General features: G+C 43.9%; 3 protein-coding genes, 2 long non-coding RNA genes and 1 other non-coding gene across 10 annotated transcripts; 3 read left to right on the forward strand and 3 right to left on the reverse strand.

Annotated features, from left to right (window-relative positions):
• The first annotated feature begins 2,746 nt into the window (after nucleotides 1-2,746).
• Nucleotides 2,747-37,238, forward strand: runx1 (RUNX family transcription factor 1). Of its 4 annotated transcripts, XM_026301409.2 has the most exons (10): nucleotides 2,752-3,168; nucleotides 3,890-3,987; nucleotides 21,818-22,087; nucleotides 23,897-24,048; nucleotides 24,169-24,279; nucleotides 25,834-25,990; nucleotides 30,500-30,604; nucleotides 31,598-31,816; nucleotides 34,523-34,669; nucleotides 34,773-37,238. In XM_026301409.2, exons 2-10 carry the CDS (start codon nucleotides 3,936-3,938, stop codon nucleotides 35,309-35,311), a joined length of 1,752 nt encoding a protein of 583 aa, XP_026157194.1. In that variant the 5' UTR covers nucleotides 2,752-3,168; nucleotides 3,890-3,935; the 3' UTR covers nucleotides 35,312-37,238. The 4 variants fall into 4 exon arrangements, with proteins under 4 accessions (XP_026157197.1, XP_026157195.1, XP_026157194.1 ...); XM_026301412.1 differs by lacking the exons at nucleotides 34,523-34,669; nucleotides 34,773-37,238 and adding an exon at nucleotides 32,130-34,516 and having other exon boundaries at nucleotides 2,747-3,168; XM_026301410.2 differs by lacking the exon at nucleotides 21,818-22,087 and having other exon boundaries at nucleotides 2,751-3,168.
• A 6,579-nt stretch (nucleotides 37,239-43,817) lies between these two features.
• donson (DNA replication fork stabilization factor DONSON) lies at nucleotides 43,818-51,814 on the forward strand. Its single transcript, XM_026301408.1, has 12 exons — nucleotides 43,818-44,374; nucleotides 45,059-45,133; nucleotides 45,251-45,451; nucleotides 45,542-45,720; nucleotides 45,875-45,950; nucleotides 46,085-46,187; nucleotides 46,480-46,588; nucleotides 47,906-48,058; nucleotides 48,151-48,349; nucleotides 48,433-48,502; nucleotides 50,806-50,936; nucleotides 51,336-51,814. Exons 1-12 carry the CDS (start codon nucleotides 43,928-43,930, stop codon nucleotides 51,474-51,476), a joined length of 1,884 nt encoding a protein of 627 aa, XP_026157193.1. The 5' UTR covers nucleotides 43,818-43,927; the 3' UTR covers nucleotides 51,477-51,814.
• A 224-nt stretch (nucleotides 51,815-52,038) lies between these two features.
• trnag-ucc (transfer RNA glycine (anticodon UCC)) lies at nucleotides 52,039-52,110 on the reverse strand. The gene has a single exon. It is a non-coding gene; the product is annotated as a tRNA-Gly (tRNA).
• A 1,196-nt stretch (nucleotides 52,111-53,306) lies between these two features.
• Nucleotides 53,307-54,619, forward strand: LOC113127344 (uncharacterized). Its single transcript, XR_003295412.1, has 3 exons — nucleotides 53,307-54,136; nucleotides 54,223-54,333; nucleotides 54,414-54,619. It is a non-coding gene; the product is annotated as an uncharacterized LOC113127344 (long non-coding RNA).
• Nucleotides 54,620-54,843: 224 nt separating this feature from the next.
• On the reverse strand, nucleotides 54,844-56,418 carry LOC113127346 (uncharacterized). Its single transcript, XR_003295413.1, has 2 exons — nucleotides 56,367-56,418; nucleotides 54,844-55,277 (listed from the first exon to the last, which is right to left on the reverse strand). It is a non-coding gene; the product is annotated as an uncharacterized LOC113127346 (long non-coding RNA).
• A 4,122-nt stretch (nucleotides 56,419-60,540) lies between these two features.
• On the reverse strand, nucleotides 60,541-73,164 carry LOC113127060 (FERM and PDZ domain-containing protein 4-like). 2 transcript variants are annotated; one of them, XM_026301251.1, is made up of 15 exons: nucleotides 73,044-73,164; nucleotides 70,555-70,706; nucleotides 69,820-69,922; nucleotides 69,212-69,257; nucleotides 68,204-68,308; nucleotides 67,967-68,074; nucleotides 67,545-67,676; nucleotides 66,337-66,456; nucleotides 65,795-65,931; nucleotides 65,487-65,613; nucleotides 64,855-64,944; nucleotides 64,560-64,742; nucleotides 64,287-64,425; nucleotides 62,999-64,009; nucleotides 60,541-62,746 (listed from the first exon to the last, which is right to left on the reverse strand). In XM_026301251.1, exons 1-15 carry the CDS (start codon nucleotides 73,151-73,153, stop codon nucleotides 60,675-60,677), a joined length of 4,635 nt encoding a protein of 1,544 aa, XP_026157036.1. In that variant the 5' UTR covers nucleotides 73,154-73,164; the 3' UTR covers nucleotides 60,541-60,674. The 2 variants fall into 2 exon arrangements, with proteins under 2 accessions (XP_026157036.1, XP_033181352.1); XM_033325461.1 differs by lacking the exons at nucleotides 69,212-69,257; nucleotides 69,820-69,922; nucleotides 70,555-70,706; nucleotides 73,044-73,164 and having other exon boundaries at nucleotides 62,978-64,009; nucleotides 68,204-68,670.
• Nucleotides 73,165-104,248: the final 31,084 nt, after the last annotated feature.

Here is a 104,248-nt window from a genome sequence, read left to right on the forward strand (position 1 = left end):
ACACAAATAATAAATGTCACTTATTTAGATCAGCTAGTTTAGAAATTGCTGCAGTTTGTTTTGCTTTTAGTGAGACTATGTAAGTTAAAAAAGATCTTCCTCTTTCAAATTAAAAGTTGAATTTCTAATAAAGTACAACTTTACTTCTACAAAGGTTTTGTTTTTACAGTTTTACCAATGGTGGTAAATATTATCTAATATTAGCAAGTTACAGCATATATATGTGTATAAATGATATTACAGTCAGCTCACTGACTGTATGACTCATCTACTTATGCACTAAATTCTGGAAACAATAAAATATCAATTCTCAGCTGTGCCTGAATCAAACACATCATGTCCTTCAGTTTTATGGAGCTCAGACCAGCCAAGAAAGTCTGTCTGTTATAAACCAAAGTCTGGCTGTTGCGGTAATACACTTCACTCTATAGTTGAGTGGTAGTCAGTGAAGAAATCCTGCCATTGGACAGCATCCAGACGGCAGCTTTAAACTTTTTTTTTTTTTTTTTTTTTTTTCGGTTTTGCTTGTTGATAAATTCAAAGGCCACTTCAACTGTTGTATTTTAGCAGCTGGTAAGAACACACACAGCGACGTGCCCACACACACACGCACATACACATGCGAGTGGGGTCTAGACATGATAGGGTTTGATGTCGTGGGAGCTCTGTGGGGTGTAGAGGAGGATGCAGAGAGGGGAGGAGGGGGTTGGGAAAGAGGTGGAGAAAAGGAGGAGGGAAGGGGGGTGGTGGGGGGTGGAGGTAGGACAGCTGTTGATGTGACTGGACCTCTAGAATCTATAAAACTAATTTTTTTTTTTTTTTAATCAATGAGTGAAACATTTTTTAAGCTCAAGTGTCAAGAAGAGTGTTGAATTTTTTATTTTCATACATTAGTATTAATTGAGTTTTACATTTTCTTTCGCTACCCCATTCGTGCAGCTCTTACTGGTTATTGTGCCTAGAGGGCCTAACTCTTGCCTCTACACAAAACTGGTGGAGGACAAGAGTGGCGAGTGTTTCACAAATTCATCCCTCTGGACAACAGATCTTCTCTTTGATGCTCTTCTTTATAATGACAACTGACTCACCCTTGCGTCGGTGTCTCACCACAGTGTGACCCAGGAAGTTGCAGCTGGAGGTCATGTTGTGTCTGGGAGGGGTCAGGGGTTAGCGGTTGAGCAACCTCGCACTGACTTCTCCCAGGACATGCAGCAGGTCGTCTACTGCTCTGTTTCCCGACCTACTCCCCTAGTATCCTGTGTTCTGAGGGTTTTAAATCAGGGTTTTGGGTCCAGTATGAAGCTTAATGCTGATTGGCTGAACAGATATGTATTGTTCAGGAAGTAATATCTTTTTTTTTTTTTTTTTTTCCTTTTCCTAAATATAATGTACATGTGAATTTACGTGCGAAACACCACAACGATAAAAGCATCCACACGTGTCAGCAAAAAGACCTTTCATGTAATGTTTTTGTGGTTCCGGCATCAATTCACATAAAACGGTGAATCATATGGCATCAGTTGGCTTTGAGGCTATCTGGTTTAGTTTGAGGGTCAGGGTGTGTTTGAAACCCAAACCTGCTGAGGTGGGGCAGCAGCTGTCCTGGCATTGTGTATTGAGGTGGCAGAGGTGGAGTTAAGGAGGGGTAGAAGTGTGTCAGTGCAGGTGTTGGGGTCTAAAGAGGCGTGGGTTTGAGGGTCAAGTTGCTTGTGGGCGTGTGTCTGTGTTTGCACACCACCCGAAAGGCTGATCACCGATAGTTACCCAGCAGGTGTTAAAACTTTAACCGCACGCATACAGAATTCTTACACGCCCCCTCATGCTATAGCAGCTTTAAAATGTTAAAAAAACAAAACTACACATTTATTTAACTGCTTTTTTTGAGACTGTTAAAAGGTTTTATATCTACTTTTGACAGTGCGCTTTCCAATACTGACAAAAGACCCTCTAAACCCAAGGCCATTTTACAGGGGCACTGTGGAAGTTTAAAGTCCTGATGGGTGGGGGCTCTGGAAGGGTACAGTTTTAAAAGACTGATCTAAATCTAAGCAGCAGAAGCCAAGATATGGAAGGTCAGCCTTCAAAAACTCCTACATTTCCCATAATGCAAATAATGTCAATCCTTGATAACTTGCACAGTGTTTTAACACAGGTAATCTGTAAACTACCACAATGACACCACAAAGCTGCAGATGGCATTATTATTAGTAAGTTGACATGTCAAATCTCTGGAATGCCCCTTTAAATATTATTTTTACTCTTGCATTATATAGAAAAATAGTTTACTGCTAATAATACATCACCAGAAATACCAGATGATGGACTACACTTATGTCCTCAACTCACCTTCATCACTCTCTCACACACACACACACACGTAACAACATCCAAACTTGCAGACAAACAGTGGTGGTCACAGACAAACAGTGGTGGTCACAGTGGTCTAACAGTCTGACCTGCAGTGAGGCTTGGTGAAGAAGAGGTGACTCACTCGCTCTTTGTAACCCCTGCTACACACACTCACACAAGCACACACACTCACACACAAACCACAAACGCACATATGGGCGCCCAAGAACGCACACCACAACGCCCTCTCCCTCCATTTCGCTCGCTCTAACCACAGCTACTTCCTCGGTGTAAACTGTTGGCTGACTGGGGCAGGTGGTTAGTTTGATTACACGTGTGCAGACACACCCACACACACACACACACAAACACACCGCCACACTCACATGCATATTCCAAAGCCACAACGCCAGATTAATAGAAACCAAACTTGGTGGCTTGTGATATTGACAGAAAGACAATCTCTTTTCAGCAACGCCGAATGTCGGGCAGAGACTCGACTCCGAAGACGAAAAGTCATCAGCAAGGGGATTTGGAGAACCACAAACCAAAACCAGGGAGAGAGCGAGAGAGAGAGAGAGAGACAGTCATGAAGAGTGTAGAGAGATAAAGGAAGATGCGTAGGGCAAGAGAGAGAAAGAGCGGAAGCAGAGAAGAGCTGTGAGTCAAGAACCGAAGAACAATACCACAAGTGGAGAGAAAAGCAGCCAGAATGAGAGGGTTCTCTGGATTAGTTTACATCTGAGTCACTGGTCAACTGGAAAAACCACAAGGATCTTTTGTACCACCTCTGCACCGGGCCGGGACACCTTGTCTCTGGTAAGAATAAAACCACCACAGCCTCTTTACTAATACTATTTACATGTTTAATGATCTGTTTATGCTCCATCATACAAAATTCAAATATAGAGTTTATCAGCTGATACTGCTTTCACTGCAAGGTTTTAAATTAAACATAAAAGCAGCTGCAGGAAAAAAAAGTTATCATTTGTATACGATTGACCCCTGAACACCAATGCATGCGCTCGGACACTTCTCCCAGTGTACACAAACCACGGCGGAGCCAATGCGCTGTCCTGTTTCTACATCACCCATTCATTCCTTCCTCCAAGGCTGCCATTCTCAAAAATTGCGACACGCTAATCTGAGTTTCTGCTCAGATTAGCGTGTCGCAGCACTGTCCTACCTCACCGGTGCCATCGCTTCGACAGGTTTCCCTCCAAATTTGCCCAGGTGGCTCACAGCGTTTTGGAGCACGTTAACTGCCGTCTGCAACTTTCACTTTCCAGGTGCATGTGAAAGTGACACTTTATTGAGATGACTCAAATTTTACACTTAGAAACCCCTTTTTTAATTTTTTTTTTTGCTTTTCAGTTTTATATGGAATCGCTGTATGACGTGCAGGTGTAACCCATGCATTCCTTCACTTTCGGACACACGCGGGGACCCAAAACGGATTGGTCACGGCAGATGACCTCTTGCTGACCTTTAATTATCTGGGTGTCTCTGTGCGACTTTTATTTATTTATTTATTTTTTAGATCAAGGGGGTGGACAGGAGGAAACATCAAAAAGAACAATCGTTTCATGGCATCCAACAGCATCTTTGAAGCATCCAGTCAGTCAGCTTTTTCACGAGGTAAGTGCATTTTACATATGTGTGTGTTTTATTGTGTAGTCCTGCACGTCTGTTAGCTGCTCTCTTGGTTCCGTGGGTATTTTATGAAATAATACCTGAGCTGTCCATTAAAGCATTTTGGGAATTCGGGAAGAGCTTAATCTTTCGTTCAGTCGGCTGCAGTGCAATCCTACTACTGTAGCTACAGCAGATCCAGGTGTGGAGATCCAGGTGTTTTGTCAACGTGACCCAGAGGTTGTGGAGCAGTAATCTCCAGGTCCCGAGAGACTGCACCCTCCCGAGCTAAACAGGGAGGATGCAGGCAGGGAGGAGAGTGAGGAATGTCGCAGGCATTCCTTCCTGCTGCATCAGCCGGCAGCTGTGTGAATCACTGTTCGTGTCTGCTTGTTTTTCCGAGCACCAGAGCTTTCTGTCTTGCTCAAGTAAAGATCCAGGTCCTGTCTCGATTAAGCATCTGTTTTGATGGTTGCCCTCCACGGACTGCTTAAGAAACAGTCTAATTAAGGTTTTACCCACCCTAACCTGACCAGCTGTGGGTAGCTCCTTGCCTCAAAATACGAGACATTCGGTGTTTTAGTCTCTCTCTGTCTTAGGTCAATATGATAACATGAATTTTTAATGCAAATACTATATATTAATGCACATTAAGTCATCCTTATGTAGGAAAATTAAAGTCTCTATACATGGGGGTTTGTTTAACATATTAGAGTAAATGTGGGGACGATTCGTGCTGGATGCTTCAAACTGATACGATCTTCTTTGAGGCCTTTCAGCTATTGGGTTGAATTAACATGAAATTACTAGGTGATGCATTGCATGCGTGTATGAAAATGTATTTCCTGAAAACTGCTGTTGTGTGTCTCCAGCGCCGGCTGTCTTCGCTGCGGAAATTCTCGAGAACACGTGTACGTAAGCGTGTGCATATGTGTGTTTCCTGTTAGCTCGTGGTTCACCACTTTAAGAAGTTTGCACAGGAAAAGAAAAAGCACCCATTTTCATATGGCTGCACTTCTGACGTCACCGTTTGCCCCTGCAGAGACTCATTGCCTAGTAAACGTTGCACACATATGACCACCCATTTCACTGCGCATCCGCTAGGAAACAGTATATCTTCGGCCGCAGGCGAGGACCACGTGACATGTAGAGGTTCAAGCTTACAGCACCGTGGTAGGTCCACCGCCTGGAATATCAACAGATTTCGAATGGCTTGCCAAATAGTTAAATAAGCAAATCATAATACGTGTGGTTAACCCTTCAGTGATTTTACAATCAATGTGACTTGCATCTGTGATTGGTTTTCGTTTCCTGCAGCCCCATTGGTTGTTGTTGCGCCGTTATGTCATCAGTTAACCCTCCTCCAATCATTTACTTCTTTAACTACAAATCTACTGAAAACACATTGCTGCGCTATCTGCATGGACGCGTGCACACGCGTATGGGTCTGTTAGTCCGTCTCAAGTTGGGGAAAATACTGAACATCAGTATTGCAGTGTCACCAGGATTACATTTTGCTTCAATACAGTGGCCCCTGTGAAACATTTAATAGAAGCCAATGCAACATAGTGTAAAGTTTTTCTACAGATCTAGTCTGGGCTGAAGTTATTAAATTTTTTGTTAAAAAGTAACATTAGACAAAATACCAATACATGTCCTGACACGACACTGTTTATATGTAGTTTCCAGGCATAATTTCTTATCACTTCAAAAATGTTGTTTTCACTTTTCTGCATCTCTCCATCCTCCCTTCTCCTCCCCCGTCCCTCCTTTCCCGACCCACGTCTTCATCGTCTGGCCAAAAAACAGAGAAGTTTTTGCGTGTTTCCATCATCCAAGTGTTGAACTGGCATTGTTCTTTCAGTTCATATATCAAACTGCTGTGAAGTCTGTTTTTCTGCTTTTCTGTCACTCTTTAATTTATACCTCTCATCACTTTTCAACCCCATCATGCCATGCACTCCGCCTGCCACTTTCCACTCGTCAACACTGTTGGCCATTCTCGCCCACGTCATACGCGCCTGTCCAGAGCTGATTCTGGTTATCTGAAGGCTACACCTGCTGTATGTGTGTGTGTGTGTTGGCGGGTGTGTGTGTATGTGTGTGTGAGTTTCACGCTGAAGGAGTTTGTGTTATCAGGAGACAGCAAAGCTCAACAGAGGAAACTCCACAGGTCTGCTTCAGGCTGATTTTATGCCGACTCCCGGCACGCACCCATGTTCAGACGGTCAGACGCTCACATATTCACAGTGAACTTGTATATTCTCACCCGACACTAAGATACGAGCTTTCTCACACTCATAACTTATTTCCGTGTCAAATAGCACTTGTGCTTTTTCTTTCTTTTTTTTTTTTTTTCCCCTCAAAGTGCCAGTGCTAGCATGTCACTTCCATCCACAGCAGCAGCAAAGTCAAGACTTTTATCCAAACTCTCCTCTGGTCTGTTCTGTGTGCTCAGGGTCCAGAGTGACGGAGTGGATCCATTTGCCACTATCTTTCATCAGTTGTTGCAATATCAAAACATTCAATCAGCTCCCAAACTTGGTAATGAATCCACAAACAGCACGAGTGACTGTATGGTAGGCAACGCACCGAAGGTATATCATTGTATTATTTTGAGTTATTAATGGGCTTAATTTAGTTTTATCTTGGCCATTGATTAAGTTTAAATTTAAATTTAATGCACCAATGCAAAAAAATTAAGCGTAAATCAGATTCATAATGACAAAGGATGCATCAAAGTCTATTGGTTGCATATGGGATGTGAAAGTAGGTGGAGTGCTTAGGAGACAGAACAATTTTGAAATAAACAAAAAAACAAAAAAAAAAAAAAAAAAAAATATATATATATATATATATATATATATTATCTCGTGGTGAGATGTATTCTACTAGATCGGACATGCTTGAATTTTCCTGCAATGAACTCAAACTGGGCTGTTTACTCAATCGGGTTTAACTAACACAGGCTGTTTCACGGTTTCAAAATGTCTGTTGGCCATGCGTGTGTGTGTGCGTGCGTGTGTGCGTGCGTGTGTGCGTGTGTGTGTGTGTTGTAACAGACAGAGAAGATAGTGGGGGAAGAAGGAAGCGAGGAGGATGTGTGTGACAGAGCGACCGTTAGACAAGGCCTCACATTCAGCACACACACACATTTACAGAAACACACACACCAACAGCAGAGCAACACTCTTGGAGGACGAAAATTATTCTATTTTTATCATGCAGACATTAAGAACCTTCAGACTTTTATCAGAATTGTTTGTACATCACTGTTTAATTTGAAATAGTAGATGTTTAGTGCTATCGACACCTCACACACAGCAAGAAGGTTCTGAGTCCAAAACCCACTCGACCTGGGTTTTCCCCTTGTACCCCGAGCTTCCTCTCACAATAGAAAACACATGCAAGGTGGGGTTAGGCTAATTGGTGGCTCTAAGTTGCCTGTAGGGTGAGTTAGGGTGAGTGTTTGTCTCGGTGCAGAATGCCTGTGACAGACTGGCAATCTGCCCAGGGTGGACCCTGCCTCTCACCCAGTGTCAGCTGGGATTGGCTCCAGCACCTCCCTGCAACCCTGGATAGCAGAAATAATCCATAGATAAGGGGTGGATGGTTGGATGGATTAGAATAATTTGAACTGGAGAGTGTGTGTGTATATATATATATATATATATATTTGTGTTTATATTGTTGTGCAGACAATTTCCATTGTCGTAAGGAAATGGTCATACCTCATGACTGTCTAAGAGTTAAGAATCGGTTTTAAGGTTCAGGATGGATTCAGGTTTAGGTTAGAGTTAGTTTAAGGCTTAGTTGTGACTGTTACGCATTATGTCAGTGGGTGTCCTCACAACTATAGAAAGACCGGCGTGTGTGTTGGTGGCATCCAGTTTTGCATTTACAGTGTATTGGTTAGCCATGCTGGTAAACCACACACACCAGCTCTCTCTGTGTGTCATACACACACACAAACTTACCGAAGCCACAAACCAGAGTTTTACAATATATGACCACAAGAGAAGGCTGACTGGACTTCAGATGTGTGAGTGTGTGAGTGTGTGCGTGCGTGCGTGTGTGTGTATGTGTGCGTGTGTACGTGGTCCTGCATGAAAAGAAAAACAAGGTGGGGGAAAACAACAGCACGAAGATAGGGACGGAAATCGTTACTTTAGCAGTTTAGCAGCAGGAAGGAGGGAGGTGGAGCAAAGCCGAGAGAAGAGAAAGGGAAACAAAAGGGGCTAGAATAAAGGAGTGAAGAGCAAAAGAGAGAGGGAGTGAAGGGGAAAGGAGAGATAAGAAAAAAAGAGGAAAGAAGATGTGAGCGGGAATAGCGGGTAGATGTGATGACGGAGGAGGAGCATGCGTCTTGCCTCGTAAAACAGAAACACAACACCAACGCCACCGAGAATGTTGATGCTAAGGTTCGAAGAGCCGAACCTGCAGAATCTGTGTAGGGCAGTTAGGCTGTACTTAAAGATAATGGTCCAAGTTCAAGTTACTAGATCCAAAAAAGCTGGATTCCCTACCCAGCCTCCTCAGTATGCTGATGATGTCAGCATTTGTGTGTGAGGAAAATGGAAAAAAGGGACAGATGAGAGGAATGAAAGGAAGGAGTTATGAGAAATTAGTAGTGTTGTTTTACTAGAAACCTCCTCCTCCTCCTCCTCCCTTCAGTTCACTGTGTGGGACAGTTATTCTCAGCGGGTCACTGTTTACACAGCGGAGCAGAGCTGACAAGTCTGAGGAGTTGCTTTCTTCCCGTTTTCATCCTCTCATCAGTTTTTCATCAGAGTAAAGGGTTAGGAAACATACGTGTCTTCCAGCAAATCAAACCGGTCCACATTTGGTTACACGGTTTTACGCACAGAAATAGTCTGTCTGCAAACTTAGGTCGCTACTTATGACATAATACTCAGGACTCTTAACAGGAAGCTTAAAATCTGCAGATTTCAGCTTCTAGTTTGGTGGTTTGTCACTAAAATTGTTAGGAATCAGTTTCTGGGGAGATAAGATGCTACAAAATTTCTGTAGGTGATATATTGGGACTAGGGAATGCATTATTAGATACAAGCATGTATGTGTGTGTGTGTGTGTGTGTGTGTGTGTGTGTATGTGTGTGAGAGGGAGAGAGATTTGTCCAGCTGTGATATCTTGCTCTCATTTTGAAGCATGGGAATGAGCAGAGAATGCCTTCTATGGACTATGGACTCGTCTGTCAGCTGTCTGTCTTTTTCTCCCTTATTCCACACAAACATACATATGCAGTGTACACACCTACACATACACACACACAAACACAGAAGCTCCCATGTGGCAGTCTGGCCACACATCACACAGCCCCGCTCTGCTGTTTGATCTCTGCACCTTCCGCTGCAAAAAATGTTGGTTTTCATCTCTTGATTCGTCCACTTTGCTCCATGATGGTGGTTGGAGAATTTATTATTTTGTATTTTTACATCGCAGCACTGCACCTTTCGGGATCTAGATACTTCCTCCAACACACTCCACTGTTGCGGTGTAATGTCACTTCTCTTTCTAGGCCCGTTATCAAGACGGTTCATGGTTACACTTGTGTGAGATGTGGAGCTGGTGGGTTATGGAACGTCAGTAAATGAGTCATTTGTTCTCTGAGTTTGTCCTTCTGGCAAAGCTTCTCCCTGGGCTGGGTGCAGACTTGACAGGGAGCTTATGTTGCCTGTGGGGATACGCTGCCCTAAAGACCAAAGTCAGGGATCCGAAGTCCTCTGTAAATGTAAGAGATTTCTGTACATGAAAGAATCCACTGTGCTCCAGCAAAACACAGTTGATGTTCTAAAATTTGGGGGGAAGATTCAAGGGAAATGTAGTCCGTTTCCCTTGTTAACATGCGCCTACCCTTAAGTTGCATAATAATAAAAAAATAGAATAAAATAAATATTGGCAAATATTAGCTGTACATGGACAGTAACCTGGATCATGTTAGAATCACACAGTGATATGAACAGTCAGTTTATAATCTAACCAATACATTGATACATTGATAGTCAAAGATACAACTGCATTGGTTCAAAACCACAGATTTCAACCAAATTCCTTAAAAAAAAAAAATCAGAAACCAGTCTTTGGCAAGCTTTCCTGTTACTGCTTTGTGCTGTTTCATTTATGAAAACACTGACCCATATGGTGGGTGTTTGACAGGCGAGTTACACAATAACATCTCTGTTCCAGCGCTGTATGATAAGGCGAAGCAGCAGGTGGAAACAGTCCAAAACAGCACCGGTTGTGTAGTATTGTTGGGAACACTCACATTTGGTTTTTGCTGCTCCACATGCAAAGATATTCTGAGGTAATACTGGTTATGAATAATTGTGGTGAATTGGTTTTTCCTGATACATCCCGTGAGTGAGAACTCAGCATCATTTTTTACAGCGTCTCCCTCTTCCTGTCCTCCTGCTGCAGCTAGAAGGAGCTCCAATAAAGATCCCTTCATTTTCCTCTTCTTTTTTCATCTCTCCTCCTCTGTCTCTGCTGCACTCTCACTTCCTTTACAGCCGCCTGCTTGATCGCCTCAGTACTTTAAATTCAACGTCCTTTGAGTGCTCTGTGCTCTCCGGATGTGTCTGTACACAGTATGGGGATCTGCTGTTAAATCCGTAGACCTATTGTGTGCCTTTGGCATTAGCAGTGTTTCTTTTCTAAGAAAATTCAGAAATGGCTGCTGGAAGGCCGCGTAAAATGTGTTTTTGTCAGGGGGAACCACCAGCTAGGCCACAGACCCGTATCAATGGTAAAGATGTGCACCCAATCCAGGCTCAGCAGCTGTGCACAGCTACTTTGGTTAATGCCAAGTCTGTGTGTGCGTGTGTGCGTGCGTGCGCGCATAGCGAGGGTTGGAAGTCAGCTGTATTCTGGTTTGCAGCTCGGTTAGAGTTAGAGAGATAAACCATCAACATCTTGTTTTAATCTGGTTTGTCATGGTTTTACTTCACTTTTGGCTTATTTGGTAGCAATCAGAAGATTTCACATGTTGAAACCTAAACAGCTCTAGACGCGCAAAAAACAGGTTTTGTTGGCATTGCTGGTTTTTAAAGAATGTCGTCACCCGTCTGTGTTTTCAGTTGGCCTCTTTGTTTCACCACACTTCCCCGCTGACTTTAACTTCCTCCGAAGGTTCAAAAAACCGCCAACAGCAAACAGCCATCTGACAATCGATGAAGCCCCTTATCATCTGCAGGTTTTTCAGTGTTCCCAACCAATTTTCCCCCCCCAACCACACTGGTTGCCCTCAGCCTTAATGGGCGAGACGGCGGGTATGCGTCTGTGAGGTTTTGGTAGGACGGGTGTCCCGTGTGAGGCGAGGCGAGGTCCCCTCAGTCCTGTGGTTAATGAAGAAAGCATGCAAAGAGTCACCTCACCCTTTTCTCACTCCTCCTCACCCGCTGTCTTCCCTCCGTTCCCATTTGTCCCCACATTGTGGTTAACAGTGAATGCAAAGTGTTGTCTTTATGTGTGTGTGTGCATGTGGCCCTACCCATTAGAGCTCTCCTATTCTGTATTGTAAATTCTGCTCAGCGATTACGCCTTCTGATTTATTCATTGGCTCATTTGGGACTGTGCGTGTCCCCGTGTGGTTGGGTTTACAGCCTTTGATTGGCTGATTTCACTGATTCCTTCCACTTTGATGATCCATTTGCGTTTCCAGAGCCTTTGACATCACTCAGCATGCAAACGTGCACACACAGTCACAGTCACACGCACATGCTTTTGCTTCTGTCTTTGTGAGGACTCTCACTGATATATTACTTTCCGTAGCCCCTTCCCATAACCTTTTCCCATCATGTCTAACCCCTTCCCTAACCTACTCCTAATTCTAACCTGAACCCTTAAACCACTCTTTGAAGGGATGTCAGTGAGAGAGGACTGGCAAAACGTCCTCACTGCCAAGGTAAAACAAAAACTTAGTCCTCACAAAGGTAGCCGAACACACACATACACACACACACACCATGCTATCAAAAGAAACCAAAGCCTTAGGGGTGTGAATGGTTAATTAGTTGATTGGAAGTCTCCTTCTCTGACTGTCAGAAATAATCTAGGCCATGGCAATAACCATTGATTTTTGTCTGTTTTACTTGGTATGTAGCACTTTATGTACATTATCTCCAGTGTGTGCCTGTTAGTAACGAGCGGCGTTCTGTAATGACTGTAGAAACGAGCTACAAACCTGTAGCTGAGGCACACAGTTAAGAGAGAAATCACATCGGTGCATTCTTAAATCTCAGTCAACACAACTTTGAGGAGAATCGAAAAACCGAGAGTCCAAAGTTGTAGTTTATAAGCTGTATTGCACTGTCCATTTTTACTTACCTCTCTGCGTACTGACTGCTCCACAAAAGAGGAACCATTATGCGGGCCATTGTGTGACCGGAGTCTTTGATGCAAATGTGTATTTTGAATAAGCTCTGTGATAATCTCATAGTCTGTTGTTAGTAACCCAGCTAACTAACTGACAGGCAGCCACAGTCGGTTTGCATCCTTAGTCTGCAAACGGCTTTGAGTTTTGTATTGCTAGGGGATCAAAGTGTTGGACTGTCGGCCTCTGCCTCAAAACTGATGTCTGTGCACTAGAAGTTATAATCTGGAGTCAAATGTTCAGTCTTAACACAGCCTGTATGTCTAATATGCGTAATGACGCCTCATGATTGTGGAATTTAAAGACCAATCTCCCTCGGTAAGGATGAATCTAGTCACACTTGCAGATGAACCATTTCCATCGTCAGTCCCGGTCATCTGCTGTCCTCCTCCACACATCACTGCTCCTCTATCCATCCCATCCATCCATCCATCCATCAGTCAGCCTATCATTACATTTTCTAGCACAGCTACACTGCACAATAGTTGGCTAAGGCCTAAGGCCCTGTGAGCACAGCTGCAAAACAGTATCTTGCAGCCACCTGAGGTAGGCCACACATTCGGTTAGGGCTGCATCCATTTAGGTAAGATTAGATTTCTACAACCGTGCTGGCAGCTGGATGCGTCAGGATACATAACCACCCCATTGTTGCCAAGAAATTTCCTTAAAGAACGAAACACAGTTCATGACACTTTAGAGACGCTTTAGACATTTTGGAGACATTTTGTTTGGAAGCTGTTTTGAAAAAGCTCCAGCTGTGTCTGAACTAAAAACAAAAACGGAACAAAAACTAACTGAAACTGATGGCCCCCCGTTCACACGGCATTATTGTGAGGCATCTGTCAAGAGTGCAGAGTTCATTTCATCTCTTCATCCAGAGCACGCAGAATTGGACTTCCCTGGAGTAAACCTTTCTGATCAGTTGTGACGTTCGTGTTCACTGTCCAGCCTGCAGTGCGTACGTCTGCTCGTCCTTTGTGTGTGCGAGTGTGTGTGAGTTAAACGTTTCTGCTCCGATGCACCTGCTCAGCTATTCAAACTGCACTAAACACAGCCTGAGGCGCTTCTGTCTTCCTCTCTCCGTCTCATCCCGTCTCTCCGTCTCAGATACACACCGTCTTACTTTTCCCTCTCTGTCTTTTTCCATTTTATTTCCATTTCTACATTGAAAGAATGAACATTTAACTAACTTTGACTGTACATGATGGAATAGGTGGAGTACTTTCTCTCTCGTTTTCTCTCTCTCTCTCTGTCCTTCATTTCTTGTGTCAGAAAATCAATTTTTAGTTTAGCAAGAATAAGCCCGTTTTCTCTCATCGCAGAGGCCGACTGAATAATTCAACGCACACATGCAAACACAAAAAAAAAAACCTATTTAAAAAGAAAAAAATGTGCTTTTGTGTGTGTGAGGGTGTGTGTGTGTGTGTGTGTGTGTGTGTACACCTGGTATTACTCACATTGTGTGGACCAAAACCTGTCATTCATTGACATTCATTAAAACTATGAACATGTACTGGTCAAGATGTTGTATGTTGCAATTATTACTCAAATATTAGGACATATTCGGGAACTATTTTTAGTGGTGGATTAATACATGCTGTGTCTATATTGTATGATGTGGTGTTTCCAAGGACATTGAATACTTTCTGGTAGTTCCAGATGCAAAAAAAAAGTGCACCCAGGGTTTTATTTTCCAAGACTTCGGGAACTGATTCATCATTGTGCTCTGCGGAGCTCCATAGCTCTGTGATGTAAAAATTATTTTCCAAATAGCCTCAAGAAATGAAGTTAACCTTTCTGACCTTTGATGACCATCACCCTTTCTCTTCTTCCATCTGCTACTGGTAAAGACTCTGAAAGCTTTACAGCTGGACCCGGTCACGACCGTTTGATTGCAAAGTCCCACCCCTTTGTGTCATAAAGTAATGCAGCAGACTCTTAGTAAACAGTACCACATTAAATACTGTACTTTCATTGCAGTACTCATAATAATACATCAGAACTAATATGTGGCTGTGATCCATTGAGGCTAAAATAACAAAGAAACTGTTAGAAGTTGCATTTCTTTATTTTAGAGAAAATGTTTAATTGTTGCGTGGAGTGTCTTTTTATCACAACAGTTTAATTACAGCTTAGAAGAGTGTGTATGCCATACTACTTTGTGTGTGTGTGTGTGTGTGTGTGTGTGTCATTTGGCACTGCTGCTAACTGATATGTCAGAAAATCAATTAATTACTTTTAAGCGGCAGTTAACTGCATCCGCACAATACACCCCATGAATTATAGACGAGGTGTGTGTGTGTGTGTGTGTGTGTGTGTGTGTGTGTCTGTACGTATGTCCGTGTGTGTGCAGGCATATACTGTATCGGTGTGCGTGTGAGTGTGTGACAGAGATAGAATCGGCTGGTCTGTTAACTAGAGACAGTTGCTAACTCCTCCGTCACTGATCAATTGATGAGAGTGCTTCGATACTACTGAGCCACTGAAGTGTCTGAACTGACTCATGCACGTCTACCTTAGAGCATTTTTACTGCGTTTGCGCGTTTGTGTCTAAGTCCATTTTCCTCTTATTTGATAAACTGATAAACTGCTTCCATAAGTGTAAATGAAGAGCAATCCAACCTTTTAAATTTGTTGTTTCAAACACTTGGGACTTGATCTCATTGTTGTCTAAATTGATGCCACGGCCACAAACCTTTGCTTGGCAGCTTTTTTTGCTAAAATCCAACTGCACTGATGAATTCAGAAAGCAATGAATGAACCTAATTAACATAAACATAAAGAGTCACCATGATTATGAAGACATAATTGATAAGATCAAATATAAAATAGCACAATCTTCATCATTACCAGAAGCTTAATTTAAAGCATATTTCATATATGAGACATGCCTTAAAGTACAATATTTTAACTCGTACATCAACGGTATAAAGTTACTTATTAAGCAAAAGGATAAATAAAAAAATTAAATGTGATGAATCACTGGAAGTGTAATTAAAGTTAATTTGATGAAATGTGTAAAACTTATATTGAGTTCTATAAACAACTCAAAAAGGGGATAAATACATATTTCTCACAGTGACAGCCCAAGCACAAACATACAGACATGTGTTTTTATGTGACTGAGGCTTTTAAAAGAATTAAAGCTGATACTTGCACCTTTAAATATTAGTGATGCGTCAAGGACATTTGACTTAAAATTCAGGGAAAGTAATTACTATTATTTAAATAAAGAAATTGTTCTGTAAACAAATTCAACCTAAAATTTAACATCTCAACTCAACTGATTTTTAAATTCATAATTTTGACCATTTATTTTGGTGTCACAAAACACATTATTTCTATATGGCAATATATATACGTTGGTATTAATATAAATGACAGATGTGTGTTGATCCAAGTAGCCATAAAAAAAGCAGTCGGTTCAATAACATCTTCAGTTTTCTCCTTCTAAGTCACTGTCTGTTTTAACAAAAGGACCTGGCTGGGTAGGGACTAACCTTTAAATAGACTGATGAACCGTGTTAAAGGTGTTGATTAGCAACCAGAGAGATAAAATCCGAGGATGCCCCAGACTCCCTTTTTGCTTCTATTGATCCGTCATTGAGGGTGTGCGAGTGTGTGTGTGTGTGTGTGGGGGGGGTATTGATCCTCACCATGCCACTGTCACTGGCCTCAGGGTGGCCTTAACTCAAGGGACAACGGGGGACAGACAGCCGCTGGCAGAGACAGAGTGACAGAAAGAGAGCGAGGTATCATTTATTTTTGAGTTTAAGTCAAAAGTGTTTCTTCTTGAAGCTCTACGCGAACCTTAAATACAAAGAAGGTGCAGGAAATATAACATCTATTATTAAGAGAGTCCTCGGACTTAGCTCCACTAAGAATTTTTCACATGTAAGATTTACATCTTAACAGCTTTGATCAGCAACTGCATTGAGAAGACGTTAAATTTCCACATAGTATTACAAAGTATGAGAATGTCTGTGTGTCCTGGTCCTATTTTTGTTTTGTAAAATCCTAGCTTAACACCGATCACCTGTTCTGACAGCTCAAACGTACAGTCAGTTTGGATTTGGGTGATTATTTACAAAACAAAACTGAATTTTACTTCAATTGGGTCCAAACAGAAGCAAACTCTATAAAACAATACACTAACTCTAAACTCATTCTGTGGCACAGACTCGTTACTAAAACAGTCGCACAGTTAAAGCATGCACGCACACACATACACACACACACAGACGGGGAGTTTTGTGGTGATATCACCCGCCATAGAGCCTCTGGGAGAGCCACTGTGGGAAGCTCAGTGTCCAGCAATGTGTGTGTGTCACAGTGGTCACCTTGAGGTTTGCTACTGTATCTCTGTTTTGCTTTAACCAACAGGGAGTGTTGTTTATTGTACGTTGAGGTAACACACAATAAATTTTAGGTTGACACTGACATCGCATATACAGTTTAACTTCCTGTCCTCCTTACTTCCTTCTTCCTTTTACTCTTTCTTGAACCATAGTTAAATAATAATAATTTAATTACCAATTCCTAGACACTAGACACTTTTAACACTAGACACTTTTAAGGCTACACATCAATAACATGTTCTAACTAGTGTTCTAGCTAGTGTTAGCGATGGTTAGCTGGCCAAGCACGGGCCAAAATCGATTCATATCCAGATTATGTAGACATAAAATACAGAATGTAGACAAAACAGGCAACACAGTAGGACAAAAAGGTATGGTGGAGTTCAGTGTTCTATCTAAACTTTCTTCTTTTCTTTCTAAAGACCGATGACTAGCTGACGGATTTTGGAGGTGTTTAGCTTTGCTAGCTGACTAGTTGGTCCAAAGCTGGACACCGATAGTGTTGCCCTGTCCAAAAACAAACTTACTTACATCTTACATCCAAACTTACATCACTCAAGTCGTTTGACCTCGATTTTCAACTAGAACTACCAAATAGCAAGGGTGAGGAGGAGGAGGAAATAAGGGAGGGAGGAAAGAAAGGGAGGAAATCATTTGAGTAGCTAAATGAAATTAGCAGCTTTAAAGAGCCCGAGGGCAAAGTGGAGTCGTGTCCCCCGTGGCTACGCTTTAGAGAAGGAGGGAATGAGTTCAGCTTGACTGGATCCTCTCATGCTTCTTCACCTCCTCCACGCTTTTTTTACTCCTTGTTTTTTTTACTAATATGCATGGGGAAGACGGTAGGAGGGAGTTGGGGAAATGAAGGATATAAAGGGAGTTCATGAAGGTGAGGACAGACTGGAGCTCATCTTTGCTGAAAGATTTTTCTCATTCTGTTTTAAGTCTTCTTGACGACTTCCGTTTTGGACTTTGGACAAACGAAAATTGAAGAAAAAAAAAAAAGATCTTTATTTGTTCATTGTCCTTCTTCTAATTTACCCCTTCCTTTTCTTCCCGCTCACCATCTTTTACTGTTTTCCCTCTTTAATATTATTATTATTTTTTCCCTTGTCAGCCTTTTTTCTCTTCCTTCTGGCTGTTGGAAATTTGGCCCCAGCTGTTTCTGCTTCTGCACCAGGATTGAAGCATGAACCCTGGGCCATTCTCCACCTCTGGCCCCCTGTCCTGGGCCATGTACCTGATGAGGAAAGGCCGGACAGGCGGCGGACTCTTTGGTAAAGCTAATTCTTCTAGACACCTCATACTCGTCATCATCACCATCACGTCCGGTCTGTTCATTCCTGTTTGGTGTTTTTGTTGAATTGAACTTTTTCTAAAATACTTAGGGGATTCTGTAAATCTTTTGAGTGAGTCTATGCAGAGATCCTGGATGGTTTCAACAGGTTTTAGGTGTTATTGGTTATTGCCTTCACCAGGTCACTAGCAGAGAATGGTCAGAGATAGTTATTACGGCTTATGGGAAGTTTTTCTTTACCGCTGTAGTTAATTTTCGATATTCTTTATTGTTGATTTTGGGGATGTTTGGCTTGAGGTGATGTTATTGTTGATATTTTTTTTCTATTGTGATATCACTTTGTCATTTTTACTTTTTATTGTAATGTATTAACTATTTTTAATGTAGGGGAAGCCTCTTTGAAATCATTTAGACTGTGATGAAAACCAAAAAAATTCTCTATTCAAGCAAACAAACAAAATTTTATATCAATGTCATAATAACATTGCATGCCCATATTCCTTGACTGATATGCTGGTGAAGGTATTTATACTGCAGCACATAATATGAAGCAATATTGGTGTCAATAATTTCGATAGGCGATCGAGACTGAGTATTGATTATGGATCCGCGCGGCTCATATTATGGTTGGAAACGCTGGCCGAGCGAAATCCAACTCCTCTCCCTCTGTCGCGTTCTTTCTTTCCCTTGATCTCTTTTTCCTTCTCTCTGTGTTCATCAATGCAATATTCTCATGTTGAGGGTTTTTTTTTTTCCCCTTGCACAATATTTTAACTTCATTCTTCAGTTACTGGACAGCTGAATTGTTTATGTCAAAACAGCATCCACAGCTTTGATTTTAGAATAATTCAGTCATTGCAAAATCAATTATTCTAAATTTCAGACATCGTATGGCACCTTAAAGCAACTTAAAGCAGAGTTTTCCCAACAGCAGTCTTCATGTATTATGATGCATGACTATATGTATTTGCCATAAGTATGAAAACTCAAAGTTAAAGTCTCAGCATTTGAATTGATCATAATGGTTGTATCACAAATAAACACTGTGTCAAATTTAATGGCACTAAATTTAATTTTCATGTTTTTTTTTGCTGCTCATCATCAGGCTTTTCATGCGGCAGTGAATGCATCGTTTCTGCTCAAAAATCTGAAAAGAGAGATGTGCGATTTCATGCGCAGGTGACCGTCAGACGACGAGTAAAGAAAGGCTAAACAGGCCCATGAGGGGCAAGTGAAAAATAGATATTTCTGAGGGCGAATTGCCTCACATCCATCACCGGCCAGGGTGAGCGTGGAGGCATTTGCATTTTTTATCATTCCCCCGTTGGCTACAAGAGGGACGGATGCACAGGCAGACTGGCATTTCCCTAAAACTCCTCCGACAGCGTGTTGATTTAACTTAAATCAAATCGACTGACTCAAGAAAAGGCTGTACTGTGTACTCGACCCTTAACCGGTAATAGATTGTAAAGGTTGCTGGTGCTGGGAACTTGGAACCAAGAATTATCTTATATTATGCATCCATCCATCCATCATCTGTACCTGCTTATTCCTATTCAGGGTCACAGGGATCTGCTGGAGCCTATCCCAGCTGTTTTTGGGGGAAAGGCAGGGGTACACCCTGGACAGGTCACCAGTTATATTATACGTTATTTATTTTAATTAGAGAAGCTTCAGTAATGCCATATCATGAAAAATTATCACTTTTGCTCTATAGGCCAGACTCATGACTGACCAGGTGATATATGGAGGAAAAGAAAGGCTATGATGATGATTTGAAACCCTAATAGTGAGCTTTAATCTCTACTGAATATCTGAAGCTGAAATTAAAATGCTACAGAATTTAGCTCTGAAATTATGTGATTTGAGTTTGAACTTTACAGCTGGTAACTTTAGTCACTCACCTGACCTAAGATAGCAATGAATTTTCTATCTGAATTTGTGAACCAGGGAAGTCTAGTTTTAAATATGCACACATGGAAACAGCCTACTGGAAATTTAAAGGAGAAGAAAAGAAACTATATCCGTGTAATTGAAATTACAACATTATGTAGCATTTGCGAGGCATTTGTATGTTCTCCCTGTGCTTGTGTGGGTTTTCTCCAGGTACTCTGGTTTCCTCCCACAGTCCAAAAACATGTATTTCAGGTTGATTGGTGACTCTAAATTGCCCATAGGAGTGAGTGTGAGTGTGTGAGGTTGTTTGTCTCTATGTGGCCCTGTGATGGACTGGTGACCTGTCCAGGGTGGACCCCTGCCTTTCACCCAAAGAGAGCTGGGATAGGCTCCAGCAGATCCCTGTGACCCTGGTTAGGAGTAAGCAGGTATAGATAATGAATGGATGAATGAATAGATGGATGTAGCATTTTCTCCATAATTACATTTTTATCAAATGAAAATAATTCCAGCCTTTCTTTGCTTCCATGCATTAAGATTATTGACACTGACACCAATTATAAGCCCTTCAGATGGATGTTTTTTTTTTTTTAAATCTGTAGTAATGTCTTGTGAATACTCATTATTATAATACTTGATGATTAGCGTTGACATAAATAATACAAGGTGAAGTGATAAAAAGTGGTTTCTGTTGTATATTTAGGTCTTGGAGTGGCATAAACAACACTTTGAATTTAGGTCGACACAGTTATAACAGGATGCATTCTGGGATGCCGAGAATAACCACATCGCTGCACATCACTTCATCATCTGTCAGCTGTTTGCTTAGAAGATATGCACCACAGTGCCGTTTTCATTAAATCAGATAAGCCAAGAGCATCACAACGAATTACAAACATGAGATGTGAAACGTTAACTAGATTAATAGACCACAGCGTTTTCTGCAGCAGTGACTGAGATTGACCACAGTGTCAAATTTGAAATTGTAAATGTAAAACCTGATCATAAACTAATACTGGTGAAAAATGTGAAATCTCCCCTTAAGTTATAGGTATTTTATCTGGTTGTGTTGGTTCTTTCAGTCAGACTTTCAGCTTCATGACTTAGATCACCCACTGCCCCCTATTGACTATGTCTGGTACGGACAGCCTTATTTAGATGTATTGGCTTTACCGTTCTATTAGTCACTAAATGATAGTATGTATTACTTTTGCTGGTGTTGGAGATTAAACTATGTACATTGAATAAACAAAAAAGAGAAGAGAGAGGCAGAAGGGGAGATTTCTTGAATGGAATATATCGAATGATTTTTTTGTGTGTTATTTTTATTTGTTTAAGTTAGAGTGTGTAGTTTGGAGTCCTTTTTAATACACGTTTTTGCGCATTATAATATCACATAGTTGTGCTGGACCACTTGTGAATTCATGGAGATGCGGTCCTTTTCTTCAGCGCAGTAGGAAGTGCAGCTCTGTACCCCCCACCCCCCTCTTAGTTCTCCGTTAAGCCCGCCTCTTCTCGGACGTAACGCCGATTGGTCGATCGCATTGTTGTGACAGCCGGACTCATTGGCTGAGAGCCGCTCGGTGCGCAGATGAGATGCAAATCCACAGTCCTGCCGGTAAAAGCCTGGCGCTGTCAGCCGGGATGTCTATTCACCTAGAGGGACTCGGGGAGAGACGGAATAGAGAGGGGGCTGAAGAAATTAAAACGAAATAACGTTTTAAGTCGATGCTCTTTCATTTTTGTTCCTACTTCATCTTCTTCCTTTCGCTTTTGCTGCCAACCATGCGTGGAAGCTTAATTTCGGCGGCCAGGAGAGAGAAGGAGCTTTAAAAAGTCTCAAAAGTGATTTTTATTTCTTTTTTTTGTTTTTGTTTTTTTTTTCATGGAGAAAAGTCGCTGAAGCGAGGTCTGCTTTGGACATCGTTTTCGTCGCGGAGTTTTACGCACGAAGTTTGAAATCCGGCGCGTCCGGACGCTGCATATTGCGCCGCGACCGGGCGACAGGACACCGAGAAGTCGACAACGCGAGACTCCGCCGACGAAATACACAGAAAACAATCAACAAGAAAAAGAGCAGGAGGTTTAGAGTGAAGATCGGGGACGTGGAGTATCTGTGGACGCACTGTGGCGCACAAATGGTGTTTCTGTGGGACGCAAAATACGGTACAAATATAAATTTTGACGAATTTCCAGCTGGTTGTATTTGTCTGATGTTTTATGTGATTGATATGTGATGATTAAAAAAAAAAAACATATTTAAGTTCCTTCTTCTTATTACTCATTGGATGCCAGAGATGGCATTTGCATATTTAGTCAGACATATTGCCATCCGCAGGCTATTATACCTTTATGTTTTTTTTTTTTTTTTTTTAAAACAAACAAAACAAAAAGACACTGAAAAATTAGGTTGTAGTGTAGGTATTTTCATAGTCTTCTTCTCTTTTTCTGGCTCAACAAAACTTCCCCTAGTTATGTACAAAATACATAATATAATACATAATATATTTATTTATCAAATTTGAAATATAAAATATATACATACATTTATATATATACATACGTGTGTGTGTGTATGTATGTATATATATATATATATATATATATATATATATATATATACATACATAAGTATAAGTAAAGTGATGCTTTACAGTCTGTGAACATATTCTAGTGGAGCTGCAGGAGACTTAAATCATTGATATTCTTAAAATCACATTTCAGTATAAATATATAAAAAAATAATGATCTGCAAAAGTCTTTTTTTTTTTCCTGTCCTTCATTTAAAATGCATCAGAATTCCACCGAGATCGGGTCATGAGAATCCGGAGGCCAAAAGGCTCACAGAAACCCCTTTGAGAGCAGGGTTTTCACTTGGAGGACTTGAAGCCCGTTTTAGTCGGTGGGTTTTTTAATCTGGTAACCTATCAGTGCGGTAATAAACATGCATGGTTAACAGCACTTTACAGTTTTATCAAAGAGGGATCAGTGTGTATCCACCCTGGGCCATAAGCACAATGCTTCCGTGACAAAACTAAGAAGTGGGCTCATTTTATGGAAACATAATAGTTTCCTTATTCCTCAGTAGCTGCTCCTTTCTGTGGCTGAGAACACAGACCAGTCAGATATTCTGTTAGGTTGGTGTCAGACCCCAAATTGGCTTTGAATCTGATAACGTTTACGGTCAGGGGGTAACAGGATAGACTGTTCTTACGCGTCTGACTGCCAGCCGCACGTAGGTCGCAGTCGTACAGTCGGTAAGAGCATTTTTAACAAAACCAAACTGAAAACCGCCAGCGTGTGGATTCGGTTGTGGGTTGGCTGACTGACAAAGCAGCCGAGCCGCTGACCCCGCAGAGACACGGGCCGACCGACAGTGGCTCTCTAACCGTTCTGGTTTATCAGATCCCTTCAGCCACAATCGGTTTTCTGACTCAGTGAGCTCCAGTTTATGAGGCTGCTAGAGGCGAATTGGACGGTGCATCCTCAGTTGACATGACACTTCTCTCACAATTATCCATTTAGAGTAGATCTGAAAAAGTGCCGCCGCTGTGTTTAGTCTCATGACCGCAGTCTGGTATTCAAGTGTGACTGCGGTGTGTGTGTCATCGTGCACTTGTGTAATTTGCATTACCTCTATGCATTTTTCTTATACATCCTGGTCTTGACTTCTGCCATGTTTGGATTTGCAGAACCGCTTTACAAATCCACACTTATAAACCATAACTGTCTGTTTTTCCACAGCTTGAAGGTTTTTCTGACAAATTTCTGTTTGTGTGGTCACTCTGAAGAGGGGAACATAAACATGAGCTGTATTAAACAGTGAGAAATAACTGGAAAACATGGTTACAAAAATACTTTAAGGATTAATTCATTATGACAGCAGATTTGTTTTCTGTCGACCAGTTGTTTCACCTCCTCTGACTGTGTGAAAACCTCCAGGAAATTCTTCTAATCTCCTCTGCTCTCTCCCAGACCCAGCCCCTGGCCGGCGTTACACACCCCCTTCCACAACCCTCGCCTCAGGGGGGAAGATGACCGAGGCCCTGCCGCTGGGTGCCCAGGAGGCCGGAGGAGGGGCTGCTCTGGTGGGCAAACTGCGCATGGCGGACCGCGGCATGGTCGAGGTAAATATACGCTCCCTGAATTTGTCCTAACATCCAGTGATGACATGAGATCAGAAAACCTACTCCCCAGCCCCCCGTTGGTGTTTTCACACTAAGACTCGCCTTGTGATCTTGGCGCAGGTGATCTCGGAACATCCGGGAGAGCTGGTGAAGACAGACAGTCCTAACTTCCTCTGCTCGGTCCTGCCCACTCACTGGAGGTGTAACAAGACTCTGCCCATTGCTTTTAAGGTGTGTATGCCAGAGGAACTGCACCTCCATTGATGCAGAGTACATTCACTACAACTTTGAGTCACTTTTACTTGAGTATTTCCAAGTTCTGCAACTTTATACTCACAGTGTGTGCTACCTTTGAAAGTTATGCAAATCGTTGCAGATTAAACAACTTGACGTCTTATACGAAGAAGTCAAAATCAGCACCACCGTCATCAAATATAACATTGAAATATTAAATGCATTTTGCAAAAATACAGGGTTTTATGCATTTCTTTGCAAAATAATAATTTCATGCACAAGTCATCACTGTTTTTATGGGTACAGTAGGATGGGTTCATTTTTTTGCAGCGTATTCCCTCGTGCATCGACGCGGACGGCTTTCCTGCACTTTGAGTAAAAACGCATTTGTGGAAAAAGCAGCTTTTAGCAGCACAAACGCAACAACTGATTGATTTATTGAGTTTTACGCATTAGCGTCGGCACTCGCGCGCGTGCACGCGGGCCTGGTGCATTATGCAGCACTGTGGAGTGTCATGAGCGGATGTCACTGCCTCTTACTGATAATGGATGACTGCTATTACGCACATGCAGGCACGCACGAATACATTTCATCAACATGCACGCGCACAAGTTCACGTACGGGACGACGCAGGAACCACAGGTACATGCAGAGGCGCGGTGTGTTGGTGTGCACGTGCATCCACTTGAAGAACACACACACACATATACACACATTTGCGTTGACCTGAGAGAGCTTCATAATTGTTTCCTTTGTCTTGTTTATTCTGCTGGACTGTTTTCATGCTCCATTGCTGCTAGTCTCTCTCTCGTCTGCTCGAGTGTGTGTGTGTGCGTCTGTTCCCTCTTCCTGTCCCAGTTCTCGATTGTAAACTATTTCCAGATCGAGACCCCCTGTTTTCAAACCCAGTGAGTCAGTGTTGGATATACGAACAAGAAAGAAATTTAACAAGTGGATTTCAGGCAAGGGGGGCTGAGATCACTAACCTCAGTGGTGGATTACTGGAATTATCATCCTGTCTCATACTCGAGAAAATTTAGATGCTAAACAATAGAGCTTGGCCAGTACCTTGAGTTAGCTTTCCCTGGAAAACAATGTTTTTGTGGTAATGCAGGAGGATCACTTTAAAGGAGATATAATGGTTCAACTAAGAGGTTAACCCAAAAGTGTTTCAGTTATTGTGGGCTGCGGTTACTCGTCGCAAGAGCTCGGGGCTGAATGAGAGACCGCCCACAGTATCTGCGGCGGTCATTTGCACAGCGATGGTTTGGCATGATTAGCGTTATTATGGAAATCGACCTCTGTGGAGAGCCACACATTTCCATTTTACATCTGTGTTTTTTTGTTTTTGGGAGTGGGTTTCACAGTAGAGGAGCTTATTTGCCTTTTATCTTTTACTGCATTTTCACCAAGAATGTTGAAAGTTCAAATAGTCTAAAGCCGTTTCTCTGCATCACCTTGTGTGAGGGGGACATGTACCCCTTCCCTCCGCAGAGGACCCACATCCAAAACCCCAAAATCTTGTCTGTTCTCTTTCATGGCATCGCAAGGTGGTTGCCGTGGGCGACACCCCCGACGGTACCTTGGTGACGGTGATGGCGGGAAACGACGAGAACTACTCAGCGGAGCTTCGCAACGCCACGGCTGCCATCAAGAACCAGGTGGCCAGATTCAACGACCTCCGCTTCGTTGGCCGCAGCGGAAGAGGTACACGCACGCACACACACACACACACACACACACACACAACATAAACACCAAAACTGACACTATCGATGCAGATTTTGGAAACATTTGCACAAATGTGGGCTACATCATTCAGGAAGGGCCTTTAGAGAAACACATTGCTTGAAATTTACTAGGTGTGTGCCATACAAGGACAAAGCAGAGCATGGATAGATTAGAGGAAGTACAAATGAATAGAAACAGTATTCACACAACTTCCTCGTAACGTCCATCGCTGCTCTCTTTTAACGGACACACTGGGCCACAGTTACTCTAAATCAGGTGCAGGCAAATGTCCCAACTTATCTATTTAAAACACCGGTCCTGTGTACACAAGCTCACACACACACATACACACTCACACATAAAAATGACAAGTACTCCCCAGCTGAATGGAAATATAGGAACTGTCAATATGTGACAGATTCCACAGTCCCGCTGTTGGAAATCGGCATATTAATAATTCATGTGCAGTATAAAGTCACACGACAGAAGTTGAGGAGCAGATATTCGTTTCCATACTAATTTAACAGCACCAAGTGCAAAGAGGTTCATCTTTCCAGCATCGCTCTATAACCAGGAGTATTTAAAGATACAAACCATTATCGTTTCTCTTATATTGCTGTTGCGTTAACAAGCCTAAGGGTCAGCAGCTATGCCAAAGTTATTGTTGATCACACCCAGGGAAGCATCGAACCACATTTTCTCTCTTTTGTGATATTTCAATCAAAACCCAAATTGTCAACCTCATGGTGGCGCTACAGGGGAAAAGCATCGGGTCACCTAAGTCGTTAGGAATCCGTCACTTGGGGTCCAACGATGACTGTAAATACCAGTTCAGTAGTAGTTCTGGGCCACAGCGGCAGTGTCCACTGCAGTTTCCTCAAACAGCAGGAAACAGTGAATTTGTTGTTGAATTTGTCTCCAGCGAGCGCCCGAGGCAGCGGGAGGGTGTATGTGGAACTGAGTCAAAATGAACTAGTGTGTGTGTGTGTGTGTTTGTTCGTTCAGGCTAAGGGTAGGAACACGTCAGCCGTGTAAACGTGTGGCTCATTGATGTGTTTTAATCGTGTTTCGACAACAACGGAGCGCTTCGGCACAGAGTTAAGAGATATCCCGGGCTTCAGGAACACAGACAGTCCCTGTTAAAAGTAAACCACACTTGTATTTGACCTTTTTCCTGATTGTGTGTCTGATATCTGATGTTGATTAGTAGGATGAAATTGCGTTAATGCACCCTGCACCCCACTCCACCCCCCACCCTTGTTATTTCTGTAGGAAGCTGCATCTACATTGAAAATTTAATGAATTGTATGATAACAAGCCACATCAAGCCGAGCGTCGAGCAATTTCTCCACCCAAAACCTCTAACTGTCATTAACTGTCCATGTGGGAAGTGGTTAATGTAGCTGCCAGCCCCAATGAGTGGTTTAGTGGTTTTGACTGGTGGTTTGTGCGTGCGTGCGTGCGTGCGTGTGTGTGTGTGTGTGTGTGTGTGTGTGTGTGTGTGTGTGTGTGTGGGCGTAGGTGTCAAAGTTCTCAGACTTAGTCATCATTAGTCAATGTTCCCTGTTCTTCAGAAATGCTTAGTTACACCGTACACACACACACACACACACACACAGAGATGCACTGTGACTAGTGCAGTATTTACATCAGCATGGAGCTGCATTAGAGCAGCTATTGCAGAGTGATTTCAGCTGTTTCGATATGATGGTTTCTACTCGTAAAACCGAAATCACAATGAATGGTTCTGTTAAATTATGTTCCGTAAGATTGAACGAAAATACAAAGCTGATCACTGAGAACGGGAGGGGGACAGGATAGAGGTGGGGAAGGAATGTCTTCGAACAGCAGAAGGCAAACCTGTCAACAGATGATGCAGTGCGTTTCATGTCGTGTGTAATTTCACATGATGATTCAGCCTGTTGCCTCCTCATATGTCTGCACTGCAGCGTGTTTGTGCGCACACATGTGCGACCAGTTTTCAGTCACTCTTCTGCTTCCTCTTTTCAATAGGGCCATCAATTTTTTTTCTTTCACTGTATTTGAATTTACACACACACACACACACGCATGCACGCGTGCGCGCACGCACACACACACACACACACTAACTTGCAGTTCCAGGAACATGCACACTTTGCTTTGTCGAAAGCAGCGTAAAGAAGAGATTCCATCTCATCTGCAAATTGTGAGAAAAACTAGACAGCCTCGACCCAGCAAGCCCTGACATGATGCGCACACACACACACACACACACGCACACACTTTATTTGTGAAATCTGCTCTTATCTGCAAAGTATTTGGGAGACCACCTTTGTGATTTAGCCATCCTCTGAGTGTGTGTGTGTGTGCGTGTGTGTGCGTGTGTGTGTGTGTCTTTCAGTGGTGGAGTGGATAAAATGTAGTTTGAAACCATCAGCAAGGGAGTGCTTTATTTCAATAAGTGTCCTCACAACTATTAGAAAGACCAGTGTGCATGCGTGTGAGTGTGTGTGTGTGTGTGTGCGTGGGATGCGAGAGGCTGGCTGATAGACACAACAGACACAAAGACTTCAGCTGTTCCCTCCCTCTTCCCTCTATCAGCCAAAATCTCTTACTGTAAACTCTCTCTGTGTAAACAACCTGCACAAAAACACACTGTCTTTCCCAGTACTGGCTACCATTTATACCACACTATTTATTTGTTGTTTACTGTAACATATAGAGAGTATACACTGTGTATACAAGAGAATATACAGTACACAGTAAGTATGCATATATTGTTCATATATGTGCATTACTGGGGGGAGTGAATATAAAAGAGAGACAGAGGTATGTTTTAGATGATAACACACCCTCTAGTGGCTCAGTATGGCGGATTTAAAGGTTTTTACAGTTGTGAGACTTTTGTCACTTAAAAGCTGCCAGTGTTGAGATGAAGTACTGTAAGACACAATGGTGTCCTCAGCAGTACGGTAATACAGAAATGTTCCGGGAGGAACGAGCAGACAAGCAGAGAGAGAGAGAGAAGTGAGAGTAACACCTGGCATTAGCCACATGTTAGAGTAGTGTGTGTGGGTGGGTGTGTGTGTGGCATCAGACTGTCTGCATGCGGTAACTTTATTCCGGACCTGGCACACAACAGTGGTGGTCTGCACGTGTGTGTGTGTGCGACTGCAGCAAGCATAGTGTTGAGTGAGTGCTACTTCCAAGGGTAGTGAGGGCGGCAGTGACCCACCCCACCCCTGGCAACCGAGACCACACAGACACGTTTGTCTTTATATAATTGTGAGGACACTTGTTGACATGAGGCATTTCCACCCTTACTCTAACTTTAACCATCGCAACTAAATGCCAATCCTATACCTAATTATAACATTAACTCTAAAACCAAGTCCTAACCTTCAAACAACCCTTTAAAATTGTGAGGACCTGCCAAAATGTCCTCACAACAATGGTATTGAAGTAAAATTTGTCCAGACGACCAGAGAAAAACGTGTACACACACCGATGCATGCACACCAACAGTCCTACAAATGTGAACTACAAACACTCTTTATAGTAAAAGTATATTTGTTCTGAGATGTGACCAGAGTTCGACTGGGACGAGGTTTGAAGAGGCGATATTTTTGGATGACACCCTAGTCAAATAAAGCTCCTGTTTGTGATTGGCTGGCAGGTGTCCATTAAAACTGTATACCGAGAAAGTGTAATCACAGCTATAGCCAGCACATTGCTGTGTTTTATCAAGTCAGTACTGAGACTGTTTTAGCCCGCCAGTAACCACAGCAACAATACTGACCAAAATGAGATTCTAATGAAATTCTTACATTAGTTTAAAAAAGTGAAAAACTGATCATTTCCTGTTTTCATTCATTTAAGTGGCCATGTGTTTTTTCCCCAAAAATGCACTCAAACCATATTCAGCTGAGGTTGGCTTGACTGCTTCTCAGGCGTGGACAGTTAAGAAACTGCAAATACATCTCGACGTGAATTAATTAGAAAATTAGCTAACGAGATTGCTAAACATCAGTTAGCAACAAAGCTAAATAGTTAGCAGGTTAGCTTAATAATAGAAAGATATCAGTTAGCTTTCCAACTAGCGCCCATTTTGTTCAAACACTGGGTCCAACAGTGACACAATTACACACATACACACAGACATTCAGGCCATTCAGGTTTATCATGCTGTTTCTATTCCTTCATCTTGATGTTTTGTGTGTGTGTGTGTGTGTGTGTGTGTGTGTGTGTGTGTGTGTGTGTGTGGTTTATTCCCATCTGGGGTCCATGACTTAATGCATCAAGCAGACAACAGGGATATGGTGAGAACAGGAGGGAGAAAGGAGAGTGTTGCTTAAAAAAAAGTGAACAAAGCTCTTTAAAGTAATGAACGCTTTTCTTTTTTCCTCTTTCTCTTCATCATCTTCTCCTCGTCCTTCCGCTTCCCACCTGTCTCCCTGAATTCCTCCCCTTTTTCTCGCATTTACTGTCCCTTTTCTCTCTCAGGGAAAAGTTTCACCCTGACCATCACAGTGTTCACCAACCCCCCTCAGGTGGCGACGTACCAGAGAGCCATTAAAATTACCGTGGACGGTCCCAGAGAGCCACGACGTGAGTTATGCTGACACACACACACACAGAGGGGTATGGTCCATTCCCAAGAGGACCCAGTCTGTCATCAAATATAAAGCAGGACATATTTCACATTAAAAAAATGCGTAACAACAAGATTGTGATTGCTACTAAGTAATTGGCTTTACTCTTCATTCTGACTATATGTATGTAGAATATTATTTGGAACTAATGTTTTTGTGTAGTCATTAGCATTTCTGTGCTTTCCTATTGAAGTTAATAAACCGACTAACTAGAGACTCAGCTCTGATCCCTTTAGACAAACTCTCGGATGAGTGAGTCACTGAGGAACCTGATGCAACACAGTTCCTCCCCCAGTCAGTGTGATGAAACTTGGGGATTTCTGATGGCAGATTTAAAAAAAAAAAAAAGACACGCAGCTTTTGTTTTCCTAGTAAACACTTAGCTCCAGTCATGAGGATAATACTCATTCACGTTGAGTTGAAGCGAAGTGAATTGAGCAACTCTGAAGAGCAGAGTCCAGAGATATCCAAGGTGACAGACAGGGAGGAAGACTTCTGCCAGCTCCGCTCAGCTGTGAATAACCATCACTCGTCTCCAGCTCGCCCACACACACACACACACACACACACACATATGCAGACAGTATAAATACACATACGTGTACACTTCCCCCATTGGGAGGAAGTGCCTGTAACTGGAGCTCAGTCTCTGGGCTTTGAAGTGCGGCCAACACCACAGACAGCGTGACAGACCACCACCACACATACACACACACAACACAGGCAGCCAGACCCCTAAGCGGCGCCCATCGTCGGATTCCCGAACGCCGTAGCAGGCAGCGTGTGTTGACCATGTCAGGGCATTGTTGTAGCCTGTGTCGGGGTGTAACTGTTACTGTAATCCCTGGATTATGTAATCAGATTACAAGCATGCAGCAGTTTTCTGACAGACCACCAGTGATAGCTTAGACCGAGCCCGCTGAACAGTTCCATCCCATCATTCTTGCAGGTCACCGCCAGAAGATGGACGAGGGCAAAGGCGGCGCTCTGGCTTTCTCTGAGAGACTGACAGAGCTGGAGCAGATAAGACGGAGCTCGATGAGGGTGACGCCACCTCACCATCACCACCACCACCACCACCACCACCAGCACCCGGCTGCCGGCCGCCAATCGGCAGCGCTCAACTCTGCCACGTTCTCCAGCCCCACACACGCTCAGATAACTGCCGGTAAAAAAAAAACACAAATTGTTACGTTTGGGTGTAATGAGCTTTAATTAATACAGACAAAGAAGTTGCGTCTTCCTGCCCGTCCAAGACTTAACATGTTCTTCTGCGCACCACATGGTTGGTAAAGCATAAGTCTGGGAAAACAGTGAAACTTTACAAATTGGAACTTGCTAAATGCTAAATGCTAGCAAAAGGTTATTCTCCCAAAATGCCTTTTGTCCAGATCAATCTCACAGAGTGGATCAAGCCACATTCGTGTCTTTTCTTTTGTAATGAGGGAGCTGAATAAATCCCTTTCTTGGCCTCTTTTCAGACCCGAGTCCTGACGTCGTTTTGATTACTCAGAGGTCCTGTGTGGTGGTTCCAGACTAGAAGTCTGCTCGGTGTGCGATGAGGTGCGATGAGGTGGAAAGCAGCTTGCTCACAGCTGCAGACGTGACATTTTTGGACTTCATCTTTGTATTTGTCATTTCAAATTTAGAAACACATCCCCGTATTTCCCGTTAAAAGACCGGTTCGTTTTAACGACTGATGTAACTGTGTGTCACATAGTGAGAAATTATAGCCTTTGTTGGTTGCGTCACACTTCCTAATGTAGGTTGCTAAGACTTTTTCCCATTAAACCAAAAGAAATATATATATACATATATATATATATATATATAATTTCTTAAAGGAACGGTTTGACATTTGGGGAAATTTTCTCATTTGTGTTATCATCGAGTTAGAAGAGACGATCGTGACTTCCTGGAGTTTTTTCTGGAGATATCATGCAGCAGTTTGCTCCCACGATTGACACAACAGTTGTTAATTCTGTGTGTTTCATGAAGCTTGTGGTGTTGAATGGCTGATTAATCCAGACAAACACCATCATTTGCAGCTTTAATAACAACAACAAACTCTGTATGTGTGTGTGTTTCCCAGACTTGTGCATTAGGCTTGCATAAAACCTCACTGTTCCTCCTTGTGGTTTTAGCGAGATCCATTGTGGTCTGTGTGTGTGTGTGTGTGTGTGTGAGCGTGAGCGCGTGTTGCCGTGGACACTCTGCGGCACCAAAAGACAGTATCTGTTCCTCTTCTGCCCTCAGCGGTAGTGACGCCGAGAGCGTGTGTGTACGCACTGTCGGAGCGCAGTTAGAAACCGCGTTTCTTCTTATATGTACATTTACATGTGTGTGTGTGTATCTCAAAGTGAGGAAGCAACTTGGACCTTAAGGAGGAAATGAGAGTCAGCTGGCAGGAAGTGCTACTGTGAGGAAAAAAAATATTTAAAATGCGACAGTTAGAATTCGAAAGAACAACACATTGTCGTCCATATATGATATAAATATGTCACTTTCTGTGACATTTAACCATTGGAAAAAGTAAATGGGTGAAAGGCCGTGGGAACGACAAACGGGGAGGTAGTTTTCGGTGCTTCTGTGTTTTTTCTGGAACTGTTGTGAAGCCATTTCAAACTTCACTCTCCTTTTCTTTCTCTTCCCCCTTTCTTTTTCTCCCCTACGTCACCAGCCCCCCGGTAAGCTTTCGTTCCTCTCTTGATATTTGTCTTCCTTTTTTTAAAAAAAAAATTTTCCCCTCCCCCTTCCTTCTTCACTTCTGTACGTATTGTTGCTGGGCGTTTAAAAGCATCGGGGGCCTGGCGCACACGTGTGGCATAGCTGCAAATGTTCTCTCCGCTGCCAAAACCACTTACAGCTTGTAGCAGATCTGAAATCCACAGAGAAGCAAAACATGAAACGGGTCCAAAACAAAGTAACACAAAAAAGAATAAATAAATCAAAACAGGCCCGAAAAGAAGTTTTCTTTAAGACCAGTACTCTCTCAAACACCATGTCATAACAATAAATGGGCATCGGAGCAAAATCAAACGGCACCGACCGCACCAGGTCCTGTTTTATTAAACGGGGTCGGTCGTGTTATTTCTGACATCAAATGCGCGGTCATGTGACGGCAGAAATGTCACCCTTCTATGTGTTGTACTTCTGTTCCCAAACAGCTGGTTGTCCGTGACTCCAGGCCCACATTAGTGCTCTCTGCCTGGGGAGAGCAGCCAGGAAAGGAGGGAGCTTGGCATGGGGCCTAGACTTTACCACCACCCAGATACCACACACACACACACACACACACACACACACACAAAGACACAGACACGTCAATGGCCGGGAGAGCTCTTGGCAAGACTTGAAAAGCCTTCATTGACGTCTCGGCCGCCGTGTACAATTTGCTTCCTCGTCCGTCTGCACACATGCACACGTTCTGGTCTGCGAGTCTGTGGGTGATCACTGCCGTTTATGAGACCGTGGGGGGAAAAAAGAAAAAAGACAGGATTGACTGAAAGAAGTCATACACACACGTACACACAGCTCTCCCCTTCATCCGCCCCGCCCCCACACTAAGTTAATTGCTTCCTTTCCTCCATCTCTCTTTCTTCTGTTTCTGTAACGGCCTCTGTCTCGAGGACAAAGTTTCTCGAAATCAGCGTTGATTTAAATGGCAGTTTCTGCACAAATCATTCAGTTCAGTATTCTGTAAATACATGCATGTCACATTCTCAGCCCAAACAGAACTGGATCACAAGGTTTTTCCGTATCCCATTCCCAAGGGTGCATTTGTAAAAGCAGACGCGCAAAGCTTATTCGGCTTAGTCCGTTTTGTGACTCTGAAGGTTTCAGGGATTATTGTCTCTCTCTGTTTCGCCCTCAGACTCCAGACAGATGCAATCGTCTCCATCCTGGTCCTACGACCAATCCTATCCCTACCTCGGTCAGATAACCACGCCCACCGTCCACACGGCCAATCCCCTTTCACCCAGTCGCTCTTCACTCGGAGACTTGTCCTCGCGACTCACAGGTAACGTGCACCATCATGGACGCACACACACAAACATACACAGCACAGAGCTAAGGAAGGAGATCAGTGTGTTGTAACTCTCAACCTTTGCCCTCTCTCTCAGGTCCTGACCTCACAGCCTTCAGTGACCCCAGGATGACCTTAGAGCGACCTTTCAGTTCACTTTCCTCCCTGCCCGATTCCCGCTTCTCTGACCCCCGGGTCCACTACCCTCCGACGGCAGCCGCCTTCACCTATGCCCCCTCACATAACCCCGTCTCCAACAGCGCCCTCGGCATCACCATGGCGACGGCCATGGCGACCACCCCGGCGGGGAGATACCACACGTACCTGCCTCCTCCCTACCCTGCAAACACCCCCCACCAGGCTCAGAACGGGCCTTTCCAATCCACCTCCTCACCATATCACCTGTATTACTCCACTGCCGCCGGGTCGTACCAGTTCTCCATGATGGCGGGAGGAGGGAGCAGTGGCAGCGATTCCCGATCCCCACCGAGGATCCTGCCACCGTGTACCAACGCCTCCACGGGCTCGTCCCTCCTCCACCCCTCCTTGCCCAGTCAGAACGAAGGCGTGGGAGCGGAGGTGGAGTCCAGCCACAGCAGCTCCCCAACTGCCGAAGCAGTCTGGAGGCCTTACTGACCTAGCGGTGGAGTAGACCGAATGACGCACATCGGGCGGACATCAGGGAGCACATAATTACACGCCAGTCTAAAATATGACAGAGGGGGCACGTATCAATGAGTGGACCCACAACTCCCAGTCCCAGTTAAAGGATAAGGAAGGTTTGCTTTTAGTCTTGACTTTGAAGTCGTCCTCATATCCATGGACACTAAAAAAACACACAAGGTCAGTCATCAGTAGACTACATGGAAGATCAAACATTTGGGCATTACCATGATGTTAAGTTGAACAACTTTAAGAACTTTACAGTTCTGAGGTGAATTTCAAAACATTAACACGGTGCATGGAGGAAACAGAATCATGGCTTCCAGGAGTCTATAAAACTTCAAACAGAATTCAAATCGTAGTCGGATACTATTCGATTTGATTCATCTGGACCATTCAGCATCACATGACCGGGAGCTGGACAACTAAGCCCAGTTCAAAAGAAAAACAGGGACAACAACCGACGGGCGCAGGGGCCATCGGACCGCGGGGAGCGAACCGACCCATCGGGTGGACGACCCTACCAACCCAGGCTCACCGTGGCACCTAGAGACACAAGAAGAAGATCTTCTATGAAATGAAGAACCTAACCATGGCAATGAATAGAGATAAGCAGGGTAACATTTCAGTTGTACACTGACTAAGTGCACGCGGCACCGAACCGGTGTCAAATTCAGCTTCCTTTGTAAAATAAGTGGACTTTTTCCTCATAAATGTTGTCGGTGTTGCAAATAGATGATTTGCTCATACCTAATACTGCAGTGGCCTGTTTTGTGTTTACGTTTACCCCTCCATCTTTGTTTCTTTCCCCTTTCTACTTGATCTGTTTTGGACCGAGCACATCATCTGTTGAAGAAAATAAAAATAACAGTGGTTTTTACAGCCCCTGAAGCAAATTTGGACAAAAAAACGTGACCTAGATTTCACAGCGGACTGCATAATTATACCAAGGAATCCTGGAATGAAGGAATGAACAATTCCCGAGTTATAACAAGGTTTCAGTTGTCCCATCCATCCATCCATTTACTGCCTCTTTATCCGGGGCGGGGTCATAGAGGGAGTGGTCTAAGCAGAGATGCCCAGACTTCCTTCTCCCTAGACACTTCCTCCAGGTCTTCCAGGGGAATACCGAGGTGTTCCCAGGCCAGCCGAGAGACATAGTCCCTCCAGCCTGTCCTGGGTCTTCCCAGGGGCTTCTTCCTGGTGGGGCATGCCCGGAACACCTCCCCAGGGCGGCGTCCAGGGGGCATCTGGAACAGATGCCTCAGCGGTTTTAACCGTCCCTTTAGTTTTTTGAGCAGCTGTTTGTCATTTGACATTTTCCAAATTTACATTTGTCAGATAGTTTTGTCCTTTTTTTGGTACCTGTGCTGCACATCAGGAAAAATTTGGGGTCCGCCGTCTCGCTCAACGGCACCTGGAAAGGGGGGCTCACCGTTGTTATCGATCCCTGACCGATTATATGTTTACTACAGAGGACCCTTAACCGGACTGGATTCTAAATGAGGCTGTCATTAAGACTCGGTTCCCACCACAATCCTGTTCCGCGCAAGTGTCTGGTGAATGTTGATTCATTTCTTCGCTGCACTGAGAAATCATTACAGCATGAAGTCTTGTAATATGTGTTAATTTATTCCTGCAACACCATGTCGGGTAGCATTTCACATTTGTGTGTGTGTGTGTGCCTGTGTGTTGTATTCACCCATGATCCACTGCCTAGTTGTACTGTATATAGCCATGACTGTAAATGGCACCTGCATTTGATCATCACCCGCCCACCTACACACACACACACACACACACACACACAAACAAACAAAGCCACAATAGTTCTATGTTGACATTGTTGATAGTGCACATTTGGTTTATGATTTATATAAATATTCTTGTGAAGAAAATACAGCTGTTGTCCTGTGGTTAGAGGCTGAGCTTTTTTTTATATAAACTTATGTCTTGCTACTGTGCCAACACACACACACACACACACACACACACACACACATTTCATCCTTTGCTATTCCTGAAGCTGAAGGAATTTTTACAGGCAAACAAACAAGCCTTAGCTTGCCCCCTCCCCCTCCCCCACCCCCTCCACACACACACACACACACACACACAGATTGCTAAATAAAGTTGAAGGGGTTTCAGCCAAGACAGTGACTACACAATATAAAAAGCTAATCTACTTGAGCCAAATGTTAGGAAAGCACCCAAGGGTGCTCATGCTTCAAGGTCAACAGTAATCTCTCCAAACATCAGGTATGTACTGTACGTGTGCGTATATATCAGTACAGTACAAATTTAAAAGAGGGAGTTTTTCTGAATGACATCACCTGTTTTGGCAGCCTTAACACCACAGCGAGGCCAGACCGAGAAAAAGCCCAGGGTGGCAACCGCACAAAATCTGGATCTTCAAGGAACGCGTGTCGTAAGGTGAGTGGGTGGGAGTCTGAAGGGGGGGGAGGTAGGTGGACATGTGAGGTATAGTAAATCATAACAAGTGCCCATTCTCCAGATGATAAAGCAGTGCCTTCACACCCTCCTCAGTCTACATCTTGAATTTTCTGCAACACTTCTCTATGAGAGAAATAGTTCTGGAGAAAGACCGAATCTCCTGAGCTGGATTTGGTCTATAGGCAAAAACATATATGGTTCAACTAAAACCCAGCTCAAGGTTGTTTGAGTAGCTTTCAACAGCAGTGTGAGGAAGTCTTGAACAGCTTAGTCACAAAGTCTTGGTGAACAGTGACATCTAATGGTCTAAGTGCATTCTGCCACTCCAAGGCCCAGTCCCAGGAAATGAGGCCTAGTCCGTACATTTCAACTGGAGGTTGAAATGTTGTACGGACTAGGAGGTTGAAATGTTTTGGGGGGGGGGGGGTCCCAAGTTTTGTTTCTGGTTTTTCTGTCTAATACTTTATTTCCACTAAAACAAACGTGGTTAAACAGTAGTTTAACAAAAACTATAAGTCTGGTTTCTCGGGACTACATTATATGAAACGGGTTCACTGGGGTCAAATGCATGTCCATTTAGGGTCAAAAACATTTCAGTAAGTCTGCATGAAGTCATTAGCAACCACCAGAGACGAGAATTGATTTCCTAAGGGGCAGCCATCATTTGGCTGAGCTTCGGATGTGATTGATGAGCCAACATAATGACAAATGAGGGAGAAATTAACAGGGAGCCAGAATTTACATAATGTTCTATTAATCACAGTGACAAGGGGACAGAGGTGGTGGTGCCAGCAGGATAAATCTATAAGATTTGGAATTTATTTATGTATGTATTTCTGTTTGAGATAGTAAAACCAAAAACTTTGGGTGCTGGGAATTGGCGGTGTCTGTTGAGGGTGGACCGGTTTGGCAAATGTATCGCATGAACACAATGTCGTACTTTGTATTTGTTTTATATATTTCATTTGAATAAAAATCAGAAATGATTATTAAAATTAGGTGAGTAACCTTCTAAGGGTAAATACGTGATGTGTTTAGGTCAGTTATACCGTGTAGGAAATTTGGACGTGCCATTGTTTTTCATATCTCGACAAAGACGTGACCTTGTGTCTTGCTGTCTGGATGCTGGTGCCAGTGAATCTGTGATGAAAAGAAACCGCACATTTGCTCTTTAACTTACTAGAAGTTCATTCGGATCCCACAAATCTAAGAATATGGAGGCCCAAAATTGCCAAAAGGAAATAAATAAATACATCATTACATAATTAAATGTGTGCGAATTCATTTTATGTACAAAACGTAGATAATTCACTATTTAATTATTTCACGGTGCAGTGCTTCGGTGCTTAATGAATTTATTTTATCTGTCAGCCTCACCCGTCAAAGTCAGTGGGTTGGTTACCCTGCACAGCAAATCAAGACAGTTGGCGCTATGCATCTTTATGTTGGTTTGGAAATCAAGAGGACGGTACGATCATCCCTTTAGTTGTACACCTGAATGTTGGTGCAGGAGAAATGTCAAATGTCAAATGTTATTAGATCTCATGTCATGTCTCAGGTTCAATTATGACCCTGCATCGTTTGTCAGAAGGAAATTCTCTTTTCTGAAATGAAGCAGCACAGATGGAGCTGGGTATGTACTTCTTAAAGAAATGACAAGGTGGTGTCTTCATTTTTCTGTGGGAAAATTCCCCATCTGTCTGTCACACACAAATAAGGGACACTCACATAGGAATCAGATAGATAACAGGAAGGGGCCTTAGCGAAGAAAATGATAGACTGACGGTATATCTGTATCTGTTGAGAACATGCAAACTCACAATGTGTCTCTCTGGAGTAGATAACTTTATTGTTGTTGTTGTCTAGAATTGAAGCTTATTAGAGAACCGACTGATGCAGCCAAGGTTTTCAGAGAGAATCTACTAAGGGGACATGCATCTGGGAAACCACTTAAAATGAAGAAGGATGCAAGGGACTCCGAAGAGGACAGGGAACGGGCACTTCTATTTTTTCATAAGCAGCAACAGGAATGGGCATGTCCACTTCATTGTACTCTCAAAGATTAGTAATGTGAAGTTTGTAATATAAATGTATCTGAAGTTTATATCACTCAAATGTCTTTTATGGAATTGTTTTTGTTCACTGAAACCATCAGCTAATTTAACTCAGCATTAGCTAATCATGCCGGTCTATGTTTGTTCCTTTATTAGGAGTATTTCATTTATAGTGAAAGACCAATGTGAACATAGATTTGATGTTTCAGAGATTAATGAGACTATTAAGAATGGGATCCTGGACCAATAACTTATGTACCAACACTGGTGAGGGTGGAAATTGTCAAATGTTAGTGGTGAAATTGTAATACTTTTTATAATACTTGTTTTTGAATAACTACAACATGGTATTTAGTATCTGCCCATAGTCATGTTAAAGTTCTTCAAAAACAAACATTTTGTGCATATGCATTCATTCATTCATCTGTACCCGCTTATTCCTAATTATGGTTCCCAGGGATCTGCTGGAGCCTATTCCAGCTCTCTTTGGGTGAAAGTCTGGGGTACACCCTGGACAAAGTCTATATTTATATTTGCATATATATATATATATATATATATATGTGTGTGTGTGTGTGTGTGTGTGTGTGTGTGTGTGTGTACTGGCACATTTCTGATTCATGTTTATGTGTAATAAATATGCAAATATAAATGTAGACTGGCATGATTAGTATATATATATATATATATATATATATATATATATATATATATATATATATATACTAATCATGCCAGTCTATATTTATATATATATATATATATATATATTATGTAGCATTTGTGTTGTATCTCTTCAATCTTTGGTTGTCCATGGTCAGGGTTTAAACCTCCAAACTCTTGCACCAAAGTCTCTAGCGTGAAACACTGAGCTCTCCAGCCACTCTGTCTGTATGCATATGTGTCTTTTCATGTAGCACAAACTAATTTCAGATTGACTCATCAGACTGCCTCAGAAGTCTCAAACATGATATTTTATAAACTGCATTTTGCAGCAATATTAACATCATATTTGGTGGTATAAATATTTGTGACCAGCTTGTATCATCCGCCCTTTGCATTGAATACATAGAATTGTTTTTGTTTGTGCATAAAAAAGGAGGGCGTAGGTAAGAAGATATGGATATTGTTCCTGCAGTGTCTCTCCACTTAGAGATACAATAGATGAGTCTTGAGATTTAACTTCAACATATTTAGTATTTGCCCATAGTCATGTTAAAGTTCTTCAAAAACAAACATTGGTGCATATAAAGTTTTTCACTGCTAAAATAAGATATTTCTCACTCCTCCAAGTGTTGGGTGTGATATTTAACAAAACAACTTTTTTTTTTTTTTTTTTACAAATGTTGACATGGTAGGAAAAATTAACATAAAAATGTTTTATGTTATTCACCCAATAGTATATTGAGAGCAGTTCAACAACGCACACCTGGTTTTGTTATTTGAGCTTTAGTTTGTTATACCCTTGTTTTACCACTAGATGTCACCCCGAGACTTTTATTTTGTTTTGTGCCCCAGGAACCACCTGTGTATAGTGTATATCAATGGGGGTCCCCTGTTCTGTTGTTGGAGTGGCAAAAGGGCAAGCACCAATCCAACATGGGGTATACTGGCCCAGCTGCTGATATTCTGGGTTGGCTGCAAGATGATGTCTGGTTACCCTCTCCTCTACTTGTTGGGGGGGGTGGGGTTTATTACCTAAGCTTAGCTGGGGGTGACAACATTCCCACCCCTGCTGAACATCCTGGCTCCCCTTGCCATGCTGTATCTCTTAAATTTATGGTTGTCCCATGCCACCATGGTCAGCGTTTGAACCTTCAATCTTTTGTACCAAAGTCCATGACATGAAACACTGAGCTATCCAGCTACTTTACCTGTATGCGTGACAGGGAACATTGCACCATATCACAGCTGGACTATAATCAAGACTGTTTAACCCATACTGTACTGCTACTCCGTTAATAGTCCACCCAAAACCTTTATATTTTTGTGTTTTCAGATATTCCCAGAAATCTACTAATACCTTAGTTGCAGGTTGTTCTTCTCCTGAATTTTTAAGCTTGGTCCAATATACAAGAGACTGTTTTGTTCGTGTTAAGCTTAGTGGTAATTCACCAGCTTGGATCAGTAATGCATTTGTACGTGTTGTTTTAACTGCCCCAATACTGATCCTCAATGCTCTGTTTTGTATCCTGTCTAGTTTTTCTATATTTTGAGGTTGTTTGTTTCTATTTTCCGTTTCCTAGTGATGACCATATAACAAGTAAAGCAAAATAGCAAATAGCAAATGACATTTTAAAACCCCATTTGTATGACCATTGTTCAACTTCATCTATGATGCTCATGATGTGGTTAACATTTTTCCCTCTTTTCCATATAGCTCCATCATCCGCACATAGGGATGATCCAGTGTCCTTGCTAATATTCATAAAGATGTCATTCATCATTATATTAAATAGTATCGGACTAATCAAGCTACCTTGGGGTATTCCATTTGAAATGGTGTATTCCTCAGAGATAGCATCTCCTACTCTCACTCTGAGCGTTCATGTAGATAGAAAGTCCAGGACCCAGTTGTACATCCTTCCACCAATGCCCATCTTTTCTAATTTAATTAGAAGTCCTCTCTCCACATTGAGTCGGAAGCTTTCTCTATATCAAAATACACTATTACCATTGTTTCTTTACATTTGACAGCTTTTTCTGCCTCATTACTTACTTTGACTAGGGCATCTGTTGTTGACCTACCTTTTCTAAAGCCACTTTGTCCACACATCCTCTAACTGAATCTCTCTACCAAGGCTTGAGCAAAACTGTCTCCAAGCATTTCTCTTTGCTGTCTTAATTGTTTTTCTTGCCATCGCTCTCTCTCTCTTTTTTTTTTGATATTCTATAATGTTGTCTTGATTGCAGTACTTTCTAACTTTCTTAAATGCTTGATTTCTGTCTTTTACAGCTGTTTTTTGCATTCATCATTTCACCAGGGAACTGTTTTCTTTTTGTTTCCAGTACTTCTGGGGATCCATGGAGTTGCTGCGTTAAGTATCGTGCGTGTTACTGTCTCTTTCTATATATGCTTCCTTGTATTGTCAAATTCTCACAGGCCTCTGAACAACAGGCTTGGACCCAGTCTGCCTTGTCTCTGTTCCTTGAAACATCTCTTCTGGTAACTCTGCCATCATTCAGGCAAACTAAAGATCTCTCCTCCATGAGCTCTTCTACCACTTCCCCATTTGTATCTGTGTGATCCCTTCCCCACAGTGTATCGTGAACATTGAAATCACCGCACCATATGTCTCGTCTATCAACTGTTTCTGAGATGCTGTGAAATGTTTTCTGTGACAATTTCTTACAAGGGTTGTAAAAATGGACTAGTTTGACATCACCTCTGGGGCTACATGTTTTAATTACTGTACTTTGAAACTCACTTGGTACATTTTCTCTTCAATATGCTATGTTGTCTTTAATAAATGTTAAGCATCCACCGCCCTGATTGTCCTTCCTGTCACATCTTATTGATGTGTAACCTGGAATTGTTAAATAGGAATGAGAGGGTATAGATAATAGATGGATGGAAATCCACAACAGAACCACCACAGCGTGAAAATAACTAGTCAGAGTTCACTTAATTTTCTGAAAGAGAATCAACAAGTCGATACACCATACAGAGGCTGACAGATAAAATTAATTCAGGAATTAATTAATTCATGCTGCACAGCACCATGAAATGATTCATTCAATAGTGAAATACGTTTTGTTATATAAAATTAATTGGTATTTTAATTAAATAATGGCACATTTCATTCATTATTTATCTAGGTAATAAATTCTGTATTTATTCCAAATTTTAATGAATTAAAGGCACATTTAATTTACAATTGACGTGAATATTTATTTCATATTGGCACACAGGACCGTAAACGCAACACGAGCGGGACTCTGACGCCATCACGCCACGCGCCAAATTTGTAAAGTGCGGAAGGCGCAGCGACAAAAACTTCGGCGTTTCCTGTGTTTATTTATTTTTTTAAGAAAAACTGGTTTTATTTCGGGTATTTTAGCTGAACTTTGACTCCTCGGTATGTCTCAGCAGGCTGGTTACTCGCCCAACTTCAAGCGACCGGCTGAAATTATGCGAATGAGGAGGAAACGGGCTCGAAGCGCCGCCGACGTCTTCCGCAGCCCGACCGGACAGGGTTCAGGCGGCAGCCCCGGACAAAGCGGCTCATCTCCGGTGTGCGTTCGACCTTTCTCCCCGGGACCGCTTTTCAACAGCCAGAACCGCTCCGGAGGCGGGATAAAACGCAGAAACCCCTTCGCGAACATCGAAAATACTTACAGCCCGAAAAAGAAACCGCTAATTTATAACGACGACGGAAATACCGAAGCCACCGACGGTCACCGGGTGTTAACGGAACCGACTGAGAAGGACGGAGACGAGGACAAGTCAACAAAGAGACACGGCGGACCGGGGTTTCCTTTCAGCGCCGGTTTGACTGTGGCGGAACAGCAGGAGAATTTGAACAAGGTCAGTTAGAAAACAAATGTAGCTGGAAATAATCAGTTTATTTGAAATGGTGATTGTGTTTAGCTCCCGGGTGACATGTCGCTGCAGGCAGAACTGTTGTTTTGGGTCTGAGCGGCCCGAACCCGTTTTAGGGACGTACAACAACAAATCCACTGCATGGCGTTTTTTTTTAAAACCGAATGCGTTAAGGAGATGAAGAAAGATGGCTCAGTCCAAACTCTGGCAGCGGAAAGTATGAAAACTAATAAATTGCGGAGACACTTAGAGACCGTACATCCTTGTCACGCCGGTAAGAGCCTCACTGCAATCACTAAGACCCAGATACCGGGGCCAAAGGGCGGCCCCGAAAGAAAAAGTTGTAAAACCACTGGTGTATTGTGTGTGTGTGTATGCGTGCCTGTGTGTTGTATTCACCCATGATCCACTGCCTAGTTGTACTGTATATAGCCATGACTGTAAATGGCACCTGCATTTGATCAGCACCCGCCCACCTACACACACACACACACACAAAGAAACAAAGCCACAATAGTTCTATGTTGACACACGTGTGCGTACACCAAAGAGAGACCTCTGATCCCTGCGGTTGTTTGGGCTATTTCTGAGCGTTGTTTGGGTCTGAAAATGCAACTGATGGACGATAAGATGAGTTTGAGATTTTCACCTGTCTGTCCTCTTCTCTAGAAGGACATCACTTTGTCTGAGGATGACTCTGTGTTTGAGGAAGAGGAAGGAGATGTTCAAGGTCTTCTGATGAAGGTTGGATTACTTTTCTGTACTTCGCATGGTAGTTTTTTGTTGTCGATTGTTATCGTGCAGCAAATCCATAGGCGGATCTGTTGTTAAATTGGGTGCCACGCCCTTGTCTTTTCCCAGAGTCCTCCGACCGTCTCTTCCGCCTCCGTCGTACCTCCCGTCCGAATGGAGTATCCTGCAGACTGGAGCCTGAAGACTCGCCTCCTCTTCACGTCTCCGCTCCCCCTGTCATGGGCCGAGCAGCCCAAAGCCCAGGAGGAAGCAGCGGGGCTTGTCCAGCACTGCAGAGCTCAGTTTAGCGCCCTGCCACACAGCGTACAGGTGGAGTTTTGTGATCCTTCCTGCGTACAGTCGGGTTTAGCAGATATTCTTTCAATGCCTACTAACGGAGTCACCTTCGTGTCCCCGCAGGATCCCAGGTCCTGCTCGGAGCTTCGCCGCGCTTTCCAGCAGAGCCTGGTGTACTGGCAGCACCCCTCCCTGCCCTGGATGTCTCTGTTTCCCAGGATCAATGCAGAGAGGAGCTTCGCGGGGAAGAACGCCCCGTGGGCACAAGACACGGCACTGCAGCAGAGTCTCATGAACGAATGGTGAGACTGCAGATATTTGTTGTAGCCACCGATGCGTCGTCCCTCTGCAGTGACATTTATTTATAATTTTGTGCACATGATTTCCTTGTGTGTGTTATGGGTTAGAAAGGCCTACTGAGGTTTGATTAACTTTGTCTTTGTGCGTCCTCCACAGGTCTGTCAGTCTGTCATCTCTCTACAGTCTACTGAAGGCCAGACTGTGTCCTTACTTTTACCTGTGCTCGTACCAGGTAGGTCCTTTGTCTACGTCAGTTTTTGTTTTTTTGAATGTTTTAGTAGATTCGGGAATCGGGGCACAGTCGCCCCGTGGTCCACGGACTTTGTTTCCCCTAATTTGCCTTTTTCTTCTGTGGCACGTTATCAGTTTACAGCCTTGTTTAGGGCGGCTGGTCTCGGAGGCTCCAGCAACATTACGGCGTCAATCTCTCCTACGACCCGGGGTCTCAGAGAGGCGATGAAGGCCGAAGGTGGGTCTTAACAGAGGTCACTTGCTCATCAGCTATTTATGTGGACCCACACACACACAGGTTGTGGGGAAGCAGATGTGTGGCAGTAAAATTGTCCTCTAAAAGACAAGTCTGCACCTGTGCACCTGCAGCTGCTTTGCCTCCTGCTCTTTATCTCATGTAATATTTCTAGAAATACAAATAAGTACAAGCAAGAAACGTAGTTGGAAATGTTTTATAAAGAGACCATTGTTCTTTGTAACCTTTTCTGATTTGTTGGTGATGGATTCTTGTTCTTCACTTACTCGCTCAGGCATAGAGTTCAGTCTCCCTCTAGCGGAAGAGAGGAAGAAGCACAAGAACCAACGGGACCTGTCGGTGGACCACGGAGAGGAAGGGGAGCACAAGGAGAAAGCAGAGGAGTAAGTGCGTTGCCCTTTTCAGGTGAATTTTTATGAAGTGTTTGTATCTCGGTAAGAATAAAGATCAGGGTGTCCGCGGATCCTTAAAAAGTCTTAAATTCCATATTATAAAACTAAGGCCTTAATTAGCATTAAAATGTCTTAAATTCGCGTTTCAAAGGTCTTAAAATGAAATCTAACAGACCCCATAAAGAAGATTTTATTTTCATCTTGAAAACAATTTGAAAGCCTTTCGCGTATTTGTTACGCAGAACGAAATAGGCGGAACCAACTAAAATACGCGTTTGAGGGGAGTTTATTTAACACATGCTTTCCGGCAGCTGCGTGAACTGTGGGAAAGTTTCAGCATTAGTCTTTTGCCATGGGTAAATGTAAATTTAATGACAATTGGTTACAAAACCCTAATTTTGCGCTGTGGTTAAGTCCAGTTAGTGGCAACGTGTTCGAGGTCCGGTGAAGGCTGTGCAAAAAAATTTAAAACTCGGAACAATGGGTATGAAAGCTTTGGAGACCCACATGCGGTGTGAATAAGACAAAGCGGCTGCGGAAACCTGTCGGAAAACACCTGGCATTTTATTTTTGTTTTACTCAATAAATCAAACGGTGTGTAAACAGTTTATATCAATAAACAGTGTGTTATGGTAATTGGTTGTATTGTGGGATGTTTTATTTTATTTCTAAAAAATTGGTCTTAAATTTCATTCAGCGTGGTATTAAAAAGGTCTTAAAAAGTCTTAAATCTAGCTCTTAGAAACCTGCAGATACCCTGAAAGATGAAATTACAAATGTGAGGGATGGAGGGCAGCACAGTGGATTAGTGGTCAGCACTGTTGTCTCATTGCAGTCTCCTGGTTCGGAACCCATCAGGGGCCTTTCTGTGTGGGGTTTGCATGTTCTCCCTGTGCTTGTGTGGGTTTTCTCCAGGTACTCTGGTTTCCTCCCACAGTCCAAAAACATGTATGTCAGGTTGATTGGTGACTCTAAATTGCCCATAGGAGTGAGTGTGAGTGTGTGAGGTTGTTTGTCTCTATGTGGCCCTGTGATGGACTGGTGACCTGTCCAGAGTGTACCCCTGCCTTTCACCCAAAGAGAGCTGGGATAGGCTCCAGCAGGTCCCGTGACCCTAAACAGGAATAGCCAGGTATAGATGATGAATGGATGTAATTGAGTTAAAAGAAGCAACATTGTCGGACCTTGGCTGAACCACAGCTTAATAGTAACAACAGCAAACTTTTATTTCTATGTAGTGTTTTGTTCTTCTGATGTAGTTGCTGTGATATTTGTGGAGCTGATCCGTATTCTCATGGATTTCTGTAGGCCTGGTGAGCCGGAACGAAGCAAGGCCAACGCGGGCGAGGAGGAGGAAAATGACGCACGTAGCGACGACGAAGACGACGACGGCTTCTCCTGGCTGGAAGAGATGGGAGTCCAGGACAAAATCAAGAAGCCAGACAGTATCACCATCCAACTGTATCCTTCCGCTGTCCTGTTTTTGTGTAGTACAAAGCGATACTCTGTCACCTGTCGGGTTACATGTCAAAGCTCCTTGACCAGCTGTCCAGTCGTAAGGAGGGCCGCACCACATCTCTGGACCATAAACCGGAGTCTGTGGCGCAGGTGGAGGGCTCGCACACGTTCACCCTCATTAACTTTCTCATTAACTGCAAGAGCCTGGTGGCCTCGGCGGGCTCCCAGGCCGGGCTACCCCCGACCCTGCTGGCTCCCGTCGCTTTCAGAGGAGCTACGACACACACGCTGAAGGTACGGGCACACGCGGGCACATATGAGACACGCACATACACAGATTCGATACGTCTTCATTTACTTAAGTCTGTCCTCTTCAGGCCCGCAGCGTGAACGTGAAGAGCCAGGTCGGTTCTAGCTTCCAGAATATCAGCAGTCTGGAGATCACAGGTACGTGGGTGCACATTCTGACCTCGCCCGGCATTATGCTTCATTTATATTTTTTTATTGCGAAAAAGACAATAACAAAGAAGATGAAGACAACAACGAAGACATTGACAATAACAAAGACAAAGTTGTGTGAATATCTAGGATGGACGTGTGTGTGTGTGTGTGTGTACAATGAGAAAATATTAACAATTCATAATGACAATAATCTGAATTGGTCTTAATAATGGTGTCCATATACTAGTAGCGATAGCAATAATAGTACGAAATATAACGGCAATAATAATAGTCAGGACATGTGACACGACGCCCTCTTGGGCCAGAGAGACCACCTCATGAAGACCACCCCCCACACGTCTCCCTCACCCTATTCCTATATGTATATGTGTTTTAGTTTTATTAAATATGTTTAAGCGGTGATCTGTGGTGATGCATTGAAAGATGGGGAACACGGAGCCAGTCCAAGGGGGGAGACCCACGGGGACGGAGGCCCACCCGATCCCACCGCAGGCAAAAGGATTAGAGTGAAAACAAGATATTACCCTAGGTTACATCCATGATGTTAAGTTGGTTATGACTGTTTGGTTGTCTCTTGAATAGTCTGGATAGATTGAGTGAATGTGGACCAAACGGAGAGGGTTTCTGTTTCAGGGTGTTGTGTGGAGCTGTCTAGAGAGATGTAGTGGAGTTTTTCTGGTGGGAGATATTTATAGAATATTTTTTGATTTCCCGTTCATGAGGATAGTTTTCTTAGCGTTGTGAGGAGGATTTTGTTTGTGCTGTTGATGTTGGCTGCGGATGTGTCATCAAGTAAGCAGGCGGAGAGGGACAGGGGGAGGTGGCGGCCAAAGAAGGAAGATGGAGACCCTGTGATCTCGTCCCAGAATTTTAGTACCAGTGAGCAGAGCCAGGAAGCATGGATGTACTGTCACTTTGTGAGCAGTACAGATGTTAGATGTGAGTCCTCTTTTGTAATGAGCTCTATAGAAAATGTTGTATCATACTAGTCTTAGCTTTACATGACTCGACAGGAAATAGATTTGAGTCCAGAAGTTGGCATCGGCGTGGCCCGAACGAAGGATCCGATTCGTAGTTGCTCCCGACGCCATACCTCTTTAATAGCCTTTGGAACAGTGGATTTAATGTTGACTAGAAATGTTTATAGAACTCAGTAGGGAAGCCTTCAGGACCAGGAGCTTTATTATTTGGCCCTAATAGCAGCCATTGTTGATTTTTACTGTGTTTTGTGTGAGATGAAGTAGGTATTAGGCCTGATTTGTTGTTGTGGTGGAAATGTTACCTGAGTCTTTGGATAAGGAGTTGTTGTTTTTATTTTTTTTTGTTTGTTTTTGGCTTATCTCTGATGCTTCTGTTGTTTGCATCCATTTTTTTTTCTCCAAGTGTTTTTGTTCATTGTTTCCTTTTGAGATTCGATTTTCTTTTTGTACGTTGAGTACGAGACTATGGTTCCTCTTAAAACTGCCTTTACTGCTTCCCAAAGCACAGACGGAGGTGACTTTGGATAATCTGAACTAAACTGAATTCTAGAAAAGACGCCCACTCAGTATAAGGCTGTTAAAATCTGGATCTTCAAAGAGGGGCATATTAAAATGCCATCTGCTGGTGGGTTTTAGTTTATTCAGGGTCCATGTAAGTGGGGCATTATCGATAAAGGTGGGATGGATTTTATGGAGACATTGAAATTGCTAACGAGGAAGTAGTGTATCCGGGAGTACAATTTGTGTGGACTGGTGAGTAAAATGTATATTCTGCAGCAAGTGGGCGACGTAGCCGCAAACTATTCCAACTGTCCATGATGGGGTTAATGACAGTATTGAAATCTGCTCCTATAACGATTGAGGAGTCACAATTTGTCTGATTTAGATGAGTTTCTGGCAGTAAGGATGACAGTCCATTATTTGAAATCTTTTTTCCTGGGAACCAATTCCATGAACATTCCAGGTTATAAATGGAAGCGGAGCCAGGACTCCCGTCGCTGCGTGTGTTGGTGCGTGTAAGCATGCACCAAGAACCATATGTAGTAAACAAACACGACAGTGACTAACACACAAACGATGCAGAGAAATGGTCCTTTGCATGTTGGATTTGATGGTGTCGTGACCCATCAGAGGCTTTGGGGTCCGAGACGGTCGGTTCCCGTCGAAGGTCCTTGAAAATTAAACCTCAGTGTTTCATTGCTGAGCAGTTTCCACGCACAGCTGGTCACTGTAGTTTTTATTATCCAGCATATTGAAAGAAGCAGGTTGTGGAAATGTTCTTTTATTTCTACACTTTGTGTCCCACAGGACCAGTCCTCCCATCCTCCCTCCACGCCATCACGACCCTGCTTCGGCCCGCGCAGAAAGGAAACTTCTCGGCCACTCTTTACACGCATGCGCCCACCGCCGTCATGAACGTGACCACCGCTGAGCAACAGGTAAGACGGCCGTCGGTCGACATGGGACGTTTAAGGGGGGGAGCTTTGGTTGAGGAAAGACCCCGGGCACATTGGGGTCATGAGTAAAAACAGGGGTAACATAGCCAAACACAAAAATTTCCGGATCAGTTCTGGATGGACTCTGTTTTTAGACTTTAGGTAGGTATCTTGGATGAAGGTTGTTACAGTCTTAACAGGCAGAGGAATAATGTTAACCGGTTCCTCCACGGTGCTTTACGAACCGAGCATTCGGGCTCGGTCATAAATTTCACAAGGACCCTAGAGGTTGAGTTAAGGCAACCGGACTTGTAGTTTTTAGGTCGAAACGTTTCACCGCTCATCCGAGTAGCTTCATCGGTCCTCGGTCTTCACAAAGACTCATTTCAGCTTTGTCCGCAGGGTGCAGAGGACTCGGTAGACCCGTCCGGTTGCGGCCTCCATCCTGCTTCCATCCGGCAGCTGCAGCAGCCTTCCAGCCTGGGCAAGACCGGTCTGACGCACATCAGCATGAACGACTACAGCTACAGCTGGAAGAGCTGACAGAGGGACCAGGGACCAGTCCGCTCTATAAAGACCGCACGTCTGTACCTGCGTGGACGTGGCCCTTCATGTTTCTGTGGACCGTACTTCTGAAAGCACATTGAAATGTTTATTTTAAACCTGAAGATTGCATTTTTGTGAATGTGTATTTTAATGTAAATATTTAGAGCAAATGTTTCGAAATGTATTTTATTTGATTTTAGAAAACTGGATTTATTATTATTTTTTTAATCTGCCATGAATGTCTTTTTTGTTTGTGTTTTTGTCAGTAACTTGGGATTTCTCAAAGGCGACACAGGAGCAGACTCCAGTTTGTCGGTGGGAGGGTAGACTTCATCTAAAACGTCTTGCTCATGTTTTAAAATTCAATAAATGTGAAGTTGTAAAAAGGACATTTGCACATTTCACATTGTCTTTATATACATTGTTTTGGTCAGTGGGTCATGAATATTGGAAAGTAATGTGTGGAGACGGTTGTATTTTATCGTGGCACATAAACTGGCAGGGAGGTAATATATGATTGTATCATGGACAAAAAAAACAACAACAAAAAAAAGAACCCTGCGATGGCCGGGAATCGAACCCGGGTCAACTGCTTGGAAGGCAGCTATGCTCACCACTATACCACCATCGCTTCGAAAATGATAGTTTTCTGGTCTGCAGCGGACCGTGAGATCTGGACGGGTGCAGCAGAGGAGAGGGGAGGGAAGAAAGGACTGGATCCGGAGAGACACCGGAAACCGGCCCGTTTGTCGTGCAGCGACTCGGCGTTTCCGTAAGAAGTGGACGCAGGCGGCGACGTTTGAACGAACGCGAGCAGGAAGGACCTCGGCTGGTTTTAGAAAAGCCGACGACGGTGTCTTGTGTTCGGTGAGTTGAGTCTATCTATCTATCTGTCTCTATAACAAATGGATTTTAGACATGGAGTAGTGAATGTGCAAGAGAATGATGTGTATGTTGTAATATATTTTAAAATAATGATGAAGTTGATTTAGGTTTAATTCAGTGTGTTTGCGTAGTGTGAAGTCATAATACAGGTACTTTAAAAACCCAACAAATCCCTTATGAGCAGCACTTGGAGAGGAAAAAGTCCCTTTGAAGGAAGAAACCTCCAGCAGAAGCGGGCTCATTTTGGGGCGATCAGATAGAGGAGAAAATGAACATCAAATAAACTGCGTCGGGGGGAGCCGGGGAGGAAGGATGAGGGATTTGTGTCCAATATGTGTTTAGTTTCGTACAGGTCTGCGGACCGGAGCCGCGTCCTCTTACAGGTAAGCGACCTGCGTTTAGCGTCCGAACTCATGTTTTTGACTGAAACGTGGCAGGTGGCAGGTTTTTGTTTCCCAGATGGTGAAGCGGGTCTGACCGTCTGCGGACTGAGTTGTTCAGGAGCAGTTGTCGGTCCGGTTCCGAAGCGGTCGTGGCTTTTATTTTAATGTAGTGAGTCTGTAAGGAGAAAAACCAGAAGAGGCTTAAGAAAAGGTGAGTAGTGTTGTGGGTTGGTGGTTTGAGATTGTAATTATTTGTTTTTAAGCAGAGTCATACTAATGTTTTATTTTATTTTTTTCCATATTGGGAGCAGAAGTTGAGGACAGTGTGTGTTTTTATATATATATATATATATATATATATTGAAGCAGGTGGGCACAGGGGTTGTGTGGTCTGTCCTGTCGGTGGCACGAACCATTACCGGAGCCGACTCTAGGGGCGCTGTTCTGTGGCATGTGTCGCGGCACTGTGGCCTGTCTGGTCTGTGGTCTGAGTGGCACGGACCACTGAGCTGGTAACAATGGCAAAAAGCTGATTAAAAATGTTACAAATACCAGACAGGCCACAGAACAGCGCCCCTAGAGTCAGCTCCGGTAATGACCAGAGCCCCTAACGTATCTATTGCTAATTTACATGTTAAACCTACATAATAATAAAATTCATTCATTAATACCTTCTGACATGCTCGTGAATAAAAAGAGATGCCTAAGTAAGACTCAATCTTCCTACCTTTTGGATTTGGGATACCTGCTTACACCTGTGAGCTAAAGAGCCACACAGTTCCATTCGCTGTCCTTGTGGTTCCCTTACGTGAGAGGAGAAGATAGATAAATAAAAATAAACAGATTAAGATTAAAAAAAAAAAAAGACTTTCCAAACATACAGACCTGAATGCATGCTGTTTTTGGACTGTCCGCAACAATACTGCTTAGTGTGACATCGTGTTGTGATTTTAATGACGTATTTACATAGATGCCACAACTCACCAGGAGCACAGATAACACGGCACGGACCTCAAATCCTTGAGAGAGACCAGACACCTGGCAGGCACGGACCAGACAGGCCACACTGCTGCCACTCAGACCACAGAACGGCACCCCTAGAGTCGGCTCCTGTAACCGACACCGACAGGACAGACCACACTTTTGGCTGCAACCCTCTTAAAGCAAGGGTCGGTTGAAACAAAAGAAACGACAAATAACGGTGTTTTTGTTTCTTGTGGTTTCAGGTTCCTGGCCGGAAGTCTCCATCTTTACGGTGCTGTGTGTACATGGGCAAAATACAGCAACGTTTCCATGAGATATGGACAAAGACTCGATGTGTTTGTGTTGTTTTTGGTGCTGATCTGTTTTCCGGAGTTGTGGGTGAAGCAGCACAACAAAACACAAAAGGTGTTTACAGGAGACTTTTAGCAAACAATATATTATTGAACAAAATGAGAAGCAAAGACAAGTAACTTTATTTTCTGTCGGTTCAGGCTGGGAGTCACCGGTCTTTTCCTGTGTAGAAAACATGGGAAGGGCCACTGAAAAAGTTTTCCTGCCACATTAGCTCATATTCAGTTGTAGCTTTGAGGATGACAGAAAAGGTAAGCAGGTTGTTTTTTTTAACATGTTGAAGAAAATCAGTCAACACTGGAAAAGTATTTTTTTGTCCTTGTTTTTCCAGAGGTGGTGGTCATGTGCTGATTTCATAGTAGTCCTTCATCCATGGTGCCAAGGCCCAGAGGAAGGTGTTGCAGTTTTAGCAGCATATGTGAGGTAATGTCTGTCTTAAGAGCTGTGACTTTAAAGAAAAGGCAAACAGACAAGATGTTTTTCAATAGATTTTATTGAAAAAAATCACAAGACAAGCAAACTTTTTTTGGGGGGAGGGGGTCATTTCAGATTCCTGACTGGGGTCACCCCCAGCTGCTCCATCATCCTGTTTTCTTCAGTGTAACATTTGTTTGTAGCAGTCCTGGGAGTGTTTATCTTTTTTATGTGGTTGCAGCAGAGGTGTGTGAGACAATTTCTGCCCCTCTTGTAATCAATAAAAACCTTGAACTTCAACTCCTCCTCTGGAATTCTTTACACAAAACAGTTTTTTGTCCCTCAAGTTCAAAAACCCAGTGAGCCAGGCAAAACATATCAGTAAACTGATAATCTTGTCTTTTTCTGGTTTAGTGAAGGTAGAATGTGAAATTCACAATCCAGTTAAATCTATCAACATACAGTCTAAAAGTAACACTTGAACCCTACACACAGCGATATGAACTACAAACCTTTCAAACCTACTCTCACACCTACTGTACCCACCACTGACAAACATGTATACAATAAACTATTCAGTTTCCCTCTCACAACCATCTCCCACACACTACATATAACAGTTACCTCTACATTGAGTACACAGCTTCTATCACCTGCTGCAGTTACCTCTACATTGAGTACACAGCTTCTCTCACCTGCTGCAGATAAACAGAAAACATCACCATAAACCTGGACTTTGTAACCTACAAACACCACCGGGTATCCTTCCTTTGCTCCACACCTAAAGAAAAACATAAATATGTCAATCATGTTCACCATCTTTTCAGTACTGCAATATTTCTTGCGTAACTTAAAACACACAAACAGGTAAAAACTTCAATCCTTTGCACCAATTCCTTATACGCTACTTGCGGTCTTTCTAACTTGACCGCTGTTGTGGCAAAAACCATCAGATGAGCAATAAAGACAGTGCAGATTGTCTTTTTCCACAATATATTTCTTGCAAGAAAAGAGCAAACACAATCAGTGTTGCTCAGCTCCTCTACTTATACAGAAATGCAAAGTAAATACAAATAATCATTCACATCATCAGATAATTTACAAGACTATATTCCACAGTTAACCCTCCATCCCAGCATGCTCTCCTATACTTATCCCTTCCTCACACCTAGAAACCTTTCTCCCACATACTCCTCACCAAGAACCCTGTGGCCCTCAGTGCCTGAGACTATAGTGGGTCAAGAACATAAACAACGCATATGATTATGAAAAACACATGAGCCTTGGTGAAAAAAAACAAACAAACCAAGAATACAGTAAGAAACAATAAAAACCATAATCATGTTTCGAATACGCTCTACATAAACCGCCTCCGCCAGATATTTCTCCTCTCAACTACAAACAAAATGTCACCCTAACTTCGTCGTTGACCCCAAACTGTGGCCCCGTTTTACCCAGACGGCCTGTAAGTTTATGCCACAGTGCGCTCAGGCAGCCATCTTTGATTCCACAGCTTCCTACGATGACCACACTAAAAACCTTTAGAAGCGCCATAACAACTCACTGGTTTTATCTTTGACAACTGGCGCTAACGAAACACACATGACTGAGTCCTTAGACCGGCGTAGTTCTGCAGCGATATGGAGCACCTTGTTTAAACCTTAGTACAGTTCTTGTCATCTAACAGGAGATACGGTACAACAACATATAAACAGAAGGCTAACTCGCTAGCTAGTGAGCCAAATTCTACCGCCTTGTCCGTAAACGTCCACAAAAACATTCCGACCGACAAACTAAAAACCAGCTGCCTCGCCTCTATCTCTGCGACGCCAGAAGCCGCCACGGACACCGAAACCCTGTTGTTTCTTACCGCAACTCAGGTCGCTGCGCCTCCTCCGTCGAGCAACCGCCGAATGGCAAACAGGAAGCGGAAGTTTCCGAAAGGCAATATGGGAGGAAGTGAGGCGGGACTTCTTCTTCTGCTGTTCTTTTTCTAAGCGGTTCACAGCCTCGGGAATGAACCTTATCGCCGCCTACTGACCGGCGGCGTGAAAGTCAGTCCACGTTTTCCTTATTATGTCCACTTAAGATTCGCTTCCGCTCCTTCCATCTCTTCTCCTTATCATACTAATGAATCACAATAATACGGACACTTCCCTATTCGTATTATTATTGTCTTCAACCAAACCCATCACCCAGATTTCAGTTGCCAAAACCCTAAACGATCCTCGATCCTTACTCAGATGGATTCTCCCATATATAAAACAGCGACATCTGCTGGTCCTACCTTATTATTGCGGTACCGTCGAGCGTCAGGATCTGTCAAAATAAAAGCTCGGTCATCAACCGTGACTGATTTTTAAGCATTTCAGCTTCTATACCGCTGCGACAACAGCAAATACTACTACTAATAATAATCAACACTAGTAATGGCAAACTTTGTTCACGTCACTTCCTTAAACTGCTCATTTTGACATATTGTCTGCGCAATTTAGAATACACACCTGTCAATAACACCTACAATCTCCTTTCTATTACTACATGAGATTACGTGTCTTTTACAGGTTTATTTGTGGTGACTTCCGGTGCTGGTTGCTACAGTTCCTGCGTCTTTTCTAACTTTTTCATGCCTTTATCTTTTTTGTTTTTGTATATATATATATTTAGGAAGCTCAGTTCTACACATTTCTGCTGTTCTCAAGAATTAAGCCGCTTTCAACTATTAACTACATTTTGGTCACCATGTGCGTCGGAACCCCGCGCGCCCGTTCTTTACACCAGGGAACGGCTGATCGCGCTGTAGTGCTCCCCCGAGACAGGCATGTGATCTCGGCGGAGGTGCTTAGAAAGAAGCCGGGCTTCGAAGCACCCTTCGCGGGCAAGAGGGGGATTTGCGGTGGGTTAACGATCTTCATCTGCATATCCTTAGGTTTGATCGATCACCCTCTCCTCTCTCCACGAAGCTGCGAGCCTTCTCCCCGACGCCTGGACGATGCCCTGTTCCCTCGGCCTTTCCCGCCTTTGGCCCGTCCCGTCACCCCGCCTCTTCGCAGCTCCCTTGTCCCTCACACCAGCCCAGGTGAGAAGTGAACTGAGGAGGATCGAGGCTAGGAGGGAAGCTGGACCAGACGGCATCAGCTCCAGGTTTCTTAAGTCCTGCGCAGATGAACTGTGTGGAGTTATGGAGCGTGTCTTCGAGCCGAGGGCGGTACCGCAGCTCTAGAACACTTCCTCTGCGGAACCGCGGTATTTAGGGGTGAAGGGGGCACTCCCGAGGACCACCTGCGACTCCGCTGTGGCGTTGGCCATCCTTTATGGTGTGGTCTGTTGGAGCAGCGGCGTCACGGAGAGGGAGAAGAAGAAGGTGGATGAGGCCGTCGGGAAGTCCTCTGGACTGGGGGACAGAAGGATCCTGCCTAATTGCTTAAACTGATGTCTACGCTGGACCGTGAGTCTCGCCCCTGCGGGATGCCCCGTCTGCCCTGTCTGGCTCTCCGAGGAACACTACTAACACCATACGTTTGTCATCCATCTGCTGTGATCGTGTACAATAGTGTAGTAAAGGTAAATCACATCAGTGCAATATACTGTAGTGACTTTACCTACTATTTATTTAGCACTGTACGTACCTGTAGGCGCATATTCTACACGCTTATAGTTTTTGTAGCTTTATAGTTTCATTCCACTTAGTATTTTTAAAAAAAAAAAATTTTAATTTCTTATTCATCTTACATCTTTGCTACTTCTGTCACTCTGCTGTGTACTTGTACTTGTACACAGTGCAGTTTCCCCATTGTGGGACAAATAAAGGTTTCTTATCTTATAAATTACAGCTATTTCTTGCTCTTCTGATGGAAATTCTTCATCGGAGCCCAGTTCACGACGTCCTTTTGTATTTTATAAATTAGTTCCCAGTAAACGGCGGTGTACTTCGCCACCTTTTCTTTATGTTTTGTGCTCTCTAAATTGCCCATAGGACTCAGTGTGAGTGTGTTTGGTTGTTTGTCTCTATGTGGCCCTGCGACAGACCGGTGACCTGTCCGGGGTGTACCCCTGCCTTTCGCCCGAAGATGGCCAGGATAGGCTCCGGCGGATCCCCGTGACCCCGGTTAGGAATAAGCGGGTACATAAACACGATGGATAGTTTGTGCTTTTAAATGAGAATCTTCCATTAAAACAGGGTTTGGAGCCTCTGCTGGACATCCTCTCATTGACCCAACTCCTATCTGCAGGAAACGCTCTTCTTTATTTTGGGATTACGACACGTCCACTTGTCCGATGATAATATACCGATCTAAGATCGGGCCGGCCTTTGCGTCGTCCTATTCCGACCTAAATCACGTTCCAAACGCCGACTACGTAATGGGGTGGTTAATATTAACATATCTTATGGACGACTGATCTGTCGCATGTCGGATGCGAAATCTCTCCGCATTCTGTACCTTATTCTGGAACAGAGGATGACACCACAAAACAGACACATGTTCGACTGAAACGTTTATTCAGAAATGTCAATATTTCCTATTTGGCTAACAATGTGGTCCTCATATAATTGCTGCTTATTTTGATTTGAAAATGCTACAGTGTTACACAAAGAAGCAGCAGGTAAAGCGGTGAGATTTCACACTTTCACCTCTCGACTTGCAGAACAACATAAATAAATAAATGCATCAATAAAAATAAACACAGCTTCATAATTCGTTTCCGTTCGTACCTTGAAGTAACCTTACATTTAGTACAGCAACATCTCCTCACCTGTTGATTTATATATTATATTTCAAAGTGTAAGTTATTAGAATGACATTTACAAATATCCGTAATAAAACAGCATTTTACAAACAGAGATTTCACTTCGGCCCTGTGCGACGGTATGATAAATGACGCTCCGTACCGTGGTTTCTTTCATCGGCGATCCGTACTGTTTCGCCATATGAAAGTTTTTTACATTCTTTACGTAACTCACATAATGCACAGGTAAAAGAATACGCGTGTCGTGGCTTTGTAGATACACGTTACCATGTTATCGGCGCGATCGGACGAGACCGCCTTTCAGCGTCTAGCCTCCCCTTTTCGATTTTATCGTCGTAACCACCACTTTCGACCTTGTATAAAAACAAAATACTACGAATCCTAAATGATAAGATGCTTTGGAAATGTAAGAGATGACTTCTACTTGCTGAGCAGCGTTTTAAGGGAGCGCGCAAGCGCGTCGACAATCGCCGACATGGTGCCAGAGTGGCGGACGAGGGCTTTCGCGCTGCCTTCCCCCGGCGCCCCCACGGCGGCGGCTTCGGCCGCTTTCAGCAAACTGATGTAGTTTACCACGACCTCGTCCGCCTTCACCGCCACCTCTCTCTGTTGCTGCGAAGCTGATGTTCCCAGACCCCTGACCAGACACATGCAAGCTTCGCAGAGACAGCACAGCACCTGGAAGCTACAAGTTATTGCTAGCAGCATTTCTTCAGGGCTACCGTGGGCCAGTGCCATTCTTCGGCATGCCCGGCCCAGCTCTTTTGACTCCGCGGACAGAAGCCGCTTGTACTGCGACGCGTCTCGGATCGGCATCGGGACCCCACGATCACGACGGCCCACGGCAGATCTCACCAATGCTGCGAGCTCAGCGGCGTCGCGGCGGACATCGTCGAACCCGGAAGGGAAACGATACGTGCGGTCCTTTAGCGCGTTGATTCGTGACAGACGGTCACTGAAGCTCATGTTGTCCAGGACCTCCCCATACAGCTGCTCGCAGGTTCGCGCATCATCATCGATCTCGCCGAGGCTTCGCGGCCTCTCCCGCTCAACGTCGTCCTCTTCCCCCTCACTCTTACGTTTAAAGAAACAGTAGCTGAAAGGCCCATTGCATCTCCAGGGACTAGCGTCCAGTTTTTGAGGACCTTTTGCGTGCTTTGTGTCTTTCGGCAACGGGAATGCCACAGACGCCCTTCTGCCGTCCGTCCGGCTTCCCGTAGACCAGCGTGTGGCATGCGAAGATACGGACCCTTGCGAATAGCTCTTGGAGAGCCGTTTTCTCCGGCTCCGGGTGGACTTGTCAAACGCGAGTTCTGTGCCGGCTGCGTCGTTCGAGCTGCGTTTTGGTTCCCGGCCCCTTTGCGAGTTATCACCTATAGTCTGAGGCGGGGTCGCGCCGACGCTCTGATTTTGTTGGAACTGGACGAGATCACGCGTACGTCCCAAGTTGCCGGAGCTCGAATCTGCTGCGGGAGGAGGGGGGGGGAGACGTCGCGATGGGACTCGGACTCGTCCCACGATTTCCGCCGGTGGACATCTGCGGCGTAAATGCCGATGGGTGGTCTCCCCTCCCTAGTGTTGTGGCGTCGAGGTCCACTCTGCGATCGCCGGAGAAAACCAAACGTCCGTTAGGATGACGTGGAGGAGACAGACGGACCGAAAGCGTCGCCCTAGGCTCCGATATGAACCGCTCTTCTGCGCTTCCGCAAGGTTGGCTTTTCGATCGAGGTGGGGGACGGTTAATGGGAAACCCGCCTTCTCTATTATATGACCATGGGAAGCGCTCTGGATCCGTGCCACTCCTCTCCGGCTCACTTTCCAAGCCGGAAAGCGAACTCCTCCTCTCGACCGTAGCCGACCGGCGATCGAGACCGTCGCTCAGACTCTGAATGTGCCCGTCTGGACTTTTCTCGAATTTGGCGGGAAGCGTGGCCGAACGATACGACGGTGAACTTTGCTTTCCTGGACGTGTGACTGCCGAGTTTCCGATCGCTACGCTTGGGCTGAGGAACAGAGACGACGTGGAGGAAGGCATACGCGGGTGGCGAGCAACGACATTACCCCTGCTCTTGACCGTTTCCACCAGCTGAGGATTACTAGTGATGAAACGTCTGTTGTCCTTTTTTGCCGCTCCTCCCCCTCCTGCGCTGTGCAGTTTTCCTCCCTGGTGCATCTGGCTGACTGTCAGATAGTTGATCAGTTGCCTGTAGGCCTCGCTGCCTTCTTTTTGGCTCAGCCCTTTAAAATATGCTTGATGTTTAGCGTGCAGATCGCAGCTAATGGTCTCTTTGCGCTTAGTCGGCGTGGCTGAGGACGGGCGGCCCGATTCGGACCGGGTGGCGGGAGGGTGAATGTTGGGCAACATTTTCCGAAGCAGAGCGGGGTCCGCGTGAGGATGGAGATCTTTACCCTGAACGTTTTGCCCGGGGATGCTGGGAAACGGTCCGGCGGCTTTGTTGTCCTCGTAGTTTACCGCCCTGATTAATGAAGACGAGGAACCGGACAGCGGATGCCTCTGCGAACGGGGATGTTTGGAATCGGCCGCGCAGGGGCCCAGGGGCGAGTCTGTCGGAGTGGCACAGGCGCTGCTGTTCGTGCTGCCCGCGTCCAGAGACGAACACAGAGAACCCTGTAGGGAACTGTGAGTTTCTCCTTGCAAATTTGAAATCCTCTTTGCTAAATGGTACTCGCACAAGCGCGCCACGCTCTGCTGTTTCGAAAGGGGTCGACGTTCGCTTTGTACGTCTGATCCCCGGTCGGACCCTCCCGATCTGAACTTTTTGGTCGGAGAGGGTAACGATGCTACGACTAAATGTTCGTCTCGCTCGGCGGCCAGCGCTCCGCCGTCTGCGCCCCCCGACTCGCCTGAGTCCGACGGTCGATCGGAGGCGGAGGAAGGACGGTGTGGCACTCTCTGACTGTCACGGGGGAGGCTGTTCGCTCCGAGGCCATCGGCTATGGAATTTTCTGCCGAAAAGGAATTTTGCCTTCTTTGACTTTCATCTCTCTCGCGAAATAAAGCGCGCCTGTCCGAGTTGAGACGTCTTCCGTCGCTCTCGCCTCGATGCCCTTCCCTCGTGCTAAAAGTATTGTATTTCCCAACCGAGTCTGTGGACTTCTTCTGATGTTTGCCGCCGGGTGTGGTGGAACTCGGCCGTCGCAGAGCCGCCTCGGCCCCCGCCTCCCGGTCGTCTGGTCCCGATGACGGCGGGTCCGGTAGGGGGCTTCGTCTCGGAGGGACTGCTGGAGGCCGGAGGTGCCGCGCGGGACTGGGAGGTCTCTCCCGTATTGTTCCTCCAGTGCTCGGAGAGACGGGAAATTCTGTTTTCTCCTCCGGTAACGGTTGGTATCCTTCCCTCGTGGCCACTAGAAGACGTGCGTGGCTCTCACGCAGCCTGTGAGTGGCCACAAGTTCGCAGATTTCCGTCATCTCCGAGGAGTTGGTCTCGTTGCCGGAATCCGAAGACGACTCCGGGCTATAACCTCGAGTTGTGTAAACACCTAGGAAATGACAAAGTCACATATTCATCTAGAAGTCAACTGTTTTTTAAAATGACACTGCAGTAAACATTGCACAGAGCTATGACCGCATTTACAATTACTGAGAAGCCACGTTATACCCCTGCTCTCACTTTTAGTCTCAGATGCACATTTGGTTCCCTTCAAGATATCACCAAGACTTAAAGCTACATTGTAGTGTGTTACACCAAAAAATGTGCTGGAAAAAAACACCTGATATACTGTTCCGCAGACCTGGATTGTTACTGTTAGACGCTGGAGCGGGAAGCCTCCGGTCGCAGACGGACAGAGCCTCCGTAGCCCTTATAGTATTCGTGAGCGTGTTCTCCGGTCTTCTCTCCCCTATCCCGCTCCCGCTACCTTCCTCCTCCCCGTGTGTCGGAACGGAGTCGATCGACGACACCGGGATATCTTCGTCGTCATCACCCGCACTTGGCCGCATTCCATCGGGTGCCGCATCCTCGTCCGAACTGTCCTGAAAATCCGGCGGTGGAGCCGCGATGGCCAGGTTCAGCGTCTGCAGCAGCGCATCATCGTCATCCTCGTCGACGCCGTCGTCTCCCTCGGGAGGAGGGAGCGATGTCAGGTCGATGATATCATCGGTAGAACAGGAAAGCGTGAGGAACATGGCTTTCCCGGCTGGGACGGCTGACCCTCCTCCTCGGTGGACTCCGTTCTCGTCTTCGCCTCCTCTGTCGTCGCTCGCTGGCGTACCCCCTGCGGAGTCTTCTTCACAGGAACCATCTTCGTCGTCCTCCGCGTCGTCTGTCGTGTCACGATAAAACAGATCCCTCAGCAGTGGCTCCTCGCTACCTTCCACGCTTACGATGTTACCGTAGACGTGCGTCAGACCGGCGAACTGAAATGGGTGGCGGTCGGAGTGGGCGTTCGGGGGTCCGTGTTCGGATACCTCGGGCCTCTCTGACGGTCTTTCGGAGCCTAGGTTGTTATGTTTGTTCAAAGGTGGGTCCCCCCCGAAAATAAATGAAACTTTGGCGCACCGAGGCGAGTCCTGAGTTTTGTGTCTGGTAGCGGGGGGAAGAGGAGGCGGCGCCGGACATTGCCGCATCCCTACACCTCTCTCCTGGTTTTCGCATTCGTGGAAATAAGGAGAGATGCTGTTCTCCCAGTGACCGCCGTCAGAGTACTGAGAGTCCCTGTCGTAGACCTCTGCCGGTATGGGCGGCGGACCCTCTTCGTCCCCTAGAGACATGCTGTACGGCCACTCCGGGATGTGATCCTGACCTGCGGACAGCGGCGATGCGAAATTTCGTTAATTTATATAGTTTCATTTTTATATTGACTACACTTTAAAAGAGCTTCATTACATTTAGATCGTGTTGCAATGTCAATCATCCATTTTTCAGGCAGTTTTTCTAGTCTGTCTTCAAAATGTTTCTACAACTGACAGCAAATTGCTTTGAGCTAGTCCTATTTCACACGTTCATCTCAGGCACTTGTCCTTTCATTGCTATGACTTCTTCATTTGCACGACATATGTTGTTAGTTCATAATAACTCACAATTATCATCCCCTCCGGTGCTATTGCAGTGAGCCATGCTGAAGATAGATCTCCTGGAGTCCACTAGGAGGCGATAGTAGCCCGCTGTTAGACAAGCCAGGTTCATGGCATCACTGGACTCCATGATGAGGGTGATAGGCTGTGATGTGAGAAAGATAAGGAAGGAATGGAGAAAGGAAATGTTGGGAGGGGGGATGAAGGAAAAAAAACAGTAGAAGTTATTTAGGAAAAACACTTTTGCAGGTCTTTGCTTTCAGACAAAAGTGAGCTCACCCTGACATCCAAAACGTGCAGCTCCAGTCGGACGTCGATTTCGTCCTCGGTAAGGATCTCGATGCGGTTTACGTGGCTGAAGTCGGCCAACAGGGCCGCGAGGTTGGTCCGGGCGTTGATGACGTGACTGATGCCGTAACGTGGGCCCACTAACAGCGTCACTTCTGTCCGTTTCTCACCTTGCTGCAGGAAGAAATGCCATTTAAACCCAGATTAACCATGTTAAAACTGCCCTTAAAAAGTTTCACCCATGACATGTTCACACCAAAATCCTTCCCAAAACTCACAGCCTTACCAAAAGTATCGCTTTGAACTCCCTCCCTCCGTAGAGCCTGAGTTCGCTGAGGTACCTCAGGTAATGCACCTTGGCCTGCAAAGCAGTCAGCTGCGCACACAGAAATAGGACAGGTCACTATGCTTCCAAAACCATATCGACCCGTGTATCTCCTTGCGTCAGGATTCGAAGTACGAGGTATGTCGCTCAGGCAAATCCATCCATTTGTAAGCACCCCTTCATTTTAACTAACTGTGATCCACAGGCTGGTAGTGGATCGCTCGGTAATGTGAAAACCTTTGGATGTCTTCATTGAAGTGACAAAGGTCACAGGTGGACAATACAGCAGCTGCTTGCCTTATCAAAACTGTTTGGTAAAGTTTTGATGAGGCAAAACTTATTGGTGCTGAACTCGGATCGCCGGCCCCTGACTGGGACGTGTGTGTGTGTGTGAATATTAATATCTTATTATGCGCCAGATTTGACAATGCTTTTTGCTTGGAATTCTCATTAGCATTCAAGGTCTGGCTCTACACAACGTCTTGGGCCGAAAGGGGGGAGAACCTTTACAAGGTTGAGTGTGGCAGCCAATGTGTGTGTGTGTGTCTGAAGTTTGTTAACAAAGGCAGAGAAAGACAAAGAGAGCCGCTTACTTTTTTCCCCGGAGGCACGAGGTTCTGGTTGGTTTTGAGGATGTGCGTCAGAGCCTTTTTGATGTTCTTCTCCTTCGTGCTGGACAACACAGTAGGAGGCAGGAACGGCGTCAGGCCCCACTCCTTTCTGTCAAGAAAGAGGTTCATTTTAGTTTAAGTCACCCTTAGGAAAAAAAATGCAGGACCTGGTCTGATTGCTGGCAGAAAAGTCAGTTAGAAATTGAATGAAGGTGCCTCTTGCACGAGCAGTCCGTATGACGGATCGTCTCGGTGGTGGCAAAAACGGACACGTTGGCGCACAAACTTACTGGATGTACTTGAGCGAGACCTTCTGGCTCTGTCTGGTCGTCATGGTGAGGATGTACATCTGCAGCGCGGCCAGTCGTAGCGCGGCGTCGTACTTCAGCTCTGGGCCGAACCGTTCCGACACCACGTCGTTACAACTCTACGGAGAGCCGGACGGCAAAGTTACATTAAAAAACCCAAAGTCCAAACAACAACACATCCCTGCTGAGCTGAAAGAAGCTGTTCAAAGTCCTTCAAGGTGCTACACTTTCTGGTCCCAGATGAAAGACTCGGAAAGGCTATTTTGTGTGGTTTTGCACTTTGAATTACTCTGTGTATGAATTGTGCTATATAAATACACTTGCCTTGCCCTGCCTTGGTTAATTTCAGGACTTGATTTGCAAATTAGAATTGAAAGGATTCATTGTGAATGGTTCTATATAAATTTGAGTACTTCTGCTTGTTTTCATTATTTTCCTAATTGAAGATTTTACTTAATCATAGCCTAAGTTACGGGTTGCTGTAACGATGCTGATGCGTTTTAAGTCTTGGTCATTTTTCTCACCTGCACGTAGAGGTATTCGAACGCCACGGCATCTCTCCGAAGCAGCTCCACGGGGTCCCGGGGCACGAAGCCGATTCTAAAGAAACACTTCATCTTGTCGGAGCCGGGCCTCTGGGTCACCTGAGGTCGCGGAGACGAGAAGGAAAGATAAAACACGTGCACCAGAAGATAAATGTTTTTCCACTTCACCTGTGCTCTGCGTTTGCGATGACTGCTCATGCCAACATCATCAAAAACTCTTCTTAATAGTAAAGGAAACAAAATACAGTATCCTATTACTGGTAGTGGCGGTAGTAGTGGGTAGATGATTATGTTAGTACTGGTAGTATTTAAAAGTAGTAGTAGTGGGAGTCCAGTACTGTAATACTAGTTACTGTACTAGTGTGTAATGATTTAAACTAGCAGTAGAATTCCTATTCTGACAGACAGCCTGGGGGTATTTTTTGAGTGGCATTATGGGAAGTGTAGGATTTGGTGCTTTAATCCTCTACCTAACTATAACTGTTGAATATATACCAGTACAACAGTATTAATAAAAGCATTATCCAAACTGTTTTACAATCTAAACACACGGTTGCATGAGTCGGCAGTAGTAACCCAGACCGACCCTGCATATCTGCACGTTTGATTCCGTTTTTGAATAAAAAAAAAAAAAAATCTTTAATCGATCTTCTTTTAAATATCGATCTGATTTTATGACCGATTAAACGTGCCTGTGGACAGAGAGGGCCATGGGATTTATCACTTACTGCGAGGAATAACACCCCCCCCCCCCCCCCACACACACACACCTGTCACCAAAAACACAGACTCAGGTGTCTTCCACTGTCGGTGGAAAAGAAATGCCTCTAAAACATTTCCCTGTCATTGTGTGAGCTAAATGCAGAGCTCCGCATCTGAACCGTGTGGTATGAATATTAAAATTGTCCTCTTGTGATGCAAGCAACCTCATTAGAATGTAGCAGCCACTGTGGGTGATCGTGTGCGTGTGGCGTCTGTGGGGTGTGTACAAATGTGTGTGTGTTGCAAGGGGGGAAAGGGGAGGGAGGTGTACTGTGTGCTGTCACCCCTGCTGTGCCATTGTGCTGATAAATGACGCTGGCTTTCGAAGTACCGTTTGAATACTGATCGGGAATGTGTGCGTTTGTGTGTGTGTCACAGAAAAAGGACACAAAAACAAAACACGGCAACTGGAAATCGTCTCCTACCTGAGTAAGCATCTCCTGTTCGTGCAGGAGAAGCAGTTTGCTTCCGGAGCTGTCCGTCCGCTGCTCCAATGCCAGGGAGAAATGCTCGATACATTTGATCGACAGCTTCTCTTGCAGGGTCAGGATGACATCCTGAACGCACAGATAAAAAAAACTCATTAACCCCACTGTTGTCTTTTGACAACACTTCATAGCTGTAGTAGGGCACTGTTTTTGCAGTTAATCTGAAAGTCTCTAATCTCCCTTTTAGTTTGCCTGAATAGAAAAAGAGCAAAATTAAAATAGACTGAATTTCATGGACTGTGAGTGTAGGATGACATGCTAGTTTGAACTCTAAATGAACCTCTCCCTTTTGTCATCTTAAAAGCTGCAAAGGCTCATTTTGTCTGTCCGTCAGAGACGGAACGCACAAAAACACGCACCTTGACGGAGGTACCGGCGTCGAAGCGAAAGGACTTCGTCTGCCCGTTCTCCAGGTAGACCTTGAGGACGTTTGGCATGAACAAAAGAGAGTTGTCCTTCACCGGGTTCTGCGGATGAGGAACGTAGTTGGATCGGGTCAGCCACATTTTTGTCATATCTATCTGGCGGTGATACGCAAAGTTACACAAGAACTTGTGTGCACGTGTGTGTGTTTGTGTGTGTGTGGTAGAACTGACTGGAACCTGGCCGTTTATAATGACCTCCTCTGCAAAGCGCACTTTGACCGGATTGGACTTGAGCATGGCTTTTTTGGCTGCGCTGATGAACGCTGATTTAGGGGACTAAGAGGCAAAAATCCAAAAAGAGAGCCAGAGGGAGAGAGAGAGAGAGAGAGAGAGGGGGAAAGAATGAGAAAGACACAGACAGATGGAGGAAGAGAGATAAAGTCAAGCGCGAACACATGCACAAATGAAGAGAGGGGAGAAAAAAAAAAAAACTGTTTTCCAGCACATTACAACCATTTGTGATGCAAAAGCTCTCCAACTTCACACTCTAAAACCAATAAAACATCAACAGAATAAACTCATATTTTTATGTAATCCTGGAACAGGCACAGTAGCGGGATGTTTAACTCAAATAGCATTATTCTGTATTTTTTGTTACGCTCAACCAACCCCATTCCAAGTACCAGTTAAAGATTCATCTTGATTTTTATATTGCAATGTCAAGGAAAAGAAAATATTCACATTTACTGAGCCTTTTCAAAGTGAATTATTGAAACAACATCTGTGAAGAAATAAATAAAGCACCGGTGATGAAAGTCATGAAAAGGACGTGGATCGATTCGTCGTCGCTTTGGGCCTTTCTATGGGATTTGTTGAGAATAACAGTAATTCACATCGTCGGTAGCCCTGTTCTTTAAATGCAGGCCTGGAGGAGAGTCAGCTTCAGCAGGCAGCTCCTCAAACATATACGTTCATGTTAGGGAGTCCACAATATTTCTTTTGTTTTTGATAATTGCACAACTCATAAATCAATTAGCGTGACAAATTTATATAATGCAACCCCCTAAAGCTAGAAATATTCAAATATGAATGAGAAGTGAAGTGCTAAATGGGAAATAAAACTAAACTACAACAGGTATACGCTGAGGTATCCTTTCTCTACGTTTCAAAAGTCTGATCAGCACATAACATCTGACACAACCTTTGTGGCGGACTCCAAGAAGTGCAAGAGCTACTCACCGGATACGGTTGGACAACAGTCAACATTATGGATTCTTTGCAGCTCCTGAAGCGAGAACACAGCAAACCACGGAGTCAACAGAATCGTCAGGAAAACATCGATCGCGGCGAGCGACGATAAGCAGATAAACATGGGGTTGCTTGATTAGCTTGGGTTGAAATGGAATGAGATGCCTCTGGTGATCACCGCTTACCAGTAAATGCAGTTAGAAGTAAAAGCGAGCACACAGACCCACACGTTGGTTTCCCTTTTAAAATCAAGTGACAGCTTTTCTTGTCGACTGAAACGTCATTTGAGTCGTGGTGCTGTATTCTGTGTGCATCAAAGTGGCGGAAAGCGTTTCATTTTTCTGATTACTTCTGAATATTTGTTTACGTGCCTCGCACAACTCCATTAACTGACTTTCATATGGTTATGTGAAATGAATGTTGATTTCAGAGGCAAATATAATCATAACGGGCCTTGTTTAATTGTGACTTTGGCGCTCACTGTTTCTGTTTCTCCTGTCTGGGTACTTCAAACCCAAACTTTGCTCATGGCCTTTTAATGTAATATGAGCAAACTAGCTTTTCACAGGATGTGAGTCGAGGTGATTTTGTGAATCTACCTGACGAGGTCGATGACTCGTTCTCTTGGAGCCGAGCCCACGGGTTCGTCGTTGATCATGATGATCTCATCGCCTGGCAACAGCCTCCCTTCTGACGGACCACCTAGACCAAAGCACAAACGCGTCATAACTGGTTTGCGTCCCAGTCAGCCTATATGTGTGATTTTGTGCAGACAAAGGTGTTGGCGTACGGATCGTTTGTAAACAGATCCGGGTTGCTTGTCTGTCTGTCTCCTGACAGAATGCAATAGGTGTCGGCATCAATCTGCTTCTTGCGTCTTCAAGCACTTAACCATCCTACATAGAATATTCATTAGTTCGTCTCTCTGACCGATTATTGAGATGCCTAATCACTGGACATCTCTGTGCAGCCACTGCAGCTGACAGCGGATGGGAGTCTGGAAGCAGCAGTTTGGCAGTAATTTGACAATCAGCCAATCGGCCGAAATAAACGCTGCTTATGGGAGAAACAGACATTTGTGTTCATACTGTTTAACGTGTTCATTGATGGGCTGGAGAACGGTCTGCGTGTTTCCTCCGAAACAATCAGTAGACAACGGTTTGCGCTCATTAGCCCACTTCACACAGATGAAACGATCTGTCATTTTGCTTTAAAAACCTCTGTGATTTGATGACGTCCAAGGCCCCAGTCCAAGTCTGCAGACTATGGTAAATACGGGAGGCGAAGAGCTGGATGGGTCAGAGTCAAAACACCCAGGAGACCGAGACACCCACCCGGAGTAACGGAGCGGACCACCACCGGTTTCTCGCTGCCCGCCACGAAGCCGAAGCCCAGGACGGGGTCCCGCGTCATCTCCACCAGGCGAGGGGCGGGGGGGACGCCGTCCAGGGGAACCTCCTCCAGGGAGCTGCTCTGGGACACTTGGCTGGAAAGAATGAACACAGTGAACATGAGAAAACAGCCATTTACTCAACTCAACAAAAACAACTTTGACTCATTCACAATATACTTCAGACTGCGTGCTAATATTTAGTCAGTGAATTTATTCATACGGTAGAAATGGCTTTCACTCAGCCAACTTACACTGGATGCCTGGGGGCTATGCCATCAGCTCTTCAGAAATCACAGTCTTGGCTCAGGTTTGGTCACTGGCACAACAGTTTATGCTCATGGGCCACTTACAGTAAATAGCACAGAGCCTGGAATGTGCAATCTGGAACAAATTTGCCTCTTAATGCCTTAGGACTACTCCAAATAACACAAAAATTATCTTTTAATGCTTTCTATTCGTCTTACATGTGCTTTTATGTGTCTGTTGCACAACCCCTCCTAATTCTGCAGGCCTATTACAGCTTACTACTGGGGTAGTGATCTATAAACTCCTGAGGCTTCTTTGTTTTATGCTTAGGTGAAGTAATACCGATAGAGCTTGAAAGGGGAAAAAATGTTTCCTGTTTCACCGCATTTAAGGCCGCGCTCGAGGCTTTGCTCTTTTTAAGTGTCTGACGCTAAAAGCAGAGTTGTTGGCCTATACAACTTTAATGTAGGTCAACATTGGTGAAGTTCCACATTGTCCTTGCCTTACTGCCACACGCTCATGACGACAGTGCTGCTAAAATGGAAATGTACTACACTAAATCACAGCTTCCCGCTCCCTGAACTTGAGACGTCTGTCTTGACCGGGACGTGGAAAATGTAGAGTGCCTGTTAATTAGGAGGTGATATGCGCTTTGAGTGGGGTTAACTCTCTCTGTCTCCATTTCTCCTTCCCTCCCTCTTTCAGGCTCCCTTGGCAGCCTTTGCATCCTCTCTGCGCATTAGGTCTGGCACACGGTGGCCACTGTTACCTGGCCGACAACCATTCCATCTTTGTCTCTGATGTCCGTCCAGGAAAGTGCAGGAATTTCCTGCCTTCTCCTTCCTCACCCTCACATATATGCAGTTACATGACTCGGCCAAGAATAACTAATTTCTGTCTTATGCAATCGGGTAATCAGGTTGCATGATCTCTGTGGCTTTGCTCGAAGATATTTATCGAGTTATTACAGTTTACATAGCTCGGCTTTGCCTTAATCTGCCCCGATGATGAAGCGTGTTCCGACCGTCCCGGATGCGACTTGATCTCCGACCGATCCGGATAAGTCTCAATCTCTGCACCGCCTCCCGCCTTCCTATTTCCTCTTGCGCTTTCTCGTCGTCTCCCTAGCCATCGTATTGCTCCACGCCGAACGTACGGCGCCGAAATCTTAAACCAAATCTGTCTGTGATGAGGCATGTTCCAATCTGATGCCAGTTCATCTTCCCTGTCACAATTGCTGAGGTTTAATCCCCCAAGGAGGGCAGAGCCTGGATGGGGGGGGGGGGTTAAAGGAAGAAGGTAAAACCCAGGTCTTGGTGCTAGTCTTGGAAGTATACAAAAAGTGAATAAATAAATAAATACATGCACACACTTAAAGTCACGCTGATGTTACAGGTTCAGGTGTCAAACTAGATCATTTAACCATGACCACAGTTGTTAGCTCCTAACTACATCAACAGACTTTGCCACTCTCCTTCCTTTACTCTTTTCACTCTCTTTCTCTGTCTCACAAAAATCCAATCAGCTTCTCTGTGGGAACAAAGGCACACCGCTGGAGCTGTCGCCCTCCTCGTATCTGACTCCCCCGTCATGAGGGGAGGAAAGGGATAATTTGACAGGAAAGTTACAAAGATGCGGAAAAGAAAGGGGCTCAAAAAAAAAAAAAAAACTAAAGGAGAGGAGAAGAAGAAAAGCAACAGAATGTACAGAAAAAAGGAGAAAAGCAAGGGAAAGCAGAGTTGGGGTATTTATGGGTGAGTTCCACAGGGGTTAAAAGATGCATCTGCAATGTTTCAGCTGATCTCAGAGCGAACAGCAACTCTTTTTTTTTTTTAAACAGGCTGTACCCCCACCAGCATCTTCACGAGGTGATTCATTGTTTTTCGTTTACTTAAAATAGTGATATAAAGGCAAATGAGTGTTCTGCTGCTCTTGGGAACCTCATTATAAAGGTACCTCATTATAGAGGTATAGTGCATCGCTGGTAAACTACATGCTGATACAGGACTGCATCTGAAGCCTAGAAAACCAGTGTGGAAAGCACAGAGAACAAATGTAGGTAAAGTGTGAAATGAAATAGGAGAGAATAGGAGAAGTCGATACAGACATCAGATCTATAGGCGTCTGTATGCCTGTGCGTGCTTCCACACTTTTAAGCATGTGCGTGCTCGCTGTCGTACGTACGTGGTGAGGCAGTCCCGTCCCTCCCTGGTGCTGTTCATGCTGTCCCAGCTGAACGGAGGCCCCTGCAGTCCGCCCCAGCAGCCTGGGCCAGGAGGCGGCCAGCCCGACATTTTGTTCTTATGGCTGAAACACAGAGGAGACAGGGAAAATCCTGATGACAATGTTTTTTACTGTGTTTTTCTCAGTGTGCTGCAAAAAATAATTACAGTAATTGATTTCCTGTCATATACATCTGTATCCTAAAAACACCTGCTGTAAAATATATCTGGCGTATGCCGAGTTTAGAGAAATATAGGACAAACCACGACCGGTAAGTTGAATCAAGGCAGAGAAAGAAACCTGGTAAGATGGATTAATGCACTAACTTTTCAAAACCGTCTCACTCTACCTGCAGATTGTTGCTTGTTCAAATAAAAACATTAAAATAAATGTTTGAAACTGGTTTAAACAAAGATTCAGATTCACTGGAAGGTTTTGTTCCACCCAGAACATACCTCATACATAAACATCTCAGCCCATAGGAGTTACATAATTACAAAAAAAAATCAAAAGTGCCTTCATAACCCTTTTTGTCGTCTCTCCCTAGATAAAGGCCTGCACAGATCCCTTTGAGTCCATGCATGTATAATGACATCTGATTGACAGATTAGGCTACAAATGTCATTGAGGATTTCATGTGACTGGGAATGGAGAAGGGGTGGCTCCAATGTGGCACTGTAGCATGAATTATGCAAAAAAAAAAAAAAAAAAGTCCTGGACATGTCATCCTGGGGAATCAGCTTTGCTGATGATTCAAGTCTGCAGCATCCCACATGCTACATGGCGACTAATCGTACACAGATGATGCCCACCCCATAACTCCCTACGATAACACGTTTGATTTATTGTGGAGAGCACAACCTCCAACGGCAATAAACCACAAAGACAAGTTTGCTGTCCTGACCTCTGAGCTGTGATAGCAAGCTGATGCCTGGGTACGTAAGGCAACAGTGACAAGCTTCTTGATGTTTCACTTACCAATAATATTCTATAGCACAGCATAATCTTCATAATCTTACAGCGTGGGACGCCGTGTGCTAGGACCAGTCACATGTTACACTTCCAGATCTTGGGCCTTTAAGGGCCCAAGACCACAACTGAGCTCTCATCACTTATACGCAAACACTTTTTTTTTTTTTTTTTTTAAAGCAGGTGAAAATGCATACTAGATAAGAACGTCATCACCGTAACACTCCAGCTGATCGATTCCCATGTCGTGCCGTTGATGGGTCGGATGCATCTGTCAATCATGTCATAGCTTACAATGTGTGAAACCGTCTTAGAAGTGTATAGGAAGCGTCACTGGTGCACAGTTAAACCGCTGGAGAACTGTCAGCTCTCCAGTAACACTGAAGAAAAAGGTTTAACAACAATGAACAAATGCCACTCTGTTGCTCTCAGGAAAACTTCCACGGTTCAGGCAGCACCGACTGCAAAGGAAACCAAAACCAAAAGGAGCTGATGCTCATCTTCCCTAGAATCATCCGCTTCGACACTTCTGAGTTTAGCTCCTTCCGATTCTGCTACCATCCGTGGATTTCACTCAGACACCGCCGATCATCAGTCGAGCAAAAAAATAATAATAATAGATCCAAGTCTTTAACCGCCACTTCAGAATCCCACATTCGTCTGTGTTTGTTATTGTGCTGCTGCTGAGAGCGGCTTTGGTCCAAAATGAACTAAACTGCCATGGCCTCGCCTTCTTTATCCCATAATCCTTCTCATCGCAGAGAAAACAAATCCACGCAGTGTGTGTGTGAGTGTATATGAGAGAGAGAGAGAAAATGAGAGGGAGAGACAGAGTGTGTGCAACTGTGAGTGTGTAATGTGTGTGTGTGTGTGTGTGTGTGCGTGTGTGGAGTAAGAGGATTTTCAGAGAGCAGCAACGTGTATGGAAACACCGCTCCATCTCCTAGCTGGGGCCTCGCAGCGGGAGGCGGGAAGAGGAGACTGCCTCTTAAAGTTCCCCTGGATGGTATTAATATTCCACTCTTCACTTGTGGTCTTCCTCCAGTCAGTACTTCTAACCAATAGCTGTTGAGATATTCCCCTCAAAACCCCAAAATATCAACCTCATGGTGGCACTAGATGAATAGTCTGAGGAGGCATTAGCATGTGCATTTCATCCAGCATTTGACTTTTGGATCAAAGTAGTGATAACAGACTCCCCAGTGGACTTTGGTGTCCCTAAAGCCCACTGCCAGAATAGGTAAAAATACACTTGAAGAAATGAAACAAAGGCTGCATATTTAAAGGGAAACTGAGGAAGCCCTGAAACATGTTCTATCCTTCCGCATCGATGGTTTAGACCGGTTTCTGGTTCCTCCTGATTTAATATGTATATTTAAAAAAAAAAAAGTGAATCCAAAAGTTCAGACAGTGCACAAACGTACACACGCAGGCAGGTCGCAACGCAAAGAAATATAACGTCTGACATCACATCTTCAAAGTTTTCTCCTCTGTGAGCTGTGCGGTCTAACAGACGGAGCACAAACTTAACTGTGCTGATGCACGGCCTTTTCCCCTGTCGGAAGCATGCCTGGAATCCAAATATATGCATTGAAAAGAAGCAGCAGGGTGCTCAGTTCTTAGGGTTGTCTTTGTTAAAGAGGCCACTGTATTCACTTCAAAAAGTACTTTTTCTTTGAAACTGATCAATTCATGTTTCTCTCTAAACCCCCTCCCCTTTATATGTACTTTTTGGATGACATTTCTGATGAGCTTTAAATGTCACCGGGCCTGACAGGAAGTTGTTGTGGCTACCTGAACAGTTACACTAACCAGGCCACAGACAGTCTAATCTAATAGAGTGACATTACAGATACCGATCCTCACTATCTTCCCATTAACTTCTTTAAAACAAAGAACGGAGTGCATTGCACGACAAGGCGTAACATCCTCAGTGTGTGAGGAAAAGAGGATTTCAATCGTTGAAAGCTCACTGCACCACAATATATTTCGCCTCCTCATGATGAAATGCCTGTCTTTATTTAGTAACAAAGATGGTGGTTCCTGGAGCCAGTCGGGTTGCTTTTTGTTTCTCTGCTGCATCATATGTCAAACCACCATATCGCAGAAAGCGGTCCAGCCAGCTGGCGCAGACCTCCCCGCTTGGCCACCACACACTCCAGTCAGCGAGGAAGCGCTGCCCCAAACACTGAGCTCTGGATGCATCTCAACAAATGTTCAGTTCCACATTTACTCTAGGTTTGATGCTGACTGCTGGTGTCCAGTCAAATGGTTCAGCTTGGGTAATATCTAGAGGACCCTGATATCAGATTTGATTGCAATCCCCCTTTATTGCATTTCATCGGTAAATACAACACTGTGGCTTTCCTAGAAAACTCCAGAGTAAGCAGACAGAGCTTTAAATGTCACCGGGCCTGACAGGAAGTTGTTGTGGCTACCTAAACAGTTACACTTACCAGGCCACAGACAGTCTAATCTAAATGACCCACTTGAGCTTTGGGTGGAGATGCAATATGAAATCAAGCTATGCAGTTAACTTTCTCCCTCGTGCACTTAAGCCAGACCACACAATTTATGATAAACACTAACACATTGTGGAATTCAGCTGCATTCATGAACAATAAAACACATCGGTGCTCGGATCAGGTATAGCCTAGGACCCTTATGGTGGCTACATATATCACCTAATTTAAATCTTCTCAAATGTGGGGTTTTATTGTTTTTCTCTGCTTTGTATCATCATTGTATCATAGGACACTGAATGTATGTCTGTTTAAATTACTGAGTATTAGTAAACAAGACAACTGAGGACATTACCTTCAGCTCTGGAACACTGTGGTGGCCGTCGGACCTGACGTGTACCAAATTGACACCGAACCCTAACATTAGGAAAACCGGGACCAGGGTGGAAATCAGAGTCACCGAGACCTTTGACCTTTACCGAGATATATTTTCTATTCAGAATTCACATCGGATGAACTGCAATTTAAACTACAGGCTGCAGCCTTTCACAGATCTAGCCTTAGGGTGGAAGCCTCTCTCTGCCAATGGCTTGTTTACTTATTAATGCTGGGAGAGAAATTATTCTATGATGCTTTTTGTGTAGACCTCACACACACATACACACACTCACAAAACATAAGGCATTAAATCCTATAAAACCCCTCAAGATCCAGACAGACTGAATTTGCACAAAAGGCAAAGAGCTCTCCCAAGATGCTTTAGCCTACATTATGACAATGCGTACTACTGCCAGCAGCATAAAACCCACCCTTCTGTGCCAAATCTCACCACTTTACACTCAACAGAACAACTAGGGTAATTTAAGCTCGTCTGAAATTCTATGAGAGTCTTATTTTCTTTCTTTTAAGAGCTCAGCTGCCGAGCGTCCCGAATGCAGATGGAGCCGATGATGATGATGACGGGTGTCGCAGGATACGAGGACGTGCGTGTCAAGTGGTGGGTGGAGCTGTGTTAAACATACATATGAAATGCAAATGGGGTCACTCGCTACTCGGTTCATCTGCTGAAGGTGTCTGCAAAAAAAAAAACCAAAAAAACGAAAAGCAGAACAGTGCTTCAAGAAAATCTACTCCAATCAAACGCATTTCAGCTCTAGTGATTTGAGATGAGATGGGACGAGACATCTTCTCGCTCGCTGCGACTCCACACTGCTGAACTGAGAAATAAAGCATCAAAAACTTTCTGCAAAACTTCTCAATTAGCCTGAAGTGACTCTGGGTTGCATGTTCCAAGAATGTATCATCTCCAAATTCAGGAAGCTCCATTCCGTTGAAAATAAAGACCAGTGCGTGTTACCCTGTGTGACAAGAGTGCTGAACTAACGGAGGTAAAAGTGAATTTTCCAGCTTGGCATTGACATGTCACTATAAATTTCCTAATTGTCTTCCTAATGGGGCTTCTTTCCTCAGTCCTTCTCATTATGCTCATTAACGTCCCGACTAGCAAGACCCCTCCGGCCATCGCCTGCCCTTCCCCTGTCCCTTCCAAGTCCTCTCTCTTCTCTTTTCCCATTTCCTGGCTTTTTTCCCCCCTCTGTCTGTTACTCACTCCGTCTTTCTTTGTGCCGCTTATAAATAAAACATTGATGGTGCTAAGAGCTGGCCTAGAAGTGCTCCCGCTCTTACTATCTCGAGACGACGTGCTTTGGCTCTCAGTGCATTTCACACACAGGGATGCGCGTGCCTTCTCGTGCACGCCGACACGAAACAGTATCTTTTTATGTAACTCCTTGAACGCTATGCTCCGTTCTACATGTGAGGCAATGTGAGGATGTTTGCTAAACGGGTATAATGGATTGAAATATGGCTTTGGAAACTGGAAATGGATGCAAATTCTCTGAATGCAGTGAAAGACAAGTCCTCTCAAGGACGATCTCACTCACCTATTAACTAAACCTCTAAGGCGTCCATCCATTTAGCTGACTCCTGGTCCCTTTTCGAACCGCCCGACTGCAGCAAAAATCCCAAACTCCACTACTTACAATTTAGAGACCAGATTCACTTTCTGCTGACAACAACCGTCAGCAACACTCTAGGCCATGATGCCCTTAGATAGATCCCTAAAGAACACACACACAAGTCAGTTATTCCTAAATCTTTTGAAAGCTCCTGATGACCAGTCTGAAACTGAATTGCAGCTGTTCACGAAAAAAAAAAAAAACACTCCTTGATTGAACTGCTTGTAGTAATAATGCAGCTAATAATCGCAAAAAGGGTTCCCAAGGAAGTACAGTATCACTTTATGATAAAGGGTTACAAACTACAAAGCCCAGGGCCCGTTGCTGTTTGTTATAGATGAAGTCATTCTCTGGGCTGTCACAGGAAGATAATGTCCCCTATTGTTATTCACACTTACAAAGCTCCAGAGCTCTCAACACCTATGTGACTCACTGAAAGACAAAAGTCGGATTAAATCCATAGGTTTGAAACCAGATCATCAGTACAATTTAATCAATGTGAAATGGAAATGTAATAGTGCCAGCTACTGTAATATCTGTGAATATATAACAGCTACATACTAATCACGCTATTGAATTATGTATTATTGTAACCTCTTCGGGGTTCAGTGTACCATGTCTTCAAACCATTAAGTGTTATCATTTGTATTTCCGCATCAGTCACCAAGCTGCTAAATCCAAAACCTATCAGCTCTAACTGCAGAGGCAGTGAGTCACCGCTACTCTGCTGGTTTATGGTTGTGCACAAATGTCGCATTTGTCATGTTTCTCCCGTGAAAGTTACCTGTCCTCTGCAATCATAATAAAGACGTGAATGTGCTTCAGCTGATTAGAGGGATTTGGATCTTTATATCCTCCAGGGATGAAACTCAGATCCTTACAAACACCGGTCTGAGTGATAGGGAAACAGGCCAACTGTGTGTGATGACAGAATCAATTAAGAGCTTACAATAAAAAGCTACTCCTTACACAGACATCAGTGTATCTGAGACTGCTTCGCTGAGCTTTTGCTGATTTCGGACCATGGACAGATACCGTCCCGCTACGCGGCACTTCTCCGGACAGTGCTGATTTTCAAGTCAGTGCACATACGCTGCAGTATATAAGCAGAAAGACACGTCAGCGTCCAGCTGCATCGATCACAGCTGCATGGTCAGACCCCCGGCCGGTGCTTTCTCATTTCATAATGGATGAGTAGCACCATCTAAAACACACACTGATAGTCATTGTAAACACTCCTCTCTTTTTGGTGACTCATTCTCATTTCTTCCTCTTAACCTTTCTGTCCTTGTTGTTCTTGCTCTCCTTCTCACACCATGAGCATACCAGACTAGAACCTGGGCACACCCTGTCCTTTCCCGATGGCAAGATCTGGCCAGACGTTTGATCATAGCAAAACACACACAAACACATCTCCGCTCAATGACTGCACTTAACTTGTGCTATGAAGGCAATTTAACGGTCGGAGACGCACGCGCAACACGTCCCGTTTTTCTTTGGAATGAAGGTTTTCCGCAGGCACAGCTGCAAGCGTGTTCATTTATAAGATGAGGCGATATAGACTGAAAACCTCTAGACAAACCCCTCGTGGTTAAGACAAAAATATAAAATATAAACAGCATAGAAATAAGAAACAGAATAAAAGGAAGGACAATTAACTTAAACCACTTAAGCAGAGTACTTTACTAACGAGACATAGCCTTTCTGGATAGGTGAGTCTAAGTCCTTAAATTTAAACTTTATGTTGCCCTTTGGCACTGAAAGCATTGACTGACAGACAGGATTGTTGGTGGGATGAAATTTAGGGAGCCGAAGTAAAATCAATATGTATCGTGACCTTTACCGTGCAACAAAAGGTCGGGCTCGGTCAGCCGGAAGTACTGCTTAAGACATATTACCTTTAGTAGTATAAACATCTGACGTACGGGCTTTCACGCCAGAATGTAATTTATTTAGACTATGAAGGCTTACTGCCTTGTATGGGAGAGTTTGAGTGAACAGATAGAGAACTATACTCCTCTCATCTCAAAATCACTTAATTTTTTTTGGTCTGGAAGGACTCAAAGAACTATGGAAAATCTTTGATTGACTAACTATTCCAAAAGAAAAGCGTTACAAGGGTACAGGTCCACTGGGAATAAAGGACAAGCATGGACGGTTCTCTCTGGCTTGTACTTCACTACTGTTTACAACCTGTCACTGTGTGACACGGCGTTAAGTCTCCGCTTTATCTTGACCGGGCCGAAAACGCTTTAGCGTTGCTTTTCGACCTTTGCAGCCCAGCGGTACCTCTCTGTGGGACAACAGAGTCCACAGCACAACATCCCATTGATTCTTTAAAAATGTCACCGAAAGCCCCGTTGAACCAAAAGGCAGAAAACACAAAGGGCAGCAGAGCAAGGGTTATATTAGGCTTTTAAAAGATGATCGGCAGGCTGAATTATATTTATGGCGTTGCTGAATCCAATATTTTTATATTTGGCCTAAGGCATCAATGGAACACCGCTGTAACGCACTGATGAAGGCACACAAAAAAAAAAAAGTTTTTCTGTATGACTGTACTCTAGATAAATTCGTGCCGCTGATTGTCTGTATTTGAAATATATTTGTCAATATCTCTGTATAAATCCTGCACCTTTACTGTAAATGTCAAATAAGACTAAAAAAGCAAAAATGAAATATGAGACAATAAATTTCCTTGGAGAACTGCACTGTTCAGCTGTCCGCTGATGAGTCTATGAATTATATCTGCTGGGCAAATTAAAGGACTACTGTCTAATGCGATGGCTACCCAGAGAAAGCCATTAATCACCAGTCACCTTACTTTGGATGTCAGTTGTGATAATCATAATCTAGGAAAAAAAAAAAAAAAAGTATAAAAGTATATAAAGTTTTCATTTTTTTTCAGGTCACGCCTATGGGGAGCTTCACTACCAGTTACTTTGTGGTCGGTTGTGGTGTGATGTAATGACGAGCGAGCACCGACTGCCTCCGTCTGCGTGGCTGAAGTCGGCTGGAAAGGTTACAGACAGAGCACGGTGTACGTTCGGGAGTGCATCACGCAGAGTGTGTGAATACATGCTGCTGGATACACTAGAGCAACGTGGTGCATTAAGGCCCTGTCAAACACACACACACACACAGGCTGGAAACATTACAGCTGACTAGAACATCTGCACTGAACACTGAGGAATAATTCAGCAAGCTAAAAATACCACAGCAGAACATGCACTGCTAAACGCTCCCGAAACAAGATTACACAGGAGGATAGTGATCATTAGGATGAAACGCTTATGCTGGTGTCTTCAATAATAATGCCTGAATGGAAATCTCTGTTCTCTTTGGGCATATTTACAGTGAAAACAAAAACAAACAAACAAAAAAAAAAAACAAATAAAAGTTCAGCTAAATATATTTCCACACACAAAAGATCACATCCAAACTATGCGGGTTGTACAACAGGATGTTTGCTGTGTGCGTTTGTGTCCGAAGGCGTGTCAGGCTCCGACAATACATTGGCATCTAAGTTTTATGCGACAGCATTTGGAGCAGAAGTAATTGGTCCACTTGCACCATTTAGCAAACAGATGTATCAGCAAACAAAGAACTGGCTCAGTTCAGTGTGGACTCATCCATCATCAATATTATCTTTACAAGCAGTTAGGACAACATTGGGTTAAATCTTACAAACACTAAAAAATGTTTCTATCATGATTGATTCATTTGTTTCACAATGCTGCCTCCCTCTCTGTTGCAAGCTTCACCCAGAATACAGGCATGTGAGTGAGATAGAATATAAAATGTAAGATACAGAATATATTTTTAACTTTCCCTCTGTCCTACAACCAAAGCAACCAAAGCTCGCTGCATGTAGTACAAGTGATCAATTATGGAGAATGTGCCCACTACAAGGAATATGCATGTGCTGAGAGGAATGCGTTCACTGATCGTGGTCATTCAACTTGATAGCGGGGAGAGTCGCCAAATCTGCCAAATCTGTTTTAAGCCATGAGGCCACGTGTAACAAAAACACAGGTGCCAAAATCAGCCATGTGTCCATGGTTACGGTTGCTGAATCTATCTATGAACATTAAAAAAAAAAAAGTATAGGGCAAATGCACTGCGAATGAAAAAAAAAAAAGTTTTACGTATCAGTTGCACTGGGAGCTCATTTATTTAGGGCGTATCTGCATATATCCCCATAGAGCTTATCTCAATACAATGCTGTCACATCATCATAAATCGGAATGTGTATCATCCAGTGGAATCACTGGTTTTTCTGTATCATTTGCTCAAATAAAGGCTTAATATCTAAGTATACACAAACACAATATGCTTCAGCTAATAACACACAAGTTTAATGTTTTTTGTCTCTTAATGAACACACACAAACATCACAGTGCTGGTGGTCACAAAGTAAGCAAAGCCTTGGATTTAATAACTAGTTGACAAAAAGGGGGGCTGCATATTTCTTCAGTCCACAAAACATTTCCCCTGTAGTGCTGTGGGGGAGTGTCCAGGTGCTCTGGGGCAAACTTCACACGCACTGCGATGTTTGCTTTGGGAGACCAGCAGCTTCCACTGTTTCCTTTAAACCTCTAGCTATTACCCTGGGATTCAAATCCAGGGTAATAGAGTAGCCAGAGTGTTAAATCTCCATTCACACACAATTTGTGTCCATGGACTGATGAATAGCTAAACTCTGTATAATTACTTTGTAACCCTTTCCAGCTTTAGGCGAATCACGGATTCTTTATCATAAATCTGCCTTTTTGTGAGGCTTGGTCTCACACCAGCAGATGCTTCCTGTAAATAGCAAACTCAAAATGTTGCATGTTTTCAGAAGTAAACGTAGCTGTAGTCCGCGCCTCTGACCTTTCATGGGCTGGACTCCAGGTTTGCTATCAATTTTTCACCAAGCACTGTGAATGTTGGGAATGTGATTTCGATATTAAAAAGAAATATACAAAACTTTCTGTGCTATTCATTCTAAAAAACTTGTGTTTGTTTATTGTTGTAACTTGGATGAAGGTCCTGCCCTCAATTCAGGTGATTTCATCCACAAATGCAGGTCATTCAGAAAAAAAAAACAAACAAAAAAAATACTGTACCTATAGTAAATATGCATTTGTGCCAATTTGCTGTGATAAAATACACATAGAAACAAAAGTATCTTAAGAAAATAGTTGGGCTTTTTTGTGAAAAGCAGTTCAGTCACCAGAGTGAATCATCTCGGGACACATGGGTGGTTTTGATGCCTTTGTTGTCAGCGATTGTTGCAGGGTTCAGCCTGAGGCCAAGCACCATTATCCGCCTTGTTATAAAGGGCGTTAAGGATAAAAGAAGGTTGTCACAGTGAATAGAAATGCTTCATCCTCACTCAGCCACAGTACGGTTACAGCAAGGCATTAAAACCATTTACGCAGCAAAGGCCTTTGACACTATATGTCCTTAAATAATGCACTGAGCCAAGGCTTGGATATATGAGGCGTGAAAGTACTAACAAAGAAGCACGTGCTGTGTGTCAGTTCTGATGTTTCCAGAACCGTGTGACGCTCTGCTGTGTGCAAGACTTCAATAACAGCATCAACTCCTGCGTCTCTGATCGACTGGCACGCTGGTCTCTGGATTTCAGCATGCGTGCGGCGAGAATCAAAGCGTAATTGGGAGATGATGCTTGTTCTGAAAGCTATTAGTTTTGACGAGGCAGAGCAGAGGGAAGGAAGTTCGGTTCTGAAAGGTAGCGAGAAACAAAATGGGTTTTAATTAATTTGCATAATTGATTATATTTGGTCTCTCGTCAAACTGGAGCGGAAGCGTGAAACGCATCTGTCGTCTTTCTGTGTTATCTGGTGTGAGAGATGACTGGAATTATGGGAAATAAAATGTCGTAATCAGACATAACAGAATATTAGTGTTCCCCAGGAAATGAATCCCCACACGATGCAGCGGTAAGAATGAAGGACTGATTAAAGCATCTATTTCAGAGCTGGCATCTTTTATCAACTAAGCACTGGCAGATAATAATGTGTTATTCTGCTGGGAGAAATTAAACTTGCTACTGTGGTTCAAAAGAAAGCATCATCTCAAATATATATAAACAAAACATGCCTTTAAATATATTTCGGTATCCTGACAGAGGCAACACTATTCTTCTCAGTTTGAAAGCTGGCTCACACTAAAGAAGCAGACTTCGATTCTAAGCAGGGAAATCGACAAGTCATAAAGATGCCATTTCATATACTGAATGAAACACTCAGTGTGCCCGCCCTGCCAGCACCTCCTACGGTGATCACCGACCAAATCCCTTAGGAGGATTATCCAGACTCGAATCAAGAAAATCGTGCAACTTTAAGGGTTACAGACAGAGGCTGAGAAAGAGGGGAATGGAAGGGTGGTTGCTGGGGAGGTTTGGCCAACCTGCAGTGTGATATTACTTGATTCCTCTCTAGCCTCTGATTTGACTGTTTTCGCACACCATGTTCTCTTCACCTACACCAAATAAGTGATATTGTGGGAAATGGAAGTGGCTGAGACATGTTCTAAGCCATGTTCTAGAGGAGGGGTATTCAACTAAAATTTAAAGAGGTCCAGTTAGAGAAAATTTCTTAAAGCAAAGGTCCGGAAGATCATAATGTCTAACTAGTTAGTGTGATATGTATTTAAGTAGCCTAGTAGTTTTATCAACATCTGCTCAACAATCTCTCTCTTTCTCCGTCTCACTCGACAGGTTCCTCTCCCTTTGTTTTCTACATGTATCGCTCTCTTTCTTTTTCTTTGTACCGTCTTTTCATGTGTAACTTGCCTCTAGCGCTGTTTACACTGTAGAGTCGTAATGTTTACCGCCTGGGATGCACAGACTTGATTGGCTGAGTGGTATCACGTGGGATGGCTCAACATGCATGCAATTGGTCTGTGCGTTTCCACTACCGTAAAGTCTAAAAAAGCTGCGCCGGTGGAAATAGAAGTGCCCTGTTAGGTTTTAAATCACAATCTTCTGTTTTGGCTGTAGATCCGGGTCCGTATGGGGCGGCTTCTGGGTCCGCACCTGGACCGCGGTCCGCCTGTTAGTGACCTATGTTCTAGAGGATACACTCTCAATTTAAATACCTCAAAGTACTAAAGCCTTATACCAATTCATGCAGCACTTGATAATCTAGTAAAGAGCTAACCCAGCTCTTTCCAAAGGCCTGTTGTTTGATAGAGTGAGAGGTGCTGGTAAGCTGACTTTTGCACTTTCGGACTATCAGGCTAGTCGTTTCACTTTGCTTTCAGTTTTTAAGATAAGCTAAGCTAACTGGTTCCCGGTTGCGGCGTCAAACTTCAAACAAGAATGGTTTTCGAATGTGGTCGCTCCGCAGTGATCACTTTGATTATAGTCTCCACAAAGGCTTTCTTTCTTAAGCCTGAAGTGATCATGAAATGGTTAGGGGTCATTTTAATTAATGAGGCTGGGCTTTCTAAATACTGAAAATCATGGACGCCACGACTAGTCAGGTTCCTCTCAGTGCAAAGGAACTTTGCCCTCTGAAGGCGCAGCGTGCACTGGCATAAAGCAGAAGGCAATTTGGCATGAATTACCGTAATCTGATATTCAGAACACAAACAAGCCCCACTGGCTAGTTCCTCTGCCAAATGCAGACACACTAAAGCCAAGATTTTCCAACACTACAAAAACTGACACGGCTCCTGTGTTTGTGGACTGAAATGGAGAAGAGAGAGCTGGTCGATGCCCCCAACATCAATCCAGATGTGTGATGACAAAACTCGCAGACTAACGAACAAGAACCAGGAACAGAGAGGTCACGCCCCTCTTACCTGCCACAGCAGTTTACTTTCCCATCTCACATACTCACGTTACACATGATACAAACACTCTTGCTGTCTTTTATTGCAGATTATTCGCCATTTACCAACACAGAGAGAAAATACACGTGCTTCTCATCAGGGTAAAGCTCTTTGGACTCATGGGGAGCCGCGGCACTTCTTATGACAAACGGAAATTATATATTCAATTCAGGAGTCCAATAAAAATGTGAATATATACAACACATACTTTGCTTCTGCATTTCCTTCTGCACAATGAGACACATTCAGACTTATTACTGTGCTACATACTAATGTTCTCTACTTTATGTATTATTTGGAATACTCATTGAAATAATAACTGAACTAACTACATTAAACAACACTTTAACTGTGAACTCTGTCTTTATGGTTTACAGGGAGCGGGATGCCTCGCAAGCATTAAACACACTCAGGAGGTACAGCGACCCTTCCAGGCTTCTTATTTATCTAGGTAATTATTGTTACAGTACAAGGGCCTTGTTTTCAATTTGTTTTAAAAAAGTTATGAAAAGTGATTATTCAGTCTGTTTCCAGTGCAGGTGACAAAGCCACTGATACCCCAGTTTGTGACTTGATTTCTACTGAAGCAGAGTTCTGTTGTTTACAATCTCAGTCTAATAAAACAGCACAGTCCCAGTGTGCAACTACCGGAGGAAGGTACAGCAGGTCAATCTAAACAAAAACAGGTTCTGTCGGCCACAGATTGACTTCCAGGAGATTACAGAGGTCACAATATATAGACTGGGAAAATAATATGATCCTGAAAAAAAACTGGGTTCCTGAGGTTAAACTTAAATTTGTGTATTTATGTATCCTCTTCATTATTTCAGCACTGCACTTTCTCTGTCTTAAGGCTTCTTATTTTTTCTTCATGCCTGTGGTTATTCTCCTTCACACTGTTTGGTATGGAATATAACACCACCTTCAACAAACCCTAAAGGCACATTTGCCACATGATGATAAACTTTTAGCTCATCTTTGAATTTTTCAATGTCATTACTGAACAGCTAGTAAGACTGCAAACGTACCCTGCCGTCAGTAACATCGATATTTAAAGATGCAGAGGGTTTTAACTGTCCAACGAGGCTTTTCATATAAAGTCTGGATCTTCTGCCTGTGAGCTGTTGTGTAATTGCAGTGAGTCTGTTTCTAGAAGTTAGCCTTAGGTTCTTAATAGTCTCAAGAGCTGCTGAGCTCTCCACCGGCTCCCTTTGTGTTCGTATCCTGTTCGGTACCCGCTGTCCATTCCCTCCTGTTTCCTCATCTCTTTCCCAATCCTCTGATCTTACTCGTCCTTTCCCATACTGGCTTACCCTCTGTTGTTGTTTCGTCCAGATTCTCCAGTACGTTTCAGGGCCAACCCAGTCATAACACAAAGAATCCCAATGAAAAACACAATGAGACACTTACTGACAGACAGTTCCACCTGGCAGCATCTCGAACTGATCTTGTTCAGAACTATTTTATCAAGGAAAATGCACAAAAGGTCTAGAATTCAGCAACAGTTCTTCCCCTTTAGGTGGAAAACTCAACATGCAGACTCACCCAGACAGCTTAGGCATCTTGGAGAAACCAAACATGTCCACGTGGTCCAGCTACAGAGCGCTACGTCCCAAAGCTCAGGTGCTCCACACCAGCATTCTAATCCACATTTAAAACCCACACAACCCAAGCTTCAACCCGGATCCATATCAAGAGTTAAGAAAAGCCTTTCAAATAGAGAACTCAGTATTTCTTGCAGTTTTTGAAAACAAACCCAAATGCCAACAAGTACCACCCTTGTTGAATGCCCCGTCCGGCGCACAGCCCATCCAATTCCCAGTCTTTCCACAATGTGGCGTTCCGAAAGCGTTAACGGAGTCCCTGAGGATCGTTTCCCGCCTATCTGCTCTCTTTGGGATCAGTCAGCTCTTTCTGCTGTTCTCCACACTGGCTTAACCCCCGTGTGTGTGTGCTCTGCCCATCTCAGAGCATGGAGAAGTGCAGGGATCCTAGCTGCGGCATGCATGGGAGCAGAGAGGATAGAGGAAGGGAGGGAGGGAGAAGAGAAAAGGGATGGGATAAAGAGGGAGCTCGGGGGTGGGGGGGACAATGCGAATGGATGACGGATGCTCTCTGGCTCTGGCTTTGCCCTCTGTGCGTTGGGGCTGCAAGTCTCTTTGCAGGGCAGAGGAGAGGATGCGGAGGAAGAAAACATGGGTGCAGCAGAAGGAAATCAAGAAGAAAGATTGAGGAGGGAAAAAAGGGGAGAGTAAAGTGCTTTTGTTGTAAAGAGAAAGAAACAGAGAGAAAGGGAGGAGGGGAGGAAGAGAGAGGTGATGGGCAGAGGAAAGCTGACTCAGCAGAACAGGACGCTGATGGGAGCAGGACCCTGTCTGACTCAGTTTTTTTTTTTTTTCTTTTCTCCATTTGGTTTTATTAAGTGGGCTTGTGCATGTGAACGCTCACCCCCCCTCACCGTGACGCAAGCATGCATCAGCCTTCTGGACCACAGACAGCTGCCTCGTTCCTCGTCCAATAGGGACATTTGGCTGTGCATCATATTTAGGCTGAAAATGTGACTTTATCTTTTCCAGTGAACAGAAGTACAAGTCCTGATAAACATATTGTTGTATTTTCTACTTCTGGGTGAAAGAACATTCAAGGACTCTTTGTTCCATCCCTGGTCAGAACCTGTCATCAAACCTTGATGAAATGTCAGTGGTTCGCGAGCGAGCACGTGTGTGTGTGTGTGTGTGTGTGTGTGTGAGTGCTCATCTGCGTGCACACACACAGATGGTTCCGTTTAACAAGATGCTGGTCCTGCTGGTCCCGTGCCCCAAGGGGCCAAGGACTAACCACAAATGAACCTCAGTGGTGATGATAAACTTTAACTGAGCGCAAAAGAGCAGAAAGTATGCTTAGCGTCCAGTGTAATCCTGCTTGGATTAACTGTGTGTATAATGAACGGAAGCACGTGTTTATCAGTTCTCTTATGAACGAGTACATTTTTCTTACTTTCATTATTTTTAGTGCTATCACTTCCTACAGGCAAACAAACCTAAAGAACAGTGACTTACCCCCAGTGGTAATAGACCTGACAATAAGTACTAGACTGGCATATACTTAAATTTGTGATTCACGGCCGTCAAATTAGAGGCGAGGCCTAATGTTAACTGACACGTGAAATGAGAGGAACTCAAAGTCACGAGAATTCGTTAAAGTTATTCTGAGGGTCCAGGACACTCTGATCACTATTTATGAGCACAAACCTTTCTCTGGGGAGCAAAGCGAGATCGTGTACTTGATCACAAAAGTTCGAGGCTCGTTTCTTACTTTACCTCCTTAGCGTTTGACTCGATTTGACTAAATGTTGGGGTTAGATCTGAGTCATTAACCAGTCACCCCATGGCCCTGTGGAAATGTAAATGTCTGCGAATCAAAAGCTTCAGGTACCGCACGTTGCCGCTCTCTCTCGAAGTGCCCAGCAGCATCGCTACAACGTCACACGGCTTTGATGCCAAGACCTTTTCATGACCCTCATCCTCTCGTCACATGCGCGCACACAAAAGTGCGTGCGTTCACGCACATCAAACAAAGCCTTGTGGGTGGCAGGATATAAAAAGGCCTGGTTGTTCCCTCATCATTTCAGACTGGTTTGGTTATAAACCCATTTCATTATGAGAAACAGACAAATGAATGACGGCCCTTTTATCAGTCAGCGCATTCAATTTCCTGTCACAGCCAGAAACTATTTTTGAAATATCTAGTGTTGTCTATCACTGGGAGCTTTTAGGTAAAAGTTTTCAGTAATAAATCCTGATGCCAGCTTTAAAGTTATGTGCTGTGAATAAATCAAGTATGTATAGTGCCGAGATGTTCTTAGATTGATTTGGGGGCCATCTTTAAATCAAGGCAGCAGAAACAGCCCAAAACGAATGTTAGTAAATCTTTAAGGCAACTCTGAAGCATCTCAGTCCATTCACCCCAACCAGACTTCAACTCTAATGTTTCTTTATCAATATATTTAACACTGGAAAAATAGACAGAAAGTGCACGGAAAACATGGATGGGGGCCAGCAAAATAATAAATAGTGCAAGGGTGTGCAATGTAATGACAAAGCGGACACGGTTCCTGTACGTAAATACAGCACGGAGTCCTGATGGTGTTGGTGTGGGAGGTGATGGCTGGACGTTGGAATCACTTTCAGGAGGTGGAGGCAGCAGGTAAGTAAGATGAGTGGTACCTTTAGGCTGAAGACACTGGGAAAAAGGGACTGAGGCAGGAGTTTCCTAATTTAAAACTGGCATGATAATAAAAGGGGAGCTGGGACCTATGTGAATGGATTGAAACCTTGGGGGCGTGAGGCCACGAAGGGAAGAATGAATGAGAAGTATGGGAAAGCAAAATAACTTTTATTAAGGTCTACAAATTACGATTTTATTATTATTACTAAAGGGACACAAGAGAAGACAAAAACTATGTACATCACTCATGATGCTTTAGGTCCAGACTGCAGGCTACCTTTTTTATTTCCTAAACCTGATCTTTTGGAGCCGGTAAAACTGTCATCCTTCTTTAAAAGTAAGAAAGAGAGCAATTCACTCAAACCTACGCTTTGAAGCAGATATGCATAATACATATGCGAGAAAATGGAAAAAAGATGGTTTATTAACTAAGTCTGCATTCCTAAATTTTTTGAGTGGGGTTTGTGAAGGACATGCAGAAACTTTAACTCTCGGCTTTTAATTTTACTTCTGCACTTCGCTGATTCCACCTCCAGTGACCTGCCCACTCAATTCAACTTTCAGATTCGAAAGTTATGAACAGTGTTCCCTTTGTGCTCAGGTTTTTCTTTCCATGTGCAGATAGCTGGAGGTTATGTCATCTGGGAAGTCCCCCCCCCCCCCCCCCATCTTTCCTTTGATATAATCTAAATTTAAAACAATTTAAAATGTGTTTTATTCCAAGAAGATATGCAATTTTTATGCTCCATGGAAGGTTGAAGCACCTGACAGACAGGACATCAGGACCTTTCTTTTATCTCTCAAGGCTGCTGTCTGATCTCTCCGCCCGGCTGATTTAAAACAGCAATGCTTATTACAGTGAGGACAGATAGGAACGCCGCTGGCATCCCACTGCTGGTTTGGTGCCCCACGGAGATAAGAGAAGAGAGAGAAGGCAGTCCGCCTGTTTCTGTCCACTAATGAATAACAATATAGCCCAAGGTCAACATTTGAGTGTGTGCGACTGTGAGTGTCTGCGTTAGAGAGAGAGAGACAACCGATAAAGACAAAAGCGTGAGAGCTGCGTTATTACACGCCACCCTGGCATTCAACACTCCTTCGCCACACGTGGGTTTAACCATTAACCCGTCTCTGTGTCTGCCTGCCATCCAGACATCTCTTCGGTCTCCTTTAAAAGAAAATAACCACCGCAATCTCATCCTGTAATGAGATTCTCAGCAGAGGCTGTTTCAACAACAACAAAGTCACAGTGTTAAGTTGAAGCACATGCACGATGCTGTAACACCTCTGGCAGATCAGCTGATGATAGGGAAGTACGTGCATTTACCGAAGCACTGCACTTACACGCAGCAGTTTTGGTAGATGCGACTGATTTTATTCGACTGCCCAATCCATCATCATACCGCACAGTAATATGCTATCAAATCTACACTGCATCATAATCATGAATGAATACAACCGAAGTGTAAGTCAACCATTGATCAAACTCTCCTTTGGTCACCACAATAAAGACACACGCCTGATTTCCCAGCATGCAACACTGCGGCGTCTAGTGTTCCTGACCGGCTCCTTGTCATCACAGCGGATGAAGCGCACGCCACCCTCTGCGTGTACACGCATACACCCACAGAGACCAACTTCATTGGAGTCGTCTAAATGAGTTTCAGCACCGCACCAGCGGAAATCCGACCGGTAAACAGGGCAGACAACTCTAAAGCGAAGGAGGACTGGACTGACACAACACAGGTGTATGTAGGAACTAAATGGGATGGAGAGGGGTATATGAAAGTGAAGGATTGTAAAACAATGTCTAACCAGATTTACCTTGATTTTTGCTGTCGTTAAAACTGGACACCGGTGCTACAGTAGCTCTCTGAAAGTTTTCTTCACCGGACATACATTGCAACTTCCCTTGCTTTGATTTTGGGCTTTTGTCTCCTGTAAGTTCCCCGTTTGTGTGGAAAATAACCCTTTTGCTCAATAATATCTGATCCACTGTACCAGACATGGATCAAGTAGGATTTTCAGCACCGTGCAGTTGTTTGTTTTGGGACATTAGAGGCACACAGGTTAGGGATTTCACATAAGCATGCCAGAAAGGACAGAGAATGTCAAGGCAACATTTGAAATTGGACGTGGTTTAACTTGGAAGCTGTTAAAACTTCAGCCAACAGCCACGATGAATGCAAAAATACACCTTCACAAAGGCCCTGTGATGGATCGGTGTCTTTCACCCAAAGAGAGCTGTTCAGCTAGGCCTAATGCTAATGCACAGGCTTTTAGATGCATTTCAGATTTCTGTGTGGTGATAGAAAAGTATTCTGTGGCTACAGCTTGAAAACTCCTTATCTATTTGTGATTTTTTCAGCAACACCCTAAACTTTCAAGGCCTTTGATTTTTCCAGACAATTTACTGTAAAACTTCTGCACGGGCCCATGAGAATCCTGTTTTTAAACGAAAAGTTTGTCAAAGCAGCGAGAGTTTTTATCAGCCTGGCACGCCTGATGTACCTGGAAACAAACACACTGCCTTTGACGCATTGAACCTGTTGAGTGCTCCTTATGGGTTTAAACAAATAATACATTTGGCTCGGGTCTGGCTTTGCTTCTGCCTCTCGGCTTCTCCATCTATCGTCACGCCTCTCGCTGTCAACTTAGGAAAACATTCCTCTTCAGGAACGGAGCTTGTCACAGACACTTAGGAGATAAAGAAGAGCAGGGAAACGGCGGGAGCCATTTGTCACCTCACAGCGCATTAGCAAGCGGCTGGCCATCCCCGGACGCCACAGCCTACGGAATGGGGGAGTCGGCTTTCACGCAAGCACGCGTTGGTTCCTGGCGCGCACACACACAAAGATGCCTAGAGACCTGTGTGTAGCCTGGACAAATCAAATGCTATTAGTTGTTCTTCAAGCCCAGTGTGACATTTAATTACGTACACACGCACGAGCACACGAGCCGGAATGCTGACAAGTTCCTTTTTTGTTGTTGTGAGCCATATCTCTCAGGGTGACCAGCTGTATTTAACATGAACTACAAAATGATCCAATCCAAATCTAATGCAGAAAATCAAATAATCTTCATGGCAATATAAACAAAATGAAGAACAACAAACAACATTTCAGCCATTTTCAACTAAATAACTTTAATAATTGGTCACTACTGCTCAGAGAATCTAGGGACTAACAGTGTGATTTCCAGGCTAAGGACCAATAATGCGTGACGACAAAGAGGCCCGAGGGGTTCTTGCACTGGGCAACAGTCCCAGTGTTGTTGTCCATAGCTGGGCAGTGCTCCCAGAGAAAAAAAAAAAGTGAGAGTCAGAGTGACGGTGAAAGCGTCCTGGGCAAGAGTGGAAGCAATGAACGACAGCTTTTCCTGGAACAAGGGCTGAGAGGGGGCACTGTGCTATATTTGTGTTGCGCCTTGGTGAAAGTGTGTTTGGACTGAAGCGTTCAGCCAGTACGTGGACTACATCAGTATCAGACCATACAATCTGTAAATGATATCACTCTACAGTTAAGGGTATTCTTCATGCATGCATCATGTGACACTCATGCTGAATGTAAATGATCTGGAGGGGTTGCTGCCGCATGTGAATTTCATCATCAGAGGATTGGGGCTTTTACACATTAGCTCGTCTGACATTAATAAAAGATCACCGACTGTTTGGAAACAAACAACGGATTTGCAGTGCAAATCCCCACTTAGTGCCACACGCCGTTGCACGTCTGATCCGCACGTCCAGATACACACACTGACTCATACACTGAGTCAGACTATAGATACTGTGTTTATTGCGTGAATGCTGGTTTTCCCAGTGAGATTACGATCCTCTGGTTCTCTCAGCTCCTGAACAAACGAGACTCAACATCGAGAATAACAACAGCAACGTTCAGCAAACCTGCACACATCACCAGGCCTGCATGTTAGGCTGAAATGAGGCCATTACCACTGGGCTGGTGGATTATAACACAAATAATTGGAAATCACCAAGGAAATACTGCAGCACACCAGGTTAGAGAAACACACCTGCATCCATAAATACAGTCATTCTTCATTCTTCTACACGTCAGCTGATGTGATGTTATCAAAACTATCAGGGTATGTGTTTTGATTTTCATACCTGCAACCTCTATATTTTAATCATCAGAATCAGGTACACATGGGTACAAACAGCAGCAGGTAGACATTTGCTATCAGATCGAAGCTACCCTGCTGACAGCCTGATCTGCAATGTTGTAGTGTACAACTGGAAACTGCACTAAATGGAGTTCAGAAATATATTCAGTCTTTCAAATTTCGTTACTGTAAGGGTATGTTTTGTACATTTCAGTCCAAAGACGTTGGGTCACTGAAAGTGTCCTTAGGGAGGCTTAGCCCCTACTGTTATTGCTGATAACACTACCTACCTTCTATAACCACAAGACATTTGCGTCACAAGACATTTCATCGTCTCCCGCCTCCAGCTGACATACACCACAAGCCGTTGCACTTCTAAGGAAGGGCTATCAGGCACGTGCAGAATAGCAAAGAGAATTAAAAATAAATAAATAAATAAAAACGCCTTTTCTTTTTAAAATGACATGCCCTGCATTTCTTAGTCATTTTCATTTTTATTTTAAAAAGTAAAAATTATACTTTCAATAAAATTTGATAGTTTTGATAGCTGATCCTTTTAAGGGGGCTAAAGCCTCCCTAAAAAGGGTCTAGAACCACCTCTGGTTCAGGATCTGTCTGATCTGAGCACAAACACCCTAACAATATGATAATAATCACAGTCAAGAAACGAACCAAATTCTTTCATTTCTGCTGATTATTTCCAGGATTTAAACCATCAGAGATTCATGGGTCAGAACCTCAGTCCTACATTCATTTAGTTTTGGAATCATCCCACTGAATTTACAGTTTTCTGCTTTAACACTAGCATGAAAAACAGCAAAGTGGAGAATATAGTTGTTTCTTATTTTTTATGTAACAGGATGCAGATCTGTGCCAGGCGCTCAGCGGTGCAGCAGGAATGGGGGCATGGGGGGGGCACAGCAGCTCACTTGACTCTACTTGTCTCACTCTTTCGGCAGCTGCTGAGTCGACATTCAAATATTTGGAATATCGGTGGTTTAAAAACCAAGAACAGCAGGTGGAGAGATTGAAAGAGAATCAGTCCACTCCTGTCTGTCCGTGTGTCTGACTGGCTGACAAGGCAGAGCCGAGCCTGAACCAAATTTCATTTGTCTGCTTTCTGGGCCACATGTTTCCCAGCCAATGACCTATCACCTCGTTGCTGTAATCTTTTGACAATGATGCTGTGATCTGGTGCTTCCTCAATCCCACAGTTCATTGCGGACCGGCAGCTGCGGGAGTTTAGGAAAGAGTAAAAAAAAAAAAAAAAAAGGAGACACAGCAAGCTCACTTCTTTTCTCTTCTGTACTTCAACACATGTAAAGTTACAAATGTCAGACCTTACAGTCTGCAGCACACACACCCTGAGGATTATAAACATGTACATCTGATATTTCCATAGTGCATATGGACAGCGCAGACAGCAACAAGCATATTAATAGATGGTATGTCCAAAATAATAACATTTTATAAGATCGAACACATACACACATTGGCCACGCTTCCGAGCGGCCGGCTAGCTAAACCCCTTCAATCCATGATGTAATCCCTAAGTGTGTTCAGTAATTACAAGGTCCTGTGTTTCTCCGCTGCTTGGAGCCACCTCAGCCTTATGTAACGGATGACTCACGTGCCATCATTTCGGTGGGCAAAGATTACAGTACGGCGTCCCTTAAAGCTTGCAGCCAGACAGACATTAAATCCAGAAAAAAAAAAAAAAAGACGATGAAAAAAAAATTCAGATGTCCTCAAAGATAACTAGAAATGAGCCATTTTGCTGTGTTACTTAAACAGATGATCCACTACTGATGTTAACTTCTGATGGCTGCTTGGTCATGTGCCTCAGCTTTTTATTGTGTTGCTGCGTCTCCAAAACATCCATCCATCCATCATCTATACCCGCTTATTCCTAATTAGGGTCACGGGGATCTGCTGGAGCCTATCCCAGCTCTCTTTGGGTGAAAGGCAGGGGTACACTCTGGACAGGTCTCCAGTCCATCACAGCTTCTCCAAAACACTTAACTGCATTAGGTTTACAGTTCAGTGTTAAGCTGAATGCCATTCAAACCTTCTAAACATAATGCAAACTTTGGCGACAAGACGTACATACACTTAATCCATGTGGACGTTTTACATGGGAATGCAAAAAGAGGCCTGAAACAGCAAAGCAATCTGTGACTATAAGCTAGAGGCCAATGACAAGCTCTAACAACCAGCAGCAACCTCTACGCAACCCTCCCAATGAGCTTCTCCAACAAAGTCGCTGCTAAAGCGCTTTAGCACTCTGATTGTGAAGTGCTGAAAGTGGTGGCAATGGCTGAAAATGTATGGTCTACTCTCCAACTTGGTGAAACCTTGTATTCTGGGCACCATCTGCAGCAAGTAGACACCAGAACTTACTGGAAAGCGGCTAACATCCCCAGGTTGTCGTCGTCGTCACATGGCTCCATCCTGTCAGTCGGACAGATGAAGGAATGAACGGGTGGAGAGAGTGGAATGGATGCCCCAGCTCCACCACCTCCACCTCCACCTCCACCACCACAAAGCCTCAGAGTGTCGGAGAAACAGCTCCTGTCCCACTCCCTGACTTCAATTCCTCCGCTACGAAACCCAACTTCCTCTGAATCTCTTTAGAAAATATCCCCAAACTCAATTTTCTGTGTGTGTGTGTGTTTTTTTTTTCATTCCTAGCTTGGTGCCAAATGTTCCAGCTTAGCACCGCTGTGCAGTACTGCTGGTGATGGATTTAGCTGGGGCATCTGGACCAGCAGGGATAAACTCCATTCACACACACACACACACACATACACACACACACACACACGCACACACACACAAATGCAGAGACACTGGCACATAGATGTACTGTGTCATGCATTGTGAGATCGTTAAGGGACAAACTCACCCTCACAGAATCATCACAAGACGCGCAATATACAGTATGTCCAGCAAACACACACACACACACACCCTTCTACACACACAGCAACTGGATCAATGCATGAACAGATGTGCACCAACTCTGGACCTTCCACTAAGCACAGACACCAGCAGCTGTACCAACAGCATGCATGTGCGTGTGAGTGTGTGTGTCTATCTCAGACACAAAGATGTCTGATGCAGCTCTTAAACTGTGATGCCACAGATCCTTGATCTGTGCCTGTCATATAGAATCACTCAAAGCTGACAGAGGTCAACTGTGCCTGTGGGGAGGCACTCAGATATTAACAATAATACATACATACACACACACACACACACACACATATATATATATATATATATATATATATATATACACATACACACACACACACACACACACACACACAACAGGAGCAGCGTATAACTGTGCATTTGTCCATGCTGACTCAGATGAGGAGATAAACAAAGACTGGTAGCCATAAAATCTGATTGTGTACAATGAGAAAGACGGTTCATTCATACACATCATAAACCACAACTGTAGTCCCCTTTTCTTTGTCTGCACAAACCATATGAAATTACTTCGACGCAGTCTGGCCGAGGGTCATCACTGATCATTTTTATTCCCTCTGCTTCTGCTTGTGGTCCAATAAGTTTTCAAGGGCATAACTTGTGCTCAGTTTATGAGGTAAATTCAAATTCAGTTTTCACGCTGTGCCTGCAGCATGGCTGCCGCAGTACTACGTTTCTTTTTAAAAATCCCGTTAGCATGCCACAAATTTATTTCTAAAGCGAAACAAGCTCCGAACGCCTTCTCCTGTCAAGATCAATTGCGAGCTGGGAAAATTCTGAGTGATGCCTGTGAATTAAAGAAGGCTTGGAGGAGCTGACTTCAGCAGCATTTTTTTATGTCACGATGTCGTCCTGGCCTGCTGGACATGCCGTTGGCTTGATTCAATAAAACTGTGGTGACAACAAGCAGCAGTTTGATAACCACAGTGATATACAGCACCTACATAGTGAGACGTATAATGTTATAACATTTAGCCAGCTGCTGCGAAGTGCTGCTTTTCTGATCAGCCTGTGAGATTTGTGTCCGCACGCTCAGATGTCCTCTACAGTCACACTTTGGGGATGACCATATCATCCTTTGGACGGCTGAATTTGGCCTCTGTATGATGCAACATCAGTTTCCCTGCATTAGAAAATGTAAACACTTTCACTGCAGAGCTTTACGACGACAAATGACTATCAAAGCTAAATTCCAGCTCCCCGACGCAACCATATTGGTAATGTTTTTTTTATTATAATTTCCAGGTGCGGACCGGTCGAATTATTATGGTCTATTTTCAGATATAATGCTCGCCCTGCACATTCCTCTTCAGTGGAGGCCAGCTCCATTTGCTACCTCTGAGATGCCACCTGGTACTGACTCTTAGCCAAGGCTAACTATAGCCGTATCTACTGGGAGGTGGCCACTGATTTATAACATGCCCATGACTGCTGTGCCTAATTTCACATTAAAAAAAATAAACAACAACTTTGTGTTAGATTATAATACCTGATGATACACTATACTGTATCAATATCAAATAGCAGATTTTAATCATACCCGGCATGTTCCACTACTGATGATTGGACATTCCTCCTGGACTACTGAAAAATGCAAAAACAACCTAAAATTCTGTCCTGATTTATCTCACTTATTTAGTTATTGATTTATTATAGCAAGACGGAACGTATATGGGACTGTGCTTCTAAATGACACTCACATGGTAGGTGGTGCATGTGTGTGCTATTGTGTGCATGATATGTTCTGGCCAAATGACTGGACCACGGTCGCGTCCATCTGGTGGCTTTGTGGACTTTATGTAACCACGTCTGTTTACTAGGAAAAACCAAACAAAAAAAGGAAGGGGGAAAAAAAACAAAACAAAAGGAATTAATTTTTTTTTTTATATCCAGTTACTACCATGGGCTGTAGTTTTTGGGACGTTATGTGGATTGTGGGAAAGTTTGGGAAGACAGGGAGGTGGGATGAAGAAACGATCTCGGTGATGACTCATCGCACATAATACAAGATGACCGATTAACATTCGAGGTGAACGGACTGTCAATTGGCAGAATATGACTACAGCATCTCTATTCAGAACAAAATCACAAAACCCTGTCATTGATTCTCATTCACAGCTGAAGGGCTCATCTGCTGGATTTGACGGAACAGACGGCTCACTCCTGAGTGCCAAAGGTCCTTACTGTTTCATTAAAAAGAGAATAGAGATTCATCCTCCCCTTAATTACACCCTTGCCTATCGCTCACAATGCACTATAAATTAACTGAGCCAGCTACCAGCTGACCGGCACAGAAAATCTGTTGTTTGCGGCAGTACAGTTCCTCTGGTTGCCTGAGAGCTGTATTTAATTATCACTCAAAGGTCAAAACTGCAAAGACGAAACATGCTTTCTCAGATGCTGTTGCTCTAGTTTTTGATGAATCCTGCATGTTTTGTCCCAATGAAAGCCTTTTAATTAAATGTCAAAATGTCTCAAGTCTCCACGCTCCAACTCAGCTATGCTAAAAAAAAAAAAAAAAAAAAAATTCAACTGGTCCAACGAGGGCACTGCAATCAAAGGTCAAAATTTTAAAGTCAAATTTAAGTGTTCAATTTTCAGAGACACTTTGCTTTTCCCCTCTCTTGCTTCGTCTCATGTTTCCTTTTCCAATTTTTGGCTAGACTCCATCCAGCCTGACCCGTTCCAAACCAGGTGTGAGCGGAATGTGATATCACTGCATAGCTACCAGACGTTTAACATTGTCCACAGTGACTTGACCGTAAAAGCCACACTTATCACTGTGCAAAGGATGATTCTGTGTATCACTACAGACACTGTCCTCTCCTACAAAAAGAAGCCTGACATCATCTGTGCAAGCAGCTTATTATGACCCATAGTTAAGTTTTATTATGAAGCGACCTCTAGCAGCGACTCTGACAGGAGCAAAGGACAAACTTAAGGGATGTAAATAAAGCAATCTGCATAATTTCCTACTTCCAAACCAGGAATTGACTCTCTAACCATCATCATTTCATAATGATGATTTCATATATATATATATATATATATATATAGAACTTTAAGCACCCACCGTCGTACAGAGTGCAGTGCACAGCCTCACGCTGGAACCTGATAATCAATCCTCTCACATTTTATGGCAAAACTACAAAGCTTAAAAAAGTAGAAAATGCAGTCACCGCAGTAAGATAAGTGAGAGCTCTGATCAGAGCGCCTCCACCCGACTGTGAGAACGTCTACCACACGCTGATCGCCCTGAGAGACAGAAACAACTTTGGACCAAATTTCTTCAGAAGACTGAACCGTTTACAGCTTCAGCTCAGATGAAACGAGGCACTAAGTGCAGTGGAACCGAACTGAGAAACAAACAGAATTGAGTAGAACCTATTTCAAACGAGATCTAATCCAAAAATTAAAAAAAAAATAGCCAACACTTGACAACTTGAACTGGTTCATTTAAAAAAAAAAAAAACAACAAAAAAAAAAAACAACCCCTGGTAGTGCCACTAAATGTCCCGCATAGAAAACCCACTATAACCAACAATCATCGTTATATCATATGAACATAGAGGGCAAGATCTTAATTTTATATCTTCCCCTACCTCATGACTCAGTGTGCCATCCTGCTGCGTCTCTCTGCCGTCTGTATCCTAATCCTGGTGCTGCCACCGGCGGAGGGGCAGGCTTCAACGAAAACACAGAAATACCCACATCTGCAGTAAAAAGACTTTATGCTTGGGTTTGGTGGGGGTGGGGTGATGGATGAACATAAAAATTGGTGATACCATGAAGCAGAGAAGAAAAACTGAATTAGAAGAAAGTGAAACTGTATAAAGCAGGTGAATCTGGGGCAAATGTTCCCCCCAAAAAAGTGAGGAGGTCACGTGATCCACCCACTTTTGATCGTCCCCACGCGTTTTTCTTTACATTTCTATAGCTCCCTTCCTAGTTGAGTTTTGTTCAGAGAAATGATGCACGGACAAGGATGCAAGGACAGAAAACAAGTCATTTAGGTGTACAAATGGAAATGATATTATCTTCGTGTTATTATCCCCACAATATGGATCCAAACTTGTTCCAGATGGTCTAATAATCACTAAGCTTCTCCTAATGCACTAGCCAATAGGGTTTAAGCACGCTGACCCTAACCCTAACCTTTTTAAACTTGTTAACGATAGGATAGCTTAGAGCACAAACTGGAAGCGGGAAAAGAGCTAGCATGGCTTGTTCCGTAATGACTCCGAAATATTCCGAGGACAAAGATTAAACAGTCTCTGTGTGAAGATACAAAGATACAAAACTCCCGGGGGAGTTTAGGGGTGATTCATAGAGTGTCTGCCGGTGAGTGTGTTCACTTTCGTCTGTCTGTAGAAGAGTTATATATATGAGGGCATGGTGACATGATGAGTGGAAAGAAAAAAAAAAAAAAAAAAGACAAGAAAGGAAAGTGAAACACTTATCGAATTACAACCTGGATTTTCCCACTTGCCAGTGACTCTCTGATGAATTCAAGCAGGAGAGATGATTTATGATCTCCATCCAAACTAATGTAGGGCTTGTTTTATCCACTCTCAGAGTTCCGCAAGTGGGAATCAGACTCCCATTATGAAACCAGTCATGATTAAAACCAGATGAAACAGATAACCATTGCAACTGTGTGCACAGTCAGAGCGCTTGTTGGTAGAGATGTGTTATCGCCCCGTCTCCTATCCTTTCTGGACAGGTCGGTGTCACTTTTACTTACCGCTAAATTGTCAAGCTGAAGGAGGAAACAACAAGCCTCATCATCACCAATCTAAACTCATCTCATCCAAAACACCACGATCACATGTAGAACCACGTACGGATGCAAACCATGTCCAACTGTCCGTCTAAGTCCTCAGAGGGCTAACAATTTCAGACATGCTAGTGATGCATTTGACAAAAAATTTGTCAGTTCATATGCAAACCGCACTATATGCACAACAGAGCAACATTAACGTGCAACAAATTAATTTTGTACTGTTTGTTTGTATATAGTGATTTTATGTCCTCTTATTATACAGTAAAACAAAAGCAAAAAAAAAATAGAAACCTGGCCAAATTTCTCACCACTAGATAGCACATGGAAAGTTATGGGCTTACTCATCATTTCCAAGAAAAGACGTCTCTCTCCATACAACCTCCCTGGTTCGCACGTAGGATTTCTTTGGGTGCTGGTCCATGAAAGGTTTGCAGCCGCTGGGAGCCGCTGTCACAGGAGTCGAGACGTGGTCTGAGCTGACTGATGTGAGATCAGTGCTAAGGTCAAATGATGTCCAAGAAGAGTCGGAGGAGGCAGAGGGGCTTGTGTCCACTCTCTCCTCTAGCCATCCATATCCTAGGTCCATGGTGCAAGAATGAAAATGGATAGAACTGGGAGATGGAAGGTTAAAGAAAAAACAAGGATGAAGTTATGTGAAAAAGAGAAAACAGAAGCTCGCGTGAGGATGGTAAGGAGATGAATATGTTAAAGGATGTCTTGATGAGGCGAAAGCGTCTTCTAATGCATGAAAAGAGGAAGGAAAGCAGACAAGTGAATAGAAAAAGATATGTCTGAGCACTTCTACTGGCCAAAAGTATCTCACTCTCCTCTATCTTGGTGAAGAACTGAAAAGTGAGAAGAACAATGAAACGACAAAACACCACTCAGCGTGAGCATTAGACAAAAAAAAGAGATGGCGATAAGGATGTGAAGGCAGGAAAAGAAAAGCACTCAGGGAGTACAGAAGAAATGAGACGTGAGAAACTGGAGAGCGGGAAGGAAAGACAGGCCTCTCGCTGGTGGAGATGGAAGGGGTGAGTGCAAACAACAAAAAGTGGTAAGCTAAGGTGAAATGCGGTGGACAGAAGCAGTAATGGTGTGATAGCTCACATCTCATTACATCCCACCCCCCCCAAAAATAATTGAATCATGTGGAAAGCGGATAGAGATGGTGCAGGATGGGAAATCGATTTGAGATGCATGGCGAGGCTCGAACTGGTGGCTTCTGTGGCTACATGATACCGGCAGGTAAGAGCGCGCCGTCTTGGGTTGCACTGATAAGCGGTTCATTACAAGAAGTCTGACCGGGTGCAAACACAATTAGGGCTTACCACCAAAACCCATTAGGACCCTAATATGGGGGGAGGCCAGGTCAGCCTGCCTCCCTTAAGTATACAGGGAATAGACAGACTGTAGTTCTGCAGACAGCAGAGATGCAACACACGGGTACAAATGACGGAGTTTGTATCACATACAAGTTGGGTCTTTGTACAGTGCATTCAAGTATAAGTGTAGGTCAATCAGACAGTAAATAGGGCTTGTAATGAAATATATAATGTATTTGTTGAATTCAAAATTAAGTGCTTTTAAGTGATTCAAAGTATTCCATACAAACCCATTTTGCTCTTTTAATAAAAGAGGGATAAAAGAATACAAAGGAAAAAACAAAACAAAAACAACAACAGGTGACCATGGGGGTAGAAACATGTCAACTGAAATAAAGTAGCAGGTATGAAGTGT

This window comes from Mastacembelus armatus, chromosome 2, assembly GCF_900324485.2.
Source record: "Mastacembelus armatus chromosome 2, fMasArm1.2, whole genome shotgun sequence".
Lineage (NCBI taxonomy): Eukaryota > Metazoa > Chordata > Actinopteri > Synbranchiformes > Mastacembelidae > Mastacembelus > Mastacembelus armatus.

Excerpts from the sequence above, each read along its gene's own strand:
- runx1 (XM_026301409.2), top strand. The coding sequence starts at position 3,936 with ATGGCATCCAACAGCATCTTTGAAGCATCCAGTCAGTCAGCTTTTTCA. Across the intron at positions 24,049-24,168 it reads CGGACCGCGGCATGGTCGAG|GTGATCTCGGAACATCCGGG; the intron begins GTAAATATACGC and ends ATCTTGGCGCAG. Across the intron at positions 31,817-34,522 it reads ACACGCTCAGATAACTGCCG|ACTCCAGACAGATGCAATCG; the intron begins GTAAAAAAAAAA and ends TTTCGCCCTCAG.
- donson (XM_026301408.1), top strand. The coding sequence starts at position 43,928 with ATGTCTCAGCAGGCTGGTTACTCGCCCAACTTCAAGCGACCGGCTGAA. Across the intron at positions 46,188-46,479 it reads AGAGGCGATGAAGGCCGAAG|GCATAGAGTTCAGTCTCCCT; the intron begins GTGGGTCTTAAC and ends TTACTCGCTCAG. Across the intron at positions 48,350-48,432 it reads CTACGACACACACGCTGAAG|GCCCGCAGCGTGAACGTGAA; the intron begins GTACGGGCACAC and ends TGTCCTCTTCAG.
- LOC113127060 (XM_026301251.1), bottom strand. The coding sequence starts at position 73,153 with ATGTCGGGCTGGCCGCCTCCTGGCCCAGGCTGCTGGGGCGGACTGCAG. Across the intron at positions 69,923-70,554 it reads GGTCCGCTCCGTTACTCCGG|GTGGTCCGTCAGAAGGGAGG; the intron begins GTGGGTGTCTCG and ends GCTTTGGTCTAG. Across the intron at positions 64,743-64,854 it reads AGTTCAAAGCGATACTTTTG|CAAGGTGAGAAACGGACAGA; the intron begins GTAAGGCTGTGA and ends TTCTTCCTGCAG.